We start from the raw sequence: 144,179 nt of genomic DNA, 5'->3' as shown, positions 1-144,179 counted from the left end.
TAAAGTGCATTATGAGAGACGAGCGGATGATGTGACGGGGGAATCTGGACGCTGACTTTGCAAATGGAGATGTTCCGCCTCAAAAACAACCACAGTGTAATAAATGTGGTCTCGAGGAGAAGTGCAGAGTCGGCCAAACATAAGCATCACAAAAACACTACTTACAGAACACACATCGCACTATTCATACTCCCATTTACTCTCAACTGTGACTTTAGAGAGATATATTCAGTTATATTTAGTTTGAATCCTCATGGAATTGACATCCTTACAATTTGAGATGAGTAAAACAGACGTGAGTAATTATATGTTGTTCATTTGTACATCATTGTGCATCCAAAGTAGTTAGAATGGATTTAAATAATATTAATTAAATTGTATATAATGCTGGATTCATGTGGTTCTCGGGTTTTAAAGACCAACACCTCTGAGTCTGGTGTTTGACAGCAAAGAAACACTTTATAATAACCACTTATTCTTGCCTCAGTAAAGCACAAACAAAGACAGAGAGAAAAATTGTTTATTACTAAATTAATTAACTGAGCCTGATTCAAGCTTAGTAAGCTATTTGTTCATTATGGATTATGGAGTCTTTGTTCGTGCTTTTTCAAACAAAAGTGGTTAAAACAAATTACCAAAAAAACAAACAACTTTAATTATCTGTAATAATGATTGTAAAATTGTAAATGTTAATGTTTGGTCACATATTAGAGCTAAATGAGCAGGTTTTCTCCCATCTCCAGTTCAAACAGCACGCGAGCAGTAGATTAACCCGAGTTTCCCGGTTCTTTTCTCAGCTTGAGTGAGTAAGTGTTCATGTTTTTCAGCTCAGATAAACATGTTCCCTGGACCACATGAATCCAAAAAACCTGTGGAAGAATCTGTGGATTGTACGGCTCAGTTGAAAAAAAAGCTGTGCCACATATTTCCACATAAATCACAGTAGAGCAGGGCCAGTCCAGTGTCGGGCGAGAAGTGCTGTTCTACAGAAGACGGTCTATATGACGGTCTATATGACACTATAGTACATTACACTGGAGTACAGTACTTTAACTTTTACCACCGTGTTACTGTCCTAAGAAGACGGTCTATATGACACTATAGTACATTACACTGGAGTACAGTACTTTAACTTTTACCACCGTGTTACTGTCCTAAGAAGACGGTCTATATGACACTATAGTACATTACACTGGAGTACAGTACTTTAACTTTTACCACCGTGTTACTGTCCTAAGAAGACGGTCTATATGACACTATAGTACATTACACTGGAGTACAGTACTTTTACTTTTACCACCGTGTTACTGTCCTAAGAAGACGGTCTATATGACACTATAGTACATTACACTTGAGTACAGTACTTTTACTTTTACTGCCGTGTTACTTCCTGTAACTCACCGATGAGCGCCTCCCACTTGCCGTTGGCCTGGGTGACCTCGTACACGCAGCGCATCTCACTGTAAGTCACTCCTCCGATAATGAACACTATGACCCTGGGGCCCGTTTTTATCTCCGTGGGGCCCCGGTTCTTGTGCCAGTTGCCATAGCGAGCGCTGCTGCAAGATCACATGACACAATTCATTACGACACGACACAACGTGCCACATGTGGGCGTGTATGTGGGCGTGGATGTGGGCGTCGCCGTGGTGTGGATGTGGGGGGTGAATGTGGGCGTGGATGTGTGTGTGGGCGTCGCCGTGGTGTGGATGTGGGGGTGAATGTGGATGTGTGTGTGGACATGGCCATGGATGTGGGCGTGGCCGTGGATATGGGCATGGACGTGAGTGTGGATTTGGGCGTGTGTGTGGACATGGCCGTGGATGTGGGCGTGGATGTGGATGTGGGCGTGGCTGTGGATGTGGGCGTGTACGTGGATGTGGGCGTGGATGTGGGCGTGGATGTGGGCATGGCAGTGGATGTGGGCGTGTACGTGGATGTGGGCGTGTGTGTGAATGTGGGCGTGTACGTGGATGTGGGCGTGGATGTGTGCGTGGATGTGGATGTGGGCGTGGCCGTGGATGTGGGCATGGCCGTGGATGTGGGCGTGTACGTGGATGTGGACGTGTGTGTGAATGTGGGCGTGGATGTGAGCGTGGATGTAGCGTGGATGTGGGTGTGTACGTGGATGTTGGCATGGACATTGATGTGGGCATGGATGTGGGCGTGTACGTGAGCGTGGATGTGGGCGTGTACGTGGGCGTGGATGTGGGCGTGGATGTAGTGTGGATGTGGGTGTGTACGTGGATGTTGGCATGGACATTGATGTGGGCATGGATGTGGGCGTGTACGTGAGCGTGGATGTGGGTGTGGATGTGGGCGTGTACGTGAGTGTGGATGTGGGTGTGGATGTGGGTGTGTACGTGGGCGTGGATGTTGGCATGGGCGTGGTTGTGGGTGTGTACGTGGGTGTGGATGTGAGCATGGATGTGGCGTGGGCGTGTACGTGGGCGTGTACGTGGGCGTGCACGTGGGCGTGGTGTACCTCGACGGGGCGCTGGCTTTGGCCGTTGCTTGTCTCTGGGAAATGTAAGGGTACAGCTTAGGGTCAAGTTTGTCCTCGATGGCGTCCTGCAACAAACATCAAACATTAGCTTCAGTTTTGTTGTTTGTAACGCTGGTGTTTGTGTTGCCGTGGTATCCTCAGGGCGGGGCCACACTGACAGAAAAGAATAATCCCATATTTGTTGATTTATGTCCGATAACAATATTCAGTCAATCCAACAGAAATGTGCTAAAATATGACTTTAAATGTGTCAGAGGTTTAAATACCAGACAAATGAGAAGTATCTGTAAAATGAATCACAAAAGTGCAGAAATATCACCTTAGATCCTTATTTGAAAGTTTACAATATTACTGTTTTATCTGCTTTTTCTATAAACAAAATCAACATTTTACATATCTTCAAATCAACATTAATAATATTATCTTAATGTTGATACATTTTCTGCTTTTCATCTGTATGTACTGCAGCATTTGCCTTAATAATATGAATATATAATAATAATCATCACTATCATCATCATCATCATAAATATCAAAATGTAAATACATAAATATCATTATACTAAAATCATCTTAAACACAAAAGACGCACCGATACTACTGGAAATACAATCTTTTGTCCGATACTGCGCTCCTGGAAATGTAATCAAAAGTTTGTCTTTTTCGTTTTGTTTTGCTGCCAACGAAAATAATTGAATTTTCACCCTGTGGGCAAAAGTAACGTACGGGGTGAAATGAAAGGTTCCCAAGGTTACGAACAGACCCCAAACTGTAAAGTACTGAAGCCCAGATAAAACTTACATGGGGAATGACAGACGCTCATTTGTCACGTATTATATTGTAATGAGCGGTTTATACGGACGAGTTTGGAAGAAAGATCAAGTCGAACACTTTCAAATGGGTTTTTGATTCCAGAGCTTATTCCAAACTCCTCCAGGAACATTTGAGAGAAGATTGGAATATGAGCTGCTAAACTAATACAAGAATCCCATGTATTTCAGAAGAGGTTTGAGGTCTAAAACGGTGATTCTCTCCCAGGGGTCCAAGGGGTCTCCAGATGATGCTGTGGTTTAAATGTAGAGAAGTATTTGTATAAAGTCAAGCATTAGACACAAAACTACTTCCTCCTCTTGTGGTTGTAATTATGGGGCTGCGACTGACAAAAGATGGTCCACTCAAACTACACTCGACAGACTCTGGAGGAAGAAATGTGAATATCATTTGCGTTAAATGGCACAAAGTCTCTATAGTTTGTGAAATTATTACTAAAAGCCATTTTACTTTGTTTTTGGAAAGATCAAATAAAGGCAAATTGAAAATCAAGATCGATCAATATGAGAAAAATAAATAAATAATAAAAATCACTTTCTTAAATAATAATTTAAGAAGTGATTGAATGAAGTAGTATTTATCTTGAGTTGAATTCTTCTTCTGCGTCGCTTCTAAACAACTCCACAAACTCCAGAGGTGGAGGAAGTGCTGATTCTTCTTCTGCGTCGCTTAGAGCCTAGAGCGCCCTCTTGTGGTTGCCAGTGTGAAAATAACGAATAATATAACATATAAATCGCTCTGGATTATAAGTCGCACCCCGGCCAAACTATGAAAAAAGGTGCGACTTGTAATCTTGTAGTTAAATCATGACTTTTTAACATATTGTCTTATTCCAGCGTATTCGTTTACCACATTAAGATCACAAAAGCACAGGTCAGTTAATGTTCGACTGTAATAAAAGTTTAAATTTGGAGCATTCTGACCCCGGCGTTACCTCGATAACATCCTTGACGTTGGGGGTCCATCTGGAGAGCTGGTACGTCTGCTCGCTGACCCTCTCCTTCCGGTCGGGCTTCTTGGCCTTCTTCACTGTGACCTGAGGGGGGGGAAAGCGGCAGAGGTCACGCGAGGTCACATACAGCTGAGGCGAGGGCGGGACCCCCAGAGTGCGCGGCGCCTCACCTCGGACACGATGGGCAGCCCCAAGTGGGCCATGTTGGAGATGATGTCGCTGTCCTCCGGGGGGATGTTGGCGTGCTGTAGGAGCTTGCACAGGTTCTCCTCCGTCACGCCTGATCAAAATGATGCACGTCTGATCAGTTTTACAGCAGTTTTACAGCAGTTTTACAGCAGTTTTACGGCAGTTGTACAGCAGTTTTACAGTGAGAGATGAGAGAAGGCGTTTCACTGTTGCATTTACACAAAGAACAGAAGGAAATTGTCCGTGCATTTTGTCACGGATTGTCGCCTGTTCGTGACGTACAGCGAGTTTACACGTTTACACGCCAGGAAGAGAGTGGAAATTGTCGATTGAGGTGCCGTGGATCGATGCTCCACAAATCCACCAGGCGCATATGGTCCTGACATCTTCTAGTCCATATTGTTTGAGGTTTTGTCTCGATGTTAAAATGCAAGTGAAAACGACCCTGGTCTAAGAGTGTTTATTTGTGCTGCGCAGACTGTGGAGTGTTTTAAGTCTTGTCTTAAGGCCTCTTTTATTCTATGGATTTTAAGACTGCCTGAGTTGTGTCGTCTGTGTTTTTCATTTAAAAAATCTGTTATAGTTTTATTCTATTTGCTGTTTTTAGCCTCTATTTGTTGTTTTAGGGGGTGTCCAAACTTTTTTCACAGAGGGCCGTATTTTGAAACGGAGCAGAGGGCCACAAACAACCCGACAATGATCGAAATTTCGCATTTTACATTAGTTCAATGAGCCTCCACACCTCAATAAGACTTGAAACATTAATGTTAGATTGGTATAACATCAAAATGCTTGAATTTTTCCAATTTTACGGTAAAAAGTCCTACTTTTTGTTGTTTGGACCAACTTAGCAGGAAGCCGGAGGGCCAAAAGAAATTGATCTGAGGGCCACATTTAGCCCCCGGGCTGTAGTTTGGACATGCCTGTTTTAGATGATTTATTTACCAGGGTTTTTATAAATTCAATTTAGTTTAATGAATATGGTTGGGCGTTGGGTAGAACATGTGTGTTTAATGTTTCGTGTGCAGCGCTTTGGAAACGTTTCAGTTCATGAAAATGGATTGTGGATCGGAGAACAAGTGACACGTGAGCTACGCACTTCCCGACACGTCTGAAAGTCAAAAACTACATATCGCTTATCCGTGTTTGACAGAAGTGCGGTTATATCAATTGAGTTCGGTTGTTTAGCGCAGTCCAACTTCTTTGTGCAGGTACCGTGTTTTCTGGACTATAAGTCGCACCTTTTTTCATAGTTTTGGCCGGAGTGCGACTTATACTTTTTATTATTATTTATACTTATATACTTATACTCCGGAGCGACTTATATGTGATATTATTTGCTATTTTCACACTTGCAACCGCATTTCATACTCCAGTGCGACTTATATATGTCTATTATGCATTTTTTTGGCTGGTGCGACTTATAGTCGGGAAAATACGGTGAACGCGGTGACACTTTTCTCAGCACACTCTTCACTTTCTTCACAAACTGCCACTTGACTTGATATAAAACTATAATATATACATTTCTCACAACAACTAAGTCATTAGAAAAACCTGTCAAATACATATATTGCTCTAATGTATTTACACGTCGATTACATTCTAGATTTAAGATGGATTGAATAACTTCTCTGCACTGACCGTTCTTGAGGAAGATGTAGAGGAGGATGATCCTGATCTTGTCCATCACCGTCACATTACTGTCCAGAAGGATGGGCACGATGAGCCTCATGGGGTCTTTGATCTTCTCCCCCTCGGCGTCGGTGCCCATCGCCAGGTCCTAAGAACGCACCGATAATTCAACGTTTTTCTCATGAATGAAAAGTTATTGCACTTCTGACAGAGCCTCACTTGTTCCACTCGACAGAGCTTGTCCACCGTGCCCTGATAGCGGTTCATACAGTCCTCAGCCAGGTGCAGGTGGGTCGAGTACTGAAATTCACAAACAAAACCTTCACGTCACACATTTGTCTGTTCTATTTTCCAGTAAAACGTATTTTGATTGTGAAAAGAAGTACCTTACTGAGCTCCTTCTGGTACTGAGGCATCTTCTTGAGCATCTGTGAGAGCTCCTTCATTGTGGTCTGAAGGACAAAGAACGTTACATTGAAACATATGCAGTATATATATATATATGTTTTTAATGACAATAAGGGTCTTTATTCGAGGTTTGTGATCAGTAAAATGCTCAGTGATCTGATTTTCTTTTTGTTGCTATAGAAACTCTTGGAGGAAAAAAATTATATACTCATTTACAAGAAGTGTATGGAATAAAGATGTCTTCAAATTATCACTCAAAATATTAATGCAAAGTGTCTGAATGTACTTTTTGTCCTGATGTTCATGTTTTTTTTATTATTACTTCATTTGGAGGGATGTACCTTTTGGGAATGTTTATTATGGTTTTAAATTCACAAAAATGTTACAGATTTTTTGTCAACCGGAGCAATTTGAATACATTTTCTTAATTTTCTAGTGAATTTCATGTCGATATTTTTGTTTGCTCAAAGCTGGGACTTGAACTCAAAACCTTTACGCAGAATGTTAACATGAACGTGATGGAAATAAACCCTCAAAACCATACAGAAAGTAGAAAGTACTCTCAACCAGAAAATATCCACTATAAAGTGAATTACGTAAAGGACCGATACATAACATTTTACATAAAAGAGATATGTTTTTCTTATTATTTGATTGTCGCCCCCTGCTGTCCAGCCTTGCAACATTTAGCAATATCGACCCAAACACAACTCTCCTGAGAAACCCTGGCTCTTTTAAAAAAAATATATATATACATACATATCTGGTAATGTGAAATTATTTATTTGTGATTATACTGCCTTATTTCAATTAAAAAAAGAAGAAAAAATATAGCCGCAAGCGGCAATGATCGGCCCTCGCTACGCCGCAGCCACGCCGCAAGAGGAGGGGGCGCTAACGCGCCCCAATTGTCCTTTTATTACGCCTACTGCTGAATCTGTGACGCTGTCACATCTTCTCCCCTTTGTTTTACCATCAAAAAGCAATTTTATTTTGAATTCTTGGCAAAATGTGCGGCTTTGCCGCACAGACACCGTGACTCTTTGAATAAAAATGTGAATAACTTTTGATGGTCCACCCCTGAAGATGAGTCTCACCAAATTTCAGGTTAATAGGGCTAACGCCCTGGGAGGAGTTTGTGAAAGTCTAAAGTGTAAACATGTTCTGGCGATTTCCCCATTGGAATAACATGGGAGGTTTTGGTCATCGCTACGGCAAAGCCATAACAATTATGACATGGGTCTCACTGACTTTTTTGATGGGGATACCAAAATTGAGTTGTGTGTCAAATTTCAGATAATTTCGCAAAACTAAACATTCAACCTCCATATAAAATCTGTAGGGGGCGCTGTGGCGCCAAATAAATTTATTTCACTTCAAGTAGGTTTAGGGCAAAGAGTTTAACAACTGATTCTAATTTGACGCAATTCGGACTTTATCTGCGCAAACGGCAGAAATTTTAAATATGGGAGATTTCTGAAATTCTAGCTACAGTTTGCGGCTTCGCCGCACAGAGACCGTGAGAGGTATCAATGTAATTTGGATAACTTTTGATGTCCCACTCCTCAGTAGCATTTTCACCAAATTTCAGCTTTTTAGGGCCAACGCCCTGGGAGGAGTTTGTAAAAGTACGACGTTTGGAAAAACTCCGAAGTCATGTTTAGCCATTTTTGAAGCAATATGGCCGACATTTGGTTGGGCAGACGGCGTTGCCGTAATAATATTTTTTACTTCTCTTGTAACCATCTACCTCTGCGCCAAATTTCATGATTCTACGATCAGATTTTTTTTGGGTCATTTCCCATCCCTCAATGCATTTTTGGTACATTTGGGGGTGCTGACGCGCCAATTTTTTTATTTTAGAAAAGGGAAATAGCCAGAATGTAGAGAGGCACGATTTTTAGAGGTGTGAACATTTTTGTGACTTTTCGTCAATGTTCACTGGGTGAAAAATAGGGGGGTTGGTCCCGAGAAGAAGAAGAAGAAGAAGAAGAAGAAGAAGAAGAAGAAGAAGAAGAAGAAGAAGAAGAAGAAGAAGAAGAAGAAGAAGAATTAAAGCCGCAAGCGGCATCCAACGGCCCTCGCGGGCCGCCGGCCTTCCGACTCTGTGCTTTCGACTTGATAAAGATGGCGCCCTTATTGTGTGTTGAATAAAAAAAGAACTTGACAGACGGCGACACAATTAACATGGCCAATCCAGTGCAAATCAACACAAGTGTCAGTCAAATTTGCTGCGCCGCCGCACAGAGACCGTAGCACTTAGAATAAAAATATAGATAACTTTTGATGCCGCGCTTGTGTAGATGATTTTTCCCAAAGTAAAGCTTGATCGAGCTATTGCCCACGGAGGAGTTTGTTAAAGTGTGAAGCGTAAATGTGAACATTTCAAGGATTTGGCGTTTTTCCCATTTGTGACAGTATATTTGCAGCTCCACGGCACAGAGACCGTACCACTTAAAATCAAAATATGACTAACTTTTGATGCCCCGTTTGTGTAGATGATATTCTCCAAATATGAACTTGATCGGGCAATCGCCCTAGGAGGAGTTTGTTAAAGTGTGAAGCGTAAAAATGTGGTCATTTTAGAGATTTCGCTGTTTTCCCATTTCTGACATATATTTGCAGGTCCGCCACACAGAGACCGTAGCACTTAGAATCAAAATATGGGTAAGTTTTGATGCCCCGCTTGTGTAGATGATATTCTCCAAATATGAACTTGATCGGGCAATCGCCCTAGGAGGAGTTTGTTAAAGTGTGAAGCGTAAAAATGTGGTGATTTGAGCGATTCTACGATTTTCCCATAAGGATAACATGGGATGTTTCTGTCAACGCTACGGTTACGCCGTACAAAATATGACTTTGGCTCTCATACTTTTATGATCAGGATGGCAAATTAGAATTTTGTTCAAAATATCATGTCATTTGGAAAAACTCTATTGTTTATAGGCCACTCTGAAGGCCAAATAGTCAGAATTCTGGGAAACGTTTGCGGCTCCGTCGCACAGAGACCGTAAAAGTTATCCTTAAAATTTGGATAACTTTAGATGCCCCACATGTCTAGAGGACGTACACCGATTTTGAAGTCGGTGGGCAAAACGCACTAGGAGGACTTCGTTAAAGTGTAAAACATAAAAATGTGGTAATTTGAGAGATTTTGTGGTTTTCCCTTAGGGATAACATGGGAGGTTTCTGTCATCGCTACGACTACGCCGTAAAAAATTAGGCATTTTTGTGATTGGCTTTTGTGATCGGGACGGCAAAATAGAATTTTGGGTAAAGTTTAGACAATTTTGGTAAAACTAATTTTTGACCTTCAATGTTAATTTAAAGGTCACTCTGTAGGGGGCGCTATCGCGGCCATTTCAATTTTGTCAGGCTAAACTGGTCCAAACTAGAAAGTTTAACAACTGATTCAAATTTGGTCCTAATCGGACTGGTTTTGATCAAATGGGAGCAATTTTTAGATCTGCAATATTCCAAAATAAGTTGTCCAACTTTGCGGCTGCGCCGCACACAGACTGTAAAAGGTATCTCAAAAAATTGGATAACTTTAGATGCCCCACTTGTCCAGAGGACGTCCGCCGATTTTGAAGTCGGTGGGCAAAACGCCCTAGGAGGAGTTCGTCAAAGTTTGACGTAAACAAAATGGCTAACTCAGCTTGTTTTCATTTTCAAAGGAAGTTGGCGGCCATAGGGTAAGTCTGGGGGCGTGGCCACAATAATATTTTTTTTTTGTCCTCACGAGAGGAATGCGTGTCCCAAATTTCGTAGCTTTACGCCAAAGTTGACCTCGGGGCGGCTCCCATAGGCGCAATGTATTTTGACTTTTGTCGGTGGCGCTATCGCGCCATTTTTTAACGAAAAAAAGATGGCCCAGAAAAAATCTAATTTTTCGCCGATTCTGAATTTTGGGCAAAGTTTGGTGAGTTTTTGAGCATGTTCAGGGGGTCAAATTAGAGTTCAAAAAGCAGAAGAACAAGAAAAATAATAAAAAATATAGCCGCAAGCGGCAATGATCGGCCCTCGCCACGCCGCCGCCACGCCGCAAGAGGAGGGGGCGCTAACGCGCCCCAATTGTCCTTTTATTGCGCCTACTGCTGAATCTGTGACGCTGTCACATCTTCTCCCCTTTGTTTTACCATCAAAAAGCAATTTTATTTTGAATTCTTGGCACAATGTGCGGCTTTGCCGCACAGACACCGTGACTCTTTGAATAAAAATGTGGATCACTTTTGATCCTGAAGATGAGTCTCACCAAATTTCAGGTTAATAGGGCTAACGCCCTAAGAGGAGTTTGTGAAAGTATAAAGTGTAAACATGTTCTGGCGATTTCCCCATTGGAATAACATGGAAGGTTTCGGTCATCGTTACGGCAACGCCATAACAATTATGACATGGGTCTCATTGACTTTTTTGATGGGGATGCTAAAATTGAGTTGTGTGTCAAATTTCATATAATTTCGCAAAACTAAACATTTAACCTCCATATAAAATCTGTAGGGGGCGCTGTGGCGCCAAATGAATTTATTTCACTTCAAGTGGGTTTAGGACAAAGAGTTTAACAACTGATTCTAATTTGACGCAATTCGGACTTTATCTGCGCAAACGGCAGAAATTTTAAATATGGGAGATTTCTGAAATTCTAGCTACAGTTTGCGGCTTCGCCGCACAGAGACCGTGAGAGGTATCAATGTAATTTGGATAACTTTTGATGTCCCACTCCTCAGTAGCATTTTCACCAAATTTCAGCTTTTTAGGGCCAACGCCCTGGGAGGAGTTCGTAAAAGTACGACGTTTGGAAAAACTCCAAAATCATGTTTAGCCATTTTTGAAGCAATATGGCCGACATTTGGTTGGGCGGACGGTGTTGCCGTAATAATATTTTTTACTTCTCTTGTCACCATCTACCTCTGCGCCAAATTTCATGATTCTACGATCAGATTTTTTTTGGGTCATTTCCCATCTCTCAATGCATTTTTGGTACATTTGGGGGCGCTGACGCGCCATTTTTTTTTATTTTAGAAAAGGGAAATAGCCAGAATGTAGAGAGGCACGATTTTTAGAGGTGTGCAAATTTTTGTGACTTTTCGTCAATGTTCACTGGGTGAAAAATAGGGGGGTTGGTCCCGAGAAGAAGAAGAAGAAGAATATTCCGATGCGAAAACAATGTTTCCCATTTTTCAAATATCATAAACTATACATTTTCGGAAAGCGCTCGTGCTTTCCTACCTCATGGTGTGGGTCCCTGGTCACTGACGGGTACTTTCGTTAATTTTGAGTGGGCTCCGCCCACTTTGTGTTTTTGGCCCTCTATACAGTAATAATGTTCAATTTTTGCATTACATGCTTATATGCACGGAACATGCAAGAGATGGGGAACGTATTCGTGAGCTACTTAGCGCAAATGAGTGCTTCATATTCTTTGTAAAGTGCTCGTTTAGTGCAAACTTTTGCACGGGCTTCGCCCGTTTACAACGGTAATGTTCCATTTTCCTACAACTAATTAGCATGCACGGGGCGTGCATGAGTGGAGGAGTGCGTTAGTGAGTGTTTGGAAGTGGGCGAGCGCTTCGCTCTCGATTTCGTGCGCACTACTTGCGCACTTTCGCAGCCGTGCTTCGCACGGCCTTACGAGACTAATAGGCCTCTCGCCAGCTTGTGGCGCTCGGGCCTAATAAACACTTTTGGGTCTGTTCTCTGACAGTGTATTTTCACAAGGGAGCTGCAGGGGGAGCTCTATCGCTTAACATACTTATAATTTCAATCAACTGCATAAAACAATAGTCCAGTATCTTATTTTGAAAGTTACCACACCTTCTCTCCCGTCTTCATCTTTTTGCTGGCTGAGAAATCTTTGAGCGATCGCGTCACCGCCCTGTCAGCAGAACAACCCACAGTCACAAATATGCTGTTAACTGTGTCTAAATGTGTGTAAATTGTGTAAATGTGTGTAAATGTGCGTAAAAATGTGCGTAAATGTGCGTAAATGTGTGTAAATGTGTGTGTAAATGTGTGTAAATGTGCGTAAATGTGTGTAAATGTGTGTAAATGTGTGTAAATGTGTGTAAATGTGTGTAAAATGAGTGTAAAATGAGTGTAAAATTTGCGTAACTGCGTGTAAATGTGTGTAAATGTGTCTAAATGTGTGTAAAATGTGTGTAAATGTTTGTAAATATGTATAAAAACAGTTGAGTGTACTCACGTGGAGACCTCTGCGATGTGTTTGTGTCTCAGGCTCAGCCACAGGTCGTCGTCCTCGTCCAGAATCACCTCCTTCGTCCTGGTTTCTCCCATTCCACTGGTCTCAAATCTGACGGAAAAACGTTTACAGTTATTGTGCCCGTGTATGAGCGCTGGCGAGTAACGTCTCTGGAGAAACCACAATCTCGCAATCACAGCACAAATATGAACTAAAACAAATCAAAAAATTGTTCACATGGGCCGCGCGGTTTTGCTCAGTCTCGTCGGTTTTGCTCAGTCTCGTCGGTTTTGGTCAGTCTCGTCGTATCTCGTCCCTCGTGATGTTGTCTTGTTATTTCTGGGATTGTGAGATTGATCAGAAATGTGCAGACAAGCGAGTGTCAGTTTGTTTCACGCAGTATGTTTGGAATTTTCACTTGGCCTAATGTAATACAATTTAAGATTTTTTTAAGATTACAAATAATAAACTTAGAAGTATATTTAGAACTTTTAGAAGTATTCAGACTGCAGCACTTTCTCAGTTCCACCAATCTCTTTTGTAGACTTTTTTAATGTTGTTTTTGCTAATGTACCTCTATGAACGTTTTGCACATCAGCCCAGTAATGTAAAGTTTTTGACGTACAATCCCGAGCTCTATAGTTGGTGAAAAAAGTATACAATTTTGTGCTTGTATTCTTGATTAGTTTGATATTTGATAACAACTCTTTTAGAAGTTGCTTGGTTGGTTTCTAAAATAAATAACTTTTTCAATCATGTATCCTTCAGGGATGATATCATATCATGCTAAACGCAACATAACATAAAGGCCTATTGTATGTTTGAAACTTAACCTGACTTCTCCCTTCTCAAATGTCTTGTGGTGCAGTGTATTTGTGAGTTACTTGTAGACGTCGCTCTCGATGCCCAGCAGGTCGTAGGCCATGGCCTGCAGAGTGAGCTCGTGGAGAACAGGAGTCACCGGGTCAAAGCCTCGGTCCAGGATGATCAGCTGAGACCGGGACTTGTCTGGGCCCTGGAAGCACAGGACCAGCTTCAGCACCACGGACAGCTCAGCAAAACGACTGACCAAGTGCTGTGTAATGTAACCTACAACTCAGAGTACCAGCTGTACTTTTACTTACTTACAACATAAGCTGCCATCTCTAGAAACTAGATTAAAACTAGACTGTTTTCTGGTAATTGGCGATATCAGATTTTATATTATGTTTATTGGTAATCACAATATTGTGCTAAAATGAGCTAATTATAGAAATATAGGTCCATTGACTTCCTGTTCAATACCATGGAACTATTGCTGCATTCGAGTTGTCCTCTGAGAGCGGATGTTCCGAGCTCCGACTTGTAAATTCACACGGGAACGGCCTCACATCTCGGAATTCCTTCTTGAAACTTCCTCTCAGAACCCTGAGTTTATCCGACTTAGACAATCTAACACGGTTTGAATGAAGTTTAACATCCGACAGGTAAATATAGATAGTTCAGTTCCTCTTACTGTCTCTTGATGTCTGTAAATCTGTTCCTGCGTTGAGCCTCTGCAGTTTTAAATGCTTTGCGATGCAAATGTTGCTAACGTGAACACAGAGCTAACGTCAACAAAAGCCAAGCGCATTCTCAGACAATGTTTTTATGAACTGATACGGTAATAACACTGTCCGGGTTAATAACTTCACTCAATTAGATCTGCATTTTGGCTGTTTGGAGCACTTTCCTGGTTTGTATTAGTTGTTTTGAGTCGTTAATGTGCATAAACTGTCATAGTTTTCACGACTTGACAACTTCAACACAAAAACTGGGAAGAAAACGTCCCGCCAAGGTCCGAGTCCCGACCTCCGAGGACAAATGGAACGCAGCATAACTCCCCCGCTGCCGGCCTCCCCTTCACAGTGTCATCAGAGCACGGGATGGCTAAAATATCCACAATGTTATTATTTTTTGCCATCGAAATGTTTCTATTCTTTGTATTATTCTAGGCAAAGCAAGTACACCTCCATGAAGACGAGCAGGGCGCATCATGCCTCAGAACCGTCGCACAGAGCACCTTTAATGACAAGGAAGAACCACTACGACAGCTTCACAGATACTTCCAGTGCACGAGTTTACGGCCTCTTGTCCTTCGTACCTCTCCCATCGAGGGGTCGTCCGCTTTGTAGCCGTCCAGTTTCTCCTGCAGCATCTGAGCCAGGACCGCGCAGTCTTTGTACTCCCTGGAAAATAAAAACAAACATCCCGGTTGCATTTTACGATCCAAGAAAGTAATGCTCTGTTTTCCAATAGTCTAGAGCAGGGGTGTCCTAACTTTTTTCACCAAGGGCCGCATTTTGAAACTTAAACGGGGCAGAAGGCCACAAACAACTTGACAATGTCGAATTTGTTGAATGACAAAGTGAATCATTCGAAATTTTGCATTTGACGTAATTGCGATGAGCCTCCACACCTTTAATTAGACCTAGAACATTAATATTAGGTTGGTATAACATCAATATGCCTGAATTTTCCCAATTTCACAGTAAAAAGTACTACTTTTTGTTTTGGCCAACATAGCAGGAAGCTGGAGGGCCAACAAAAATTGGTCTGAGGGCCGCATTTTGCCCCCGGGCTCTAGTTTGGACATGCCTGGTCTAGAGGAAACGAATTGAAAGCCGAGAGCAGCGGCAGCAAGACAACCGTTAAGAGCCATTGTGCGTGCGCTGTGTGTGTGTAGTGCCCCTCACACTCGGTAGCGGACCCCCGGGTACTCCTTGAGCGTGGCGCAGAGGGTCGCGATCTGCTCGGCACAGCGCTCCAGCATGTTGTTCTTCACGTCGGCCTTGAACGGGCTGTAGAAGTCCTGGAAGGCGTCCGGTTTGTCCAGGGAGAAGACCTACACCAGCGACAATGACATTTACACATGACGCGCTTTGTTTCTTAAGTCTGAAAGACACTAATATGTGGGACAAATAGTCAAATAGGCTGTGCAAGAGTTGTTTGCGTGTGTTTACTCTCAAAGTTGTCCAGTTTGCTTCTTTATAGTGACTTCATGATCATAATTTGGATGTTATTGAGCAATGTCTTAACCATTATCTTTATATGAATGGATATGTGCCTATAAACCCTATAAACTCCCTAATACCTGAATAACCACTAATTAACGAACATATTACCACGATTAACACATCGTCTTAACTTATGTGTCACTGAATTACGTTTTTATTCGATTGATACGATTTATTTATTAGAGAAAGAAGTATTTTAGGTGATTTTTAGAATAGATTTTTACTATATAATAATAACAAATGAACTGTTCTTGTCTGACACGGAACAATTTCATTAGAATGACAAAAACTGAGGCTCACAAAAAGCATCCCAGTCATTTTCCAGGGTCTAATTCTCTCACAATCATTCAAAATCCATCTGCTCCTCTTCGTCACATGAGCAAATCCTCATTCACCCCCCTGTCACTCGTCCCGTCTGCGCAACCATCTGATTGGCCCCAGGTCGGTGCACTGTGGCCGGCAGCCAATCAGGTGGATGGATCAGGGGATGCGGGCGGGGCTTTGGGATTAAAACTGTGGGAAAGCAGCAGAGGATAGAAACGAGCTGATCCTTCAGAAACACAAACCGCTCCTCGAGGGACCGAACACTGCAGGGAGGGGCGTGTCTTATGTCATTCAGGAGACAAGAGTATAAAATAAAACGAATGATGAATAATTGCGAGTGTTCCCGTAGTTAAAGGTGTTCTGCCTAAAGTTTAAACATGTGAAAAACAGACCTAGTTCATTTTAAACTGTTTGCGGTCATAACGTATACCTAGCATCCTAATTATTCACCGCAATGAGTTTATAAAAGTGCCTTTCGCGACTTTCAGAGACCAGAGCGGAGCTTTTGCAGTCAGGGTAACGCTAACAACAACTAGCATGCTAACAGCGCACTTTGAACTGAACGTGGGGAAACCCAGAGCAGGCAGCAAAGTGACTTGGTCTACAACTGGTCAACAACAACAACAACAACAACAACAACAACAACAACTACAACTACAACTACTACTACTACTACTACTATTTCTACTATTTCTACTACTACTACTACTATGACCACTTTAATACATCAGCAGCATTTTAGGCCATTTTATACATATAATTGACCAGGTTCTGTTATGATAATGTATCATTTTATCTCTGTTTTTATATTTATGTTTTTAAGGTAAAACAACACAAGACAGGAAATTCTTAAATATGAAAATGCATTTCACTTTCTTACAGTTAAAAAGCTAATTTCCATTTGTAGCTTCTGGTAGTTATACCGTATGTTTCGGACTATAAGTCGCACCTTTTTTCATAGTTTTGGCCAGGGTGCAACTTATACTTATATTTATACTTATATACTTTTACTCTGGAGCGACTTATATGTGATATTATTTGTTATTTTCACACTTGCAACCGTATTTCATACTCCAGTGCAACTTATATACGTTTTTTTCTTCTCTATTATGCATTTTTTGGCTGGTGCGACTTATACTCCGGTGCGACTTATAGTCCGGAAAATACGGTATATGAAAAAATCTAAATATTACTGTTTTGGAAAAATGCAGAAATTGTCTATAATTTAAAAATAGATACCAAAATGTCTAGTTTCATCTCCCAAACAAAGTATATAAAGTGACATTTACACACTTTTCTGGTTCATCCGTCTGTTCAGAACAAGACACTACAAACAGCTGTACAATATATAAACGTTACTCCTTCTCTTCTCACTGATCGGCCGTTTGCTGCTTCTAGGCCACAGCTGCCCCGGGGGCTGACTGACGGAGCATGGCGGGTGAAGTGATTACCTGCGACTCGTACGGCAGAAAGGCCACGTGGATCTCGGTCAAGGCCTTCATGGCTTTGGAGGCGCGGGACTTGGTGAGCAGGCCGAACAGAGAGTCTGGGATGGCTGAACGAGAGACGGCGAGAAGAACGGTCACTTTAGGGCAGGTTCTCCCCGTGTGAAGAGCGAAAAGACCGTGTCGGAACTTACTGTCTGTGAAGAAGACGTGTGCTGCTCTGTATTGCTGGTTCTGCGGGTCTCTGAAGTCATCGATAAGACGTTCTACGGACTACAGAGCGTGAAGAGAACAGTGTGAATATAACAGAATTCATTCAACGGCTCATTTATTTCTTTTTTTTCGTTGCTGCAGATATCTGACCAGACAGGCACTAGAGGCTTAACACTTCCTCGCTCCAAGACAAAATTATCATAAGTCCACAGTGCTTCATTGAGCCATATTTCAATGGACTCACCCACTCAGACAAGCCAAGTAAGAGATAAATATAGTCACTGCAATGGCCGTATAAACATCTTGTTTCGCAATCATTTAAATGTACTATGTATTATTTATGCAGATGTAAAGTATGTTTCTATAATATTCTGAACTCTGAACTGAGCGGTGATCAGAGAAAAGAGGGTTTGTTTTACCTAAAGAAAAATCATTTCCAAGCTTGTAGCAGAGCTTTTAAATGTTACATAGAGCAGCTTAAAAAATATTTCTTTATCCTCTCACAGAGACTAGAGGCTTGGTGGGCATCACTGGCACTGCCCTAAACTGCCTATCTGGAAGACAGGAAGCACTTTGTTGAAATTGGTAATTGTGTCTCAGACCACATGACCCTGACCTGTGGGGTTCCCCAAGGGTCAGTCCTGGGTCCCCTACTGTTCAAACCTCTACATGCTGCTGTTTAAATTTCCTGTCTTTGTTTTTTTTGTTTATTTTCCTGTATTATTGATGCGCATGTAAAGTATGTTTCTATACTATTCTTGGCATTTTAATAGTATTGTTCATCTCTTATTGTTATGCATATAGAGGAACTCTAGTGGCTGTTGAATGGATGGTGAATGGGGATCTGAATAAAAAACTGTATTTTCCGGACTCTAAGTCGCACATTTTTTCATAGTTTTGGCCGGGGTACGACTAATACTCATATTTATACTTATATACTTATACTCCGGAGCGAGTTATATGTGATTTATTTGTTATTTTCACACTTGCAACTGCATTTCATACTCCAGTGCAACTTATATATATTTTTCTTCTCTATTATGCATTTTTTGGCTGGTGATGACTTATACTCCGGTGCGACTTATAGTCCAGAAAAAACGGTAAATACAAAATACACGTGTATCAAAATGTCAGAAAACTTCCCGATCAACAAAAATAATAGGAGATACATGTAAAGTGGGCTGTGCGTTCACCTCGTCTGACGGCGAGATCAGGTAGATGGCCTCCATGCTGGGCAGAGGCTCGCGCTTCTTTGTGATGTCTTCTACAACTGCACAACACAAGTTTTTGTCACTCTCAAGTCACTTCAAGTCCATTTTTGCATTTCTATCCTTGAAACATCTGAAAGGCTCACTGGTGATTCCCTCGGACATGATGTCAGTCATTTTACAGCACGACGACACCATCCTCATGCTCAGTTTGTCCACCACGAGCACCTGCAGAACAACACGTCACTCCCCTGCACATAGTGGACCTTTAAATGTCACTGTCACTTACTTTCCATTTTCCCTTCTCTCTCGCTTTCTTGATGACGTTGTTCATTATTTCTGCAAAAGAAACAAAACAATAACAAATTCTGGGGGTTTTATATTTAGTCGTGTGTCATCTGTTAGTTCAACTTAAAGTACTACAAATGCATTATATTGCTGACCTAAGTATTCTCAAAGTGATGTATAAAGCAAATTAACTGTTATTAATTAACGGACAAACCAAATGGAACAAAGTGTTTCCGCGAAAGGAGGGAATTTATGGAATGATCGTGACAAAGAAATCAAATATGAAGAATAATAACTGCATTTAAGAACGACAATCCCTAACAATGACCTGCGTGTAAATACTGTATATGCATAAGGAGATTACGTTTGTATACTCCCTATGACATCATACACAGCAGACACACTGACCAGAGCGTAACACACACACACGCACACACAATCCTATACTTTACATGTGGTAAACCGTTGTACATAGTAAGTGTTTTTCATTCATAAATCACAGAACATGTCAGGTGTCATAAGGCCCTTTTCACACCGCTCCCGAATCCCGTCCCGTCCGCGCGTTGACGACTATTGTCCCAGTTTTCTAAGCCAGTCAGACTCCAGTGTGCAATCACCGCCCTCTAATCTGCTCCGGGCCAAATCCTCTTACCCGCGGCTCCCGCCACGCCACGCCGCTACTAGACCTTTCTGTGCCCGCAGGAAGTGACCTCACGCAAGAGACGCCGCGCGAACAGACGGGTGAGTTATAAACACTCAACGGAGGCGGGGCATGGGGGTAAATAGGAAGTGTGGGAGAGTTAAGGTTCAGGGTCTTTCATAAAGGTTACACTTAGGCTGAGTACTGTATTTTCCGGATTATAAGTCGCACCTTTTTTCATAGTTTTGGCCAGGATGCGACTTATATGTGATATTATTTGTTATTTTCACACTGACAACCACAAGAGGGCGCTCTAGGCTCTAAGCGACGCAGAAGAAGAATCTGCACTTCCTCTACCTCTGGAGTTTGTGGAGTTGTTTAGAAGTGACACAGAGGAAGAAGAATTCAATGGATTTAGTGATTTGTGGTAAAACTGATGCTTTGGTAAACTTGTTAGCATGTTCTTTATGCTATAGTTATCTGAATAACTGTTCATATGTTACGTTAACATACCAGACACTTACCACAGTTCTGTCTGTGCCTCATGTAGCTGAAGGTGTTAGCGTTAGCATACGTCATGTAGCTGAAGGTGTTAGCGTTAGCATACGTCATGTAGCTGAAGGTGTTAGCGTTAGCATACATCATGTAGCTGAAGGTGTTAGCATTAGCATACGTACACCTATTCACCATGTTCTCTCATCTGTTATTATTTTAAATTGCATTTCAAGATTAAATGACTGTTCTTGGTCTTGGATCTTATCAAATAAAGTTATAAAATAAATCAAATTAAAATGCGACTTATACTCCAGTGCGACTTATATATGTTTTTTTGGCTGGTGTTATACTCCAGAGCGACTTACAGTCCGGAAACTACGGTACACAGTGGTTTCTTTTAATTATAGGCGCTTATTGTGTTTATCTCGAAGGGTCTCGAAGTGCTTTAGTCAGTGGGGAAATGTGGCCACTATCAGTATTGGACAGCAACAAAGTACAAAAGTAAAAGTACTCGTTTTACTGATACTTCACTACATTTGAAAGCAGGTTCTGAGTTCAACAACAAACAACAAAAATACACACATAAAATCACAATTCTTTATCAAAATAATGACATAACAGACTTTAACAGTTCTGTATGTGAAATCTGTGTGAAATACTTTTACTTCTTACTCTTACAGTACATATTTAAACGGGTACTTCAACTTTTACTTAAGATGATCTTGTATGTGCTACTTTCACTTCTACTGGAGTCATTTCCATGTTCCATGTTCCACAAGAGTCACACAGAGAAGTGTCTTGCCCAAGGACACAGAGACAGCACGCGATGCCATTAAGAGCTTTTGTGAGTTTTTCAAGCAATAAATAATGCCTGATTGAGTAAATGTCATGTTTAATGTCATACTGTGGAACATTATAACAGGAATAACAATAATTAACTTCCAAATCTTGAAGTGCTTTAAACATCCTGACAAAACAAAGAGAGAAATGGGTTCAAGCATGTTACAAAATTGTAGAAATAGACTTGTCGGTGGCTCTCTCTGGTCGTGTCTGACTTTTGTGTTTTATAGTTTTGTTTTTAATATGGGAAGAAATAAAGAAATAGACTTGTTTCGTGCTTGCTGGTGGTGCAGAGGTTTGAGATGTTGTGTTCACGCTTCAGGGTGTAAAATGTTTTATATCGTTTCCCAGTAACGACATTTCATACATTCAATGGAAATGTGTTAAAATAGAACACATTAGTAAAGGTTTGATTATAAAACAAATGTGAAATGTCTGTCAAATTTATTCCAAAAGTGCAGACATCACATTATATTTATTGTTATTATTTATTTATTTTTATTCAGCACATTAGTAGTAAAATATAAAAATAGAAATATATATATATATTATTTTTACTATAAACGATATACTCAATATTCACATTTTAAACATTCACGATATTATCTACATCTGGATATTGCCCACCTCTGTTCACGCTACAGCACACCTGTCTAATAAAGACTAAGAAGAATTAGATTAAAAATGTTTAAAAAGATCCATTTTTAATTATTTTTTACTCATTTGTGTGGTCCAGGAGGAACGCAGTATGTGATACGTTCAGGTTTCCCTCATCGAGATCCTGGCAGACGTCTACAAAAGTGACACTAACTGAACTGTGCATCACAGCCATCGAGCTCGGAGGAGACGGACACATTAAAAAGCTTCTCTGTGTTTTTGAAAGTCAAGTATGAACAGAGTTTTGAGCTATTTTGCAAGTGGAAAAAGCAGGTTTTGTTGAGTTGTTTTATGTGTTGTTTGGGGGTCGAATAACCAGATTTTTACCTGTTGAACTGAATGATGACCAGAGAAAAGAGGGTTTGTTTTACATTCCACATGAAGCAAACACATGTTCATGGACACAAGCCGGTAGCAGAGCCATTAAATAGTACATAATGCACCTTTTTAAAAACATCGTGTCACTGTCGATCCTGTCCTTACAGAGACTGGATGGGCATCACTGGCACTGCCCTAAACTGGTTCAAGTCCTATCTGACAGACAGGAAGTAGTAGTAGTTGAAATTGGTAGCTGTGTCTCAGACCACATGACCCTGACCTGTGGGGTGCCCCAAGGGTCAGTCCTGGGACCCCTTCTGTTCAACCTCTACATGCTGCCGTTAGATCAGCGGATACACAGTGAAAATGTGTCCTATCACAATGATGCAGACAAGTCAGATCTATGTTTCACTGTAGCAGGTGAATATGGACCAGTGGATTCACTCTGTCACTGCATCCAACAGATCAGTGTGTGGAGGCAAAACAACTTTCTCGAGCTGAACTCAGACAAAACTCAAATCATCGTCTTTGTTACAGAAACAAAGAGAAAGTGTTAGTGTCACCTCCAGAGTCTCGCTCTAAAACCTACAAATCAAGTTAGAAATCTGGGGGTAATAATAGACTCAGACTTGAACGACAACGATATATTTCCAATTGGATTCTGTCAACTCTGTAACTGCTGAGAAAACTGCACAAACACATGTATAAAATATCTGAATATAGCGGTATCAGAGTAGTTGCAGCCGTAGTACTGATTGTTGTAGTTTTTGTTGCAGTGCAGTGATAGTAACAGTAACAGCGTCAGTACTAGTGGTCGTAGTAGCAGAGGTATTTGTACTACAGCCTGGTTGTTGTTATTGTTGTTGCAGTAGTAAGCCTGGTAATGCAGTTGTAGTATACAGGCTCAACATACTGGGTACTGCATGTTTACAGATGTTAAAATATAGTGACTGAAAGAGTGAGAAAAATGGAAAACGCAACTTATAGTGAGCACATGGCCAATTTGTCCTTCTCTTATTTGTGAAAAGCATTCTCTCATTCTCATATCTTAAATAAATGTGTATCAAACAGCGATGCAAACATAAAAAGCTGTTTTGAGGTCATGTTTTCGCGCCGTAATATAATGCAACTCAGTGTGAAAGTATTTAATCTTTCACTATTTGGCAATAAACGCATTACTCTGGCATTTACTCAGTTAACATCCATTCTTACTGTGTGTGTGCGTGATCGCCTCTCCACAGATCTGGCCTGTAACTTGGCTGCGGCTGTACGCTTAATGCCACACTGTGGAACATCTCCAAGCAGCGGGCCCTCCACCAGAGAAGAGAAGTTTATGCAAATAATGGGCATTTATAACGTTCTGGAGGATACATTTTTGACGCATTACTAAAATAATAAGAAAATATAGCCGCAAGCGGCAATGATCGGCCCTCGCCACGCCGCCGCCACACCGCCGCCACGCCGCAAGAGGAGGGGGCGCTAACGCGCCCCAATTGTCCTTTTATTACGCCTACTGCTGAATCTGTGATGCTGTCACATCTTCTCCCCTTTGTTTTACCATCAAAAAGCAATTTTATTTTGAATTCTTGGCAAAATGTGCGGCTTTGCCGCACAGACACCGTGACTCTTTGAATGAAAATGTGGATAACTTTTGATGGTCCTGAAGATGAGTCTCACCAAATTTCAGGTTAATATGTCTAACGCCCTGGGAGGAGTTTGTGAAAGTCTAAAGTGTAAACATGTTCTGGCGATTTCCCCATTGGAATAACATGAAAGGTTTCGGTCATCGTTACGGCAACGCCATAACAATTATGACATGGGTCTCATTGACTTTTTTGATGGGGATGCCAAAATTGAGTTGTGTGTCAAATTTCATATAATTTCGCAAAACTAAACATTTAACCTCCATATAAAATCTGTAGGGGGCGCTGTGGCGCCAAATGAATTTATTTCACTTCAAGTAGGTTTAGGGCAAAGAGTTTAACAACTGATTCTAATTTGACGCAATTCGGACTTTATCTGCACAAACGGCAGAAATTTTAAATATGGGAGATTTCTGAAATTCTAGCTACAGTTTGCGGCTTCGCCGCACAGAGACCGTGAGAGGTATCAATGTAAATTGGATAACTTTTGATGTCCCACTCCTCAGTAGCATTTTCACCAAATTTCAGCTTTTTAGGGCCAACGCCCTGGGAGGAGTTCGTAAAAGTACGACGTTTGGAAAAACTCCGAAGTCATGTTTAGCCATTTTTGAAGCAATATGGCCGACATTTGGTTGGGCGGACGGCGTTGCCGTAATAATATTTTTTACTTCTCTTGTCACCATCTACCTCTGCGCCAAATTTCATGATTCTACAATCAGATTTTTTTTGGGTCATTTCCCATCTCTCAATGCATTTTTGGTACATTTGGGGGCGCTGACGCGCCAATTTTTTTTATTTTAGAAAAGGGAAATAGCCAGAATGTAGAGAGGCACGATTTTTAGAGGTGTGAACATTTTTGTGACTTTTCGTCAATGTTCACTGGGTGAAAAATAGGGGGGTTGGTCCCGAGAAGAAGAAAGAAGAAAGAAATATAGCCGCAAGCGGCAATGATCGGCCCTCGCCACGCCGCCGCCACACCGCCGCCACGCCGCAAGAGGAGGGGGCGCTAACGCGCCCCAATTGTCCTTTTATTACGCCTACTGCTGAATCTGTGACGCTGTCACATCTTCTCCCCTTTGTTTTACCATCAAAAAGCAATTTTATTTTGAATTCTTGGCAAAATGTGCGGCTTTGCCGCACAGACACCGTGACTCTTTGAATGAAAATGTGGATAACTTTTGATGGTCCTGAAGATGAGTCTCACCAAATTTCAGGTTAATAGGGCTGACGCCCTGGGAGGAGTTTGTGAAAGTCTAAAGTGTAAACATGTTCTGGCGATTTCCCCATTGGAATAACATGAAAGGTTTCGGTCATCGTTACGGCAACGCCATAACAATTATGACATGGGTCTCATTGACTTTTTTGATGGGGATGCTAAAATTGAGTTGTGTGTCAAATGTCATATAATTTCGCAAAACTAAACATTTAACCTCCATATAAAATCTGTAGGGGGCGCTGTGGCGCCAAATGAATTTATTTCACTTCAAGTAGGTTTAGGGCAAAGAGTTTAACAACTGATTCTAATTTGACGCAATTCGGACTTTATCTGCGCAAACGGCAGAAATTTTAAATATGGGAGATTTCTGAAATTCTAGCTACAGTTTGCGGCTTCGCCGCACCGAGACCGTGAGAGGTATCAATGTAATTTGGATAACTTTTGATGTCCCACTCCTCAGTAGCATTTTCACCAAATTTCAGCTTTTTAGGGCCAACGCCCTGGGAGGAGTTCGTAAAAGTACGACGTTTGGAAAAACTCCGAAGTCGTGTTTAGCCATTTTTGAAGCAATATGGCCGACATTTGGTTGGGCGGACGGCGTTGCCGTAATAATATTTTTTACTTCTCTTGTCACCATCTACCTCTGCGCCAAATTTCATGATTCTACGATCAGATTTTTTTTGGGTCATTTCCCATCTCTCAATGCATTTTTGGTACATTTGGGGGCGCTGACGCGCCAATTTTTTTATTTTAGAAAAGGGAAATAGCCAGAATGTAGAGAGGCACGATTTTTAGAGGTGTGAACATTTTTGTGACTTTTCGTCAATGTTCACTGGGTGAAAAATAGGGGGGTTGGTCCCGAGAAGAAGAAGAAAGAATTAAAGCCGCAAGCGACATCCAACGGCCCTCGCGGGCCGCCGGCCTTCCGACTCTGCGCTTTCGACTTGATAAAGATGGCGCCCTTATTGTGTGTTGAATTAAAAAAGAACTTGACAGACGGCGACACATTGGACATGGCCAATCCAGTGCAAATGAACACAAGTGTCAGTCAAATTTGCTGCTCCGCCGCACAGAGACCGTAGCACTTGGAATAAAAATATGGATAACTTTTGATGCCCCGCCTGTGTAGATGATATTTCCCAAAGTAAAGCTTGATCGAGCTATTGCCCACGGAGGAGTTTGTTAAAGTGTGAAGCGTAAATGTGAACATTTCAAGGATTTGGCGTTTTTCCCATTTGTGACAGTATATTTGCAGCTCCACGGCAAAGAGACCGTACCACTTAAAATCAAAATATGACTAACTTTTGATGCCCCGTTTGTGAAGATGATTTTCCCCAAATATGGGCTTGATCGGGCAATCGCCCTAGGAGGAGTTTGTTAAAGTGTGAAGCGTAAAAATGTGGTGATTTGAGCGATTCTACAATTTTCCCATAAGGATAACATGGGATGTTTCTGTCAACGCTTCGGTTACGCCGTACAAAATATGACTTTGGCTCTCATACTTTTATGATCAGGATGGCAAATTAGAATTTTGTTCAAAATATCATGTCATTTGGAAAAAACTCTATTGTTTATAGGCCACTCTGAAGGCCAAATAGTCAGAATTCTGGGAAACGTTGCCGGCTCCGTCGCACAGAGACCGTAAAAGTTATCCTTAAAATTTGGATAAATTTAGATGCCCTAGAGGACGTACACCGATTTTGAGGTTCGTGGGCAAAACGCACTAGGAGGAGTTCGTTAAAGTGTGAAACATAAAAATGTGGATATTTGAGAGATTTTGCGGTTTTCCCATAGGGATAACATGGGAGGTTTCTGTCATCGCTACGACTACGCCGTAAAAAATAAGGCATTTGTCTGATTGGCTTTTTTGATCGGGACGCCAAAATAGAATTTTGGGTAAAGTTTAGAACATTTTGGTAAAACTAATTTTTGACCTTCAATGTTAATTTCAAGGTCACTCTGTAGGGGGCGCTATCGCGCCCATTTCAATTTTGTCATCATAAACTGGTCCAAACCGGAAAGTTTAACAACTGATTCAAATTTGGTCCTAATCGGACTCGTTTTGATCAAATGGGAGCAATTTTTAGATCTGCAATATTCCAAAATAAGTTGTCCAACTTTGCGGCTGCGCCGCACACAGAACGTAAAAGGTATCTCAAAAAATTGGATAACTTTAGATGCCCCACTTGTCCAGAGGACGTACGCCGATTTTGAAGTCGGTGGGCAAAACGCCCTAGGAGGAGTTCGTCAAAGTTTGACGTGAACAAAATGGCTAACACAGCGTGTTTTCATTTTCAAAGGAAGATGGCGGCCATAGGGTAAGTCTGGGGGCGTGGTCACAATGATTTTTTTTTTTTGTCCTCACGAGAGGAATGCGTGTCCCGAATTTCGTAGCTTTACGACAAAGTTGACCTCGGGGCGTCTCCCATAGGCGCAATGTATTTTGACTTTTGTCGGTGGCGCTGTCGCGCCATTTTTTGACGAAAAAAAAAATGGCCCTGAAAAAATCTAATTTTTCGCCGATTCTGAATTTTGGGCAAAGTTTGGTGAGTTTTTGAGCATGTTCAGGGGGTCAAATTAGAGCTCAAAAAGCAGAAGAACAAGAAAAATTAAAGCCGCAAGCGGCATCCAACGGCCCTCGCGGGCCGCCGGCCTTCCGACTCTGCTCTCTGCATTTTACAGAGTTGGCGCTAACGCAATTGTCTAAGAACTAAGACAGTGACACATTGGACATGTACAATGCTGTGCTTAACCAGTGCAAATGAACACAAATGTCGGTCAAATGTGCAGCTCCAGCGCACAGAGACCGTGACACTTGGAATAAAAATATGGATAACTTTTGATGCTCCGCTTGTGTAGATTATTTTCCCCAAATATGAGCTTGATCGAGCTATTGCCCACAGAGGAGTTCATTAAAGTGTGAAGCATAAATGTGAACATTTCAAGGATTTGGCGTTTTTCCCATTTGTGACAGTATATTTGCAGCTCCACGGCACAGAGACCGTAGCACTTAAAATCAAAATATGGATAACTTTTGATGCCCCATTTGTGTAGATGATTTCCCCAAATATGAGCTTGATCGGGCAATCGCCCTGGGAGGAGTTTGTTAAAGTGTGAAGCGTAAAAATGTGGTGATTTGAGCGATGTTGCGATTTTCCCATAAGGATAACATGGGATGTTTCTGTCATCGCTACGGTTACGCCGTACAAAATATGACTTTGGCTCTCATACTTGTATGATCAGGATGGCAAATTAGAATTTAGTGCAAAATGTCATGTCATTTGGAAAAACTCTATTGTTTATAGGCCACTCTGAAGGCCAAATAGTCAGAATTCTGGGAAACGTTTGCGGCTCCGTCGCACAGAGACCGTAAAAGCTATCCTTAAAATTTGGATAACTTTAGATGCCCCACTTGTCTAGAGGACGTACACCGATTTTGAGGTTGGTGGGCAAAACGCACTAGGAGGAGTTCGTTGAAGTGTAAAACATAAAAATGTGGTAATTTGAGAGATTTTGCGGTTTTCCCATAGGGATAACATGGGAGGTTTCTGTCATCGCTACGACTACGCCGTAAATATTTAGGCATTTTTGTGATTGGCTTTTGTGATCGGGACGGCAAAATAGAATTTTGGGTAAAGTTTAGACAATTTTGGTAAAACTAATTTTTGACCTTCAATGTTAATTTAAAGGTCACTCTGTAGGGGGCGCTATCGCGGCCATTTCAATTTTGTCAGCCTAAACTGGTCCAAACTAGAAAGTTTAACAACTGATTCAAATTTGGTCCTAATCGGACTGGTTTTGATCAAATGGGAGCAATTTTTAGATCTGCAATATTCCAAAATAAGTTGTCCAACTTTGCGGCTGCGCCGCACACAGACCGTAAAAGGTATCTCAAAAAATTGAATAACTTTAGATGCCCCACTTGCCCAGAGGACGTACGCCGATTTTGAAGTCGGTGGGCAAAACGCCCTAGGAGGAGTTCGTCAAAGTTTGACGTGAACAAAATGACTAACACAGCGTATTTTCACTTTCAAAGGAAGATGGCGGCCATAGGGTAAGTCTGGGGGCGTGGCCACAATGATTTTTTTTGTTCGTCCTCACGAGAGGAATGCGTGTCCCGAATTTCGTAGCTTTACGCCAAAGTTGACCTCGGGGCGTCTCCCATAGGCGCAATGTATTTTGACTTTTGTCGGTGGCGCTGTCGCGCCATTTTTTAACGCAAAAAAAAATGGCCCAGAAAAAACAAAATTTTTCGCCGATTCTGAATTTTGGGCAAAGTTTGGTGAGTTTTTGAGCATGTTCAGGGGGTCAAATTAGAGATCAAAGCGCTGAAGAAGAACAAGAAAAATAATAATAATAATAATAATAATAATAATATTTTTAGCAAAAACAATATAGCCGTTTTTTCTATAACAACAAATTATACATCGTTTGAAAGCTCTAAGCCTTCCCCATGCCGCCATGGGGTGGAATCATCATTACGAGCGCTTACGCGCTCGTCACTCCCTATTCCGTCGGGATGCCCCGCCCACTCCCCATAGACTTCCATTGATTTGAGCAGATACAAGCATGGCCCATGCCTGCGGCATGGATTCTCGCATACGGGACGATGCCAGGAGGGTTTTTGGAGGAATGCAGCGCTTCGCGCTGCTGTTGTCAACAATTAGTGAATGGGCTACGCCCATTCACTAATTGTTGACTATTTCTGTCATAGCAGGAGTAAGTATGCATGATCCATGCCTTCGGCATGGGCTAGTTCACTGTACTTGCCAGGGGCGACGGGGTACCAAACATGCGGGCTGCGCCCGCATGTTTGGTCAGACAGTTGCAACGCTGCCTTCGGCAGCGTTGCGGGAGCAATAGGCCCTCCCCCTGCTGGGGCTCGGGCCTAATAATAAAAATAAAAATAAATATAGCCGCAAGCGGCAATGATCGGCCCTCGCTACGCCGCCGCCACGCCGCAAGAGGAGGGGGCGCTAACGCGCCCCAATTGTCCTTTTATTACGCCTACTGCTGAATCTGTGACGCTGTCACATCTTCTCCCCTTTGTTTTACCATCAAAAAGCAATTTTATTTTGAATTCTTGGCAAAATGTGCGGCTTTCACGCACAGACCGTGACTCTTAGAATAAAAATTAGGATAACTTTTGATGGTCCACACCTGAAGATGAGTCTCCCCAAATTTCACGTTAATAGGGCTGACGCCCTAGGAGGAGTTGGTGAAAGTATTTATAAGTGTAAGCATGTTCTGGTGATTTCCCCATTGGAATAACATGGGAGGTTTCGATCATCGCTACGGCAAAGCCATAACAATTATGACATGGGTCTCATTGACTTTTTTGATGGGGATGCTAAAATTAAGTTGTGTGTCAAATTTCAGATAATTTCGCAAAACTAAACATTTAACCTCCATATAAAATCTATAGGGGGCGCTGTCGCGCCAAATTAATTAATTTCACTTCAAGTAGGTTTAGGGCAAAGAGTTTAACAACTGATTCTAATTTGATGCAATTCGGACTTTATCTGCGCAAACGGCAGAAATTTTAAATATGGGAGATTTCTGAAATTTTAGTTACAGTTTGCGGCTTCGCCGCACAGAGACCGTGAGAGGTATCAATGTAATTTGGATAACTTTTGATGTCCCACTCCTCAGTAGCATTTTCACCAAATTTCAGCTTTTTAGGGCCAACGCCCTGGGAGGAGTTCGTAAAAGTACGACGTTTGGAAAAACTCCGAAGTCATGTTTAGCCATTTTTGAAGCAATATGGCCGACATTTGGTTCGGGGGACGGCGTTGCCGTAATAATATTTTTTACTTCTCTTGTCACCATCTACCTCTGCGCCAAATTTCATGATTCTACGATCAGATTTTTTTTGGGTCATTTCCCATCTCTCAATGCATTTTTGGTACATTTGGTGGCGCTGACGCGCCAATTTTTTTTATTTTAGAAAAGGGAAATAGCCAGAATGTAGAGAGGCACGATTTTTAGAGGTGTGCAAATTTTTGTGACTTTTCGTCAATGTTCACTGGGTGAAAAATAGGGGGGTTGGTCCCGAGAAGAAGAAGAAAGAAAGAAAGAAAGAAAGAAAGAATAATATTCCGATGCGAAAACAATGTTTCCCATTTTTCAAATATCATAAACTATACATTTTCGGAAAGCGCTCGCGCTTTCCTACCTCATGGTGTGGGTCCCTGGTCACTGACGGGTACTTTCGTTAATTTTGAGTGGGCTCCGCCCACTTTGTGTTTTTGGCCCTCTATACAGTAATAATGTTCAATTTTTGCATTACATGCTTATATGCACGGAACATGCAAGAGATGGGGAACATATTCGTGAGCTACTTAGCGCAAATGAGTGCTTTATATGGGGATGAATGTAAAGTGCTCGTTTAGTGCGCACTTTTGCACGGGCTTCGCCCGTTTACAACGGTAATGTTCCATTTTCCTACTACTAATTAGTATGCACGGGGCGTGCATGAGTGAAGGAGTGCGTTAGTGAGTGTTTGGAAGTGGGCGAGCGCTTTGCGCTCGATTTCGTGCGCACTACGTGCGCACTTTCGCAGCCGTGCTTCGCACGGCCTTACGAGATTAATAGGCCTCTCGCCAGCTTGTGGCGCTCGGGCCTAATAAGAAATATGAAAATAATCACGTGGCAAGAAGCTCTTTTAATAAACACAAACCGGTCGTGTGGATGTTTGTGTTTCCTCTGTGAACCACGTCAAGCAAAGAAGTTAATCCGCACTGACAAAGATTAGCGAGGCAGGATTTAATACGAGCCCCGGGGACGCGCTCCAAATACGCACCTTTGTCCAGAGCCTTTAAAACAACGAAATGACCATAGAAATCACGCTCTTCACTTAATAATCTGTCCATACATTAATTAAAGGGATGAAGAAGATGGTTGGAAACACAAGAGTACGTTTTTTAAACTGGTAAACCCGGTGTGGCCGCGCGCTTTTACGCGCTTTGGCACCGGCAGAACCACAAAGATGATGATTTAGGAGCACGAAAATCAGAATTCATTATTTCATACATTATTAAACTAAAACGGGGATGTAAACTAAAAAAGTGTCAAGAAAAAGTAAGAATTCTTCGTGTAGGTTGTCAACTTTTAGACAATAGAATACGTCAAACCTCAATATCAAAGTGCAAAGACAAAGTGATATTGTGTGATAAAGTTTGAAACTGTGATAAAAACAGTTGTAAATGACTCACTGTCGCACACGATGGCCTTGATTCCCAGCGGTGCCATGGTGATGAGTCTCCTCGGTCCAGATCGCCGCGCGCGCACTGACGCACGGACGCGAGAGCTGTCAATCACAGCCCCGCTCTCAGGAGGACTTCCGCTCACAGTTCGGCTTTCAAAATAAACTCGCATCAGCGTCTATGAAGGTTATTTTGTGTTTTTATACGATTTTTCTTTTTTTTTGACACCGTATCTAGTAAAAATATTCATTGTATATAAATACGGTTGCATTTTTTTTAATTCGATGTCAAAATACAATGTCAAAAAAAATGAAATTCAATGTCAATTTAAAAAAAAAAATCGTAATAAAAACACAAAATAATTAGGGCGTCAATCACAACGAGGGATGTCAAGATTATTTAATGAATCGATAGTCGTGATTATTCAGGTCACAATATAATCTTAAGAACCAAAAAATACAAATAAATAAATTGTGACGATTTTAGAAGCAAAATTAAGTATATTTAGTTCAATCTATTGTACTAAAAAAATACCTAAATGTAAATAACTTTTTTTTTCTGGCTGTTTTTGTTACGTTTAACTTTATCTAGCAACATTTTAGAGCACGGGATTGAAAGAAAACGAAAGATTTCACTATTGTTTGGTCACAGTAATACAATAATCATATCAATAATCAATAATCAACACAATAATCGTCACATTTGATTTAGATTTATTGAATTTTGACATCCCTAACCACAGCTATACATTCTAAAATCATATCACCACCACATGTTCACTGAGTCTGCCACAAAAACACAATTGGTCATGTGTTTATTTTACTTTCTATAATGCGTTACTTCTTTCCCAGGGAGTTTCTTTTGTCACGTGACCCTGCTCTTTCCTCGCTTCAGTCTATTGCACGGTGAACTTGTTTGAAGGAAAGTAATCACGTCTCACACAATCACATAATATATCCTGAGGAGAGCAAGGGACGCTGTCGTGGACCCTTTTGACCACCAGAGGGCAGCAGACAACCAATGCTGAGCTGCAAACCTGACGAGGAGCGAAGGAGCCTGTGCATTTGTAAACATAGACTATGGATCTATTATATTAGACACAGACACGACATTTGGTGTGGTTATATTGAGTATGAAGCAGAAAACAGTGGTCAAATAGTTAAAGTAAATACTAAAAACGGCCTAACATTTGTGCATATGCTAGAAACAGTCCATAAACATCACCTGTGTTTATTAAATATCTGCAAATGTTTTTTTTAAATGATTTATGTGATGCTGAAACATATTGGGTTCTAACTGGTAAAATAAAAATAAATAAATAAATGAGTGGTGGGGGTATCTCAGTAGAATTATACATTTTCCAACCTAAGCTTTTGCACTCAAAATAAGAAAGATAAACAAACAAACAAACAATCAATCAATCAATCAATCAATCACTCTATCTTTATTTTAAGAGCCCTTTACAACACTCAAAGTGACCAACGTGCTTCACAATAAAATCAAGACAATACAAAACATAAAACTAAATAAAAAAAACAAAACTTTACAAAATAAAGTGTCATTCCATTACAAAGTGTTAAAAGCCAGTTTGAATATAGTTTTTAGACTAGATTTAAAAAGGTTAAAATCTTGTTTTATTTATTTAATTAAAATCAATGGAAACGTAAAAAAGTAAAGTACACAGGAGTTTACAGTTGAGGCTGTAAATTCTGTTAAAGCTTTTTTTTAAATTTAAGTGTTTTGATGTATTGTTCTATGAGAAACTCTTGAATTATTATGGGTTGTGTTTTCACTTGCACGTGTGGATTTAATATTTTCTAAGCAAGGTGAGGTCGACAAAACGTTTCAAAATCCTTTTTTTTTTGTCTTTTGTGTGACTATAACGATATTATGTCAATCTAACATAAATGTCTTTAAAAGTATTAGTTTAGGTTTAATTATCAGAAGGAAAAATAGAAATATCGGTCAAATCAATCACAGAAATATCACTTTACTTCAGCTCTTTTTGTAGTTTTTTTATTTTATTTTTTTACTTTTTTAATACTTCAAACCCTACTCTCAATATTCAGACTTTGCACATCTTCAGATATATATTTATATTTGTATATTTTCTCGGTATATTATTAGTGTTCCGGGTGCTGGTCCCTCCCACCGCACGTGACGTCGCTCGCAGAAGGTGGAGTTCAGTGTTTAAAGGAGGGGCGTGTCCCCGGGGCCCCCGTCACTCACACTTCTCGGTCCCCCGCGCGTCAGTCGCGAGCTTCAGTCCGCCGCCGCCGCCGCCGCCGCCGCTTCTGCCGCTTCCGCCGCGTCTGTTTTCGGGTTCGGCTGCCGCTGGTTACGTGCGCCTCGTGCGTCTCGTGCGTCTGAGCCACGTCCGCACCGCGTGGACACGTCTAACGCCAGCGGAAACTAAACTTTTTACTCTTTTTTTTTTTTTTTTTTTCTCTCTTTTGCTGTGATTGTTGGAGGAGAAATGGGGGACGTGGTGTCGAGTCACCTGGATGAGTCCAAGCGGGAGATCATCGCAGGTGAGCGGCGTCTGCGGGCTCTGGAGGGGCTGTTCCAACGGGGCGAGTGCAGGGGGAAAGTGGCACGTTCTGGGGCAAAAGTGGCACGTTCTGGGGCAAAAGTGGCGACAGAAAGCGCTGCAAAAGCCACAAAAAAGTGTGTTAAAAATGAGGTGAAACACTGTGGTCAGTTTAAGGCTGTAAATATGCATCAATGGGCAACACGTTATAGAGACTGTGCTAAAGTCAAATTAAATACAATGCTGCTTTTGTATGTCGTATTTTATTTTATTGTATAATTTATTTTTATTTAAAAATATATATTTATTTTATTTATATTTTAAATATTTTAATTACATTTTTATTCATTTTATATATTTTATTTATTCATTTTATATATTTTATTCATTTTATATATTTTATTTGTATATATTCTATTCATTTAATATATTGTTTTTTCATTTTATTTATTCATTTTATTTTTTATTTTCATTTGATATATTTGTATATATTTTATTTTCATTTTATATATTTTATTTTCATTTTTATATATTTTTCATTTCATTTATTTTCATTTTTTAGCATTTTATATATACTTTATTCATTTTATCTATAAGTATCCCTCTGGCCGCTCTGGTGTTGAATAAACTCAGATAAATCCATTGTTGCTGTGATTCCAGTGCCGTGTCCAGACCTGCTCGCCACAGTTTAAATCCATTGAAATACCACTGCTGTAAAAATGAATTGCGTAATCATTCCTCCCTTTTTTTTAACGTTTATTTAAACTTTTGTCACTTTACATGGAACGTGGTGAATTAATTGGAGGTCCTCGCATTCAAATACTTTTTAAAACCAAATAGTCTTTCTTTTTGATGGCGGGAAAGTCGTTTTTAATCGTTGCCTTTAACACAAAAGTGAAGCAGAGTTTTCATGGCGGTCAGGGGCCACTTCTCTAGTTGTGACTGTTTTTTTTCAAATGGGAACTAGAAACGGGAGAGTGAGAAAACCCCATCTGGGCGGAGCTAACCTACAAAAGCAACAGATTCTTATCAATGAATATGAATTAAGGCAAGGCTACGGCAAGCTGATTGGTTCTAGCTACAGTGAGTTTAGCATTTATAGTAAAAAATGGTACAAAAAGAGCTGATTGAAAAAAATGTTGCTAACGTTCAAATAAAGGTAGAAGGTGATATTTCTGCACTTTTGTGATCGATTTTGACCAATATTTAAATGTTTTGTTTCCCGATAATTAAATCTCAACCATTATTTTTGAAAGATATTTATGTTGGATTTACATAATAACGTTCTTGAGATACTCGATCAGATTTTTGTCAATATCGCCTAGATCAGTTTTTATATTCATGATTATTGACGAGTTTTACGATTATTGTGAAGGGAAAACATTACGATTGAACGATTCTTTACGATTATCGAGACGGTAACTACATTTTCACTTTTCTTCTATTCTTGTGGTCTGACATGTGACTGTTCCTCAGTGTTTGAGGTTTTATGAAATTGAACTTTCTGAATGACAAAATAAAGTTAAAGCTGCGGTAGCAGCTCTCGCTCGTGTTTTGATTGCCATTGCCCCGACACTGCATTCTCTTTATTCTTTAGACTTTATTCTTTTGACTTTATTCTTTGACTTTATTCTTTAAACCCCTCCTCCCTGTATCTCCGTCACCTAGCAACAGAGACCCGCCGCTAACGCTGATGCTGATGCTTATGCTAAGACCGCGGCACGAGAGGAAATGTTCCATCAAAATAAAAGAGGAAGAGGAAGTTAAAGCATTCATTGCGCCTCTGCTGGCCAATTGTGAAAATACACAATATCTGCAATGCACTTTTTTCATGGCGCCTCGAGAAGAATATAACCCATCCGAGTTTCAAACAAATCAGACAATGTTGAGTTTTTCACACGATGGTTAGGGGGCGCTATAGAGTCTTTGTTACATTGTATTAATTTTTTCCAATCAGACCATTAAAAACGCATTAGTGAGTGAAATATAAGCCTCATAGATCATTTCCATTAGGCGTGACTTGTCCTTGAAAAAACAGGAAATCAAGCCTTTTTTGAGGGCTTGTTACGCGTAAAGGATATACATTTTTTTTTTGAATTTTTATTAAATTTCAATGTCTCCTAGATGCAAAAAGTGTTGTTTTGAGCTCGATCGGACGAAAAACCTAGGACAAGTACAATTTTGAAAGAAAAAAAAAAAGTCAAACGTGGCGGCGCCACTTTGATTCAACATGGCTGACTTCCTGTTTATCGTACAGCGATGCTGCCAGGTGTGTTTTACTCGTCAAAGGTAGATGGAAGAGCCAAATATGTCAGGCGCTTGGAATTGCTGGGTCCCTCACGGTTCGATGCGATACACGGCTCGCGATACGATAACATCGCGATTTTGCGATACGTGCGATAATCGATATGTTGATATTCTACGATATATCACTATTTTTAATTTTTTTTAAAGAACCCAATACATTTTAACAAAATTTGTCTTTGTTAAACCACGATTGGCACAAACTCTATATGAAATGCACACATTTGAACCATCAAAACAGTCAAAATGTCAACAAAAGTGTTGCGCGGTCACAAAAAGAATTAGGAAGACTCCTGGCGATGTATCGATACAGCAGCCCACGATATCAATACTGTATCACAAAATTTAGTATCACAATATATTTAAATATTTTTGCACCGATTAAAAACTGTATTAAAGACTTAGACTTAAATGTAAATTTACATTTATCTTTATCCACTATAGATTTAACTTAATTTTGCCTCCTAAAATTGTCATTATTATTTTTTTGCTTCTTTTGTGGCCAGAATAATCAAGATTATTGATAATTATTATTTTGCTTCTGAAATGGTCACAAAAGGAACGATTCTAGCTTTTTATTTTTTTATTGCGTCTGTTTGTTTGTACATTAGTTGTTGACGCACCTTTTTATTCCCCCACAATCGTTCACGGAATCCCACAGAGCAGCACTTCCCATGTTCCCTCGTCGCCGTGGGACGGTCGGCGGCTCCGGGCGAGTGAGAGCGTTGCATGCTGGGACTTGTCGGTGATGAGCGCAGCGAGATTTGACTGTAGCGCATCAGCGAACCAAGAGCGAACACGAAGTCAATAAAAGCTCCAGAACACGGCAGACTTTTCCCACCGGTGCGAAAACAAAGCTCAAGGAGTTTAGGGTTTGAAGTAAAGCAAATGCATCTCCATGGAAACCAGAAAAGATGCATGGTACACCTTTATCTTCAGTTGACTTTTTCGATTATTGTGAGAAAAAACATCACGATTTTACAAGTGTTCGTGGTTAAATGCTCAATTATCTCTCCTTCAAATCGTCTAAAATTACTATTCATCTTTGTATGTGACCAGCTTGCTAAAAGCGGCCAGATCTATAAAAGCTTTTTGCACCTAGGTTTACTTTTTCGGAGAATACCGTATTTTCCGGACTATAAGTCGCACCCATTTTCATAGTTTTGGCCGGGGTGCGACTTAAATGTGATTTATTATTCGTTATTTTCACACTGACAACCACACCGCACTTCCTCTTCCTCTGGAGTTTGTAGAGTTGTTTAGAAGTGACACAGAGGAAGAAGAATTCAATGGATTTAGTGATTTGGGGTAAAACTGATGCTTTGGTAAACTTGTTAGCGTGTTCTTTATGCTATAGTTATCTGAATAACTCTTGGTTTTGGATTTTATCAAATAAATTTCCGCCAAAAATGTGACTTATTCTCCAGTGCGACTTGTATATGTTTTTTTTTCTTCTCCATTATGCATTAATTGGCTGGTGCGACTTATATGCCGGAAAATACGGTAGATTGAACTTTGCTTCTGAAACGGTCACGTTATTGATCCACATCTTGAATTCCCTAATTTGGCTTTTAAATATTGCTCGTCTAATGCAGTGTTAAATGTGGTGTCTACAGAAGATACTGGACAATACTGGAAATATTATTGCTATATTTAAATGTACTTTCAATGAGCTAAAGTAAGTTTATGTTACGACTCAACTTAAATATGTTTAGACCTGGTCTGGATTGGGTCTTGTCTTGATTTATTGAAGCTTTTTGTCTTTGAAAGCTCAAGATTGGAGCTAGAAATATGCTTTTATTACTAATATTATACTAATGACCCTTCTTCACAAACCAACTTCTATTACACTCCAGTTTTCAATTATCATGAACCAATATATTTTTTCCCATAGACGCTTTGAACAAACAACAAATTTAGTTAAATTAAACGGACAAGCCTTAAAGTACAACCGACTGTAGATTTGATATTGTGACATCCTTACTTTACAGTTACCATATTTTCCGAACTATAAGTCACACCAGCCAAAAAATGCATAATAGAGAAGAAAAAAAACATATATAAGTCGCACTGGAGTATGAAATGCAGTTGCAAGTGTGAAAATTACAAATAATATCACATAAGTCGCTCCGAAGTGTAAATATAAGTATAAGTCGCACCCCGGCCAAAACTATGAAAAAAGGTGCGACTTATAGTCCAGAAAATACGGTACAATCATTGAGACTTATTAAACAACAGAGAAATCTTTAATTTTGTTTGATTCTGACAAGCTCCTCCAGTTTGCGACCGACATTTACGAAAATTAACTTTCCGAGAGACAAAATAAAGTAAAACGTCACACAATCTATTTTTTAAACAACAGATTTAACTAAAAAAAGACTTAATTTTGCTTCTAAAATTCTCACAATTCTTATCTTTCCGGTTCTCGGTCGTAACTCGTGTGTAAATCCGTTCACCCTTTGAGCCGAGCGAAGCGTCATTCGTCTTCATCAGAGGTGGAAGTGTTTATGGCCTCAATAAACGCTGTGAAGACACTTGAGTTCATACTTCTCCAGAACATGGGGCGTGGCACATTTTAAGAACGCCACTTAAGAACGAGAATGTTAAGAATTTGAGCTTCGCCGGTCGACAGATTTAACGTGACATAATAATTCATTGTTTATGTAGTGGCTTTCCATTCTTTAGGTGTTGCATTGTTGACGATTTAGTGTAATTAACAGTGCATTTAGTTTATGTTTAATCATATTGTGCCATTACAATTGCTCTTAGTTTGTCGCCAGTTGTTGTGTTTTGTGTGTCCCTTAAAATTTTAAATATTTGGGGTGAAAGAAAATGTAATTACCGTATTTTCCGGAGTATATACAGCCAAAAAAAAATGCATAGTAGAGAAAAAAAACATATATTAGTCTCACTGGAGTATGAAATGCGGTTGCAAGTGTCAAAATAACAAATAATATCATATAGGTCGCTCCGGAGTATAAGTCACACCCCGGCCAAAACTATGAAAAAAGGTGCCACTTATAGTCCAGAAAATACGATATTTGAACATTACTTCAAATGTCACTTTTCTGAGCATCTGCCACCAGCTTGTCTCCATGGCGATGTTTATGCTTTTGTCCTACAGTACGACTTTTATTGAACCTTTTTATTGTAAATTTATTTGCTTTACTGGTGTTTTTTATTGCTCAAAAATGCATAGCCTCTCCACTGAGCTGACTTGTAATTGGACCCTATACAAGCAAAAGTTACATACTGCACCTTAAGTTTAAGTAGAGGCTCAAACGAGGTGTCTGGGTAGAGGGAAATCGGCACAACTCAGTTTATGAGGCGAGATGCTTTTGTTTTGATACAGTTTGACATTTTTCTGTGATAATGCGACATTTTGTATATTTTTTGAACATTTGATACTTTATGATTCTAAACTCTGAGGTACATTTGACATATTCAGTTTTCATGAATTAAATGGGTGGATTTCATTTTAGTAACGTTGGTAAAATGTATTTGGTTTAAATGGGGACGTCAAGGTTGTTCAATTAATTATTTAGGTCGCAATAAGAACTAAAGATGATAATTGTGACCATTTTAGTAATTAAGTGGCTTTAATTCAATCGATAGTTAAAATGAATAAATATAAAGTGCTTTTTTTCTGTCCGTTTTTGTCACATTTACTTTATTTTATCATCTATAAAGCTGATAAATGACAAACTTGAAAACTGGCAACAAGATTTCACACGAGTCTCAGTCATAATCCTGAAGAATTGTTAATACGTCAGATTTTTTGTCACAATCATTACACTTGAATTGGACATTGTGACATCCTTATATCTAAAAAGTAATGCAGCACGTTGGGAGTAACAACAAAATCATGATTAAAATATCGTATCGTGAGCCGTGTAATGTCTCGAATCGTGAGAACCTGCCATTTGTTTTTCAGTCTCTCTGATGTCGTTTTAGCCTTTCTTATTCCCTCGTAAGTGGCCATGTTTGTTTTTTAATTGGACGGAGCATGCGCGTCACCGATTGGCTAAGCCGATCGTCGGACATCTTCCCAAAATCTTGTCAAATACTGCAGCTTGTGGTAGTTTTTCCTCGTTTTCCCCTCTTCCTTCTGCTCCTACAGTTACTTTCTCCCTTCCTTTGTCTTTTATCTGTCATTTCAATGCACTTGGTATTTCGCAATCTTAACAACGGGAGCGGCTAATGCGTGGCGGGCTGCGCATTTATCAGAGCGAGGAATGCGAGGAATGCGTGGAGAAGGTGAGCGAGCGAGTGCCCTCCCTCCCAGAGCCTTCAGAGCCTTCAGACGGGGCCGAGACCGGAGCCGAGACCGGGGCCGAGAACCAGCTCTGGGCCGGGACTGGTTTCAAGGGAAGCGCTGGATTTAGCATTAAGCTCGCGCACGGTCTCGGTGCTCGTGCCAAGAGGAAGCTGCTGAGCTCGTCTGTGAAAACCAGAGCGAGAACAGGCCCGGGGAGGATTGGAGTAGAAACAAATCGCTCCCTAAAATTCTGTACTTAAGTTTGTGGACCTTTTTGGGAACTTTGTCCTCTACATGTCTGTGTAATCCCTCATTCGTCCAGGAGTGTTCCATTGTAGAAAAAGATTGGGCTGGGTTTACCACCAGGCTTTTAGATAAGATTAGAAAACGCTACGGGGGCCGACGTAGGCGAAAAAACGAGCAGCTTCGGCATTCTCCGGACCAATAAAAAGTACTTCAAACATTTTATGGTTATGGAAAGCCAATATGCATATTGTGGCGTATTTTCCGATGCTTTTACAAAATGAAGCGGCGACTGACGTTACGAGTAGCTTTGGCATTCTCCGGACCACGGCTCGGCAGCCAATCGGAGCCAAGCACACACATTTTGTCGACCAATCAGCGCGCAGCATGCAAATTTTCACCGTAAATTGTAATGGTGGACTATTGTCAAACGCTTCCCGGCCCGATTCAATGATGATATTCCCTTTTTTTCCTAAGATTTATTAATAAAATGACCCCATCCATGCACTCGAAAATGCCCGTCCACATTTCAAAATACGGGAAGACGGCCCCCTATTTAAAAGCCTGCTTCCCACAGAATATGATAAATATCTGAGTTCCCGGTCTAAATTCGCAGATTGAGAATGACTCTTGGATGAGAGTTGAAACGAGTCCAGATGATTACAACTGAATCTTTTCCTACAATTTGTCTTCTACAGTGGCCTCGTCCTTAAGCTAGCACCTCTGATCAGCCTGTAAAGAGCACACTCGCTGCACAGTTCATGTTCAGTTCAATTTCTGCGTTTACCTCGATGGGCGACGATTGAAATCAGATTAAAGAACGTTCATAGGAATTTAGCAAAGTCCCAGCATCCCCACGTTCTTTTGACAAATGTCCCAATGTCCCCTGTCCTTTGACCCGCTTCCTCAGAACAGGAAAAACTACCAAACCCCTTCAGAAGTAGAAACCTGGAGGAGATTCCAGAGTTCCTGGTCGATAAGGACACTTGGAGGAAACTGCTGATTATGGCCTTGTTTTAAAAGCTTAGAATCTCTAGAATACAACCATTTCATCACGTTTACAGACCGATTAATGCGCCGATATTCAGCGCGTCGCCAAGAGTTGACAGTGCAGTGGTTTTTGTGTCTGAGATGTCGTAGTGCAGCCTATTGTTTGTATGGCTCTGACCATTCGTGGCTCTGACTGAGGCGGCGCCGGGTTCAAAGACTCTGAACTGGAGAATAAAGCGCGGCGTGTTGTAAATGTGTTTCTTTCGTACACTTTAGTCGAGGCTTATCACATGAAGCGCTCCCACGACATAGTAAACATTGCCTGTTTGTCCTGATGACTCAGGCTCGTCTCTTAAACCAGGATCTTGGTCGGGAGGAGCTTGCTGGAGGATTAAACTTTTGGCCGGCGACGTGCACTCTTTCCCATCCTATTTTTCAATCATAGCAGCTTGTGTTTTTAATAGTATTGCACATTTAGAATATCATCTTTCAGGTTATTGTGTTAGTGTCATGAATGGCTTTTTATCATCTATACAAGCACCATATCGAGCTTCAAAATGACCAAAGACCGCCACATGTCAAGAAATATCAGTTGTTTTTGAGAGAACCTTGGACATAATAGATCTGCCCAAAACGTCTACCGCGGTCGTGATTCGAGGAGATCTGCGCCGTTTGAGCGACTTGCTGTTGTTCTGGGACTTCTTTTTTACATCTTTTGGAGTGATTTTCTTTTTTATGAGCTGCTGATGAATGGGCCACGCCTTGAGTTTGTGCTTTCGCTGGAGTCTCTGGAAAAGGCACCGATCACTGATAAGAAGTGTGAGAACGAGTGGAGAGATGGACCTCACTGCGTCTGCCTGTGCTGGACCTCACTGCGTCTGCCTGTGCTGGACCTCACTGCGTCTGCCTGTGCTGGACCTCACTGCGTCTGCCTGTGCTGGACCTCACTGCGTCTGCCTGTGCTGGACCTCACTGCGTCTGCCTGTGCTGGACCTCACTGCGTCTGCCTGTGCTGGACCTCACTGCGTCTGCCTGTGCTGGAGGGGATTTCCTGCTGTAGTTGGTGTCATTCTAGTATATATATGAAAAAGGAAGTCTTTTATGAAAGTGACAGCACGGGAATTTTTTTTTTTATGTCAGTAGTATAAACAAAACAAAAGTGAATGTAAAACGTCTTTCTATTGTAATTTGAATATATATTTTGTTTATTTTGTCACTTTGTGAGGAAAAAGAGACTAAGATAAAACTGGACTAAACCAAGACTGGACAAAACCAAGACTTAGAGGGGTCAGTTTTGGTTTTGTCCAGTCTTGGTTTAGTCCAATCCTGGTTTAGTCTAGTCTTGGTTTAGTCTAGTTTTATCTTAGTCAGAGTCATGTGCAAATTGCTGCTTTTTCTCACCATCTCTTTTTTCCTCGCACAGTCTAAAAAATGAGACCAAAAGCAGAACTGCCCTGAAATTGTGGAAGTGATTTCTGGGATGGATTTATTTACGTTTTATGAGTCATGCCAAAACATCGAGCCGTTTGAATCGTCTTAAACAAAAGGGGGAATTTTCCGTGAATGTGAACGATGAGTGTTTTTCACCATGGCAATTTGGTGGATGTTCTACATACTACTACATTTGACTCTTTCAGATAAGATGGATATTTTAGTTTGCATTTACCGTCCGGTTCATTACCAGAAATCGGGAGTAAAATATTATTAAAATGCTCTGAACCATCTTCAAACCACATCCAAGACTAAAGCTGAAGACCAACCCAGGCCTTCTCACGAGACCTGAACCAAGACCTGGATTCAAAGTGAAACCAGGTCGAAACCAAATCCCAGACCAGGACCAGAGTGATTGGTCGCTTTACCCCGTCGAGGCTGTGATTGGTCGCATTACCACATATGACCGCAGTGCCCGAGCGTCCCAAGCTTTTAACTGATCCCCTCATTCCCTCGTATACAATCGGGATTATAATTGACATTTGCTCATGTTTGAAGTCCGCAGCGCTTTCCCACTCAATCGCTCTGATTGGTCGGCTGGCGCTGACCCCGCCCCCTGCTCTGTGAACGCACACAGATTCATTAAAGGTCCCATATTTTGCCACATTTCCCGGTTTCATAGCCTAACCGGGGACATGTATGATAGTATTTTGCGGAACATTTTGTGGAACAGCGGTTACATAATATTTATTAAATGCCACACATCGCTCAATTCGAAACGGAGATTAAAACGCTCTCTGCCCATTCTCTTCGCTCAAAATAACTTGTGTTTAAAGCAAAAGGCTAATAAATACATGGATGAAAAGGCTACATCTAACATTAATGGAAGGTTGATGCAGAACGAGTTGTGAGCCCGTCTTATCCAGAGGCGCTCGTGTCCTGGGCCGTCGAGATTATCGGGTCAATCAATCTTGATGATTCAGATTGCAATAATTGGAAAAACCAAAAATATATATAATCGTAAAAGTAAATCTAGCTGTTTTTGTCAAATTTTAGATTTATTTTGTTTTTCAGAAAGTCAAATTTTTTAAAGCCGCTCACAAACTTGAGGAGCAGTAACATGTCAGACCACGGGAACGGAAACAGTTTTTGGTATATATCGATAATCGTGAAGAACCGTTAAATCGCGATGTATTTTTCTCGCACTAATTGAACTAACACTAACATTTTATATTGTGACGTACTTTCACGTGTCTCGGTTAGTCAATCTAGGAAAGAGAAACTTGTCCAGGATGAGTACAGCCAGCTTTTGTTGTGCAGGCCTCAGATGTCCCAGGTCCGTCCCAGGTCCAAGCCAGGTCCAAGCCAGGTCCAAGCCAGGTCCAAGCCAGGTCCAAGCCAGGTCCAAGCCAGGTCCGAGACCCGCTGCATGGACTCTAAACACCGACCCCCTCGTGACTGAAGTGCAGCGTTTCCTCTTTGACAAAGCGCTCTTATGTGTGACGTTCTCCGCTTTAGCGCGAGACTCCCGGAAACAGGAAATCCCGGCCCTGTGTTAATGCCGGGACCCCTTCGTTTGTGGACCGTCCAGGCGCAGGGCGGGGTGCGATGGGTGTGTGGGCCGGGGCAGGGGGACGTGTGGGTCATAGAGCAGGTTCTGTGGCTTCTTCTCCTCTGTCCCGGGACACACAGGCCTGTTCTGAACCGGTTTCAGTGAGACCCTCCAGTACAAAGACGTGGTTTTGGAGGTGAGAGAAAGGATGAGGGAAGTCGACAAGGCGTTCACTGCTTTGGAAGTGTAGCCAGAGGAAAGTGGAATAGTTTGAAGGATTTTTTATGATGTTTTATGCAAATTTGAGAGGAATTTGTGGTTAGATTAGTGTTAATACTTGTTTTATTCAAACTATTCAGACCCAAAGAGGCAAGTGTAATCAGGACGACTACAAGGCTGGGAAATTGTGAATATTTAGATTGAGGAGCCTTAGTTTAAATCTTGCCTGATTTTAGTTGACTATTGAGTGATCTGTTGCAATGTTTTGTCAATAATTCTTAAAGTGTCCCTCAAGCTGCACAAGTGCTATTTGCTGCCTGCACTTGACAGTTTAACTAACTTTTGTTTGAGTTGTAGACAGCCTTAAATCACCTAAAGTTCTGTTCATATGATCACTTTGCATGTTTTTGAGTACATACATTTTACAATTTGCAAGGATCATTTTGTTCATTAGTTTGATTAATGGTATGACTCATTGCTCTCTTAATTGCTATAACTGAGATATTAAATCATGATTATTTGCTTTAAAGTTTGTATATAGCCAGCTGTGCCATTTCAGACACAAATGTATAAGACACGGCTCAAGTTCAAGACCACAATTCTAATTTTAAACACTTAAACGTGCTCTTTTCCCCTTGTCTGTCCATGAAGTTGGATTAAATCAAAAATAGATCTGATACGGTCTGTTTACATTACGCTGAACTCGTCTGAACAGCCTCAACATCCCCGACTCTTATCTGCATCTTATCGGTCTGGTTCTTGTTGAACTTGTTCACAATCAGGTTTTTAAAGACTGTTTTGATTTAAGATGTGTGAAATCTCTTTATCGCCAAAGTCATGACAAGTATTGAGATTACGTTCTTAAAGTAGTTCTGTTGAAAAAAAAATGTTCAAACTGGTTAACTGTGTCTAAACCTGCCCCAAAACCTTTAAATACCTATTCTTAAACTTAGACTATAAGTCAAATTGGAGTATAAGTCGCATTTTTGTGGGAAATTTATTTGAGAAGATCCAAGACCAAGAACAGACATTTCATCTTGAAATGCAGTTTAAAATATTAACAGATGAGAGAACATGGTGAATAGGTGTACGTATGCTAACGCTAACACCTTCAGCTACATGACGTATGCTAACGCTAACACCTTCAGCTACATGAGGCACAGACAGAACTGTGGTAAGTGTCTGGTATGTTAACGTAACATATGAACAGTTATTCAGATAACTATAGCATAAAGAACATGCTAACAAGTTTACCAAAGCATCAGTTTGACCCCAAATCACTAAATCCACTGAATTCTTCTTCCTCTGTGTCACTTCTAAACAACTCCACAAACTCCAGAGGAAGAGGAAGTGCAGATTCTTCTTCTGCGTTGCTTAGAGCCTAGAGCGCCCTCTTGTGGCTGTCAGAGTGAAAATAACGAATAATATCACATATAAGTCGTACCCCGGCCAAAACTATGAAAAAAGGTGCGATTTATAGTCCGGAAAATACGGTATAAGGATGGAGATATTGTAAAAAAAAAAAGACAACCAACAACAACCATAAAAATGTGCATGGAAAGTTTATTTGAAGAGCACAATTTGTACACAAAGTAATTCAAAGAGAAGAAGATATGCATTAAAATCCCCAAACTAATAAACACATCGACAATCATTATAAAATATAATATAATATAAAGAGCCACGTGCACAGCTAAAAACGACGTTCTGATTTGCACGTTGTCAGAGTCTTGTGTCTGGACGAGCCCCGGCTGGTCATTCCCCGATGACGCTAAGCAGGAACGGGCCTGGTTAGTACATGGATTGGGACACCACAGGAGGGGGGGGGGGCGCTAGTGCACGCTGTCGTTGTGTCCTTGGGCAAAACGCTTCATCCACTTTGCCTCCAGTGTTCATGCATGTCGGTTTGTTAGCTCGTGGCTAAAATCCAGCGCATTTACAGCATGTGTATCACCAAATAAAGTTGAAATTTCGATGGTTTTGTTGGTATAACGTATAAAGAAATCGTTGTCGAGTATCGAGCCTTTTCTGTAACTTGACTACAATGTTAGTATTTGCACTCTACCATAGACCCGTACTTGTTAGGTTAGCTTCTATGAGAGGCAATGATGTCATCTCCCAAACATCTCAGCTCTTGTGCATTTACTATGGTTTTCTGTCCCTCACACTCGGTGGTCTTATCCGTGCCCACCGTCGGCGCTGTTGTCACGGTTCCAGTCGACGGTGCAGCGCTGCCGTGCCCCGCTCGCCTCCAGCTCCTCCGCAGTGCAACGGGAACAGCTAAATTTATGAGTCAGCCCCAAGTCCGACTCACTGGAATGTTTTTGTTGAAGTTCTGGGGCGAGAGGAGGAGGAGGAGGAGGAGGGGGGGGCACTGTGGTGGTCTACGGCAGCGAAGTGCAAACTGTACGAGCTCCAAACACACGTCCAGCTCTTGAACATTGTGGATATTTAGTGGCAAAAATACTGCTTGTGAAATGGTTGTGTGGTGAAATGTTTGTGTTGGGAGTCCTGGGGAGACGGAACACTCCTGCTTGTAACTATGGAAACGGCATGTTCCACAGTGTTGGATTGAATGTATAAGATAAGATAAGCCTTTATTTGTCCCACAATGGGGAAATTCCAGTGTTCACAAATCTGTTTCAGTCGTTTTATTGCGCAAAGTCCCAAATTCTGTTCAACTGTGAGCGGGGATGGCCTTTCCACAGATCTAGCCTGTAATTTGGACATGGAGTAGTTTTAAGTATATATGACAGGCTTTTACGGATTTGAAATGTTGACTTTAATTAATGTATTTTAGACCTGTTGTACATATAGATTATAGTTTTACACCAATCGAGCAGGTATTTGTGGAGAAAATGTTAAAATCTGTAGAAAATGACAGGAAGTGACATCACACTAGGGACACTCATTCAGGTCAAAGTTTATGCATAAATTACACAAAAAACTGCATTTGTTTTTACCCTCTAAACATTAATTCAACAAAATAAAGCTGCTCTTGTATATTTGCATTTGTCAAATAAAAAACACTGACATTATGAGTTTATGCCCAGTGTTTGCTGGGTAATTTCCAAACAGGAAGTGAAATGATAAACTTCCTTGATGTTTTTTTTTTTTAGCTAAATTCAAAATTTATTCATCTCAACTGTATTTTAGTGGTTCAACCTGTCAGAGGCACTTTAAGTATTATAAATATTGCCCGTTTGTAAGTTTATGGTAATAGTTGGAGTTACATCATCACATTTGGATATTAAGAGGCAACAGTTGGGCCGGTTCCTCTCGCCACACTCGAAGCAACCCGACACCCAACAGCGGTGCACCCAGTTCCCTGCCATGGCACGGTTTGGCACCCATTCAAACCACATTTTCAAATATTTCATAAAACACAGCCTTTTTTTTTGTTTTTTTTTGCTCGACACTCCACTCCAAATCGACGCGATAGCTTCCAGATGTCTGAACCCCCCCAAAAAAGATAGATCTGAACCCTGCAGTGTAAAAATGGACTGATATGGCTTTTATTAACGCTCCATGTGTTTTGCAGTGCGCAGTAATGCCCGGCGGGTACTGTGTCGTTCTTGTGTAACGCGTGACAATGGAAGCGGCGCTGACCTGACGGTGTTTCATTACGCCGCACAATCGTATCGCAGAGGCTGACGTAAAGGGGGGGGAAAACGGCCAATACGGTTTCCCACAAGGCGGCTAAAAATGTTGTTACTGACTTTGTGCATCACGTGGGAGCAGGAAACTGGTTTAGAACTGGCACGGGCGATCGCGACTGAACGTGGGAGGCAAAGTTCTTAATCCTGTAAGAGCCCAAAACGCAAGTCAACTGTGAAAGGGCTTCGTCTTATAACAAATATACAAGTCGACAACTCTGCTAAATATTTAGTTTGTACCTGACGTATGACACAAGCTGTAGAAAGCCAGATGAACAACAGGAACACTGCAGCGACGCTCACATTTATTATACAGACGTTGGAACCTTTCTCGCCTTTTAATTAATGGGTTTTTGAGTCTGTGCTGAGGAGATTAATTATTCTGAGGCAGTTGAAGTATCCTAAATGTACTAATATACAAGTATGGATGAGGTATTGGTATCGAAGTATCGCTGTATTGATACTGGCTCAGTAAAATGTGGGTATTGAGCTTGTTGTCCTTATTGGTGTTGACTATCGATATTTGTACATTTCAATGGCAGGAATGACTCTCAGACTTGTTGGAGCCGTTTCTTTGTCGTTTAGTGTCAAACGCTTCACCAGCAGCAGATTGGACTGATCCATGTGTGTCAGGGGTTCCGTTTGTCCTTCAGAGCCCGTTTGAAACCGTTTTAAATAGTTACAGTCTGTGGTTTGGACCAGTATCGAGTGTCGGTATAGAATAACTACCACCAAAGCACTTTATACCGTTTGTATCCAAATCAAAAACTGGCATGGCCCATCCCTAAAGCAATGATCTAACCAGGCAGAGCAAAACTAACTACTACAAAAGCAAAGACACGCAGCTTGTCAGTTGTGCTGATCTGGCAACCCAAAGTGACTGGAACATCAGCTTGAGAACAAAAACACAAACTACTTTTAAAATGGTAGAAAAAGCTTCAGTTGTAGTCATCTGGACTCAGTTTGAAAAAGTAGACGTTTCGACTCTCATCCAAGAGTCATTGTCAATAACAGAATTTAGGTCGAGAACTCCGATATTAATACTGTTCTGTGGTAAAACCCGCCCATTGGGAGGAGCCTTCCTGAAGTAGAAAGAGTTGTTTGTTTCAACAGAAACTCCCCCCTTGTATCTACCGAGCTAGCCTATTCAGAATCTTAATGGGCTATTAGAGTCCTCTTTGTCTTAGTGAGACCCTGGCTCAACCACCCTGAGTACCTAATTAGCATCTGAATGTCCTGGTCCTTTACTTTTCCAGGGGTTCAGTAACCCATTATAAATAACAGGAAGATGAAACCTAAGCCCTCCATTTCTGTTTAAAGAAGGTCTTTCTTTTTTAACAAAAATAGCTTCCTTAACTCCTCTTTCAAACCATCTTTTCTCCCTGCTTAAAACCTTCACCTCACTTTTAAAATGACTTAATAAATTAATATTAAATGTTTTTTTTTTGTTTTTGTTTTTTAAAGAAAATTCAACATAAAACACAGAGCCGAATGCAACCACAGAGCAAAATAAACACCTGTAGCACTAAACATTGAAAGAAACAAAATCACGGCACATTCAAATGAAAATAAGCGTCCCGCCTCGTCCAAAGTCTGTCAAAGTTTCCAAATTAATGATTATTTTTTCCATTTGTCTGACATTTGTCCGTCATTGGTGTAGTTTGTCATCCATTTCTTTGTGATTGCCTCAGAGATTTATTTCAGGTTGAGGACACGGATACAATTGTCATAGATACACAACATACAAATACACCACATACATATACACCACATACATATACACAACATAGATATAATCAACATACATATACACAACATACATGTACACAACAATTGTCATATATTTAGATGCGCCGGGTTCCATCCATTCACAGGAAAAATGAAACCTTATATGATAAATCTAATGAGCGTTAGAACGAGTGCCTTCAGTGTTTCAGATTGGCCACTTTCCTTGTTGCGGCGTGACACGATAATAGAACATTTAATCTGTAGATTTTCACTGTTAATATCAGAGTCTGTGAAGTATGTCAGGGCCGTTTGTCTTAATGACGCTGGTGTCTGATAAGACTGCAGCACTCCAGATACTGCACTGTTAGATTAAGACATCGAGCTGGCGGCTATCACAAAACATTTGAACACTTATCATTTTAGTTTGTTTAACTAAAACTATAATAATTAGAAAATACAAAATTCATTCAATAAAACATTTTTTGGCCATAATATAATCGACCTGTATTGATACAGTACATTTTATAAACTGAAATGTTTCCAATGTTTTGCACACAAAACGTCAAACGTTTTTTTCCCTTAGTTTACCATCTCTGCGTCAAATTAATGAGGCGTTAACCAGAGCCAGAGTAACAGATTTATTATGATTTCTCGTTTGGTCTTGCTCATGTATCGATCTATACAAATCATATTCTTTTTTGTTCTCTTTTTAACTGTTCTTAATCCAACTGAACAAAGATGAGCGTCAGTGAATGTTCAGATGTGGTGCAACTCAAACAAAACCATCATAAAATAACTGAATATACCGTATAAATGACAGAATTGCAGTGTTTTTGCATCATGTTTAAATGAAACTTGAGGCCCATTTGTCGAGCTCTAAATGTAAACGGGCGAGAAATGGCTAAAAGTCGGATCACATTCTGTCACGTCGCTGCGAGAAGCTTCGGACTTTACGGGCGACTCATCTTCTGTTTGGGAAGTGGAGTCAACAGAAAAGATGAGTAACGTGCCGTTTATAATGTGTTGTCACGGTGACGTAAATGGCCGTATCGCAGACGTATAAATGAATAAGTTGATGCGTCGTTGGATGCTCATGCTATCGATCATTTAGCAACTCTGCTAATAGAGACTCCGGCGCCAGTGTCTGTTGTCGTTAGCATTTGCCCGCTAAAAGCTCATTGCTTATAGCGTGTAAACCGGTTTTATTTCGGATTCTCATGTAAAACTGGCATCGGAGCTAAATGCTAACTGACCTTTTCTGATGTCGTGTGCTTCCTGTAACCTCCTGACCACGGAAAAAAAAATCTGCGCAATTCTTTATCAAAGTCATCATGTTTAACACTCCTACACAATATTTTTTCATTTTACTCTTAAACTGTAAAACCTTGTAATAGATTTGTATGTGCCAGGCTTTTAGATAGGATTTGAAAACACCCCAAATAATTTTGTCCGGGGGCACAGGGGCCGACTAGGCGAAAAAACGAGTAGCTTCGGCATTCTCCGGACCACGACTCGGCAGCCAATCAGAGCCACACAAATTTCGTCGACCAATCAGCGCGCAGCATGCACATTTTCACTCGTAAACTGTAATGGCGGACTATTGTCAAATGCTTCCCGGCCCGATTTAATGATAATATTCCTTTTTTTTCCCCCTAAGATTTATTAATAAAATGGCCGACCCTGCACTCTAAAATGGCCATCCACATTTTAAAATACCCTGTCCAAAATACGGGAAGACGGGTCTCTATCTAAAAGCCTGGTATGTGCTTCGTTTGCTTTTACTCGAGCCATCTGTTTGCCCCTGTGTCCAGTAACATTTAGTACTTCTTCCACCGCTGCATATCGCGGTCGTTTCCAACATTGTGCAGCCTTATCGATCGAAATGTCTCAAAAATGAGTATCGCCCCACATGAGTTAACTATCCCGATTTTCTTGATTCTATTCTTCATCCAAAAGTGCCCCTCACACCATGCTTTTTGCTTCGTTTGCGCCGATGCGAGGAGCTGCTTGGGTAAACCTCAGCGTGTTCATCCCCATTACAGACTGACCATTGTAACACACTGTGAATCAGACTGGCCCCTCCCGCCCCGCGACCTCTGCACCGCTTCACTGGCCTTTACACAAACGCTGACTCTGCTTTTACTACTCATTTAAAAAAAATCTTCACTCATATTGCCTCACGGCGAGAAGATGCACATACACATACGTACATAAACCGTAATCCACTGCTCAGGATTTTGCCTGGCTCGACACTGGGACGCAAAAAGCCTGAGAAAACGTCTCTCCAAGGTCAGAGTTCGGACTTGGAACGCAGCATTGAATTAGTAACGACTTTATTAATAGCCTAGCTCCAACTCCTAACCCCTTTTAATCATATACCGTATTTTCCGGACTATAAGTTGCGCCTTTTTTCATAGTTTTGGGCCAGGGTGCGACTTATACTTATACTTGTATACTTGGACTCCGGAGCAACTTGTACGGGATATTATTTGTTATTTTCACACTTGCAACCGCATTTCATACTCCAGTGCGACTTATACATGTTTTTTTCTTCTCTCTTATGCATTTTTTGGCTGGTGCGACTTATACTCCGGAAAATACGGTAGTTCATCTTCTTACAATGTCCATCAGCAGTTACGTCTTTGTTCATGCTTTATTCAGGCTATTTAAGGTTGTGCACATGATTTGTTTATTGTATTTTTTATGTAGTTTCATTACTTCCACTTGCAACCAAACGGCATTTCCAAATCTAATCGGTTCTGAATGAAATGAACCCAGAGGAATGTGCACCAACTCTCGCACGTCTGCCAGTTTGTGTCGAGCGTCAGAAGTGGCAGTCTGAGGCAGGACGGGGTAGAATAACTCAGAAGTGGCAGGCGTTTGGTGCCGTTGCGTCAGCCTGACCTCGAGTTCACCTCATTTTTCACATTCCTCCAAGACTTCCTGTTGGTCATCGGAGTTCAAGCGGTGTTTACGTGACCGAGCGTGAGGCAAGTTTGTTTTACTGTCTCCTTCAACGGGAAGTACAGAGATTTAAATAATTTATGTTACGGCGGTCATGTGAAACCAAAACCTCAATTATTTAACCTTTTTAAAGTCCCATTTTGGCCTGGTTTGAACTGCGTCTTACCAGAATAATCCACTGATTTTGAGCAAATGTAAAAACTATTAGGTTAACTGAAAAACGTGATTGTTCAGGTCACAGTGAAATCGTGAAGATCAAAACATTATACATTTTAGAAGTCAAATCTGGTAGATTTTATATTTATTTTTCAATTTTGATAACGAGAACAAAACACGACCAGAGAGAAAACAGGAAATGTGACAAAAAACATCCACAACACGTCACAGATTGCACTGTTAAGGCTCCAGAAGTAACTATTGATTGTGTCCATGGCTGGTGTTTTGAGACCCAAATACACAATTCAGAAATCAGGTGGGAAAGTTCGGTAATTTCATTAAATCTAAACCAAAATGTGCTGTAAAGTGTTTTGTTTTTTTAACTAAAGTATAAGTCCCATTAGTTTATTGTTCAGAAAGTTGGATTTCATAAAGCTGGTCACACATTTTAATAGGAAATATATTAGTAGTAATAGTAATTAGTAATTTTCTTTCAATACCGATGTCTGTTTGGTGTCAATAATTGTTAAATCGTTGTTTCTTCTCACAATAATAACACAAAAATGTGACATCCCTGTTGTAAAATATATATTAGAAATTGTATATTTGGCATAAACTAGAAGCTACTTTTGAAACTACGTCACTTTCCTTCAGTGTCAAAGTACAGTCGCTATGATAAACTTGACAGTTATTTTGTATCGAGTCTGTCAGTTTTCACACTTGACTAATGGACTGTGTCAGAATAACAAGGCGTGGCTCAAGAAGTTACATTAAACTCTACCAGACGTGTATCTGCAGAGTTGAGTTGCAATCCATCCCCCTTTTTTTCCCTTAGTTTACCATCTCTGCGCAGAAGTTGTACAGTCGTGATCACATAATCCTCGAGGACATGAAGGCAGTCGCCGCGCTGTCTTTTCCCATAATGCACCTGTGAGTCATGGCTACAGGATGTGGACAGGTTCACACAACGTCTAGTGGCAACTCCTCTGTTTGCTCTGGATCATTCCCATCATTTGTAACCGAACGTTTGTCACTGATTATACACGAGCGGCACACTTCATTTATCCACCGCGACTCTACAAACACGCACTATTTGAGTTTTTGTATTCAAATTCCACATGTTTGTCATTATTCTTTTTATTTGAAGCCTTTCTTTGCCTCTTATGACAGGTTCTTGGTCCATACAATGCCAGAATTGTAAGTCGATACTTCCCAAAGTCTTTCTTTACAATATTAATGCCGTGTCTGGACCTTCTTCGGTGCAGGGTTGAAGCGGATTCTCTTAGCCATTTACTCAAATTCTCAGTCAATTACTCAAACATCTGCGGCCGCACCACAAATGCCTCGTCACTCCCACGTTTTGAGCGAAAGAGCCGTGGTTTAAACCCGAAATGTGGAGCAGATTGGCTCAGGGTCAAACCTCAGTGACTCACTTCATCTGCTGACTCCGTTGTCTCGATCAGGCAGATCCTGGTCTAATGCAAATGTGGGTTGATTGGGTTGAGATGGAAGAAGATCTCGTGCCGCAGGATGATTCAATATTGTAATGAAGAATACAGTATTGTATCATTAACTAGCCACATAACCAATGCTTTTAGGGACTAGTATTACGGCTGCACGATATTGGAAATGACTGTGATTATGTTCTATTCGATCATCAGAATAATATCTATGCAACACTCATTTCAGTTGTATTAAAACAAATATGTTCACGCCTTAAAGTACCGTATTTTCAGGAGTATAAGTCGCACCAGCCAAAAAATGCATAAGAGAAGAAAAAAATAGAAGTTGAACTGGAGTATGAAATGCGGTTGCAAGTGTGAAAATAACAAATTAAATCACATAAGTCGCTCCTGAGTAGTATATAAGTATAAGTCATACCCCGGCCAACACTACGAAAAAAGGTGCAACTTATAGTCCGGAAAATACGGTATTTGTCAATCTGTGTCAAGAAAAAACTTAAATTTAGACTGTCATAAAAATCTGCTTTCTTCTTTGCGATATATTGCAGGTTATTGCGTGAAGAAAAATATCGTGATGCGAAACGATTTGACAAGCGTTGCGTCCTGTGTTGCCATGGCGACGGGGCAGAATGTGTTGTTAGTAGTTCTGGGTTGAGCGTTTGCCTTGACATGGAGCTGTAATTATGTAACTCTAGCAGAGTTACAGTGTAATTTTCCTTCAAGTGTTTTGTATTCTAATGTTTCACTTTGCCAAGATGACAAACCGGTTTAATATCGCTTGTTGTTGTGATCGAAATGCAAAATGAAACTGAGATTTGTTAAGCTTTTGGTAGAAATTAAACAGAAATGTGCAGTTTTCCCATCTATACTCACTCAATCAAACAAGCATTTATTTAAGTGGGAATTGATGGTACTCAATTTTGTAAGAAAGTATAAATACATGAGCTATAGCGTTTAAAGTAGCATTTACCTGTTAAGACATTTATTTTACAGATTTTAGAACTGTCAATGGTTTAAATGTAGTGATTTTGAGAGAGAATTGTGTCAATCTTTTAGTCAATTTACTTCATTTCCAAGTAAATTTTAATTTTTTTGCTTGAGCCAAAAACGCTAAAAATAACTCTTCAAACCACATAAAAAGTACGTTCTACTTTTCAGTCCAGTTCAGAAAAGTAGTGGAGTAGAAAGTAAAGTTACCCGCTCTTGTAAACGTAATAAGTATCTATTGTAAAAGTGCACATACCTCAAATGTTACAGTTTTAAAGTAGAGTGTATTTACTTCTGTGCCAGTGGTGACATTATGTACACAATCTGACTGAGCGTCTGGAGAGAAGGCTTTATGAGCCGGACTGTTTGGCCGCGCTGATAAGAACCACAGGAACTATGCTCTGAAATGCCACTCTCCTCGCTCCGCACTCTGCTTATGTTTGACTTTAACCAAACAGTTCCCACATGAAAAGTCCCCGCCGCCTGTGAGGTCAAACCCGGGGAGAAGGCGGCGCGCCAACGATCATTCAACACACAGATACACTGACCTACTTTAAGATTAGATTAAGACCCAAGAAGGCAAAAGTATGTTGTGTTTCGTCTTATTTGGTTAAGAAAATACACCATCACACACGCACACATGCAAATAAGTCATTCTATTGTGGCAAAATTGTGTCCGGCTGCATGTTTTGAAGTGTGATTATATTGCAGCAGAACATAAAAACAAAACTTATGCCACTGATACAAAACTCTGAAGCAGCATTGTCCCTAAACTAGTCATAAAAGTTATTTATTCAACCATCTACAACTCAAATCTTAGAGTCGTACAGGGAAATAACTTTATTATTCTCTACTGCAAAGAAAGTACCTACAATAATGAATATTGACCCCAAATGTATTGTTTGAGCAGTCATTTATTGAACGGTGAGTTGATGTTGTTCTAGTGGAGGTTAATTCTTTCAAATGTATTTCATGTTGGCCTATTCATGCGCCCACTTTTGCCCAACGTTTAATTTTTAATTCATCGTGGAAATATGTAGGACTTTTCAGGTCAATGAGGTCAAAAGGAAAGTGACTTTCTCAAAGTCCCAAGCCCTTGAGTGTTGCCATGGAGATAATCTCACTAATAACTGATATAACCTGTGTGTTTCAGGTCGGACTTCAGAGGTGATGGGGGCGGTGCAGAGGCTGTATGAACAACAATACGCCGTCGCACTCTTCAACAAAGTGCGCTTCGACATCGAGGGCGGAGGAGGGCCCCAGCCTCAGCTCCTGCACCGAAAGGTACCGCGGGCCCCAGACCAAACACAGATGTCACTCGAGATCGTCGCCGTGATACCAAATCGGTTACAAATGTATTTTTCGGACATTCCGAGGTTTTGTTTCTTATAACGGGAAAACATTCAAAAGAAGAACATTACAAAGAATAACCAATATATTTCCAGTCAAATAAAATATTCTGGGAAGAATCTGGATCTCCAAACCCATGAATGGAAAAATAATCCAAAAAATTACAATTACAAATCAATTATTCAGATTTTAACATGAATGAATAATAATTCCTCTTATTTTTTATTTTTATCTTATGTTGTTTTTTTGTTCTAATAAAAAAATAAAATGGCAAAAAAAATCCCGTTTTTAATAAGCCTTTTATGGATAATTCCGTTTTTACTACGTTAAGTCCCTAAATCTGATCAGTCTCAACTTCACAAGACTCCAGACTTTAGTTTATACATCAAAGAGTTCATCAAAGGACATTTTATTAAATCTTAATTCACAATATATCTTAATCGATTACTCTTCTTGTCTGAACTCTACAGCCAATTGTCCGTCAGCAAAAGTGTGTGGTTTGGAGCAGAATCTCTATTATATAATTCCATTTATTGCCTTTCATCGATTCATGATTTAATCTACAGTCCATTTACAGAACGGTTTGTTGTAATATTTTTAAAGAAGGCATCATCATAATTTACAATGTAACAAGTGGAGACAAAGCACAAACAGAATAAAATAATAAAATAAACTGTAGTTCTTTTATAGCTGTTTATTACACAAATAGTTGAATTACTAAAGCATCATTTAAGATCTTGCACATTACTAAACGTGTTCTTGCTCTGTACTGTCACTAATACTTCTAATACTCCTGTCTGGATGTTGTTACATGTTTCTAGTACAAACTGTCGATGATAAAAACGCACTTTCCTCCCACAGATTCCTCTAGAGAAGAACTCCATCTTCTCCGGCTCCATCTTCCAGTTTCAAGAGGACAGCAAAAAATGGCGGAACCGCTTTCTGCTCGTCCCAGACTCCTACGAAATCAACGTTTACGACAGCAAATCGGTGAGAGCGCGTTCAGAACGGAACAAACGTGTGATGTTTAAACTGATGCAGAAGACTGAATTCAGAAAGCAGTTCCACTTTTAATATACCGAACTTGTGAAAATCGGATGCTAAAACTCGATGCTCATTTGGTAATTTGGTGCGAAAAAATCCTAATTAACAGGAGAAAATGTGACTTTTTTTTTTTTTTTCAACAGTTTCAGAATGATTTTGAGCTTAATCAAAACTATAATCTGACCGTGATGTTTGATTAATGAAAGTACCGTATTTTCCGGAGTATAAGTCGCACCAGCCAAAAAATGCATAATGGAGAAGAAAAAAACATAATAAGTTGCACTGGAGTATGAAATGCGGCTGCAAGTGTGAAAATAACAAATAATATCACGTACAAGTCGCTCCAGAGTATAAGTCGCACCCTGGCCTAAACTTTGAAAAAATGTGCGACTTATAGTCCGGGAAATACGGTACTATTGTTTTGTGTGAAAATGTCAGTATTGTGTAAAACTCTGACTTAAAGAAGAGGTTTTAGATATTTTTGTGGTGTCAAAATTAATGTGGAAAATAAAGTGTATTCCTTAGTATGGAAATAGTTTGACATTTTAGAATCCGTACTACCGTTGTCAAAATTGAGGCTAAAATTATCACAAACGGAACAAAATGTTGCCTTTTCTGAACCGTTTTGAAATGATGTGCTTTTTGAAAACTAGTCTGAAGATCACAAGGTTTAATGAAAAGAGTGACATTATTTTGTCTTATTTTGTCTTAAAAATGCTTTATGTCAAAGTTTCATTTGAAAAACGACATTTTCAATTATTACTGTGGCATTGAAATTGGTGTCAAATCGAGTATTATGCCCCGGTCGACGCGGCTAAAAATCACTGGTCTGAACTGGAGCGATTTATCCCAAATGTCGGGCGGCTCGATGTGATGTATGTGCGGCTCGATGTGATGTATGTGCGGCTCGATGTGATGTATGTGCGGCTCGATGTGATGTATGTGCGGCTCGATGCGATGTATGTGCGGCTCAATGCGTGATGTATGTGCGGCTCGATGTGATGTATGTGCGGCTCGATGTGATGTATGTGCGGCTCGATGTGATGTATGTGCGGCTCGATGCGATGTATGTGCGGCTCAATGCGTGATGTATGTGCGGCTCGATGCGATGTATGTGCGGCTCGATGCGATGTATGTGCGGCTCGATGCGATGTATGTGCGGCTCGATGTGATGTATGTGCGGCTCGATGCGATGTATGTGCGGCTCGATGCGATGTATGTGCGGCTCGATGTGATGTATGTGCGGCTCGATGCGATGTATGTGCGGCTCGATGCGATGTATGTGCGGCTCGATGCGATGTATGTGCGGCTCGATGCGTGATGTATGTGCGGCTCGATGTGATGTATGTGCGGCTCGATGTGATGTATGTGCGGCTCGATGCGTGATGTATGTGCGGCTCGGTGATGTATGTGCGGCTCGATGTGATGTATGTGCGGCTCGATGCGATGTATGTGCGGCTCAATGCGTGATGTATGTGCGGCTCGATGTGTGATGTATGTGCGGCTCGATGTGATGTATGTGCGGCTCGATGTGATGTATGTGCGGCTCGATGTGATGTATGTGCGGCTCGATGTGATGTATGTGCGGCTCGATGTGATGTATGTGCGGCTCGATGCGATGTATGTGCGGCTCGATGCGATGTATGTGCGGCTCGATGCGTGATGTATGTGCGGCTCGGTGATGTATGTGCGGCTCGATGTGATGTATGTGCGGCTCGATGTGATGTATGTGCGGCTCGATGTGATGTATGTGCGGCTCGATGTGATGTATGTGCGGCTCGATGTGTGGTGTATGTGCGGCTCGGTGATGTATGTGCGGCTCGATGTGATGTATGTGCGGCTCGATGTGATGTATGTGCGGCTCGGTGATGTATGTGCGGCTCGGTGATGTATGTGCGGCTCGGTGATGTATGTGCGGCTCGGTGATGTATGTGCGGCTCGATGCGATGTATGTGCGGCTCGGTGATGTATGTGCGGCTCGATGTGATGTATGTGCGGCTCGGTGATGTATGTGCGGCTCGGTGATGTATGTGCGGCTCGAGGTGATGTATGTGCGGCTCGATGTGATGTATGTGCGGCTCGATGTGATGTATGTGCGGCTCGATGTGGTGTATGTGCGGCTCGATGTGTGGTGTATGTGCGGCTCGATGCGATGTATGTGCGGCTCGATGCGATGTATGTGCGGCTCGATGTGATGTATGTGCGTCTTTTGTTTGCAGTCCCACGACAAACACGCTCAGCCCAAAGGGAGCGTCAACTGTGCGGGATACAAAGTACTGTCCATGGAGCAATATCTGGAGCTGATCAGCAACAGCCTGCCAGGTGAGGGCCTTTAGTGGGACCTTTAGTGGGACCTTTAGTGGGACCTTTAGTGGGACCTTTAGTGGGACCTTTAGTGGGGCCTTTAGTGGGGCCTTTAGTGGGGCCTTTAGTGGGGCCTTTAGTGGGGCCTTTAGTGGGGCCTTTAGTGGGGCCTTTAGTGGGGCCTTTAGTGGGGCCTTTAGTGGGACCTTTAGTGGGACCTTTAGTGGGGCCTTTAGTGGGGCCTTTAGTGGGACCTTTATTGTCGGACTCCTGTAATCGGGACATTAATATAATCGGGACTCCTATAATCGGACTTTAATATAATCAGACTTTAATATAATCGGGACTCCTATAATCGGACTTTAATATAATCGGGACTCCTATATTCTGACTTTAATATAATCAGACTTTAATATAATCGGGACTCCTATATTCTGACTTTAATATAATCAGACTTTAATATAATCGGGACTCCTATATTCTGACTTTAATATAATCAGACTTTAATATAATCGGGACTCCTATAATCCGACTTTAATATAATCGGACAGTTATAATCTGGTTTTTAACATGAATCAGTTTCTGACATCTGCATTTGAGTGGCTTTGACTAGACTTTATTACTTTAAGACCTTTTTAATTATTGATTTTTTTTAAATGTCTTTATTTCATTTGCAGGCCTGGAATAGTAGTGTGATTGTACAGTATTGACTCCCGTGGCTGAAATGAGTGAACTAAACATGATTGAAATGGTAGAAATGTGTGTTTCTGATGATAAACATGGAGCACATTCACAGAAGGGAAATTTCAAGCAAGATTTAAGAATTAAGTCATTTTTATTTTGCAATTCTTGTTTGAAGAATGAAACTGTACAGCACATTTTAAGGCTAACTTCTGTGTCTGACTTATTGTATTGCTAGAGGGGAATGTCACTGAAGACTCGTCCGACCCAGGTCAAGACAGTTTGTTCTCAACTGTGCTTAAGACAAATTAACTCAACATAATCAATTAACATGTGATTCATAGCATTTGTGTCAGAAAATCAATGTTTGCCTCACTCTAAATGTCCCGTCGCTGCACCTGCATCTCCTCCTCACGCTCCATTTAACGCTGGAATTATTGGGTGTAAATGTCCATCACTTTTATGTTAATTCTGCTTTAATTTAATCATGAAAACGTTGTCCAAAAGTTCACTCTGTAACTTCTCTCTGCAACGTTTCTGCATTGATTCAGTCGCATGTGACTCTAGACCGGGCTCGGCCTCTCCACAGAGCTGACCTGTGAATCACCCGCTCGTCTCCATGGAGGAAGGGCTTCAAATGCCATGCTGTGGAACATTCCTCTCTCCATGGAGACCAGAAGGAATGTGACGCAGTGCACCTCTTGAGATATATTTAAGACTTAATTAAGGAGACAAAAAAACACATTATTGATGATTTCATGTTTTTAAGTTGGAAAAGATCTGCACGTCTTAGATTTAGTCTCTTTTGAGGTGCAAAGACGTGTCTGAGAAGACTCCGAGGACAGAAGGGTGGAGTCAATGAAAAATGCAGAGGATAATCCACAAATTACAGCAAATGTGTGTGAACTTGCCACAGCTCCAGACTGTAGCGCTTTAGTTTCTGCTACACGTTGGATCAGGTACAAAGAAAACAAAATGCTACTCAGAACAGAGGCTGAAGTCTGAAACTGTATCAACTTTAGTCTTTTTAAATGATGTCTCTCCTTAATTAAGTCTCAAATCCCAAAACATCTCACGCTTATGACATGATGACCTAATCCTGAAACTGGGAAAAAGCTCTGTAAGTAATTGTGAAATGCTTGTTTTGAGTACTTGTATACTAGTTTGAATTTGTTCGTACGCATTTCCCCAAGACATTTCTGACACAGATAGACAAATACCGTATTTTCCTAACTATAAGTCGCACTTTTTTTTCACAGTTTTGGCCGGGGTGCGATTTATACTAATATACTTATACTCCGGAACGACTTATATGTGATATTATTTGTTATTTTCACACTTGCAACCGCATTTCATACTTCAGTGTGACTTGTGTTTATTGTTTTTTCTTCTCTATTATGCATTTTTTTTGGCTGGTGCGACTTATACTCCGGAAAATACGGTAGTTTGCATTTGATAATACATAAATCCCCAAGACATTTCTCACATTGATTTACAAATACATCTGACGGTAAAGTCAACCGTGCACTTTAAAGTCTGCAAATCTCAAAACAAGATAATCAAATCAAGTCCTTTCCACATTTCTGACCCACATTAACCGTTGCCTCTTGTGTCCGGACCACCTCCCGCAGGCGTGAAGGCCAAAGTGGGCAGCTCTTCGTTCCTGAAGTGTCCCACGCAGTTCCCCCTGCTCCTGTGGCACCCGTACTCCAAACACCACTGCTTCTGCGTCACCACCGAGAAGGAGCACCAGAAGTGGCACGCCGTCCTGCAGGACTGCGTCCGCCACGCCAACGACGGTGAGAGAAACGCCCAAAACACAGCTGAGAATGAGACCGTTTTTTTTTTTTTAGATCTGACGCTTGTTCAGTCGTCTTGTGTTTCTGTCGCTCGTTATTACCAGTCTTTAAACGCGCTTGCTTTACTGCGAGTGGGGCCGCCGCTCCACAGATCTGCACTGTACAAAGTCCCCGTTCACAGTAATGACTCGCTGTGGAACATTTCGGTCAGAACTTAAACCTCTCCGTGCAGACGACGACGATGACGTGGCGAGCGCTTCACCTTTATGTGTTGTTCAGAGCAATGTTTTCTAGATTCTACAAGTTAATTTATCTCAATGTTGGTGTGTGTAAAAGGACGCTTCATGTCATTGTAGCAGTTTTAATCAGTATCTCCATGATCTGACCAAGTCTCTGACCACAAGACCACAAAGTTTCATACAACAATAACCATTTATACAGAAAAGTACTAGTAAAAAGAGCATTCACGTGTTAATAGGACACAATATACTTTACTACCTAATCTTTAAAACCCTGTGTAAAATATCTGTTAAATCCCTGTTAAATCCCTGTTGAATATCTGTGAAATCCCTGTTGCTCAAACACACTTTTCCCCTCAAAAACTATTTCTCAATTTTTGGTTTTTGCCTTGTTAAGTTTACTTTATTTACTTAAAAGGCATTTTTTTTTATTATTATTATTCTGCTATCATTTTTAATAATATTTTAGATCAAAACGAGCTTACTAAACCACGCCCGACTAAAACGATACACAACGAGGAAACGACTGTAACTATCCTGTTTTACAATGTCGGTAGTTGTATTGTATCCACACATTTATGACAAAATGACTGAATATCTATAATGTACAGATCAAACACCAGAGTTCAAACTTTAGTCGCGCGCGGGTTGAAGTTTGTTGTTGAAAAGAAATACTTCTGCTTAATGTCAGTGCAAAATGAGCCCGACTCGTTGGAGCGTTCCCCTGATATTTGTGGTCGTTTTATAGATATCTTTGACTGTCGGGCCTGTGGCTAACCAGCGCTACGGCACAGGGAGGGCGTGGTCACGGGGATTCTTTACACAGTCCTGCTGCTTTTGTTGTGAAACTGTTCGAGCGAAAGTCCAAGAGTTCAGTGAAATCATCAATGCGGATTTTGATTGGCCAAGAAAGAATCTTATCTGCAAAACTATTGGGACATGACAAACCAAATACTGTAACCTTTGTTGTCGCATGACTCGACAAGCAGTGGGTTTAATTTAAGTACCGTATTTTCCGGACTATAAGTCGCACCAGCTAAAAAAAACATTTACATACGCACTGGAGTATGAAATGCGGTTGCAAGTGTGAAAATAACTAATATCTCATAAGTTGCTCCGGAGTATAAGTATAAGTCGCATCCCGGCCAAAACTATAAAAAAAAAACAAAAGGGGCGACTTATAGTCCGGAAAATACGGTACATGTCATTTTTATCAAAGTTTACTCTGTTGTTTACTGTGTTCTTGAACCTCACCTTGAACCTAATTCATGACCTCTCTTTTTGATCTGACGTCGACTCACACGGTCGAGCGGCGTCATTCTCATTTGACCTGACTTGACTTTGATCAGACTTGTGCAAGATCTGTCCCAACGCCTTCTCGAGGCCGCGCTGCTTGTTTACTTTAGTCTGGACTCGTTCAGTGACGGCGAGCACGGTTGTAATTCCAGGCTTTGGCCACTGGGGGCAGGCTCTGTCATCGTATGTGTGTGTGTATGTGTATGTGTGTGTGTGTGTTGGCAGACGGAGCCAGTCGAGCTGCATTTTGACCGCACTTTCGTAGAAACTGGAGAGGATTCCTGCTGAATCTGTGCAGTACTGTCATGTCTTCTACCATTTGTTTACTTCAAGATGATTTAAGGTTGTAGTATTGTCATTTTTAGGAGGTCATAAGCCACCATTGTTTTTAGATTTGTATTTAATCGGAATCAGAAAAAGGCTTTATTGCCAACACAATACAACAATTAATAATGCATACATTTACTAATAAAATAATAAATAAGTGAAATATAAAGGGGTAGAACATGAAGAACACATGCACAAACTTAAGTCTTTTAAATGTGCCAAATGTAATAATTCTAAACAAAGAATTGCTACCCACTATTTATTTCTTTATGTCTTGTTTTCTACGGTCTTAAATGTCAAATCGGTGTGAGTGAATCACAGTTGACACATAGGGTTGTCCACACCTACGTCTCACGTCAGAGTAGTAAATTATGTTGCAGAAAACGGGAACTGCACTCTAAAGTCGCGCTGCTCAGTCTATTGCAATCGAGTAGAAATCGCAGTTTGAATCGTCTCAATTGGCAAAAGTGAATGATTGTACAAACGACCCAGTATTCCTTCTTATTGTGTAATATAACCTGCACTGGATTATGAGCTTTTCTTAACAGTTCATACTTAAAACGGTGGTACGTCATTTTCAAACGATTAAATAAGGATTTTATAATAAGTATTTAAACTTTTCTTAATTGATTGTTTTGGTGACTAGCACAGCTTTAGATCAGCTTTTTCGGACACAAAAGTAAAGCAGATGTCCCTGAACAACCAATCAGCTCTCATCCCGAAAGTGCCATAAAGTTTGATAAGAGAAAATGTTTTATAATTATATTTTTTTGGGTGGGGTTAGTGTTCTGCTTTTACATACATTTGTGTTAGAAACAGAATTTACTAATTATGAAGAAAAAGAAAAAGGCTGGTGCCCCATCTTTGACTCTTGTTAATATTCATTCATCAATTTATTTAAAATGTGCCCTCTGAACAGAATCTTACCAATACAACATGAATTGCAAATGTAACTGTAGTTGTAAATCTTATAATTACTTGTCAGAAAAATGGCAAAAAAAAAAAAAAAAAAAAAAACTTGTCCAGTCCTACTCCAGAGTACAGAGAAGCTAGCACTTATGTACGACTGCAAACAAGTTACACAAAGTGGGTTATCTGTTCAAAAAAATTACACAAATATTCAGCTTTTACTGGATTTTCATTGTATTTGTTTCAACGCAAATCATATTAAAGGAAAATGATACACGTTGATTATTCAGCGTTATCTTGCGTTTTGTCTGTACGTTTTCCCCTTTTAAAACCGATTCCTTTATCACAGTTGTGTCAAACTCTACATTGCCTAACGACATGCAAATTGGACTCTCTTTTCGACACTTTTAAATAGTTGAGATTTTATTCCCGTGACGTCGGTGCGAGTCTTACACCTGAAAACACTGGGCTTTTCACTCCTTCACTGCTGCGCCTCGGCATTCATCTGCGCCTGAGCCCGGAGCAGGAACCTGAACAGGAAACGGCCCGTAACTGTTAACATGCCGGAGCCGTAACCCGCGGCAACAGCGTGACGTCGCGCGCATAGCTGCTCCAGATGTGGTCCAGGGGTGGAGGGGCGCGGTCCAAACGAGGCTTTCGGTGGGCACGGGGGTCAACGAGACGAGGGCACAGAGGGCGCAGTGGTTTTATGAGTTTCTTAAAGGGGTCACTGAGAAAACGGGAAGAATATTAGTTTTAAATGGAAATAAGGGCTGACGCAATAATTAACTCTGAGAATATTACCATTAATATTGAATTTGATCCTTTTACGCCACTTCCAAAACCTTTTAAATGGTAAATAAAACACAAGCTGCAATTAATAAATCACTTTGACCAAGGACTAATTGTACTGTGTAATGTGTGTAAATATGAAGTCATCGGTTATTTATGAATTATTTGACACTCTACAAATTAAATGTACAACAGAAACTATAAGCTGACCGGGGTAGACTCTGGACTGTTGGAGCCATTGATTTTCAAGTTGGTCTCTGCTCACGTACGTATGCTAACGCTAACACCTTCAGCTACATGAGGCAGGTATAAGTGTCTGGTATGTTAACGTAACATATGAACAGTTCTTCAGATAACTATAGCATAAAGAACATGCTAACAAGTTTACCAAAGCATCAGTTTTACCCCAAATCACTAAATCCACTGAATTCTTCTTCCTCTGTGTCACTTCTAAACAACTCTACAAACTCCAGAGGAAGAGGAAGTGCAGATTCTTCTTCTGCGTCGCTTAGAGCCTAGAGCGCCCTCTTGTTGTTGTCAGTGTGAAAATAACAAATAATATCACATAAGTCGCTCTGGAGTCTCACCCAGACTATAACTTTAGTCTGGAAAATACGGTACGTCTGATGTTTTCTTGTTTGGCAACTAGTTAAATATCGCACAAGTGACATCTTTCAACAATTTATATTCTATATTTTGAATCCAGTGGTGTACATTTAAGAGAAAGAAACTGTGTGACAGATGTGAAAAGTAACGTCTAGTCCTTCCCAAGCAGTCCAAATCACCGGTTCTATTATCAATGAAAAGATGCATATGATCAAAATTGTGCCCAAAAGAATCATCCCTCATTTAACACCAAAGCAATATTTATTTTTTAGTATAATCGAGATTTTTTAGTTACGCATGGGAAAAAAGTAGCGGCTTAAATTCAGAAATTTAAGGTAATCAAACGTGTCTTTTTTTTCTTTCTTTTTTTTACATTTCACTTACTAACCCACTTTTAGATACAAAAAGTTGCATATGTTGTATATCCTGCTGTATTTACCCAAGCACAGCATATTAACAATAGTCCATTTGAGTTCAACACTGCATGACTCTGTCGTGAGGTCCTGTGACAGCCGGCAGTCTGACTACAGGAAATGCCTTCTGGGTAAATGATCGTATTGTTTCAAACACTAATTTTGTAAAAAGAGGAAGTGTGTGTCGAACAGCACCGCGACAATTAAAGAAAAAGATGAACTGAGACTTCGTTTTAAGGTGCGTTTATGTCAATTCTCTGGAAGAAGATGTTTTTACTGCCACACTGTCGCATTAAACCAAAAATATGAAGAAAACGTGCATTGTTACTGTGAGCGGGCAACAGAATAACTAATGACTTGTAAATGCACATTTTGGGGGGAGCTTGTGATTGGTTGAAGCGAATTTAGTCATAAAAAGGTCAATCTTATTTACTGGAAAAGACCAACTTAATGTTAAAACCCAGTGAGTAATAAACTTAATAATGAGGTCATTAGTTTAATCCCTGTTTGTCTGCCATGTGTGGACGTATGAGGGCGTTAACACTGCCTAAAGTCGTGACATCATGGGGTTTTTTCAGAAGGACTTCCTGCTTAGTCCCCGCCCCCCTTCACTCCACCCTCCAAACACAGGAACTGGGGGACATTACTAAGAGTTAAATTCACTTACTAGGCCTTATTCGTACTGCTTCACCCTCCAAATTGTTCTAGGGAGTCAAATTGTGTTTTAAGTACTTAAGCAATAAGCTGTAAATCTTATCTTATCTTATCTTATCTTAGAAAATGCAGAATCGATTGGCCCCGCCTCTTCAGTAAGCTATGAATCATCTTGAGTAAACTAATGATGATGAAACACCGTAACAAGGTCATAGAGGTTGATTTTTACATATTTTGTCTCCTTTAAAACGACCCAATGATGCTGAATCATACAGAGCATGAAAACATTAGCAGGTCGGAGGTCTCTGTGAACAGTATTTCATGTCTGTTTTCACCTCGCCGCAGGGCCGGCCCAAGCCTTCAGGGGGCCCTAAGCGAAAACATTTTTGGGGGCCCCTCACCACGTCATCAGAATCGGTTTTATTGCCATTGTCAGTAAACAATTCACATATAGGAACTTTCTTCAACGCAAACAAAGTGCACCAAAACGCGAGGGCATCCGTTTGCTAGTTAGTTTACTCTCAACACCTCACAAGGTCAAATATTGATGACTTAAATCCCACAATGCAACTTGGTATTCCGCTGACATCACCTCTACTCCCTGTACAAATAACACATGTCCCAGATATGTTTTTGGGCATATTTGTGGGCGTTAAGGGTCGACAGCCTCATTAGCACATTAGTTTAAATTAATGAACAGGGGAGGCCTGGGGGCCAGAGATTTTCAGACCTTTTTGCGTCTTCTGTTGCATTTTAATGTGGTCCAGCCGGCTAAAGTAAGAGTAAAATGTTGAGGTTGTAATGCTATAAAATGATGATGTGATGAAACTGTGCCAGGAGAAAGTGACTAAAGCCAGTTATTAATACATTAGTGTACTTAATTACTCAATACAATATTGGCTATGAAAAATAATTATGGTCAGATTGATTCATTTTAACTGAAAATGTAAAAGTAATAGTTATCCTTACTAATTTATCTTTTACTGCTCCCAACTGTTCCTTCTTGCTAAAGTGACAAAACAAGTTATATTAAATTAAGCAAATGGCATAAGCATTGCTTGATTAACAATTAACACTGATAAAACAGTGCAAACATGTTATTCCCAGAGAATGACCAGAACTAGAAGTGAAGGTCCAAACCTAGCTATAGTGAAGAGACTGTGTTTCTGCAACTTTGCCACTTTTGTATAAAAATATATAGTATTATTCTATAACAGACGTAATTATAATATGTCTGGTTATTTTTCACTATCAATTTATTATAATTTATAACAAATAGTCTAATGATGCTTTTTAAATAAATTTAAATGTTTTATTGCTCTATTAAAAGTTATTACAATATAAATGTTTGTTCTGATCAGAACACCACACACTGGACTCCTGCACCTTTACGTTCCTCTCGTTGCACTTTAAGAAGTCAAAGTAAAACAGACATCACGAGTCACGATTGATCTCACACATGGTGATGTGAGAGAGAGGGACTCAAACTCAAACCGCTCATCTCTGACTGAGGCTGCACAGGGCCCCGGGACAGGGGCCCGGGACAGGGGCCCGGGACAGGGCCGCACACTGTTCACTCCAAAGTCTCACGTCAGAGGTTCTGGACGAGACGGCGCTCGTCCGGACCGGATCTCCGCCTCTTAGTGACCGGGCCATAGAGGCCCCTCACCGGCCTCACCTGCAGCTCACACTCCCGGGCTGGTGTAAATGTTAAGCTTATTATCTTTCATTCAGACGGATTATTATGCGCGGGGCAGAGCTCTCGTCGCCTTCAGCCTGAGCGAACTAACGTGACAGAATCGTGTTGTTTCAAACAGCAGCATTAACAGTCTCTTTGTAAGAGAAGTTCAAAACCTGGAGAGTGTTGTTGAGTTTGCAGTTTCTTTACATCGTCAAGAAGTTTCTTCTTTCGTTTTTCGGCATCGGGGGGATATATTCCTCTGGACATGACATGAGGACCACGCAGGGACCAGGTTGTGTTGTGTTTATGTTTTGCTCTCGAGCTCCTCGCGCACAATGAAGTTGACCAATCAGCGCAGGTTTGGTGTCTTGGTTGCCAGATTGTCATTACAAATAAATGCGGTTTGTGCCTTTTATATGTTACCGCTGTGTGCGCTGCCGCGCCAGCAGCGCTACTACACTAGTGGCGCACGCTGCGCTTGCACTTCGCATAACACGGGTTGCCAGATTGGGGGCCCTATTAACGCCTCGGGGCCCTACGCGGCTGCTTAGTTCGCTTATAGGCTGGGCCGGCCCTGCCTCGCCGTCACATATTTGTACGATTTGAGCTGCATTCCTCGAGTTCAGTGGCCTCTAAACCAAATGGGAAGCAGATATGTTTAATTAGGCTTTTAAGTCTCCGCTTTCTCGTGCACTAATGTCGACTGCTGCCGTGTCTTCTCAGAATGGGCACGGAGCTTTGCCCTCGTCACCGTTAATGCTCCCAGTTCCTCACACTTGTGCTGTACAGCTCTGTGCTTCTGTTTATAAAACGCACATGTGAAAATGTTACAGAGCTGTTTGTGTTTGAGATCTAAAAAGACGACTTGAAATTAAATGAAAAGGTTAAACGATCAGGTCCAAAAACGCTGTAGGAAATCGGAGCTCAGACGGATGAGGAGCTGGTTTGAGGACGTTTATGGAAGTTTGAGTTCTGTCAAGTATAATCATAATCATAATCATAAATAAATCAATAAATAAATATGTATAAATCCATAAATAAATAAAAATATGTATAAATCCATAAAAATATATATAAATCCATGAATAAATAAAAATAAATATAAATCCATAAATAGAAATATGTATAATCCATAAATAGAAATATGTATAAATCCATAAATAAATACAAAATATATATAAATCCATAAATAAAAATATGTATAAATCCATAAAAATATATATAAATCCATGAATAAATAAAAATAAATATAAATCCATAAATAGAAATATGTATAATCCATAAATAGAAATATGTATAAATCCATAAATAAATACAAAATATATATAAATCCATAAATAAAAATATGTATAAATCCATAAATTAACTATGTATAAATCCATAAATAATAAAATTGCTGTGCATGTCCTCCCTTCTCCCTCACCCCCCATTTCACGCCATCTTTCCTGCCTGATAAAGCCTACGGGCTAAAATCTTTTCAAAGAAAATGATAATAAAAATGCTGTGCTGGGCGGGACCATAGTGAACTCTGTATAAGTTAAAAAAAAATAAAAAAATAAGATTAGAAGGTAGAATCCAAAAGGGGTTAACGCATACTATGGCAAAACGTAAGAGTCCTATTTTTCCATTGTTTGGTGAATTTGTCTGTATTCAAGTTGAGTCCGGAGGTTATTTTAGTAAGAATTCCAAGTACAATTGTATAAACAGGAGGTTTGAACCGAAGAGCACTCGGACCACTTTAGCCACTGTGGCCCAAACACCGATAATGGAGCGTGTTTGAAAGTATCCCCCCTCTCACAGATTTATTACCTTGTTAAATCACATTAACGTTTCTCTCTTTGTGTGTCCAGGTTTGTCTGAGGAGAACAAAGTGCAGACGCCGGCCTTCACTGACGCGGTGAGGCTGTATCGTCAGGCCAAAGGAAACTACGGCACGTGGGAGATGATGTGCGGCCAACCGGCTCAAGTAAGTGACACAACAGTGAAATCTTTCCTTCTTTCCCGTGGTCTGACATGTTACTATTCCTCAAGTTTGTGATCGACTTTATGAAATATCCATGAAAAATACAGTAAATATGACAAAAAACGCCAGATTTAAAAAAGTTATTCACATTTCAAGTCTCTTTTTTGGAACTAAAAATACTTATTTTTGCTTCAAAAATTGTCATTATTTTTTGGTTCTCACAATTATATTGACCTGAATCATCACGATTATCGATTTAACTGAATAATCGTAACATCCCCAGACAGAACGGCACAATATTTACGTATTTTCCGGACTATAAGTCGCACTGGAGTATAAGTCGCACCAGCAAAAAAAATGCATAAGAGAGAAGAAAAAAACATATATAAGTTGCACTGGAGTATGAAATGCGGTTGCAAGTGGGAAAATAACAAATAATATCACATATGTCGCTCCGGAGTATAAGTATACAAGTATAAATATAAGTATAAGTCACACCCCGGGCAAAACTATGAAAAAAGGTGCGACTTATAGAAAATACGGTAATAGAAATGTAAACGCCTGTGGTTAAACTGTCAAAACAAATTGCACAAATAACAAAAAAAAGACGCAAACTTCGGCTTCTTGACGTTAGATTAGTCGTATGTTTGCGTGTGGAACGTTTGATTTTTGTCCTGCTCTCACCTGCGTCTGCTGTCGCCGCTCCATCTTTCACCTGATCTTTCTTCACGCCGTCTTGGCCCTGGAGGCATCAAAAGTGACTGTCGTCTAATGCCACTGAACCGGTTGGGTGTACGCTCCAGTTACAGAATAGAAGCTCTCCTGACTTCTAGAAGGATCGTCTCGCGTCTCCGTCACACGAACCAGAACGATCTTTGAATTCTTATCTTATTGTCGCACTATAACCATTAGTGCGTTCAAACCAGTGTGAAGTGTTCAACTGTCACGGCTGCTGCAGTGACTTTGACAGCGGCTGGGTTGTTTATCCAAGCCTTATTTTGTCTGTGGAACTCAATTTTACTCGACATTAGTGATGTAACGATGTAGAATTTTAGTTACTGATTTTTGTGGGATAAACATGACAATTTAACGGTTATTCACGATTATCTACATCATGACCAAAGCAACAATAAACTCATTCCTTTTACGAAATAAAAATGTCTGACTTAAACGGCAAGATAAAAAAAAACAGCACTTTACATTAAGGTTTATGTTTTTGAAGAAAGGCTGAGCGTCAAAAAATCGTCACATTTCTCTTAATTGAACCATAAAAAAGGTGTAATTTAGTTTGGAAAGTGTCACTTTTCTATAAATTCAGTACAAAATTTTAGAAAAAGCTAATTTTTTCTTCTAAAATTGTCACGGTTATAATAAAAAAAAATGTATGGTTATATTATTACCTAAATAATCTCAATTACCGTATTTTCCTGACTATAAGTCACACCTTTTTTTCATAGTTTTGGCCGTGATGCGACATATATTTATACTTGTACTCCGGAGCGACTTGTATGTGATTATTATTTATTATTTTCACATTTCATACTCCAGTGCAACTTATGTATGTTTTTTTCTTCTATTATGCATTTTTTGGCTGGTGCGACTTGTACCCCGGAAAATACAGTAATCGATTTACCTAATAATCTTGACACTTCTACTCGACATAAATTCATTTTAGCAGTATAAAACCTCCTATTGCTTGATTTCTAGCTCTTCCGTTATGTGTGATTGAATGAAATGCATGAATGACCTGACTTAAACCGTGTCTTGTTGATCCCGTTTGTAGATCCTGTCTAACCTGGTGATGGAGGTTCTGCACCCGGAGCTCAGGGACCTCATCTCTCCTCGACTCAAAGGCAAACTCCACGACCGGCAGAGGAACTGGACGCTGGTACATGCTCCTACTGCACTTTAAAGAACAGAAACAATAGCCATAATATATTGCATTAATTCTGTTTTGTAAGATACTTGAACCTCAAAGGCTCATTTCACAAACATGTTGGTGACTGCAAGAAGGTTCATCCAAGTCTAGTTATGATTTTTGTCTAGTAAAGAAATATTGTTGCTAAATTTCAGAGGACAGTGTTGTCTGTTACAGTTGAAGGCTCTAAACAAAAGATTGTAGGTGATAAAACTGATTACCGTATTTTCCCGACTAAGTCACACCGAAGTATAATTATGCATTTTTGGCTGGTGCGACTTACAGTCCCGAAAATACGGTAATTGTTTATAGGGGGGAAAAAAGAAAAAAAATGAAATGGTTATGTTATGAACTTTGAATTGAAGGTAAAAGGTGATATGTCTTTACTTTTGTGATTACTGACTGACATTTCACCTTTTTGTTTGATGATTAAACCTCAACTAATACATTTAAACTCATGTTTGAACACATTTCTGTTGGATTCACGTCATATTATCTGACTCTTTATCAGAATCCTCCACAAAAGTCGTGATAGAACAAAAGAAGGTTTGTGTAGGACTGATAGATGACCATTAAAAGTCCTAAAAACACTGGTAGAGCCGTCTTCTATAACTTTGTAGCATTGTTGTCCGCCTTGTGTGTGTTTTTTTTAAATCTTGAAACAAAGAAATGACAGCACTTGTTCTGCTGCCCAGATCAGCGACGCCGTGTACAGCCTGGTGCAGACCCAGTGCCAGGCGCAGTACGACGCCCTGCTGCAGAGGTGCGAGGAGGGCCGCCCGGCGCTCCAGGCCGCAATCCGGACCGACATGGACCAGATCATCACCTCCAAAGAGTACGTCTCCAACAAGATCAGAGGTAAATCGCCCCAAATCACTAAATCCATTGAATTCTTCTTCCTCTGTGTCACTTCTAAACAACTCCACAAACTCCAGAGGTAGAGGAAGTGCAGATTCTTCTTCTGCGTCGCTTAGAGCCTAGAGCGCCCTCTTACGGTTGCCAGTGTGAAAATAACGAGTCAATAATATCACATAAGTCGCTCTGGAGTATAGGTCGCAAAAACTATGAAAAAAGGTGCGACTTATAGTCCGGAAAATACGGTAAATGGGGGTGGAACCTTTTTAAAGTTATGGTTCGGCTTCTCCATTATTAAAAAAAATCCTAATTGAAATAACAATTACTGAAACGACTTTTCGATCAGAGAAGGTTTGGCTAAAATTAAGAGATTCATTATTTATATATAATTTATTAAAAAATAAATTGGGTGACGTGTCGCACCGAATTGGACTGTTGAAATTGTGCTGAAAAAGTAGAAAAGTGCAATTCATGAACAACTTTTACCACTCAAGGAAACACATTGAACAAATATTGACACATTGAGCTAATGTTAATAATCCATTTGCGCAATAATCATACATGAAGTTTGATTAATTGCACAGACCAAGGTTAAGGTTTGGTCATCGTATTCTTCATTTTGGATGTGCTACGCGTTGTCAAACACTGAAGTGACGACCCCGTGGTAATATTTGCTGACACAGTTCCAGTAAATGGGAGTAGCATCCTAAAAGCCCCTGGAATCCTGCCCAAACGTATGAAAGAATCATTTATGTTGTAACTTTGTTTATTTAGCCCACGTTTTAGTTTCACAGTAAAGTTCTGTGTTTACGTTCATTCTTTCAGTTCCACTTTAAACTGAAACCAGGTAGACGTGTGTTCTCTGCTTTATTGGCCCGAACAAAATAATTACATCTGCAGACATTTTTAAAAATGCCATTAATTATTTTGCCACGAGTGCAGCCCAGGAACACGGGGAAATGGTTTAAGTTTTGGTTTTCCGACAGAAACATTGTTACTGGAAAGAATTTCACCAGTCAGATATTTATTTCTAGTCAAATCATATGTTGCCCATTTATTCTGTTTATGAGGGTCTGTTTTGTATGTTGGATGAATTACAGAACAAGATGAATCTCATGTCCTCTTTTTGGTCTTCTGCTAGAAAAACCTGTTATTTAACCGCTGACGTGACTAACTTGACGACAACATGAAAAATAAAATGCATTAAATACAGCACATCAACTTACAATTGGCTTAAGTGCTGCACCACACATTGCAAACAATGTCTTTTATTAGGCCCTAACAGAAGGAAGCAGCTGCAATAAATCTAAACAACTGTGTGTGTGTGGAGTTGTGATTGATACTCAGGTAATAAACTTATGTCTTCTTCATTTCCTCCTCTTTTCCCTCCTCTTTCCCTCCTCTTTCCCTCTTTTCCCTCCTCTTTTCCTCCTCTTTTCCTTCCCTGCAGCTGTGGTGCTCCCCAAAGCGGAGAAGCTGTTGAAGGTGAGCATCGAGCCGTACATCACGTCCATCCTGGACGCCCTGATGGAGCCCACGAGCAGAGGCTTCGCTGAGGTCAGAGACGTGTTCTTCAGAGAGCTCGTGGACATGAGCAAAAACAGCCTCAACCAAGGCACCAAGGAGACGGTGGCCCAGGTGAGGACCCCGTCTACAGGGTGCACTCATACAAGACTTCTATTAGTTATATTAGAGTCAGGGCTATTGTGGGCATGTACATGTACTTGTAGGTACTTGTATGTAAGTGTAGGTACTTGTATGTAAGTGTAGGTACTTGTATGTAAGTGTAGGTACTTGTATGTAAGTGTAGGTACTTGTATGTAAGTGTAGGTACTTGCATGTAAGTGTAGGTACTTGCATGTAAGTGTAGGTACTTGTATGTAAGTGTAGGTACTTGTATGTAAGTGTAGGTACTTGTATGTAAGTGTAGGTACTTGTATGTAAGTGTAGGTACTTGTATGTAAGTGTAGGTACTTGTATGCAAGTGTAGGTACTTGTATGCAAGTGTAGGTACTTGTATGTAAGTGTAGGTACTTGTATGTAAGTGTAGGTACTTGTATGTAAGTGTAGGTACTTGTATGCAAGTGTAGGTACTTGTATGTAAGTGTAGGTACTTGTATGCAAGTGTAGGTACTTGTAGGTACTTGTATGTAAGTGTAGGTATGTGTGTGTGAATTGAGGCGTGGTCAGAAGTCACTGTATCTTAGTCTTATCTTAGTCTCAGCAGTCGCACTTTTCTTAGAGATAAAAGTCTCAAGTCTAAACTAGATTATGTTCTCAGTGCGTTGATGATGTTTAAAGTTCTGCATGTTGTTTAGAAGAACCATGTTGTTTAGAAGAACCATGTTGTTTAGAAGAACCATGTTGTTTAGAAGAACCATGTTTAGAAGAACCATGTTGTAGCAGAGCTGGGTTTTTCCTGTCATTAAAAAAGACATGTACTACAGGTTCACTTCTGACTCTACACCACTACTTTTAAATGAGTTTAAAAGAGCCATTCTCACATTATGACCCTAATTATTGTGCTGATGGATTTGTACATGATGGAACTGTTCTATCAGTATAAAGTGGTCAGGGTCTTGTCCCCTCTGTCCCCTCTGACCTCTCTGTCCCCTCTGACCTCTCTGTGCCCTGGTGTTGCTGCAGCACATGGAGAAGATCTCGATGTTGGCCTTTCACCCGGTCAAGATGCAGAGCTGTTACGAGAAAGTGGAGTCCCTGAGTCTGGAGGGTCTGCAGCAGCGCTTCGACGTGTCCAGTCCCTCAGTGTTTGTGCAGCGAGCGCAGATACTCATGAGAGAGGTACTAATACTACTACTATTGCTACTGCTACTGCTAATGCTAATGCTACTGCTACTGCTTTTACCCCTATTGTTACACTTACTTCAATACCCACCTGTGCTAGAAAGTAACAAAGTAAAAGAACATTTTAGGGTGGATACTTTTCATTTTTACTGCACATTCCTGATGAGCAAACCAAAATGCAGTATGTAGATAAAAATAACTTCTTTATCAAAATCACTACATTTGTCCCTTTTTAATAGTTCTCAAAATCTGTGTTAAATACTTGTTGTTCTAATTATGACTTACGGCATGGATCCTGTGGTAAATGTGTCAGTCACGCTGCAATTTGTCAAGAAAAATACAAATGACAGGAAGTAGAGCCGAGTTTTCAAATGGAACCCTCTGGCTACGTTCACGCTGCAGGTCCAATCAGATTTTAGGCCCAAATGTGACCTGAATGTGACTCTTTTCTTTCCCAAATCACTTTCCTATGTGGTGCTAAATCTGATCGTTTGCAAAGTCACTGCCGTCTGAACTCACAAGTTACATTAATCTGACTTTTACTGTGCTTTAAGCGGAAAAGATGGAAATGTAATTGATTCAAACACACAAAAAAGTGATATTTTAAAATTGAATTGTTTTTTGTAAAGTGTGACAATACAATCAATATACAAATGATAAAGATGATATAGACTTTAGGGCGAGATTTACACACCAATTATTGTTTAAACTGTCAGAAAATTGTGTCTTAACAAAATAGAAGTTATCAGGTGTTATTATCCGTCCAAGAATACATGTTTTGTAATTAGATGAGTTTTGGTGCTTGTTTACAGTCTGGTTGCTAGGTAACGGTTGTGCGATTACCTCTGTCACATCTGCTGCTGTGTCCAACCAGGAAGTGACTGTGTAAACTTTGCTAAACTGGGGAAAATGGGCCGGATTTTTTAGTAAAATCTTAAATAGAATCATGTCGCTATGTTTTAGTGAAATGCAGAGTCTAATCTTGAGTATTTCGAGCACCGTTTTTGGCTTTGTGGCTTTTATATTCTTTGCTGTGGCACAAAAGGCACCAACAGGAACAAAGTCTTCAAAAACAAGTTGGCGCACCGCTGAGCGCGCTCCCCGGCTCTGCACGACTTTAACCCTCCTATTGTGCAAATAAAACAGACTCACAATAGTTCTGTAAATCAACTTCGTGTGGACTATTGAATCAACAAATTACTCTGGAAGAAGCAAAACCGTCCAGTGATTCAGCGGCCGTTGCTTCTGAGCGTCGTTCTCTGGGAAATAAAGGGCGGATTGTGGAATAATTGCATTAACGTGTGATGTGTCTGGACTTGCACGAAAAAAACCTGACTCCGAGGGAAAACATCCAAGCAGCAGCAGAAGAAGCAGCAGCAGGAGGAGGCAACGGGGGAGAGAGGGGTGTAGAGAAGGGAGAGAAATCAAGTCTGACCTGAGCGTTTCACTGTGGAGCGTTATATATGAGCGTGAGGGGCACCAACTGAAGGTCATGCAGAGTTGAAGTTCAGTTTATAAAGCAAAGAGCAGGAAAAGTTGAGACGTTTTGGTTGAATACGCAGTTATTTCAACCAAACATGTGAGAAAGATGAAGAGGAATTGCTTTGTTCCTTTTCTGCACAGTGAGGTAACTCCAAAATACAGGAAATGCCTTCAAATAGTAGTAAAAGTAACTGTTGTTGAGCGCTTGGGCTGAAACTAAAAGGTCGCCATCTGGTGGTAATAATGTGACAGTAGACGGTGATGGTTATTTTTGTACAATTTGAGGGTGTAAAAAACAAAACAAATTATGGAGAGGCCATTGTCACTGATTGGCAGTCACAAAATTGTGTCTGCTCCAGGGCAGCTGTGACTACGTTAGCCCCACGGCGGGAAAAGACATTCAGCATTCTCCCATTAGAACCACACAGGTGAACTCTGTGAACTCAGGAGTTTTTTTAGTGAGTGTCAAGTACTACTGGTATTCTAAAATGTTTTGTACTTGGCTATTCTACTTATTATACTTGTCATGCATCATTTTAACTGATGATAAATGGCATTTTATTGATTTGTGAGCGTAAGATTGCATTGAACCAGCCGTTAAAGTTCATTTATTTAGAGAAATATGACTTTTCCATGTTTTTTAGATTTTGGTATATAGTCATAGATGGTATGTATTATTATTATTACAGTGTATTTATATAGCTAACCAATTTATTTACTACTGTGACTAATGGTAACAATAGTTTTCGGTCTTTACTGAGTTTTCACAGTTCAATCTTAATTCACTGGAGCTAACTTGGCCAAACAAACTTTGAATATCTACAGTGGACCCAAACAGAAAAGTTAAGAGTTCAAAACTATAGAGCCAATACAATGGAATAAATAAAAACGGTAAGAGAAAAGACAAGACACTGGACAATATAAAGACAAAGCACGGAGAGTAAACAAGTCTTTTTAAGTGTCTAAAAAGTGCTTTAATAAACTCATTTATACCGTATTTTCAATATATAAGTTGCACCAGCCAAAAAATGCATAATAGAGAAGAAAAAAACATATAAGTTGCACTGGAGTATGAAATGCGGTTGCAAGTGTGAAAATAACTAGTAATATCACATAAGTCGCTCCGGAGTAGTAGAAGTATAAATATAAGTATAAGTCGCACCCCGGCCAAAACTATGGAAAAAAAAGGTACGACTTATAGTCCGGAAAATACGGTAATCGTCTCTACATCTCTGTCCTTTGTATCTCCAGCAAATGGACGACGCCGTTTACACGTTTGAGCAGCTCCTCCACCAGAGCCTGGAGTCTCAGGGAACAGACGAGCTCTGCAAAACCATCCAGCGCTGCCAGGACCGGGTCATCAAGGTGACTCCGCCCCTCTCCGAGCTTCTTGAGGAGCGGCCGTGACTCTTGTTTTTGATCGTTTTTTCGTCTTTCAGAAATTCGACTACGACAGCAGCACGGTGAGGAAACGGTTCTTCCGCGAGGCTCTGCTCCAGATCTTCATCCCGTACATGCTGAAGCAGCTCACGCCTTCCTGCGCCGCTGTAAGCGTGACTCGCGTCCATAAAGTTCTTTTCAAACGTCGCACATACGGAATCGTACCAAAACGTGCTGACCAGATCGTTTTTCTTTCAGGACTTGCCCCACTTCCAGGAGCTGATTTTTGAGGACTTCTCCCGCTTCATTCTGGTGGAAAACATCTTCGAGGAAGTTGTGCTCCACTCGGTGATGAAGGATATCATGATGGGTACGTCACTTTTGAGATTGAATTGAACAAAGTGATAAAACGTGCTGAGAATGTTTGTACGCTGATGGTTTGTGCTCAGATGGACTGATCCAGCGCTTCAGTTTGCATCTGATTACGATTTTTTTTAGTTTTATGTAGACATCTGTGTCGCCAGATGAAGTAAACGTTGATTTTAGTCATGACAATTGAGGGATCCAGCTTTGTATTTACTGTCTTTTCTGCACTATAAGCCGCATTAAGCTAAATAAAACGTGTACCACACAAGATCACTTCAAGGTCAGTAAGCACAAGCAGAATTAAAGCCGCAAGCGGCATCCAACGGCCCTCGCGGGCCGCCGGCCTTCCGACTCTGCTCTCTGCATTTTACAGAGATGGCGCTAACGCAATTGTCTAAGAACTAAGACAGCGACACATTGGACATGTACAATGCTGTGCTTAACCAGTGCAAATGAACACAAATGTCGGTCAAATGTGCAGCTCCAGCGCACAGAGACCGTGACACTTGGAATAAAAATATGGATAACTTTTGATGCTCCGCTTGTGTAGATTATTTTTCCCAAATATGAGCTTGATCGAGCTATTGCCCACAGAGGACTTCATTAAAGTGTGAAGCGTAAATGTGAACATTTCAAGGATTTGGTGTTTTTCCCATTTGTGACAATATATTTGCAGCTCCACGGCACAGAGACCGTACCACTTAAAATCAAAATATGGATAACTTTTGATGCCCCATTTGTGTAGATGATTTCCCCAAATATGAGCTTGATCGGGCAATCGGCCTAGGAGGAGTTTGTTAAAGTGTGAAGCGTGAAAATGTGGTCATTTTAGAGATTTCGCTGTTTTCCCATTTCTGACATATATTTGCGGGTCCGCCACACAGAGACCGTAGCACTTAGAATCAAAATATGGATACCTTTGGATGGCCCGCTTGTGTAGATGATTTCCCCCAAATATGAGCTTGATCGGACAATCGCCCTAGGAGGAGTTTGTTAAAGTGTGAAGCGTAAAAATGTGGTGATTTGAGCGATTCTACGATTTTCCCATAAGGATAACATGGGATGTTTCTGTCAACGCTACGGTTACGCCGTACAAAATATGACTTTGGCTCTCATACTTTTATGATCAGGATGGCAAATTAGAATTTTGTTCAAAATATCATGTCATTTGGAAAAACTCTATTGTTTATAGGCCACTCTGAAGGCCAAATAGTCAGAATTCTGGGAAACGTTTGCGGCTCCGTCGCACAAAGACCGTAAAAGTTATCCTTAAAATTTGGATAACTTTAGATACACCACTTGTCTAGAGGACGTACACCGATTTTGAGGTTGGTGGGCAAAACGCACTAGGAGGACTTCGTTAAAGTGTAAAACATAAAAATGTGGTAATTTGAGAGATTTTGTGGTTTTCCCATAGGGATAACATGGGAGGTTTCTGTCATCGCTACGACTACGGCGTAAAAAATTAGGCATTTTTGTGATTGGCTTTTGTGATCGGGACGGCAAAATAGAATTTTGGGTAAAGTTTAGACAATTTTGGTAAAACTAATTTTTGACCTTCAATGTTAATTTAAAGGTCACTCTGTAGGGGGCGCTATCACTGCCATTTCAATTTTGTCATCATAAACTGGTCCAAACTAGAAAGTTTAACAACTGATTCAAATTTGGTCCTAATCGGACTGGTTTTGATCAAATGGGAGCAATTTTTAGACCTGCAATATTCCAAAATAAGTTGTCCAACTTTGCGGCTGCGCCGCACACAGACCGTAAAAGGTATCTCAAAAAATTGAATAACTTTAGATGCCCCACTTGTCCAGAGGACGTACGCCGATTTTGAAGTCGGTGGGCAAAACGCCCTAGGAGGAGTTCGTCAAAGTTTGACGTAAACAAAATGGCTAACTCAGCTTGTTTTCATTTTCAAAGGAAGATGGCGGCCATAGGGTAAGTTTGGGGGCGTGGCCACAATGATTTTTTTTGTTTATCCTCACGAGAGGAATGCGTGTCCCGAATTTCGTAGCTTTACGCCAAAGTTGACCTCGGGGCGTCTCCCATAGGCGCAATGTATTTTGACTTTTGTCGGTGGCGCTGTCGCGCCATTTTTTAACGAAAAAAAAAATGGCCCAGAAAAAATAAAATTTTTCGCCGATTCTGAATTTTGGGCAAAGTTTGGTGAGTTTTTGAGCATGTTCAGGGGGTCAAATTAGAGATCAAAGCGCTGAAGAAGAACAAGAAAAATAATAATAATAATAATAATAATAATATTTTTAGCAAAAACAATATAGCCGTTTTTACTATAACAACAAATGATACATCGTTTGAAAGCTCTAAGCCTTCCCGATGCCGCCATGGGGTGGAATCATCATTACGAGCGCTTACGCGCTCGTCACTCCCTATTCCGTCGGGATGCCCCGCCCACTCCCCATAGACTTCCATTGATTTGAGCAGATACAAGCATGGCCCATGCCTGCGGCATGGATTCTCGCATACGGGACGATGCCAGGAGGGTTTTTGGAGGAATGCAGCGCTTCGCGCTGCTGTTGTCAACAATTAGTGAATGGGCTACGCCCATTCACTAATTGTTGACTATTTCTGTCATAGCAGGAGTAAGTATGCATGATCCATGCCTTCGGCATGGGCTAGTTCACTGTACTTGCCAGGGGCCTTCGGCAGCGTTGCGGGAGCAATAGGCCCTCCCCCTGCTGGGGCTCGGGCCTAATTAAGCCATATTTAAGGCGGAAAATACGGTATGTAAAGAGTGTTACATGTCACTGCCATTCATCACATCCAGGAACTACTGCTGGAAATTTGGAAACTGGAAACTGCTATAACCTGGCGCAAGCATCTTTTCTCTTTTTTTGCATTTTTCCTTATAATAAACTTGACAAAACCTGATTTATCGAACAGGAAGCCTGAAAGAGCCGTAGCTTTAAGTGGCCAGATCCTTCAGCTAAAAACAGCTTCTTTGTTTCCTCATTTCAAACGTAGATGTTGAGGTCTTTGAGAGGTGGAAAGTAGATTTAATTGACAGTTTAATCAAAATAATTCTCCTCTAGATGGCGAGTAGATTAACACACTAGCTAATGATTATTCTGAGAAGTGTCCTAATTTGCGATTGAACCCTCACATTACGCATTTACCTGAATTACATCTTCTTTTCTTTCCCATGTTTAGCCGTGAAGGAGGCCGCCGTCCAGAGGAGACACAACCTGTATCGGGACAGCATCGTCCTGAGCAACAGCGACCCGAGTCTGCACCTCCTGGGCGACAACCCCTCCGTGGACTGGGCCGGGGAGTACGGCGGCGAGCCCAAGGACGTCGAGGAAACCAACTCTGACGGAGGAGAGGAGAACGCGGACTCCCAGAGGAAACGCCGGATGAAGCAAGTCGTGTCCATCATCCAGGTCGACGGAAGTCCCATCATTCCGGAGTCGTGCTTGGAAGTGCCAGGAGTGGAGGACATCCCGGAAGAGGAAGAGGGCGAAAATGAGTCCGTAAAGGCTAAAGAGGTGGAACGGGGAGAGAAACTGGAGAATGAAGTCGTTCCCGCAAAGGAGGAGGCTTCTGATGCTCGTTTGGTGGAACATTCTGTTGAAGATTCCAAACCAGATGGCGAGAAAGCTGCGCCGTGTGCGGAAAAGGTAACGGGAGACGCCCCAACGGAGGAAACGTCCAACGGAATTGTCCAAAGCGACGCAAAACCTGCCAAAGAGGTCCCAGTGAGCGCTGAAGTCGCGGAGGAAGTGAAATCTCCTGACGTTCCAGCAGAAGACGCTAAATATCCTCCATCGACCGTGGACGCCAATGCAACCGAGGCTGCCCCGTCCAAAACCGTAGACGCCGTCGAAGCCGTGGTAGCGAACGGCGTGGAAACTTCTCCTTCTAAGAGCGAGAACGAGGATGACCAAGCTGCGTCGGCAAACCTGGAAGAGTCCTCGGACGAGCTCTTGCCTTCCCCGCCGAGCGAGGACAACGCAACGGAAGTTCCGACCCAAAACGGCGACGCGGATTCCACGGACGGCAAGCCGGAGGGTACCGCGGACTTGCTCCCACCGCACGACGACAGCGGGTTTCAGAGCCCCACTAGTGACGCCACGGAGGAGGAGGAAGTTGGAAACGCTCAGCTCAAGACGGTAGAAGAGGCGAGCGACAAAGAAGCTTCTCAAGGCGTCAAAACGGTAGAAGAGGCGAGCGACAAAGAAGCTTCTCAAGGCGTTAAAACGGTAGAAGAGGCGAGCGACAAAGAAGCTTCTCAAGGCGTCAAAACGGTAGAAGAGGCGAGCGACAAAGAAGCTTCTCAAGGCGTTAAAACGGTAGAAGAGGCGAGCGACAAAGAAGCTTCTCAAGGCGTCAAAACGGTGGAAGAGGCGAGCGACAAAGAAGCTTCTCAAGGTGTCAAAACGGTAGAAGAGGCGAGCGACAAAGAAGCTTCTCAAAGCACTGATTCGGAAAGCAAAGAACAATAAAAACTTTACATCGGGACAATGTCTGCTGCCCTTTCAAAATGGTCTTTCAATCTCTTGACCAGAATACACGAGGCAATACAAACGATGCAAAAAGATCGAAAGTTCCTGCTTCAAGACTCTTCCGATACGGACGACGAACAACATCCGTTTGCCGTAAAGCCTTATCGAATGCTAGGAAAAAACACACGTGCAAATGTAGCCTTTGAATTATAAGCCAAAAGTAGTATAACGTCTGCTGCTTTATCGAGTTGTTAAAGATATCTGGACATTTACACCCACTTGCCAAACGTTGAACATCCACGTTTCGGCGATCAACTCCGGCGAACTGTTTTATATCGGGACAAGAAATGATCTATTTTGACACGTTTTCCCAGCTCTTCCAACCAGGTTCCAAGCACTGACCCGGACGAGCGTGAAATTGCCGTTATGTTTATGTCCGTGTCCGTTTTGTCCGTCACTGTTGCACAGATCTGTCCAAATCTGTCCAACTTCACTTCACGTTCGAGCTCCGCGGACGGTCGGACACAAATACGCAATTTTCATGTTGAGATTTCTGTTTTATTAAATGATGTACATAGTTTATTTGTGATAAGGTGATTTTTTTTGAACCAAGTGTAACCAAAACTGTCACGCCCCTTTTTGCCCTCGTAGCTGCCAATGTTATTCTTTTTTCGTTTCGTCCACGTCGTCCGCGTTCACGCTAAAGACGGCGTGTTTTGTATCGGTGGCGTAACACTATATGACATAAGTTTATCACGTGAATGGTAAACCGCAGAAACTATTTTATATAATTTTATATTTGATCGGTGCCTCGGCTGATCTGTCCCATCTTTTTTTATTTATTTTTTTCCTCTTTTAAATTTATTTTACTCTTTATGATAAATTACTATTAAAATAAATGATCTATATGAGCTTCTCTGGTTATTTGTGTGTGTGTGGTGTGGCAGAGTGGTTAGCCTTCCTCAGATTGTTGTACTTAATGGTTTGATGGATGTTGTACTCTCCAAGACACGAATATTTTATGTTCTGACAAGATTTATTCATTTAAGAGAGTTCTATTGAGATTAAAGCCTGGGAAAGTCCAACAGTTACAACATGCATACTGTACAAACACATCTTATTTATTCATCATTTTTATTTGATTTTATCACTTAAAACGACATTGAGATCAAAACCTCTTGTTCAGTAGTGACCTGGGGGAAATGTAGCAGAATACATAGATTAAAACCAAGGGACATAAAAGAAAAATGAAAAATGAATCTACATTTTAAAGCATAGATATAATTTAGTATTTTTGTTTTTATTTGAGCATAAACCCCTCAGCGAGACCCCAGTTCCATAAATTGATGAAGCGCAGGTTATGACAAACAATGACTCATTAGAGATTAGGGACTGCTTCAATAAACAACATGGTTTTAAAGACGAGAACTCCAGTTTTTCTGCAACATCACGCCAAAGTACTCGAGTAGAAAGACTTTCTTCCCCAGCTCTGTGCGGGTGAAGGGAACAGAGAGCAACAGCTGATATTAAAAATAATGTATGAAGACTTAATTATAGACGATCTACATGAAACACTGAAAGACGTTGGTCATCGATCTGTCGGATGAATCCCTCATGGCAGCGCTCTCCACCAGCGACATCTTTCTGCCTTATATTTGGACAAAAAGGACGGGATCCATCTGGTTTCAGCTTTTGATAAGTTTGCTCGTCTCATTTGGAGGACATTTCTGTAACACTGCTGTCCTGAAGCTAGGACTAGGATTATTGGTGAGTATTTAAGATAAAATAAGATATTCCTTTATTGTGCACACATGGGGAAATTTCATTGTTGCAACGCAGGTAGATACAGAGCAAAAGGACAGATAACAGAAGAAGTCATTTTAAAAGTTAATTTAAAAAGCCTACAAACGCACATTGCTGTCCTCTGCTGTTAGTTCTGAGGACTTGTAGTTCTTATAGTTCCTCTGTCTGTCCCTGATAGACTCAACAGAGGCTCTAATGTTGCAAAGAATCTGTTTGGTTTAGTGGGCATATGGTATCTACAAAATACATTATTTTTGGTAACATATTCCATTTAATAAACTCCGTGGAACCAGAAATGTAAATAAACATTCTATTCATGGGTTTCGGCTTCTGTTCCTGCAATTAACAATTTGAGCACTTTTCCCATTCAAAAGATGTATTTAGTTTTAATAAATTTCTTATTTTGAAACCCATGAATAGAAACAATACAATATTTGATCATGTAATTGTATTTTTTCCCTACTTCCATGTCTGAAGTTGGCCAAGAGAAGTCTAATGCATAATATCTATTTACTAAACATAAAATGGGCCACAGTGTCCTTTTTACAGACCTTGAATGAGGCTTATATTATAAAGGTAAAACCAAGAGGGGAGACAAAGACGTTGAAAAAATCAATACACGCAACTAACAATTCTTAAATATTGAATGTTTTAGTGGATTAAATCTTGGATGCTCTGATATTTAATAAATGCATACACAACTTCACCTTTTAAAATGACACTTTCTGCAGTTTCCACAAATGTCACTTTGTCTAGGCTTGGACCAGTCCTTGTGTCTCACAGTGTGTGTTAGTTTAAGTGTGGAAGTGTTGAGCTTGAATTAAGTGCATTCATCAACATCCATGGCAGGCTGCCCCGGTCTCATGGCTTTTATATAGTGCCCATGCTCATACACAGGTTTGAAAAACCACCCCTAATCACTGACCTCCTTACCCCTGAAAAAGTACCCTTTTCACTGACCACGCCTGAAAATATAGCCTTTTTCACTTTAAAAGTTAGAAAAGTGCACTGAAACATATTAGTATTGTTATACAAATTTACAATTCAATGACATGAAAATTCTGAGAAATAACTTTATTTAGGTTTGTTTCCCATGAGCTAAAGCACCAGAAAAGTGGAATGACTTAGTTGACGTACACCATCTTCTCATGTACAATCATGTTTGAAATATGACACATTTTTTTGGTCGATTGGATCTTCTTTGTCCAGAATTGTTCACCACTGGTTGTACCTCCACTACTCTTCGTCCTCCGTCACTGATTGTTTCACATCGAGGTTTACACTTGGCGTCCTTGCAGGTTTACTTCTCTTCTTTTCTAGGTAGTCAAGGATCATCCGCTCATCCTCCCTTGCAATGTGAAACTCCCTAGAAACTGCACTTGATGTGAGGCACACTACAGAGATCAACGATTCTATTGATACACAGCAGAGGACCCTGGTTTATATGTGAAGTTTCCCTCGTTTTGCTGCTACATATTGAGATGGACGTCAGTTTTCTTCTCCTGAAGGCTTATTGGATTTCTGTACTTCTCAGACCGTGTTTCACTCGACGTTGCACTCTGCCAATCCTGTTCTCCTCTCTTCCTGTATGAACTGCCACATCACACCACAGAGTCAAACTTCACTCTCAGCCCTCTCCTCATGGACAGCATCTGATGAGGTTTGTTTTGAGCGAACACGCCTCAGGCGATCGGTTGAAAGTTTCTCATCTTTGTTGCTGTTGAGGAGCGACACTAATGTCGACTTGTGAATGGTGCCTGTACATATACAAGATATAAAGAAGTATTAAGACTAGAACACTAGAACAATTGAAGTGAATGCCATTTGATAAAACAAAGAAGCACCACGAGAAGCACATATATAAAATATACGTTTTTTATTGAACTAGTCTTCAAATAAATGATTAAAGATTTGCATATAAATGTGCGGTTATTAAAATAAATAAAATACTATTGTATTTCTTGATTGAACTATAGCATACCTTGATTAGGGATCTCTATAGTTGGGGAATGTTGAGGCGGGTTACAATCATCATCTGGTTCCTCCATCTGCTGGCGAATGGCACTTGCCATCTCTTGGTCTTCATCAACCAAGGAAACTACCAGACACAAAATATATAAAGACCATGAAGTAAATGCCGGTTCCACCACTGGTTAAAAGAACCTTTCTTTGTCCCACAATGGGGAAATTCTAGTGTTACTTGTACTTGCCACACACAGTTTAAGAACAGCTGTAGATAAATAACTTAAAAATAGACAGTACAATAAAGAGATAAACGGACAATAGCAGGTCTAGGCTAGCAGGAGTTAGCATGACTAAGCTAATTCTAGATTTAAACAAAATAATGAAAGTCTAGCTTAGACAACAACAAATGTTTTAACAAAAGTTATATTATGTGGACTTCATATTTGTCAGTTTTATGTTTGGTGTGACTGTTCCAACCTGAAATAACACAAAATGAGCCGCTGCAGATGAACAGCAGAAGAAGTCAGACTCCAAACAGTCCCAGTGCGGCTGGCTCCACCAAGTGGCCAAAATCTGTATTACAAAAACACACTATTATTACACATGAAAAATCACATAAATAAAACTATGAACACACATTGTGAGCTCACATTGTGGGAGTCACACACTTACACACTTCTGGTGCTTCAGTCCTTTCCTCTTTAACAGCTTTTACCTCCTGTGTCATTATAAAGTTACATATGTTCTTACTATTATTTTTATTAGTTTAAACCTCGGGCCACTACGAGTTCAAGTCTTTTGTTTCAACTTGGCCCCATTTGGTCCCAGGACCCCAAACCCCTTTTTGGGACAAAATCTCAGAGAGAATTTTGCGATTGAAAAAAAAATGAACAAACAAAAACTCAAGTCACATCTAGTGTCACACGGCTGAATTTGGAGCAAAGAAAACTGATATGATGAGGAATATAACATTATATGAGTTCATGCATATCTGTTTTCAAATAATAAATAATACATTGAAAGAAATATCAAAAAATGTAATTCTCATGGACAAATCCTCTTCACAGTTGCATTGTGACCAAAGCATGACATTTCTGTTCCATATCTAAACAGATTATGACTCCAATTTAACTTAAACTGAAGTTTAAACTTAAATTGAAGCCCAAGATGAGCTCTGTGTCTGAAATGGTTTACCTGCTGTAGCAGAAATAATATTCATACTCACAAACATGTATACAACAGGTATAATTGTCATTCATTTGTCCATAGAAAGACTATGAAACCATTTAATGGAAAAGTTACAGATTTCAGGAAAATAATTGAATTCAAACTTCATGGATTTGCTTTAAATTTAGCACAGTTAATGTTGATACACTAAAAAATGATAAGTTTCTTTAATCACAGATTTTGGACAGTTTGTGGAAGAAAATTATATTGTTTTACAACTTTTTATGCAATGTCACTTTGACTTAAATGTGTCAGATATGGTCAGTTTAACATTTACAGCAACATTAGTGTAATTGTGAGACATGTTCAGTCGCATGATTCTATTTCAGTTCCATCACTGGCTGTAATTGAGACATAATCTCGTACTTTGTAAAATGTGCTCTAATTTCTATGAATCTTAATTTAATGTGTTCTTGTCTCAGGAGTGACATTGTTTTCTGAAGTTCAGGAGGTAATAAATGTTGTACAACTCTTCATTTCATACAGATTGTGATGTAAAATCGTTCAGATGATGAGAACATGCAAACACAAACTTTGTGACAGGATTATTTGGTACAAATTATTCTGACATAATGAAGATTGTAAATAAATAGCATTCTTGAGATTTGTGCTTTTATTCTTTCAAACATTATACATTTTATAGGGGAAACATGGTGTAAAATGACTAAATCTTTTCCCTCCACATATTTCCCATGTTTCTTGTCTGTCTCAGATATTATTGTTTTGACTCATGTTTCACACTTTGACATGAAATGTATCTCTCTTATTCTAATATTCTTATATTTTTATTGGTTGAAAAACATGTGTTCTTACTGTGAGCAGGCTCGCCACTCCACAGATCTGACCTGTAACTTTGCCTGGTGACCCCACCTGCTTGTCTCCATGGAGATCACTTTTCCGACAAAACAAAAACATCTCCACTGAGACAAGCAGGTCATAAACATCAGAAAAGTGACATAATGTGCCTTTAACAAATATGATTCAAACTCGAGATAAGACAACATTAGTCAAATGCATTTAACAGCAATTTGAAACCATTAGTTCATCAATAATGTGCAAATGTGTGTCAGATTCTGTGTCATTATAATGTTATTTGTTTGTTGTAACAGTTGGTCAGAACTCCCTTGGAAAAGAGGTTTTTAATGGAACTCTCCTGGTTAAATAAAAGTTAAATAAAAAACATTCTCTGAGAAAATCAACCAATATTACAACTAGGCCTATGTATTTATGTAAAGTTCCTGTTTCACTTGTCAAAACTAAACTCAAAGTCAAAACATGTCTGACAAACCCATGAAGAAACAGGACTAAAGAGTCAATAAACTGAGGATATAAACCAAATGCATTTTGTTTAAAGTAATATTGCATGTTTCAATATTTGTTTTGCTGACTTAGTTGTTTGTACAGAAAATATGAGTCTTGTAAATGTAAGTGTCAGTGATGATTGACAGGGACTTAAAATTGCTGAGGTGAAAAAGTGAATGTTCTGTAATAATAAGAGAAACAGAAGCTGATATTTGACCTCCACTGGTTTTGTTGTGACGCCACAAAGTGAAACAGCTTCAGGACGCCTAATAACACTGGAATAATGCTGACCACACACGCAGTTTACAGATCATTTTAGGCTGAATCTACAACAATAAGTGAAAGAAGAACATCAACATAAATGCAAGAGTTTTACAAATAATTCCTTATTCTTAGTATGTATGAAACACTAGAGCCTTTTTAAACTGCAAAAACTACAACTTTTATCATCTTTTTAATCAGCTGTTAAGTCTATATTTTGTTGCTATTACAATACATTACTGTGGTGTGAGAGGGAAGTTTCTGGTGTTGATTAATCTGAATTATAGGATGCAATTTAATTTATAGCTTTGCACATTGAAGTTAGGTTTTGACTTGAATTTAACCTTGTTTGTATTCATGTCATTCAGATATAGGCCTGTTTTAATTACATTTTAAACCTATTTTGGTCCATGATAAGGCTAAATATAGTGTAAATAGTCCCACTACCTTGAAGCAGACCTCGGTTAATTTTAGGCAATAAGGAAGTGAAGTCGAAAGAAGGAATTAAAACGCAAGAAAAACACTGGTTTAAGCTAATTTTGTGTATTTTCTGTCGTGTTTCTTGTAGATTTGTGTTATATCTCTGGTATTTAAAAACTATATCATTAAAAAACAAACATTATTCTTGTTTTGTGTCGATTTCTTTTACTTTCGTTTTCGCCCTGTTCGCTTCACAACCTGTGTCACTTACGTTCACCTAGTGACACGTGACGCTCAAGCTCAGTCAGAATTCTCATTGGTTCAATAATCGTCACGTGACCGTCCCATCTAAAGGTCCAGCCCACTGTATTTAAACACGCGCGTCTGAAAGGGCCTTCGCCCGCATGAGGATTGGCCATACTGGACTCAATTGGTCACTGAGTAGGATAGGCAAACATCCGACCGGTCTGTGTGGTCACTGTCGGGTGCCAGAGAGCATGTGCTGATTTGCTGTGAGGCTTATGATAGAGAAAGGGCCGGGTTGGCCTTGTGGTTCCGGAATAATGGGCGGGAGTTCAATATGCGGAACGTTCTGGCGATCCAGTCACAGGGTTTGTGTCAGGCTGTGGTTGCTTACTTATGTAGCACAGGGCTGGGCAAACATTTATAGAGGTGGGGGGTGTTGGAGACTGAGCCGAGGATGAGGAGCAAGAGGATGTTCTAACGCGCTTTGACTTCATGGGCCTAGAAACACCAAAGTGATGGAAGAAGGACTTCTAAAGGATAAAACGACAAAGACGTCCCATGACCTCATGGGCTTTGTAAAACAACAAAGACGTCCCATGACCTCATGGGCTTTGTACTTCCAAAGCACCGAACGTCAAAGAGGGCGAGGAAGGTGAAGAAGAGTCTCCCTGGAATAAAGCCGGTTGGTCTCTGACACAACAACTATTCTAGTCACAAAAACACATCATGACCTCATGGGCTTTGTAACGCCAAAGCGATGGGAGGAGTACTTTTACGGACTACGACAGAGTCTGAGGACTGCGAAACGTCTGAGGAATAAAGTCTGGCGGTAATGCAACACTCGGATGCCAACCGCCATAAAACAACAACAACAACAACAACAACAACAACGCCCCTCGACATTACACTTCCGCCTTTCAGGAGATAAACACCTCTGAAAACTTCTTCTACAATGTTCGTCATGAATATTGTAGTTTTGGTCTCTCTTCTTGGAGCAGTCTTGATTATAAACGAGGCAGAATCAAGTGAGTAAACTCATTTATCTACTGTTTTAGTTTTGTTTATAATGTGACAGATCCTACACAAACCGAGTTAAATCATTCTGGACAACTTTCTCTTTCTATAATAAATGCTGTAATAATTGGACATATATTTTTAAACTGTTTGTATTTATTCTTATTCACTGCTCAACATGTTCAAACTCATTTCAATGTTCGGTTTAATTGTTTATTTTGCCACTGGTTCTTTTTCTTATGATCGAATTCAACTGAAACAAGAGAATTTCACATATTTTGTCCGTGAAATACACAAATATATATTGAAAGTAAAGGTTTGTGGAGAAGCAAACACGCACATCGTTTTGTGACTTTCGTTTTCGCACTTGTTTTTAGTTTGTTTTTACCTAGCGACAGATGACGTCACGGTGTCTGATTGGTTTAAAGATTATATTAGACAACTTTGAGTAGAAAAAGCTTAAATATATTAAAATAACTAAGAATAACCGGTATTTATTTGAGAACCACGTTTGAAGTAAGTTTAGGGACTGTTGCTGTTTCTCCTCGTGTTCTTCGTTTCTTTCTTTCTAATTGGGACAAACAAATGTAATAACCTCTCTCAGATGTCTTCAGTCATTCTTTGTTTTTCACACTAAAGTCTGAGTCACTTTCCCTCTCCAGTGTCACCGTGACCTGGGCCGACTCCAGAGCAGGACCAGACTCAGTTAGAAAAGATTTGAATTCAACTAAATGGACTTTTGACTTGGATTTGACTCAGACTTTATTTGAACTCAGACTTGCAGTGCTGAGGACACAACTCGGACTAGACTCACGTGACCTGGACTTGAACATTCAGTTTGATCACAATTCACTTATATCTTTATTTTAAGGCTAAATCCATTTGCTCAACAATGTTTTAGTTTGACACAAATTAAGCTCAAATCCATTGCAATCGCTCAGTGTTGCATTTGAAGCCGTTGTAGAGGATTTGAGGCTGATCACATTTAGTTTTGGGTCAAATTAAATAAAATAATAACATGTTTGTCAATCAGATTCTATAATGAACATATTCTCCAGGAAAATGATCTGTTTCACTTTTATTTTCTCTGTGTATTTGTGTCTTTACCTGACGACTCCTGACGCAGAGGCTCAGTCTGATTCTGACTGGTTTAAATGTCATTTTATAAACATGAATCAAACATTTAAAAATAACAAAACTATCATTTCAGATCCACATTTGAAATAAAACATGGGACTTAACGCTCTTAATGTTTAGCCTTGTTTATGATTTTATTAGTTTAGAAAATCAGTTGGATTGATAATTTTTACATGAAGTATAATTATTTCAATGTTTTAAAGTTGTTTTGAAATTATTTAAACTATTTTGTTGATTATTATTATAAATCTAATTGATTTAAACATGAAAATTTAGGATCAAAAGCAGCGTTCGATTAATTTAAAGCAGAAAATTACAAAAACTTTATTTATTATTATTCAATGTTGAAAGATCTATTGTGTTCATTTGTGATGTGTAAAATTAGTTTTTTTCATAATTTTCAACTAAATGACAATGTTTTTCTTCCACAGTGACTCACTCTCTGATGTATTTTCAAACTTCTTCAACTGATGTGAAAAACTTCCCAGAGTTCATTGAAGTTGGTTATGTGAACGGGCTTGAGATCGATCATTATGACAGTGACACAAAGAAATATGAGCCCAAACAGAAGTGGATGGAGAAGATCACAGAGGACGACCCTCAGTACTGGGACAGAAACACTCAGAGATGTTTGAATTCTGAGCAGGTGAACAAAGTCAACATTGACACAGTGAGACGACGCCTCAACCAGACTGAAGGTTTGTCTGATTCACTTTTTACTCCTCGTCTTGTCTCAGTTTTATTCATCTTTCAACTACATTTTGTACATGAGAAAACACATTTGTTCAGCTCGTGCTCTTTGACTAAATATTCATCATTTTAAAATAACTCTGAAGACATTAATAAACAAGACTTTATTATAGTTTAATGTCCAACAACAGAAAATGTAAAAATAAGATGTGAATATAAACCTCATGTTTCTGTTTCAGGCTCTCACATGGTGCAGAAGATGTACGGCTGTGAATGGAACGATGAGACAAATGAAATAAATGGATATAATCAGTACGGTTTTGATGGAGAAGATTTTATCGCCTTTGACCTGAAGACTGAGACTTTTGTGGCTCCGAGACCAGAAGCCGTCATCACCAAACACAAGTGGGAGAGGGATGGAGTCAGTGGACCATATTATAAAAACTACATCACCCACGAGTGTGTTGAGTATCTGAAGAAACACGTGCGAAATGGACAGAGCGTCCTCCAGAGGAAAGGTGACATGTTTAAATATCAACTTCAGACTAAAACAACTGTGGAGCAGGAATCTGTTCAAGAGAAGAATCTGTTTTATTCACTATTAAAACTATAATTTACAGTAATTACAAATATACAGTTAATTCTGGTCATTATGACACAGTCTGTACTTTAATCATATTTATAAAACGTGACATTCAACACCAATGTTTTCTAAACTCTAGATTTGATCGTTTCATGATTGAGCTGCAGTTTAGAAGTGGCTGAAATAAAAATGAAATGTTGAAATCGTTTTGCAAAATTAAGTGTGTTTCATGTAATAAGAATAAAACTGAAACTAGATCTAATCATATTTTTTTTAAATGTTGCTAATCTCATCCCTGAAATTTTGTAGTTAATTTTAAATATACTTTTACAGTTTATCATTTATTTTTTGTGCAATACTTTTGAACACTTCCTTTTATTGTTAAAAAAAAGGATGTTATCAGTTTATTATTGATGTCAAAATTATCTCTGAAATAAATTTACCTGATTGAAAATAGAAATAGAAACATGGAAAAGAGCACAATATAAACCCTTTAAAAGTTTGTGAACAAAAACAGACTAAATTCATGAATTGAGGCTAAAGTGAAGTGGAACATAATGTGATTTTAATGGAGAAACTGGGATTAACCTCAGAATATCACAAAATATGAAAAATAGTGGTTTTGGCAAATGAAAACAACTCAGATTTACAAGTGTATTTTACATGATTTGTTACTTTAAATTGGGAGAATGAGACTCTTTCGTGGATAAAGTACGATAAGGTTTGAATCTTGACCCCACATTAGTTTTTTATGTTATCCTCATATATATTACTCAGTTTACCACAGATTATACTTTTTCAGCAGCTTAAATAAAGGTTTGAGGCTAAAAAATGTTATCCTAAAAATAAAAATAAAGCATAAAGAATGAATGAGTGTTTGAATGTGACGTCAGTTGATGTGTTTTGGTGGACTTCCTCTGAAGACTCTGATGACAGTGTTTTAAACATTAAAATGCAGGTGAACTCTGTGATTGAGCCTGTGTCTCGTGCCTCCTCCAGAGCTCCCCCTGGTGTCCTTCCTGCAGAAGTCTCCCTCGGCCCCCGTCACCTGCCACGCCACAGGCTTCTACCCCGACAGAGCCATGCTGTTCTGGACCAAAGACGGAGACGAGCTGCACGAGGGCGTGGACCCCGGGGAGATGCTGCCCAACCACGACGGGACTTTCCAGATGAGTGTGGACCTGGACGTGTCCTCTGTCCCACCTGAGGACTGGGGCCGCTACGAGTGCATGTTTCAGCTGTCCGGAGTGCCAGACATCCCCAACACGCTGCACCCGGACAAGATCAGGACCAACGGTGAGCACTGTAATGTCACACACAGGCTCCAATCATGCAGTCACAACAGAAGCTTAACGCAATATTCACACTGCAGTCACGGCACAAACATTTCAAAGTCGTGTCGAAAGAAAAAGCCATCACAAATTATAATAAAATCACTCCTTTTTTAGGCAAAAGAATTAGAGATTGACACTTTTCAGCCTTAATTCTCCAGCCCACGACATGAGATATTATGTTTGGACCTTTTGCCTAAAGAAAACACATAAAGCTTTATTTAAACACTTAAGGTTAAGAAGAGGAAACAGCAGTAAATGTGACTCCACTGCTCTCTTAAAGGTTTGTGGTAAAACAAATCTGTGGGTGACTTTGGAGTGAATTTACATGACATATTTTCTGGGAAATTATCTGATTTGGCCCCAAATATTGGTCCAAAATGATCTGATTTTTTAACAATCGACAATGAAAAACAAAAACAATTGGTCCATCTCTAAATAGAAGGTACTTTTTGACACAGAATAATAGTAGTTTCATGAATGTTACTTTGTGGTCTTATTCTAGTTGTGATAAAGAACATTCTAAAACTATTCAGGAAAGGTCTATCATGTGTTTTATTCTCATGTTATCTTTTTATCAGTATCGATACTTGTTCGATTGAGTATCTAGTTTCGAGCTGTAATTTTTGATACTTTTGACAACTTTAACACAGTGACAAATCTATTCCCATTAAATCATGAACAAATAAATGTGTCGTGACTAGATATTTAAGTCTGAATGACAGTTTAGTTTGATAGTTTGTGTTCTTTATTTGAACAGCTAAGAAGCACACGGGCCTCATCGCAGGTGCAGCCACAGTTATTGCTGTTGCTCTTTTGGGCGCTGTGGCATTTGCCCTGTACAAATGGCGCAAACGTAAGATGAAATGTCATTATTTATATGAAAATAGTTTTAAATTAGGCCACAATTTAAACTACTTAACATTTCACTGTTTTCTTTTCCAGCCAAGACCGTCACGCCTCGTAAGTAACACATTCTAACGTCTTTTACATGGATGCGGCGTAATATTTCCACTGCCTGTTTTATCGTACACAAAGTCCCACACGCGACACATTTAGCTTTAAAACCAGGCGACAGGAGCCGACCATCACAACTCTTTTTAATTCCCTCGCTCTGTTCATCTGTGTCGTCTTTGGAGCACTTTTTGCAGTGTTGGAGACGCTCTGGACCAGAAGCTCTCACGAGTCCAAACTCTTCAAATACTCGTCAATATCAAGTTCAGGACAAAATGTTCACTTCATGACAATAACAGAGGCTTGGATGAAGAGCTCGTTTGTGCTTCACAACAGTGGTTATATTAACACGCCTCATCTGTATTTATTAGTGACACAGAAATGTTGCTAGGATCAATGTAACGGTGTGAAATGTCCATCTTCATTTCAGCTCCCAGTGAAGCAGGGGCTGAACGACAAACGGTTCAAGGTGAGAAAATATAAGCTGATGTTTCTCTGCTTTGAGTGACAGAGGAGCTGATGCTGTGATTAGATCAGGCTTTTGGACTTTAATCCAAACCTTTGAAATCCAAGGTGACAAAGGGAAATGCAAAAGGAGAAACCTCTATAAATGTACACACAGAGGGCATCGCACTCAGAATGAACTCAACATGAACTTTGGAGACAAACACAAGTTGATTTGGTGTCACACTTTTTTACTGAAGCCAAATCGAGCCTTTAAAACATGAACATGACAAAACAGGTGCTTCATGTGAGCGTGTTCATGGGTTTGTGTGTTTCACTCCCGACATTGACGTGGGAAACACATATTTACTTTGCAATAGCATCATTATTGTAAGATAAGATAAGATATTCCTTAATTGTCCACACATGGGGAAATTTCATTGTTGCAACGCAGGTAGATACAGAGGAAAAGGACTGATAGCTTATAGGAAGTTTAAAAAACACTCTTAATAGAAGAACTCTTATAAACAAACTCTTGTAAAAAACACTCTTAATAGAAACTGTGTATGATGAATAAACGCATGATCATGAGTGTATTCAGCCCACATTGGGGAAATTCTAAAAACAAAGTGAGCTACGAGCAGCCAGCAACAGAATGCAATAATAATAATAAGATAAGATAAGATAAGATATAAGATAAGATAAGATAAGATAAGATATTCCTTTATTGTCCCACATGGGGAAATTTCATTGGTGCAACGCAGGTAGATCCAGAAGAACAGATCACTTATAGGAAGTCTGAAAAACACTTTCAGTAGAAGATCTCCTATAAATAAAAACTCCCATAGACACATAAATAAATAAATAAATACCATTGCGTGTGATCCCGACAGTAATTGCACATGAATATGTGTCACGACAGCACATAGATTGCACATGAATTTCACAGTAATTGCCCATGAATTTCACAGTAATTGCACATATGACGGAATTGCACATCAGTATTAGGTTAAGTCAGTATTGCGACGGGATAACGTGACGATCTCCGGGTAAGACGACTGTTCTCTGCAGTTTCATGAGTTCTTCCTTTGTGGAAACGCGGTACGGCGCCGGCCGGGGGGCGGGGCCGGGGGCGGGGCCGGAGCCGGGGGGCGGGGCCGGGGGCGGGGCCGGAGCCGGGGGGCGGGGCCGGAGCCGGGGGACTCAGAGCCAAGACACATCGCAACGACACGACGAAAACACTCAATCCAGCCGAATAAAGTCAAAACAAGTTAATTTAAAGCGATTCCAGTGCGTGTCCGGATCGTTCGTGAAGTTCCTCTTTCATATAAACGTGTATATAAACGTGTACCGACGACACGCCGTACTTTAGCGCGGCCGGAGGGCGCGGGGGGGGGGGGGGGGGGGCTGGTGGGCTCGCTCGGAGCTAGCTCACGTCACAACAACACAACGAACGCAACGAAAAATGCTCAAATCCAGCCGAAAAAAGTCAAAAACAGTTGAATTAAAAAACTATTCCAGCGCGTGTCCCTATCGTACAGTAAAATAGAAAAAATATACTAACTATATTTACAAAATATAAGAGATAAAGCACAATAAGTGTGAGAAAGAAGAGAGAGCGTTTACACCGGGCTGCCAGCTGTATATTATAACAATAATATATAGCCAGGTAAAATGTTTATTTTTTTCTAAAATCATCCTCAGAAAAACAAGAGCAAGACAACTGTGCATCTCTAGTTCCCTCTAGTGGCTCAAGTGCATATGTACACGTACATGTTCGACCAATACAAATTGGTGGAACCATAAAAATGTAGTTCCAATTTGAGCATTTTGAACTCTTCTTGTGCTACTTTTATTCTATTTTTAACATCATAACTAAGCTTTTAGACTTATATCTTCATAATCCGATCAAATGGCCAAAATGTTACACGTGAAATTATTATTTATGATGTGTATCAAAGTTTAACGCGTAAGAATATCTGAGTGAGGAGGCCCGTGACGTCAGGCGCGTGTCCCCACCTGCAGCACCTGCTCCAAGTGGATCCCACAGAACGTGTTCTGAGGAGACCTTGTACCGTGTACTGTATGTATACACCGTGTACTGTAAGTATACACTGTATGTATACACCGTGTACTGTAAGTATACGCTGCAGCACGTTTTCAGAATATATATATACATTTTATATAAATTATATTATAAAATATTATTTTAGAGGAGACTTTGAAGAACATTTTACTCATGATTTTTTCAGAATTCAGTTGTAATCTTCTTGTTATGGCAAATATTAAACTTAAAAATGAACTGTTAGATTGAAAGATTTAACGTGCGCATTGCGTGATTAGCCCTAGCTCATAAGCCACGTGTGAATTAGCTTAGCCGCTAGCTAGTCATCACGTGCTTCAGCAAGTTACTCTACTATAAAATATCTATTGTTAATGTTATAAAACTGTCTATGTGTGTCATTACTTGTAAAGAAAATGTACGTTTTAAAATAATAAAGTCGTGTTTTTTCAATATTCTGTTTAGCAGTAGCAGAAAACCATGACCGGCCGAGCGAGGGCCAGAGGACGGGCCCGCGGGCAGGAGACAGGGGCCCCTGGTGCTGTAAGTGTCTCCACTAACCCATAGTGTTACTTCTGATGAGTGCAAATGAGGCTAATATCACTCTCATCCACGCTGTGTTTGAAGGACCAGTCCAGAGAGGCTGCTGCAGTGGAGGAGGCCAAAGTGGGCAGAGGAAGGCAGAAGACCACTCCAGGGCCCTTCACTGAAGAAGGTGAGTCTGTTCCACTGTTGTAAAACTGTCTAAAAGTTTGACTAAAATGATCAGCGTTCATTGGTTGTTTGATGTTACCGAGAGTCCATATTATATACCAAGGCCAAAATGCATGAAATATACAGTCATCAGTCAAACTTTGACAATATATACGACCTGAAAACATCTTTTGTTTAGTTGAATGATTGTGTAAATTGTCACTTCATGGCTCATCTCATTAATGACATCATAGGGATTTACTTCCTCTAACGTTAAACATTTGTGTCTCATCACTATTCACAAACTGCTACTTAACGGATGTAAACTATGATAAATATTTACCACAGGTTCTATACCACCAAACTAAGTCATAATTAGAAAAACATGAGCCTGTCATGGCGACTTCAAGTGTAAAAGTAGTGCATGTGCCTTTGTAGTATCAGGGCTCAGATTAAGGATTTTCTCTTGTAAAGCGACGCTGCTTAAAATTCATTATTTTTTTCAAATTTTCTATAGCAATTTGATAATTTCAAAACACAAAATTGACTAACAATCAATATTTTCCATTGATGTAGCAATATTATTTCTTTCAAATGTATTTGTAAACATTCTATTTAAAAAATAAAAAAAACTAACAAATTAACTTTTAAACACTTAAAACATTTTTTCAAAATAAAACTGAAAACTTTCAAATAAAATAAGCAACTTTCTTCCATATCATCAATCAGATGACTATTTGCAGGAATCTCATTTACATATTAATTATCTTTACACTCACAAAAAACATGTATTAAGCTTCTGATGGGGAAAAATAAAGGTTGCTGTGGCGTCCATCATGGTGTATTTATTGTATTATTCAAATTGTACCGCTCTATTTGATGTTCCATTCCAGCTAAAACGTTCCCATTTTTGGTTTTGCTATTTGCTGACTAAGTACAGACTTTGCATTGGTGATGCTGGTGTGGTTTCCTGTCCGTTAGTTTGATTAATTATATCAATATCATCATTGGTGTCCATCCGGTCTTGAACTTGCTTCAATTTGTTTTGTGTTTCAAACAGTGAATATTTGAATAATGTGATGACTTGCTCTATATTTCTAGCTCTCCTGCAGATTTCAGCCGGATTCCAACAAGTGAAGCTCGGGGAGCGTGGAGGCCATCGCCGAGATTTCAACGATGTCGGGATCAACACCAGACAGGCCATGGAGCACGTCAAAGACTCCAAGACCGGTCTGTTGTATCCTTTTTATATAAACGCAGTGCTTTTTCAGGGAAGTGATATTTCAACGATCACTTTCTCCAACAGGCGTGTCCGGACGGCCCATCCCGCTCTCCACAAACTACTTTCGTATCCTGTCCCGGCCTCAGTGGGTCTTGTATCAGTACCACGTGGACTTTAATCCCCCCATGGAGTCTCGACGCCTCCGATCTGCTCTTCTCTATCAGCACGAGGAAATCCTGGGCTCGGCTAGAAGTTTTGATGGAGCGCTGCTTTTCCTGCCTCTCAGGCTGCACAGCAAGGTACAACATACTCGCCGCCCGGGCCTTTCTCTGCGGATTTTGCATCTTTCTTCTCGTGTCTGGGCGGGTTTCCTCCGGGCCCCGCACACCATCTGCAGATCGGTCCCAGGCTGAGAAAAAGTTAGGGGCCAGGGGGGCCCCCTACCTAAAAAAAAGTTAGGGGCCCCCCAGCAATTTCAGGGGCCCACAAGCGCGCGCGGCATCGCGGCGCCATAAGAACAAGATCGATTTGTTGTTTTAAACCTCGTTATTAGCATGTAAAACAATTTAAAGTATTTTAAAGTACTTTTATTTGATATGAAGGAAGAGCACAAATGCTGAATTCCTATAAACCAGAGATCATGATCTTTCAATACTGTTTAATATATTATAATAATGTTTCTTAGATACAAAATAAATGCTGTTTTCAGCATTTGACACAAGGAGATCTTATATGTTCTGCAGCAGGAATAAATAAAATCACAGTCTACAAAATAACCTGAGTACAGACACAGCAAGGAGATCTTATGTTTTTATAATAAATATTCTGAATCATAATCTTCTTGTCAGGGAACAAATCAAGTATCAATATTGTTCAAATAGTAGCTTGTAAGAGTTCTGTTAAATACCAAAGCTTGTCAAACAAATACTTGTGGCTTGTTTGAATCCCTTTTTGAGGAAAAGCCAAACGCACAGTGCAGTACAACAATCCTGCTCCTGTCAGACTGATTCAGGGGACAGGTGTGTCCCACCACTCCATATATTGTCTGTCCCTTTCAGTCTTCTCATAATCTTTTTTTTTTCTTCAGTAACTTTTTGTCAATTGGGTGGGGGGTGGTACTTCAACATCGACATACAGTTTTTGTTGTAAACAACTTTACTCAGTCCGCTATTCAGTCTTCACTTTTGCCGGAAAATTACACCGGGCATTTCCGAGGACACATGAACAAGACACGAACGCAGCGGCCAATCAGAAGCCCGCTTTCACGGACCCCGCTCGGCCAATGAGAAGCGAGAAGACCGCGAAGTGGGCATGTCTGTCAAAACGAAACTTAAGTGATGAAAATGCGCCGAATATGGCCAAATTACTAGTTAAATCTGGATTTTAGAAACAGGGGCACGACGGGCCCCCTCCTAATTCAAACCGCGGGCCCGCCGGAGATTTGACTGCTTGCGTGCCCCGGGCCCCCGTCTATTTCGCAGCCTGGGTCCTCGGGCTGCTCCTGACGCCTTGACTCGGCGCAATTGAAGAATGGGTCAAACGCAGAGGGCCAAATCCCACACAATGAAGTGTACCGTAACAGTGTTTGCACTCTGCTGTGATGTGTTCAGGAGACTGTGCTCCACAGCGAGACGAGGAACGGGGAAAAGGTTCAAATAACTGTGACACTGACCAATGAGCTGCCACCGGTGTCTCCTGTGTGTATCCAGTTCTACAACATCATTTTCAGAAAGTTTGTGTGCTTTTTCGATTATAGTAGTCCTGCACCCACTAAATGTTAAGCCATTATTCATATGCACTGTATTTTTTTTGTTTATTTTTTATTAGGATTTTGAAGTTGCTGAAGATGCAACAGCTTGGAAGAAACTACTACAACCCAAACGATCCTCTTGAAATCCCAAAGCACAAGTACACACAATCTACTCTTCTGATCATATGTTCCTTCATTCATTGCCGAATTTCTTCACCAAAATGTTTTGTATAAAATATTCACCTTTTCCAGGCTGACCATTTGGCCCGGTTACACCACCACCATCTTGCCGTACGAGTCGTCCATCATGCTGTGCACCGACGTGAGCCACAGGGTCCTCCGCAGTGAGACCGTCCTCGACTTCTTGGCCAACCTCAAGCAGCAGTGTCCGGCTCACCGCTTTCAAGACGTCTGTACCAAAGAGCTCGTCGGTTTGATCGTCCTCACAAAGTACGGCGTGCGACAGGCGACGGTGCCGGGTTCTCTCTGTGTCATGGATGCAATCGTCTTTCACTGGGGTTTTTGTGTAGGTACAACAACAAAACGTACAGGGTTGATGACATCGCATGGGACCGCACACCCAACAACACCTTCACCAAGGGAGACACTGAGATTTCTTTCAGGAACTATTTCAATAACGTAAGTGACTCAACAATGACACAAATCCAGCTCTGGCACCGTCACGGCTTCATCTGCTCAAATGTTTTCTTGCAGCAATATGGTATAAGCATCGTGGACTGCAACCAGGTGATGCTGGTCAGTCACGTGAAGAAGATTGTTGGTCCCAGTGGAGGCCCTCCTCCTGGCCCCGCCTTGTTGGTCCCAGAGCTGTGCTACCTCACAGGTCACCATTTCACACTGCAGAGCTCCGAAGAACAGGGGTGTGGTCATTCTCACTGAAATGCATTGATTTGCAGGAATGACTGACAAGATGCGCTCAGATTTCAACATCATGAGAGATTTGAGCGTTCATACTCGATTGAGCCCTGCAGACCGAGAGACGCGCCTCAGCAGATTCATCACCAACATACAGAAGTAAGTGCTCGAATCTTTTGTCATTTAAATTGAAATAGAGCTCGACTGAATATTATTGTCTAATGAGCCGCTTTCCTGTGTTTTAGAAATGACGAAGCGCAGTCCGAGCTGGACAAGTGGGGTCTCAGCTTTGACAAACAGCTCGTCCAAATGACCGGCAGGGTGCTTCCTGCCGAGAGGATCTTTCAGGGACAAAAATCTGTAAATATTCTGCATATAATTGTCAAGATAATGGTACATTATTGATAAATGCTTGGACTATGTGGTGAAACCTTGTGTCCCCACAGTACGAGTATAATCCCAGTCGTGCTGAATGGTCTAGAGAGATGCGTGGGATTCCTCTGACGAGCCCCTCGCATTTCTCCAACTGGCTGCTGTTTTTCACGCGACGCAACACCACTGAGGCTCAGGCGTTCATGCAAAGCCTCCCAAGAGTCTGTGATGGACTTGGGATCTGCCTTCAGCGAGCGGTGATGTGAGCCACTTATTCTATTTATGTATTTGATGTGATTTAAAATGTATTTTTAATGCTTAAGTGTCAAAGTCTTACGCGTTGCTTTTACCTGTCAGGGTTGAATATGAGGATCGTCAAGAGTCTCTGCTCAGAGCCCTGCAGCAGAACGTGTCGCCACAAACACAGATTGTAAACTAAAAAAAATCACAACAAATGACCTTGGTGCAAGTGTTAATCCTGTAACGTGCACATTTCTGTAGGTGGTCGTGGTCCTCTCCAGCATCAATCAGCTCAAGTACGATTCAGTCAAAAAGTACCTGTGTGTGGACTGTCCCACGCCCAGCCAGTGCGTCGTGAGTCGCACGCTCAGCAAACCTCAGGGCCTGATGTCTGTCTGCACCAAGATCGCTCTTCAAATGGCCTGCAAGATGGGAGGAGAACTGTGGAGCGTGGAGATCCCTGTAAGACTCGTGTCAGGCTCAGCCTCTGCCAGACACTCTTCAGTAGCACAGCGGCATCATGGGAAACCTGTCTAAGCCCAAACCATGTCCCAGTATTTACCCTTTCACTCCTGTTTAAGGTGCATCATGTTGACATGTTTCTTGTTTCTAGCTCAAGCAGCTGATGATTGTGGGCATCGACTGTTACCATGACACCGCTGCGGGGAAACGGTCCATTGGTGCGTTAGTGGCCAGCCTGAACCAGGGCATGAGCAGGTGCGTTTACATTTTGAGTTTCAGATTGTCCAGTTGAGGTTAGTTTTGGTTTGTTTTTGATGTCCGATCTCGTTCTTCAGGTGGTACTCGAGCTGTGTGTTGCAGCACAGAGGTCAGGAGATCATGGATGGTCTGAAGAAGTGCCTCGCCGGAGCTCTGAAAGAGTACCTGAAGTTCAATCAGTGTCTGCCCTCGCGCATCATCGTGTACCGAGACGGAGTGGGAGACGGCCAGCTCCACAGCGTCGTCAACTATGAGGTCGCACAGATCATGGAGGCCATCAAGTCTATGGGCCAAGACTACGTGTACGCTGCGTTAAATGATGAAATGCCTTGAACAACTGAATGTTTTTCTATAGTGGAACACTCCTGGACGAACGAGGGATTACACAGACTATGAAATGTCTTGTTTTATATATTTCAGGCCGAAGCTCAGTGTGGTGGTGGTGAAGAAGCGCATCAACAGCAGGTTCTTTGCACTCATCAATGGCAAAGTGTTGAACCCTCCCCCGGGGACCATCGTGGACTCTGAAGTCACCCGTCCAGAGTGGTGAGTGGATAAAGTCGAGCTGGATGTCAAATGAAGCCTCCTCTCATAGTCTTAAAGTGTATGAACTGTTTACAGCAGTTTCTTTTGTACTTATTAAAGACACTGCCTGATTCTCACTGTGAAAAACAGAACTAGTGCATTTTAAACTCTTTGCAGCAGTTCCACAAGTATTAATCATTTACCAAAGGCATTCTGAGCATCCAAAACTCACCGCAATCACTTTCTAAGTACTTCTCACAGCTCTGAAGCCAGAGCGAGTTTTGCTCTCACGTTGAAGCTAAAAAACAATGTTTGATAATTGGATGCAGAGAAAGTGGTGTTTTTACAATTAATCTTTACTGAAGCAGATTTGACTTCAGGACGTGAACAAAGGCACAGCCCCTCTAAGTGTTCTCTCCTCCAATTCTGAGAACTACTCCTGACATCTTTTTTGATTGACAGGTATGACTTCTACATTGTGAGCCAAGCTGTCAATCAAGGAAGTGTTGCCCCAACTCATTACAATGTTGTGTACGACACCAGCGGACTGAAGCCTGACCACATGCAGCGCCTCACCTACAAGATGTGCCACATGTACTTCAACTGGCAGGTGTGTGTGTGTGTGTGTGTGTGTGTGTGTGTGTGTGTGTGTGTGTGTGTGTGTGTGTGTGTGTGTGTGTGTGTGTGTGTGTGTGTGTGTGTGTGTGTGTGTGTGTGTGTGTGTGTGTGTGTGTGTGTGTGTGTGTGTGTGTGTGTGTGTGTGTGTGTGTGTGTGTGTGTGTGTGTGTGTGTGTGTGTGTGTGTGTGTGTGTGTGTGTGTGTGTGTGTGTGTGTGTGTGTGTGTGTGTGTGTGTGTGTGTGTGTGTGTGTGTAGGACAGTGTGTATGTGTAGGACTGTGTGTGTATGTCTGTGTGTGTAGGACAGTGTGTATGTGTAGGACTGTGTGTGTATGTCTGTGTGTGGGACTGTGTGTGGGACTGTGTGTGGGACTGACACTTTATATTTCTCTCTGTTGCAGGGCATCATCCGTGTGCCCGCTCCGTGCCAGTACGCACACAAACTGGCCTTCCTCGTGGGAAACCACATCCACAGAGAGCCCAATGTCAAACTGGACAACCTGTTGTTTTACCTCTAGAGGTCTAGACTGCTTTCTTAAGTTTGTTTGAATGTTCCTCGCAGTCTTAGAAGCCAAAAACATGACTGAATTGGTCATTTTTGTTCTTGTGAATTTAATTTTAATGTTCCAGAAGTTGTTTTAAATAATTATTTAAATGTTACAATTTTATTGTAGAAAAAGCTTCAGTTGTAGTCATCTGGACTCAGTTAGAAAAAATTAGACGTTTCGACTCTCATCCAAGAGTCATTGTCAATAAAATAGATAGTACTATTCTGTGGTAAGTCCAGCCCCATTGGGCGGAACCTTCCTGAAGTGGAAAGAGTTGCTTGTTTCAACAGAAACTCCCCCCCTTGTATCTACCGAGCCTATTCAGACTTTTAATGGGCTATTAGTATCCTCTTTGTCTTTGTGAGACCCTGGCTCACACACCCAGAGTACCTGATTAGCATCTAAATGTCCTGATCCTGGTCCTCTACCAGGGGTTCAGGATCCCATTATAGATACCAGGAAGATTGAATCTTAGCCCTCCATTCCTGTTAAAAGGTCTTTCTTTTTTAACAAAAATAGCTTCCTTAACTCCTCTTTCAACCATCTTTTCTCCCTGCTTAAAATCTTCACCTCACCCCTAAGCAGGGAGAAAAGATGGTTTGAAAGAGGAGTTAAGGAAGCTATTTTTGTCAAAAAAGAAAGACCTTCTTTAAACGGGAATGGAGGGCTAAGATTCAACCTCCTGGTATCTATAATGGTATACTGAACCCCTGGAAAGGTAGAGGACCAGGACCAGCCCAATGGGCTGGATTTACCACAGAATAGTACAAATATCGGAGTTCTCGACCTAAATTCTGTTATTGACAATGACTCTTGGATGAGAGTGGAAACGTCTAATTTTTTCTAACTGAGTCCAGATGACTACAACTGAAGCTTTTTCTACAATGGAACACGCCTGGACGAATGAGGGATTACACCGACACGTTACAATTTTACTTCATCCAGTCGTGGATTTCATTTTGATTTTTTTAAACGTTAACTGCTCGTTCATAAACCAGGGGTTTCCCAAATGTGGCCCTCAGACCTTCCTGCGAAGTTGGCCCAAACAAAAAAAGTAAGTTTTACTGGAATATTGGAAAAATTCAAACACGTTTATGTTATTTAAACCTAATATGATTGTTCAAAGTCTTATTAAAGGTGAAACTATGTCAAATGTAAAATGTTGAATGGTTCACTTCATTGTAGGGTTGTTTGTGGCCCTCAGCTCTGTAGAAGTTTCAAAATGCGGCCCTCAGTGAAAAAAAGTTTAGACACCCCTGTCCTAAACTGTTGAATATTCAAATTAAAATATTATGCACAAACCAGTTGATTCATTATATTTTTCTTTAGAAAAGATTGCACATGCACACACTAAGTAGTAATATAGGCTCTGATCATTGGATGTCATAAAGCTCGCACACAATAGCAGACTCTTAAACAATATGGTCTTAAAGACCCCATGGGAGAAGCTTGCACTGTTTGATTATAAAGTTAATGTAGAAAAAAGGCAGTTTGAATATCAAGTATAAACATTAAACAATTGTACAAATGGACAAAGTACAAAAAGAGCAACAGTCACTTGAACTTAAACTATGAGGATGTGGTTGGTCTTCAGGAAAATCTTATTAAATAAGATGAGGCAGCTGAGAAATGTACAGGACATAGTGTTTGCATACATTCCATTTGGCAGTTTCAGTTGAACTCTTGTCAAAAAATAAACTTGAGATGCTTAATAGGAAATGAGATTAGGCTTGAAATGTATCAATCACAAGACACATCTGGACAATCCTTTTGGTAACTTTCTAATACATTGGGCGTGTGGTTTTTTTTATGGGTTTGCTTGGTATTTGGTGATTGAATTGGGTAAATATGTTTTTATAGCTGCCTGATAAACACTTTACACATATTTACAATTGCTATACATACTTACTTTACACTGACATTTAATTTAATTTACTTAAAGGCGGTATGGACGATTTTTTGGCGATTTGGGAACGCAGGCGGAAGTGCGCATGCGCACTCCCCTATGCGGACTGATACAACACACACGTGCGTTTGTTTATTAGCGCAACGGAGCGCATCGCATCATCTCTTGTCTCCCGTAGATTTCTGTCCACTTCTGAGTCAGCTCGAACTGTCTTTCTCCATCTTCATTTTGCCCCGTACACTGAGGGAACTATATTATGATAGATCCATGCGCTTAGGCACGCGGAAACGTGGACATGAACCGCATGCGGCTGCAGGTGAGCGGTAGGTGCGTTTTATGATTGATACGTGGCAGGACAAATGATTTATCCACGCCACGAGGAAATATGATAAAAAATTTGCTAAAAAAAAATCGTCCATACCACCTTTAAATGTTAGTGGTTGGAAACGATTACATTTGTTTTTGTTTTTATAGTGACCCTAAAATAAAATGGCACATGACCTCTTGGTAGACCTAACATACAGATACAATGTATTGATTCGTTTTGTTAATTCAAAATGTCCCATCTAGTCATTACTTATCAAGGCAGAGGTGTACAGGAAGTTGTAGTCCCTTTTTTATTTTGTCATTTGCATTTGTAAACACATCTTACTCTGAAAACCGGAAGTAGCTCCGAGTGAGCGATTCGACGCGCGGCTGCTTTACGTGCACTGTTTTGACTCCGTTTAGCGGCACATCGAGCACACACAGCAGCGCCCACTGCCACAGAACCGACGCCCGTCCCGGACTCACAGACCCGTCACCGTCGCTGAGCCCCGGTTTGCGGACATGACAGAGATAAGGCACCGCGGAGCCAAAGACGGCGACCCTTCCCTGGAGCTGGAGGCGTCCGACGACAAGGTACGGGGGCTAATGCTAACAGGCTAACTACAGACAGGCTGAATAAACACTCATCCAAATTGCGTTTATCTTGAACACGTGCCACGCGGTGTTGTTGTTTAGTCCATTTGTTGTTGTTTTTACGATTGACACGTTAAAAAGTGTCAAATTGCGCGATCTTAAGGCTCGTTACAAATGATCCGCCAGACTCCAAGCGTTTAGGCGTTGATTGGTTGATGCGGTTTAAGGGCTTCCTGCGTGTACTTCCGATTGAAGACGAGACACGACGCGCTCAAATTTATTCCGATTTATCAAAAACTAAAAGCAATTGTTCTGTGTTAGCAAAGCCGATATCGCGTAAATTCCTTGCAATACTTACAAATGCTGTTACTTTCCATAAACGTGCCGCGCAAATGTTTTTAAAGCCCATTGACTGTAAACTGTTGCATTGCGCAGGGGAGTTTGACATGTTACGCCTGGCAATTTCAAAATGGGGCTTACATCGTCTCACAAATGACAAATAAATATTGATATGATCATTTAGTTACGCTACAATGGTGTCAGTCCCGTTTTGTTCAACTTTGCCAGCTCGACCAAGACTCGATGTTTGGCTAATTGTCATTTAGCCCTCTTGCCAACCACAGTTATCCACAAATATCACGATATCCGATCATATTGAAACTGTTTTATGGCACTACTACCACTGACACAAGCCTAAAAGCAGGATAAATTAAACCAAATAATCAGCAGTGAAGTGTTTTTCTGCCTCTTGCCACATGTAAACAAATGTAAACTCCTAAGCAACCTCCATTATCTGCCCAAATTATCAGTATTTCCCTTCTCTTCATTAATGAAAAGAAAACATTCGCATTCAACACATATTAATGCATATTAAAGTAGTCTTCCAGCTTTCATTTATCGACCGATGAGTTGTAGTAAATATTGTGCCGGACCTAATGACATTTAGTCCACATTAGGCTGCAGCTTGAGGTGGAGGCGGATGCTGTTGATGTCTGTGGGGATTTGTCTAGGACGAAAGGACGAGCCGGAACATAATTGGGAAAAGCACTTAGAGCAAATGTGAAAGCAGACGCAGTATTCTCCCGTAGTAAAGACGACATAACCGACCAGCACAGAACAGCAATTTAGTCATGTCTAATGATGTTGACTGATTATCATTTTGAAGCTGTATGTGGAGGTTTTTAAATGCAAATGAAGCTAATCATACGTCGACACTAAACAAATGTGTAACTGAATGTAATCTGCACACTAAATTACAAACATCAAAATGAAGGTAGAATCTCCGTCATCTTTGCTCATGGTTGGAGTTGTAATTGCAATTTGAATGGCCGATCACAAGACTGCAAATGCTTGAGTCACAAAATGAAATCTGCTATCGAACAACATGTCTTTTACATAAGACCTGCCAAGCGTGTAGTTAGACCTCGACAAACCGAAACAACAAAAAAGGTTTAAATAACATCGGGGCCGTATCGTTATCGTGGCCGTATCGTTATCGTGGCCGTATCGTTATCGTGGCCGTATCGTGGCCGTATCGTGGCCGTGTTGTGCAACAGTCATTAGCTTGTCTGTCTCATTAGGAGGCAGAGATCTGTGCCAAGTGTCTACTTTTGGCCGCTGGGTCGTTTTATTTACAATATTGTGTTGCCGTTGGCTGTGAGGAAAGTGAGGGGTGTTTTTATGGAAGGGGCCTATTTTTAACCTCATCCTGAATGACGGCTGCGTCTCCATGGAAACCAGCAGTGCAGCGAGAGAGAGAGGGAGGTAGAGCTGGCTCTGGCAGCTGTTTGGAGCTGGGCACACTGCTCTGTTTGGACACAAATAAAGACTGTTCTCAAGACACATTTTATATTCTGTTTGTTTGAAGTCTTTCCCTGTGTCTGTTTTAACCCCAGAGCACATAGAATCAATAGAACTCAATACTAATTTATCCTTGACAGCTGTACTTTGGTCTAAAGGTCAGAGGTTAGAGCAGAGTGGACAGAAAGGCTGGTAAATCAGTGTTTCAAACTGTTCCAGGCGAATGTTGTGGGATTTATTGTCACTGCTGTTAAAACAACTTCAAGATTAAATATGCATGTTTGTGGCAACATGTCACAATATAAAACTGTGTAAAGTCAAATACCATCAGGGGGCCTGTGGGGGTGTCACATGACTTACTCGAGCGCAGTCGTCTGCTGGAGACACGTATAATGTGTCCTAATTTGGTCATTGGGTTTGAGAGGCCAGTGAGGTGAGGAGAGCGCTTTGACTAACGAGCTGTTGGTGTTTGATTCTCAAAACATGGATATCACTACAGTTGCCATGGCGAGGGAGACTGTGATTTTTTTGGGTCAAGAGAAAACAGATGGTCGGGACAAGGCAACAATATGGACTGACACGATTTGGCCAAATTTAGACCCAACGAACTTACTACTACTACTGATGAATATAATGGAGCTATCACCATTCTATGAAAATATTATATTATATCTTTCAAAAATAAGTGTTTAAAATAAGTGTTTTTGTGCCTGGTCCAAGCCTGAATATTGCTGGCTGCAATAATGACTCGACTAATCCTCCTGACTGGTCGACTATGAAAAATAATCTTGGTCCTTTTTTGATATTATCAGGACTATGATGATTAAAATGTAACCGAAAAGACCTTTTTATAACAAAAACATGGGCATTATTCGGTCAAAATGTCCATAACTAATGAACAATTTCAGATTTTGGTCAATATTACACTTTATTTGTGACTAATGAATAAGTTTGACCAGTTGACTCATTGAAAAAATAAGTTTATTTCCCATCTTAGTTCCGGACGGTTTAGACCCAGTTTACTTCTGGCTCACTTCTGTTCATATTGTATCCGTTTGTTTAGAACAGCAGCACACACTACATTTCTGTCAGCATTGTTTCTTCTGATTCGTTGTTCCTCAGGGGTCGGACAGCGAGCTGAAGGCGGAGAAGGATGGAATGTCTGACAGCGAGTCCAAGCCAGAATCGGGGGTCCCGGAGGTGCCCGTGCCCTCCGATGACACCCCGGAAGTCCTCAACAAGGCCCTGTCCGGTCTGTCATCGAGGTAGAGGCTTTGTCTTTGTGCTTTTCACTCGAGCATCTCGCGGGATTCGTCTGTCGCGCCTGAACAGCTTCAAGAAGAGATGTAGCAGTAACAGGTTTAGCATTTAGCACCCAGTTGTTTTTTCACGTTGAGAATTGACAAACGAATATCATTAACACCCGAATGCATGAGAACTGTTGTACTTTTCTCATTCTCGTGCAGTTTTATGGATAAACAAAATTGTCTGACACCTTTTTTTCTTGAGGCGAAAACGGCAGCTTTGTTGTCTGAAAGAAATGATCACTTCTATTATTAATCGCAACTAATTGATCTGGTTTAACTGGTCTGTACGTAGGTTCAAAAACACAGGATGAACTGAGGGAAAATGGAGCTGCAATTGCCCTAAAATGACGCAGAAAATGTGTATTTTGAGCTCAATCTGGGTCAAATTCCGTACAAATCTTTTCATCACGCGACCTTTGCGTTCTAGACAACTAATCGATTTAAAGGAAAGAATAATCGCTAGACTAATCGATTAGCAAAAGGGTCGTTAGCTGCAGCCTCACTTCTAACGCACTCGTCCGACATGAAGACGATCTACCGCGTGGTGCTGCTTGCTGATTGGTTCACGTGACGAGATACAAGTGTAAATTTTTAGTGAAAACGTGCAAAAATATATGTTATTTATCTGTTGTGATCTGTGTACTTCCTGGATGACGCATAAAAGCAGATACAGTAGATGCTAAAAGTGGGCAAAATATTGAAAAGTAGATAATATCGCCAGTTTTTGAACATTTAGTTTATCAAAAATGCAACAAAAAGATCTGAAATTTAAATGAAAAAAGTTGTGTTCAAATTAAGGTATAAGGTGATATTTCTGCACTTTTGTGATTTAATTTGACAGACATTTCACATTTGTCTGATGATTAAACCTACGCTGATACGTTTAAAGACACGTTTTAACACATTTCTTTTGGATTTACATCAATAATAAAGATCGAGATATTAATTATGGTAAGTCGAGACCTTCAAACATGCACGTTATGTATTTGGCTGTATTGGCAAGTTTTATTTTTGTATTGAATAGTTGCAGTTTTATGTTGTTGTTTTTTTTTGACACGGCACAAACTCGAATCAATCAAAAGCATCAGGATGTATAATTATGATTTATGATTATGATGTAAATAAACTCTGACGTGACCCAGATGCAAACTTTTCAATCGAGACGAGAAAAGTTCATTCTTTTTCCTCGTTTATCCTTTTCAGGTGGAAGAACTGGTGGGTGAGGGGCATCCTGACTCTGGCTATGATTTCCTTCTTCTTCTTCATCATTTACCTGGGGCCCATGGTGCTTATGATGATCGTGAGTATCCACACTGCTGCTCACACACTGCTGCTCACACACTGCTGCTCTCACACTGCTGCTCACACACTGCTGCTCACACACTGCTGCTCTCACACTGCTGCTCACACACTGCTGCTCACACACTGCTGCTCACACACTGCTGCTCTCACACTGCTGCTCTCACACTGCTGCTCTCACACTGCTGCTCTCACACTGCTGCTCTCACACTGCTGCTCTCACACTGCTGCTCTCACACTGCTGCTCACACACTGCTGCTCACACACTGCTGCTCTCACACTGCTGCTCTCACACTGCTGCTCTCACACTGCTGCTCGCACCGCTGCTCGCACCGCTGCTCGCACCGCTGCTCACACCGCTGCTCACACTGCTGCTCACACTGCTGCTCGTGGGTAATACTTCACCGGAACACGAGACCAGAACACCGAGACCAGAACACGAGACCAGAACACGAGACCAGAACACACCGAGACCAGAACACACCGAGACCAGAACACACCAGACCCGGACACACCAGACCCGGACACACCAGACCCGGACACACCAGACCCGGACACACCAGACCCGGACACACCAGACCCGGACACACCAGACCCGGACACACCAGACCCGGACACACCAGACCCGGACACACCAGACCCGGACACACCAGACCCGGACACACCAGACCCGGACACACCAGACCCGGACACACCAGACCTGTGACTGTGGGGGGATTACGCTCCGGGAAAACGTGTCTTGTGTCGTCTTTGTAATACAAATATATACCACGCATCTTTAAACATTAGTCACGAGGGAGACGAGTCTGATCACGTAAATGGTGTTCACTGTCAGCACGTCTTAATGAAAAACCACATCATCTGAAATATAGCTGCCTTCTTTGTTAACGAATAAGTGAGAAGTGAATTATCTTGGTTCTTTTCAGTGTTTTATATATTTTCACATGGTTTCTTAAGTTTGCATCTATTTCATGAGGCTGGGATGACTCTGTTGTCATGTTACATAGGACCGTATATTGTGATCCGATATTAATAAGTAATGCAATACTTGATAAAACATAAGTTGATTTGTTTTGCAATATACCGCATTCAATATTATTGTGCACGGTGGCAAAGGCGGTTAGCACTCTTGCCTCACAAGAAGGAGATCATGGGTTTGATTCCCGGACTAGAACAACATCACATGATCTCTGGGTGGCGTCTAAGTTAATGTGAGAGTGAATGTTTGTCTGTAATGTCTATGTCTCTGTGTTAACCCTGTGACGAGTTGGCCCCTGTCCAGGGTGTGCCCCGCCTAAGGCCCGAAGTCACTGGGATAGGCTCCAGTCACCCGCGACCCCGAAAGGGAACAAGCGGTAGAGAATGAATGAATGAATATTATTAGGAACTGCACGACTTTGCCCTCAATGATTTAAAATAAAATTCACATTCCTTTCAATGGAACGACACGTTTATGAATGGGGCTGTGCTTTCTTTCCTTTTTAAATCAACAGAAACAGAAACATAAAACTAAGTGACACTTTTACAGTATTTGATCTGTCCTGTGAGATTCAGGGCAAGCTAGCTGCCAGTAGTGCTAACACCAAATCCTGATGAGGGAATGCCTGACTCTTTGATGTGATTGCAGTATTTTAAGTGACAGTCACTTTCACAGTTATTATGTAGAAGATCTCATTAAAGTGTTTCTGATACGATAAAACAAGACTGTCACAATATATTACAAAACAATATATTGTCCCAATCCAGCTATTTTATTAGGAAATACTACCATTTATTAATAGAATGTATTTTATTTTGGCTAAAAACAACAACAACAACAACCTTTTTTCTAGTTTGACACTTTTCACTAGCATCTATTTTTCTTACAATCTTTCTACTTCTACTACTGCTGCTGCTACTACTGCTGTTGCTACTGCTACTACTGCAGTTTAAAGGTGCGTTATGTAACTTACCGCTTTGCCGGGAATGTTCTAAAATGGGGCATTGACGTCACCTTCAAGATAAGTTTAATGCAATATCATGGAACATTCCAGGGAAAAAGCACATATTAGGGCGACACAAAGCATCGCAATCGAATCAAAAGAGCAATTTGAGTCGACACAACGTTATCAAAAAGCAAAGGCTGCAGTTACTTGGATAATAGACTGTCTTTGGATCGGAAAATCTAGTTGTGCCTAAAGTTGATCAAAAACCTAAAGTTTCCCTCTAAAATTGAACAAATCTTAACAAAAAACTGTTAAATTCCAATTAAATGCTAAGAAACTCCTCAGATGGAGCCGGTCTGAAGTCCAGGAATAGGCGATGTCAGGATGTCGCAACAATAGAATTCTAAATGTTCTCTCCTTCTTAACATATTGTTTATGAAATCAAACTTTCTGAGTGGTTAATTTGACAACAATGGGCAGATAAAAAGCACTTCACATTTAGCTTTATTTTTTGTGAGCAAAGGCTGAGCAGAAATTACATAATTTTGCTTCTGAAATTGTTACATTTCTTTTGATTGAACTAAAAAAAGTTTGAAAATTGTCACACTTCTATTTATTGATTTAAAAAAAAATGTTTTTATTTAATTTCTTCTAAAAATTTCACGATTCTAATTTTTTAGTCTTCATGATTATACAGATTTTTAATCGGTATAATCATTTTTAATAAAGATTGAAATGTGAAGGTTTCTCGGTGGAGAATAATTAAATCTGAAATTAATTTGTTTAACATTTTTTATTTGATTACAACACTGTCTTTGTTATAGAAAAAGGTCTTTTTAGAGGAGTTTGTTGAATTAAACTTGATGAATTGTCGCAGCAAAACTTCAAAGCACACAATATGATTTCCCCCCCAAATGGTGCGGCTTTTTTACATAATGACTGTGTAAAAGAACCGTCTGTGACTCTGGTCTTTTGTCGTCCAGGTCCTGATTGTCCAGATCAAGTGCTTCCAGGAGATCATCACAATCGGATACAGTGTGTACCACTCGTACCACCTGCCCTGGTTCAGGACGCTCAGCTGGTACGACCGCTCGCCTCTGCCCAGACCCCAAAACTACACTCAAACACTTTTACATTTGTTGTAAAAGTGACTTGTCTTACAGTGTTTCTACTGCTCTACTTTGTTGCAGACTTCCAGAGGTTTGTTCGTTGGTGTTAACACTAGATTTTAGATTCTAGTCTTGACCCAATCTTCAGAGCTTGAGAAAGTGATTTTAGCCTTAGCTTGGATTAGCGTAGCATGTCTTGAATCTGAAAAACCTGGAGTATTTGCATCTAGTTAATTCAATAATAATCATAAACAATGTATAGTTGGACCACAAACATTTTATTATGTTAAACGTCTTTTTAAATTCCAAAATGTAAAGAAAAATGTGTGTAAAATGAATGGACATTTAATTTAAAGTGAGACACTGCAGGTGAATAAAACGGATCGTAGAGGACACTTATTATGCAAAATGGACTTTTCTGAGCTTTTAACCCTGTTCTAACATTGTTCCTTATCAAAAACACACTGGAGTAGCATTTAGCTTCATTCACACTAGTTTAATGAATCATGGTTAGAAAATCCTCTCCCTCCGAGCGTTAAAAACACTCCCGTCTAATCATGATCAGCACAACTGTGTACTGGGATCCGGAAGTGAGAGGCCGATTCAAAATTATGACCTTGTTTATCTTAAACTGTGTGTAATTCCAAATTAGTCCCATGGGAAACTGCAGAGATCCAAATAAACAGTACATATTTTAGTTCTAAAACATGAGAGGTACAAGAGCACGTTTAAAGGCCAATAACGATATGAATAATGAATAATATTTGACCTTTAAATTAAGATCAAGTTTACTTCATCCTCTAATTTCACCAGCCAGGACCACACCACAACAACACCACTACAACAGGAACAATACAAGAGACTATTTATTAATGATAAATTATAGCTGATTAGAGGCTCAGGATGTTGCTCCGTCTCTGGTGGTCAGCGCAGACGATTCAGGACCATGAAAACTGAAAGACATGAGACGATGGAGGGTGGGGCTGAGAGAGCTGAGACACCAGTGATGCTGGGAGAGGCCGCCATAAATGGGGGCTTCTGGGTATTTATAGTTGTGCTTGGGGAGTGGTCTTGCTCTTGAACCTCGGTCAGTCTTTAACACTCACTATCTCCACGTTTTCATGTACAAATTAGGCATTTTATCTGTAAAAATGGAAGAAATTGCACTAGTAATATGAATCTAAAAAAAATTATAGTCAGGGTCAGATTTCTTCCTTCATCTTGATATATTAGGTAAAAAATATGAGAGAAAAATGCACTTTGAGTAGTTACAATATGCAAGTTGATTAAATGAAGTAATACAGTATATTGGACAGTGCTGATTGGACAGTTTTATTGCTGCAGTGTCTGGCCTTAACGGCTCATTGTGACGTGATAAATCCCAGGTTTTCCAGCCGACATAGTGACCCTGAACATGGTGACCCTGAACATGGTGACCCTGAACATGGTGACCCTGAACATGGTGACCCTGAACATGGTGACCCTGAACATGGTGACCCTGAACATGGTGACCCTGAACATGGTGACCCTGAACACAGTGACCCTGAACACAGTGACCATGATGTTGCAGCGTGCTGGTGAAACGTCCCTGTTCTCGATGCTCTGTTTGCCCTCAGGTATTTCTTGTTGTGCGTGAACTACTTCTTCTACGGCGAGACGGTGACGGACTACTTCTTCTCGCTGGTCCAACGGGAGGAGCCGCTGCGCATACTCAGCAAATACCACCGCTTCATATCCTTCGCCCTCTACCTCACGGGTACAAACCAGGCCGAGCGTCTCAAACGGCTTTACGGACGTTCATTGTTTCTTCACAACTTCAGCCCGTGAAATTGAAATTGTCCCACGGCGTCTGCGTTGAGGAGTTTTAGTCAGAGAAGCTTTTAAATGCATTCAGAAATTACCAGAAATAAAACCACACCGCTCGTTTTGTATAGCTCTGCAACAAATAATCATTTTGCTTAATTAGTCTAATGATTATTCTTTCAATTAGTTGTTTGGAACGCTTTATCCGGGGCCGCGACCCGGCCCTGGATAAAGCGGCAGAAGATGGATGGATGGATGGATGGGTTTGGAACGTAATTATCACGTGGTTTTTACTCGATGTGACTTAGATGAAGCTGAAGTGAAGCCGTTTGAAGTTTTGCTCATGGCATGTTTTGGAACTTATGCTATGCTTGGGCCATTATATAAATCAAATGAGCAATTTATTTAAAAATATATCAAAAACATACTGTAAAAAGGCTTATGGGGATATAATGGAGCGTCTGTGTGTGATTTTCCCAGTCTGCTCGGACTAAACCGAGACTAAATCAAGACTAAACCACATCCAGAACCAGGAGATGCTGAGCACAGAATGCGCCACAGTCTATATACTCACACAGCTCTGCTTAGAAACTTGACTTGTGGTCCATAAACGAGGTAGCATCAGAGCCACGGGAGCTGTAAACCCAATGAAATCCTATTTAGAACACGGAACACAAGCGATCAAGAGTAAAAAATATGGTGTCATCCCATCTGGCATATAATGATGGTGTGCCCCAGGGCTCAGTCCTGGGGCCTCTGTTATTCAGCCTGCATATCAATGACTGTCTGTGTGTTCTGGATGTGATATGCAAATGTACGCAGATGACACTGTTGTCTACATACATGGGAGAAACAAGGAAGAAGCAGCAAAAATCTCTGAAATGATGGTACATATTTCTAAATGTTTTTTTAATTCCTCTCTGCATTTAAATGTTAAAAAAACAATGTATGTTCTTCATAAAACAAAGCTCAAATGAACCAAATCTTTATGTATACGTTGTAGGTGAGAAGATTAGTTTAGTGACTCAACATAATTATTCTAGAATTATTCTAGATTCTAATCTTACATTTAAGGAACATGTAAAGAAAGTTCCCAAACAGTGACGCTAAATTTAGCACATTTTAGGTTTTAGGTATATTAGGCACAGTCTAAACCAAGACGCTGCCAAACTATGTTTCAATGCAATGATAATGTCACATTTAACCTACTGCAGCACCAGCTGGTCACAGGGCTGCAAGACATCACTGAAGCCAATCCATTCTGTTTACACGCAAGCTTTAAAGGTCCTCGACTTGAGACATAAATGTATTTTTGAGTCCAAAATGTAGCTAATTGTAAAAACATGAATCGTGTATGTGTTTTACTCATAAGTAATAGCACTGCAGTGTTCTCTGTGGACCTTTCTGCACCAGTGAGAATGCCTTCTTTAGTGCGTTCATGTTATACTGGACCTTATACTTACAGTATATTGGGTTTGCGGGACATGAATGACGCATTTCAACTGAAGAAGACAAAGAATCCAATGTGTCTCTGATTTCAAGCTTCATTTGTGAACCGCACATGACAAAATGATTTACAGAGTGGATCTGAGAACACGGAATTAACACAACCAGTGCATTTGTGGAGGATTTACTTTACTCACCTCAGTAGAAAGGGGCTGTTTAAAGTCTATATTACAGGTTCTCCTACTGCAGACCGCCATATATCACACGTCCTCGCTCCACGTGTCTTTGTATTCTGCAGCGTCTAGATTCACATCCTCATTAGACTCATTTCTCTGTGAATATTAGTCGAATTGTAATAAAACGCACAGCGTTTTGAAGCTTTAAAATACAGAGAACACGACGTGTCCCTGACGTCTTCCTCTACAGTGTGTCAAATGCTTGCACTTCCTGCTACAGTGCCCCCCGGTGGCCTTTAACCAATAAAAATCTATAAATTAGCCGCAGCGTTGTGACCGCGGGGTTCAAAGCGTGGGGAAAAAGAAGTGGCTTAAAGTCCAAAAAGTATGGTACTCAAAAAAACACAAATATATATACAACTATTCTCAAAAATATAGTCAAACGCAAATATACTCCAATATATTCTAATATACTTAAATAAACACAAATGTACACAAATATTAGTACATTCCAGACAAGTTGCACCGTCAATGTAGATGAAATCATGTCTGCTGTATCCCTCATTCATCCAGGAGTGTTCCATTGTAGAAAATAAATAAATTAAATAATCAGGTTTTTTTTTTTTGTCTCCAGAAAGATTTGACACACATTTAAAAAAAAGAAGAAAAAAAAAGAATGAAATGTTTCTAATTTGAGGCTGTGTTTCCTGTTTGGCGTCTCATGTTTGGTGCTGGTGACAAACAGGATGTGGTAGAAACTTCAGCCGTCTTCATCTTCACTCCTTTAAACTGATGCATCCTCTGCTCAGTTTATAGTGTTATTTGCAGGAATAATACTACAAAACTTGTTTATTACTTACATTGTATTACTTCAGTTTGTTTTCGTCATTGATATGACGACGTTTGGTTGACTTGAACAAGTCTCTGTTTTTGGTGTAATTTCTTGACTTTTCACCACGTTTGGAATGTATTTTTTTCTATGTCTTTACACTTCCTTTTCCACGTTTTCCTGTTGGCACTGGCTGCTTCTTATAATCACAATTAGAGCTGCGTGACTTAAGTCGTTTAGTTGATTAATCGGTCGATGGAGTCAAAATGTGTATTTGTTTAGATTATAAGGATTTAAAGGAGACAAAAGTGCAGGTTGGATTAAGTTAGCTGAATTTTGCATTTATAAGCAGATTAAACTCATTCACAAAATTACTCTGCCTTTATACCTAAATACATAGTTTCCTAGTACTTTTCTCTGCATTAATAATAGTTTTTTGCATGAATACCAATGCAGTTGTAGTTTTTTGATCGAGTTTGGGTCAAATACATAAAGATACTTGAAACTGTAGAGAAAGTTGACTCCTAATATGTTTCACTTGTAATGTTTCATCATTCTAAATCTGATCACTGCATTTCACTGTTGCTGGTTCAACAATGACCACGTTCGTCTTGCGTTTGTTGCAGGTTTCTGTATGTTCGTGCTCAGTCTGGTGAAGAAGCACTACCGCCTGCAGTTTTACATGGTACGTTTGCTCCGGCTCTGACGTCGTAAAGGACAGAAGATCGTGACGTGCTCTTCTGTTCTTACGTAAACCGCACGATCTGATGCCAATACGGTAACCTCAAATCTATCTGATCGTTCTCACCCCCGTGTGCGAGTCGGTAACGAGGAACGTACAGTCGCGAAAGGGGAGAATCTAATGCCACAAAGACGAAACGGAAAGATCGAAGATTTGGTTCAGATTTCCGTTTCAATACACGGCGATAATCCGATCTGGCGTCGCTCTCTCTGGACTTTTAACCGTTCAGAGTGCCACAGCATGTCTGCCTTCCGCCCACATTACTTACTCCAGTGCATACGGCGCTCTTTTTGCATGTTCATAAGTATCAGAGCTAACCGTTATTGACAGCGAGTCCTTTTACCAGAACAATCAGATAACCGGAGTGATCAGACAAACCCGAGCGTTGGAACGTCTTTTAAAACCGTCTCCCTCGTGTCCACAGTTCGGCTGGACCCACGTGACGCTGCTGATCGTGGTCACCCAGTCTCACCTCATCATTCACAACTTGTTCGAGGGAATGATCTGGTACGTAAACGCAAAGATGAGAAAACGAGAGCTAAATATGAGGTCCTATAAATCTGCGAAAGGCTGAAATGTAGTGACTAAAAGAATCTTAACTCTCTGACCTGATGTTGTCAAAGGTTCATTGTGCCCATCTCCTCGGTGATCTGCAACGACATCATGGCGTACATGTTCGGGTTCTTCTTCGGGCGCACTCCCCTCATCAAGGTTTGGACACGGTTTCAGGAACAATGGTCGTTTTAGTTTTTCCCGACGTGAACAAAACGGACAAATCTGCTCTTGTTTTCTGCAGCTTTCGCCTAAAAAGACGTGGGAAGGCTTCATCGGAGGATTGTTCTCCACCATCGTGTTCTGCGCTCTGGTGAGACTTTGTTTAAAGCGTTTTACACTACGGAGCGTCCGCCACCTGCTCGTCGCCACGGAGATGTCACTGCTTTGCCTGGAATGTTCCACAGTGTAGCGTTGAACCCGTCTGTCCTGTGTGTGTTCAGTTACAGCTGAGTTTGATGCTATTCTGCAGAACGTTCCCGCAGCGTTGAGCTCGACGACTAAAAGTAGATGTTTTCGTTGACCAAAAATTGCAGTTATTTTTGTTGATTATTAAAATTTAATGAAAGGAACGAAGCGAAAACGAGATCCAAGTCCCACGTTTCAAATCCCAGACCAGGAAGTGACTCGAAGTCCAAGGTCTTTATACGTCACATGGAATACAATATGTTATACTTACAATTTAGGGGCTGCATTAATCACAATTTGAAGAGACACAATTTTCATGGCTGCAATTTTTCAAGCGTCACATTTTCAAGCGTCACATTATCCTCCACAAACGCCAAAATATTCTGTCTTTTTCTGCGTAAATACTGCAAACCCTATAGTTTAGATCTGTGCTGGCATTTTTGGAAATATATGTTACTCTTTTATTAGTTTGGCAGTTCATAGGCACGTTTCAGTCCTCCTCGACCACGCGCTATTTCATTTTTTAATTAATTTTTTTTTAGCAATGTCAGTTCAAAGAAGTGCAAACAATATATTAAAAAAAGAATGAAAAATGTTGAACTGTTTTTTGATTTTGAACAGAATCCTTTTGTTAAAACACAACAGATCTAGACCTAATCACAAACTAAATATTTTCCCAGATCGTGCTGCCCCAGTTAAAAATCAATAATATATATATTCTGTTGATATTGGATTTAGTTGTCTTGATTAGCATGACATTTCCGTCGACTGAAACTAGACTAAAACTAATAAGTACTTGACTAAATCTGAACTAAAATCTAAAAAGTCTGAGAAATGAACACTTCATTCCAGCAGGGGGCGCATCCTCCACTAGGAAACTTATGTAGTGCCTTTTTTGAAGTGTCATTTGTCAATACAATGCGTCGATTTTTATAATACAAGCAGAACATTTCACCACAAACCTTACGTAACATGAAAATATACAAAAACAAGACTCAAAAGCCCGAATCTCACCGTTCTATTTTGTTTTTCCGTCTTGTCCGCAGCTGTCGTACGTGATGGCGGGTTACAGATACTTTGTGTGTCCCGTGGAGTTCAACAACGACCTGAACAGTTTCCAGGTGGACTGTGAGCCTCCCGAGCTGTTCCAGTTACAGGACTACACCCTGCCCTCTGTCCTGGAGTCCTTCACTGGATGGGTAATCGCTCTTCAACTATTGGAATCACTCGTTTTATGTCCAGAAAACAGCTCGAGTTTAGCTTTAGTATCGTCCGCGCAGCGATCGTCCAGAGCCGTCTTTAGTGCAGGGAAAACCAGCTGGATTATACTGCGTTATGTCATATTTATTCTCACAAACCGGTTCATGTTGGGGTCAAATATATCGGAATTAAAATACACAATCTTGGCTCTGAACTATTGAAATCGGCCCCCATATTCTTGGCTGATTTCGATTATTTTGCTCAAATTATCTTCGTTCTAACTTTCTTTAATTGTTTTTGGTTCTTTCTTGTTCTTTCTTTCCTTGTTTATTTCTCTCGCTTTCTTTTAATTGTTTTTTTTTTTTATCTCTTTTTCTTGTGTTTTGTTCTCTTTCTTTCATACTTACCATCTTTCGTAACTATTTTCTTGCTGAGTTGTAAAAGTGCTCCATTAAAGCTGGATGTATGTTTTTTAAGCTTTTGTTCTGACAAAACTAAATATCTGCCTGAGCTGCACCGGCCGTTTTAAACCATATTATTACAGGGTTTTACAAGTCACAAAAAAACGTATGACAATTTGTGTGAATTTTAGAAACAAAAGTAAGTCATTTAAATTAAATCTATAGCAGTGTTCTTGCTGGGCTGAGGTTTGAGGATGGCGGTGGGACACCGTAGCAAAAAGTAAAAGTACTGCTCGCGCCCTCGATATGGAAAGCCAATATGATTATGAGTATCGCGCTTAGTGCCCGCTTGACCCCTCTGCGCTCGCTCGGCTGCTCGGCCGCTCGGAGCCCATCTAAACAATCCGATGACTGTTGAAAATGACGGGCATGTTGACGTCGTATGCATCAAACAGACTTGTAACCATGCTCTTGTGTTCGTGTTCGTGTCCGCACAGAGAACCGTGAAGCTCTACCCGTTCCAGATCCACAGCATCGCTCTGTCCTCCTTCGCTTCCATCGTGGGGCCCTTCGGAGGCTTCTTTGCCAGCGGCTTCAAGAGGGCCTTCAAAATCAAGGTAAAGCCATGTTTCTGCATTGTTATTGTACTTTGAACAAATGCAGAGCGACACAAACCGCCTCGTACATAAAGAAGACATGTAATGCTTTTGTCAGCTGTGCGCTCGGAGAAAAGGGAAGACGGCACAAGTGACTTTTAGTAAATAAGGATGGAAAAGAGTAAAGCTTACGTAGAGTAGTAACTTAACAAGGAGGACTGGAATAACAGGAATATATTTACAAACTCAAAGACCGAAGGATACTCTTGTGTATAAGTTTATCATGTCACTTCCTGGTTGGACATGAGCAGCAGGTGTGTGTCATGTGATAACCGTCTGTAAAACGTGAGTCTTGTTTTAGAACTTGGCTCTTCAACTTTGATTTAAATCATGTTCTCGACAAACTGCAAACTTGATTGGTGTAAATCTATGATAATAAAGACGACTCAAACCTGCATTAATCATTCTAAACGCAACGCTGAATGTGTAAATGAGCCGGAAAACAATGACGGCACAGATCAGCTTTGGGCGTGCAGTATTTTTACTGAAACGAGCCGCTGTGGTGAACCCGAGGAGGAGTATTAAAGGGTTTAAAGTCGCTGTTCGTTTTGTGGTTTTCAGGACTTTGCCAACACCATCCCCGGTCACGGAGGCATCATGGATCGATTCGACTGCCAGTATCTGATGGCCACTTTTGTCAACGTTTACATCGCCAGCTTCATCAGGTAACTGCCCAACTGATTTAAAAAAAACAAAAACATAAAATAAGACAAAATAATGCTGGATTACGGTGTATTAAATTGAACGAATCTAAAATGTAAATGCAGGAAATTTCATCTTATCTAACTTTCTTGGGAGAGGACCCCCTAACCCCCCTTTTTACCTTGTTTATCTCGCCTGTTTGACATGAGCTTAACTATTTTACTGTAACGTGTCAGTTATAAAGTTAGTTTTATAGAGAAAAATAAACTTTTGTCCTTAACTTTGGTCCTTATCTTGGATTGTTTTAAGACCCACAGTACCATTCAAATGAGAAAAATGAGTGGTTAACGCTACATTTTTGAGTTTTACATCAAGAAAACATAAAATATATTTGGTAATATAAATATACAATGCAGAGAGAATATGTGAATCAATGCGTTTACCTTTTTTGTGTAATTCATTTGCATTCGTTGGGCATTATAGATTTAGACTACATCTTAATTAGAAAAACTGTATTTAAAGAAAAGGGTACTGTCATTGTAGACGCCAAGATTACACAACTGAAAATGTCCCGGAAAATATGAGACTTTTATTTTGGACTTTGGACTATTTTGAGCCTTCATTTACTTTTCTTTGGATTTTATTATTTATTTTTACTGATTGTGTTCTTCCTGGTCTTGTCTTGTTTGCTTTTGATGTTTTATGTCTTACATTTTGAAAATAGTCCTGGAAACCCTGATTCAGCATTTTTACTCAGTCCTAAACCAGGATTAAACTAGGATTAAACTAGGACTAAACTAGGACTAAACTAGGACTAAACTAGGACTAAACCAGGATTAAACTAGGACTAAACTAGGACTAAACTAGGATTAAACCAGGATTAAACTAGGACTAAACTAGGACTAAACCAGGATTAAACTAGGATTAAACTAGGATTAAACTAGGACTAAACCAGGACTAAACCAGGACTAAACCAGGACTAAACTAGGACTAAACTAGGACTAAACTAGGACTAAACCAGGATTAAACTAGGATTAAACTAGGACTAAACCAGGACTAAACTAGGACTAAACTAGGACTAAACCAGCAGTAAACCAGGGCGAAAACAGGACCTTTTTTTGACCTTTTTTAACTGATTTTCCACATTCAACCACCAGTTTTCAACCCAGTCCTTTTAGTCCGAGTGTATTCAAAATGTTAAAGTATGTGTTTTTTTGTTTGTCTGTCCAGGGGCCCCAACCCGAGCAAAGTCATCCAGCAGCTCATGGCCCTGCGCGTGGACCAGCAGCTGCACATCTTCAACGCTCTCAAGGCCCACCTGATGGAGCGGGGCCTGCTGCCGGCTCTGGAGGAGATCATCGCTTGAACAGAACAAACCTCCCACACCAACCCGCTCTTACCTTACCCACCACGAGAGGGCGCCACCACGAACACCAGGCGACCGCAGGAGCACGCTCAAAGCGCTTTAGGGTCGTGCCGTTTCATGTGTGTCCCCCTCAGTGTTGTTAGTGACATTTTTACTGTACTTTGACACATTTCCATTCAAAATTATATTGTATTTGTTTTTGGCGCAAACACTGAACATATTGCCGACTTTCTCACCGGGTATCTACTGTACCTAATGTTATTTTTATTGTACGTTTATTTTTAAAAAGCACTGCTCTGCCAACCTGCTGTTACCCAGCCGCGTCGCCAAACGTTTCCTTTTTAAGTTACTAAGATGTTGAGTGTTTATATTTATACAAACGTGCTTTTATATGGACTATTATTACGTATATATCTTAAATGTCTGTCTTACGTGTGTTTCCGTCACATTTCATTTTGTGTGTGTGCCATTTTGTGGGCGTGGTCGAAGCTTTTTTCTTTGCTAAACGTTTCAACTCGTTCAAACCCATTAGAACGTCGTTATTGATATTTAACGCTCGTCAACTTTATTCATTTCCGCAAAAAGGTGCACTATGTATAACTTTTCTGGTGGTGGTTATTGGTGGTGGTGGTTATTGGTGGTGGTGGGGGGGGGGGGTGGTCCGATACCTGCTTGTCTCCATGGAGATGTTATTGTTTTGCCCGGAATGTTTGACAGCGCGGCATTAAAATACACAAATGTACTGTTTTTGGAGCTTTTAGCCGCTGTACAGTTTTATTTAGCTTCGTTCACGTTGTTTGAGGCGTCCTGTTTAGAAGGTCCGCCCCCCGCCCCGCCCCCATCCGAGCCTCAAAAAACGCTCAGTTTCAAATGTCCCGCCTTTTCCCTCCGTGATCGTCGGCGCGGTTTTTAACTCCGTAAATCGTCGCCGGACTCGTTCTGAGCATTCCTGCCGCCAAACTGGGATCAATGCGACTGCGCGCACACGTTAGCATGACGCGGAGCAAGCTAGCTTTGTTTATCGCCGCTGTGTAATTCACTCAGCTGCCAGTAGATGGAGTGCTCTCTGTCGACGGTTAAGGAAGTCAATTTACTCAAGCGCTTGTTTAAAGACGGGTGAATGAATAAAATGTGTTCTTTTAAAATGGAATACACCAAAAAACGTGGATTCTTAGTGTGAGTGGTGTCGCCTCTCCGCAGATCTCACCCGTGACTTCGCCTGGCTTTAGCTGCTTGTTGTCACGGCGACGTAGAGCAGTCATTAATGCCGTGACAAACGTCTCAGAGCCGGTTCCACGCCGGAAAAGTTACGCACTGCACCTTTTTTTTTAATGTAACCGCGACAACGCATCACTGCCAACCGGGTCACGACAATCACAGGCAGGAACTGTAACACACGACATGCGTTCAGTTGTGTTTGTGTGTTCATGGTCGACGTTTAATCTTTTATCAGGCGAAACGTGTCGAGAAAAGGGGAGAAAACATCAGCATTTAAATCCGTTTTTTTGTTTAAACCGTGATGCCATTTTCAGAATGACCTCATCTGCTTTTCTTTGGCAATGCTGTTGTATTAATGATGATAATATTAACCGCTTTGACCAAACACTTTCTTGTTACAGTAATTTATTTCAAATTCTAAATGATTTCAACACGATTTTTACGAGAAACAAACGGCTCGGTCCGTTTTTGAAATGTCTCACTTATTACAGAACTACAAAGACCTGTTACTTCTACTCCAATACTTCTACTCCATTACTTCTACTTAGTTTTACTCCCTTACTTCTACTCCCTTACTTCTACTCCGTTACCTTTGCTTCATTACTTTTACTCCGTTACATTCTCTCAGTTACTTCTACTCCCTTACTTCTACTCCGTTACCTTTACTTCATTACTTTTACTCCGTTACATTCTCTCAGTTACTTCTACTCCCGTTACTTTTACTCTTTTACGTTTACTCTGTTACTTCTACTCCGTTACTTCTACTTCGTTACGTTTACTCCGTTACTTTTACTCCATTACTTTTACGCCGTTACATTCTCTCCGTTACATTTGTGCCACTATTTAAACAAATTGTACTTCTCACAATAGTAGTAAAAGTACAGTTTTTTTGGTCGGAGCACAAAAAGTATGCAGATTACCATTTAAAACAACTGAATTTTGCTTTAAAACTGTATATATAGTCAAGTTTTGTACAAATTATCTAAAATCACAATGAAACCATATTAAAAGTAACTGCCCGTAGTAATACTCTGATGTACTTTTTACTCAGCAGGTTTGGTCCCAGTACATTTTTAGTCATATAACTGTACTTTTACTTGAGTACAAATATTCAGTACTCTTTCCACAGCTGATAATACCCATAAGTGTGATTTTGTCCTGTGCCGAAGGATGTACAGTTCAGACTAAAAGTGTGAATTTTACACTATTTCTAATGGGAAACTCTGCTCTCAATTGCATAAGAGCCGTGTAATTTAAAGACCACATATTAATCACTAATCAACCGTGAAAGACGTGATAAGTGCTTCATTACATACGTCGTGTCAGTATTTATGAAGTACTTACCAATGCTTTGTGTCTAAGGCCATATTTTACTTATATTCAGCCATGGATTTTCTTCCTTTAACGTGATCGTTATTGGCAGTAGATGCTTTTGTACAAACACAATCATCTTAAAACGCATTAAAGAATGTTTTATAAAAGCTAACGAATACTGGAAAAACTACTACTTACTTTACGTTAGCGACCAATGTGTGGCTCCTGAACTGAAATGTTTGCCCAAGACATTACCGTAATTGCAATGTGTGAAATGAAACTTATTTTAATTTATTTCTAAATTCAAATCATAAAAATATTTTTATATATTTACAATTTACGGATTATTTTTATTATTTTGGAAGTCTTAACACAATTTAAAGGTGCACAGTGTAACTTTTCTGTTGGAGGAAATGTCATGGAGACGTTATCGCTTTAGCATGTTCCACAGCATGGCATTAAACGTGGCATTAAACGTGGCATTTGTTCAATTACATTGTTTATTTGTTGGAAAAATACCAAAAAAACGATAGATGGAAATAAATACATTTAATTAGCGTTCTAGGCAAATCAAGCGGCAGAAAAGTTACGTAGTGCACCTTTAATATGATTTTATTCTATAGTTCTGGATGTTTTTTGCCGTTCGGCGACGCAGACAGAAGCCGGTTCAGAAAACTGGTAATTACCGTAATTATAATAATTATCAAGCTGTTATCGCGCGTCAAAAGTAGCATTTCTACCCGTTTCGAAGTATTATTATTTTATCGTCAAACACAAACAACAATCTGCTCATCCACTCAAAGTATATACATATAGATAGTGTACATTTCTACAGATGCTGAGTGTATTTTAGTCAGTATATATACTACATACTCTGCTGTCATATAGGACACGGTATTGCAGTATTTCCTGTTCCGCGCGGGTGTAATAATACAGGAAGTCTTGCACAGTAATATGTTGTCTCTTGCAGATTTTGACCTATACAGTATTTTGTGGTACAAGTTATGACGCCGCTTTAAACACAACTCTCCTCGTAAATGGTTTATAACAGGAGCTTATTATATAGTTATTATGGGGTAATAACTACACTAAAATCTACTCTATACTTACTTTTCCATTTTACATTTTTTCGAGTCCAAAATGTGACTGTAAAGACGTACTTTTCTCTCCATTTTTATAACAAAAATGGTGAGAAAAGTACAAAAATTGCATTATTTCACATTTAAAGCCCCGAAAACGTTGTGTTACGCCAAATAAAGCGACTTAAGCACCTGGAAATCACCTTTTATAACCATTTATAAGACGTTCTACTACTTCTGACCACTAGACGGAGCTGTGGTTCCTGTGGTGTGAGAACTGTGACTGCAGTGCATTCCTTTTTATTATTAATATTATTAGTAGTATTATTAGTATTTATGGCATTGTCTGTCGTGCCACTTTAGACCTTGTGAGGAATGTAGCTATGCTGGGGCTCGTGACCGCCCCAGATGGTGTCAATAAAGTGGTTAGATTTGCAGTATTTTATCTTTAAACAGTTCATGGTCCGATTGTTTGTGTTGGATTTTGTCAAGAGAATAAACGTACTATTGATGCTTCTTCTGCTTCTTCTTTGGTTTGAAATAAATGATTCAGAACGATCATGGGCCTGTCTGTCTGCTGTTTTTCCTCTTTTCGCTGGAACTTCTCTATTTCTTTCAGAGAATAGGTGTTGCAAACGCGGCGCGATTGTATTTTAAGCCGAGTCAAAGTCACAAAACGGTCTGGGTTTGGTTCTCGGGACACTTTAACGCACGGCTTTTTTTTTAAATTTCCTGCGCCCGCGTGTGAACCAGCTGCAGGAGCGATTTCCTCTGCAGAAGGGTTTTGTTGCGGTTTTTTCGAAGTCGCCTTGAACTTGTTTGTCACTTGAAGCCCTCTTGGCGCGTTTGGACTTTTCTTTGAGACGTTTGGACTTGATTGGAGACGTTCGGAGACATTTAGAGACTTTTGGAGACGTTTGAAGAGACATTTGGAGAGACGTTTGGAGAGACGTTTGGAGAGCGTCTGCGCGCGTAAAAGGCCGACGCTTATACATAGTCATAAAAAGGAGAAATATTGTCGCACGCAGGAAGGAGGAAGTGTGATCCGAGCTCTTTGCAGTTGACAGTGTGAATGTCCGCGTGTGTTTGTGTGTGTTTGTGTGCGTGTTTGTGCGTGAACCAGGCGTGCGTTTTGACCATTTGACCCATGCTGTGAGTGTAAAAGAAGATGTCCCTAAAACTACCTCGAAACTGGGACTTCAGCACGTTCAAGGAGACGTCGCGAATAGGTAACTACACCACGCGCTTCGATGTGCATTGATTTAGCTCTATTTTCCTCTGTTTTTAAACCGCAACACTGACTGTGATGTTCCTATTTTGAAGCTCGACTCGCGCAGGTTTCAGTGGTTGGCTGCTGGAGGCTGACCAAATGTCAAAACTCGAGGCCCACAGTAACACTTTATAACAACTACGCCTAAATTAGCCCGATTAAAGCATGAAAAAAGATGTATTTAGCATGATTCAGGCTTCGACACTGTTTAATTAAGTGGTTGAATTAAGTATTTACTGAATATCTGCACTAAAATGTGTTCTGTAATGTGTTCTGTTCCTCGGTCTAATCAGAGTACTGTAGTCCGGAATACTTACAATACTTTACAATACTTATACCTTGAGTTGCATCATATTATAGTGCAAAAACAGAGGATTAAAACAGCTTTTTGTTTCATCGTTTGTTTGTATTTGTTTATGAGATGAGGGAAATTAGAGAAGAGAAAATGGCACATAAAGTCACTGGAGCTGCGTTTTCTAGGTTTCTCACTTTTACAGGAAAGAGTGACTGCACCAGAAAACACTTACTGCACATGTGTTACTTCCCAGCACCGGCTATTGTACTCATTTCGTCGTTACTAAGCCTGAATCATTCTTAATAAACCATTTGATCATAATACTACACCTTATATAGCCTTAATAAAGCATGAACAAAGACTTAATCATGATTAAAGCTTAGTAACAACTTAATTCATACTCTAACTCCTAATTAAGTACAAAACCGGTAACTACACCTTAAATAGGCTTAATAAAGCATGAACAAAGACTTAATCATGATGAACACGTAGTTTATTAAGCATGATTAAGGCTTAGTAAATACTTAAGTAGTACTCTTACGCCTAATTAAGTACTAAACTGGCAACTACACCTTAAATAGCCTTAATAAAGCATGAGCAAAGACTTAATCATGATGAACACGTAGTTTATTAAGCATGATTAAAGCTTTGTAACTACTTCATTCATACTCTAACTCCTAATTAAGTACAAAACCTGTAACTACACCGTAAATAGCCTTAATAAAGCATGAACAAAGACTTAATCATGATGAACATAGTTTATTAAGCATGATTAAGGGTTTTAATGAAGTATTTATAAGCCTGAATCTTTTTTTTTTAAAGAACATAAAACAACCAAAATAATAATAGTTAAAATAATAATGATAATAATAATAATAATAATAATAATAATAATAATAATAATAATAATAATAATAATAATAAGTCTTTTTTATTGTAGTCTGGCAGAAACAGGTTCATTGATTCATCCAAACTCTGTCACTTGATCTGGGTTAAAACAAAACAGATGTTAAACTGGAATTTCCTCATTGTGGGACAAATAAAGTTTATCTTATATTTACATTTCTAAAATCTACTCAACGATTGATCGAAAGAATAATCGCTGGACAAACCAATGAGTAAAATCATCTTAAGCTCAGATTGTGGAAACACTGACAACAGTTCACCCTGTATGAATCTCTTCACTTTGGTTTCAGTGGTTTGGTATTTTAAAGTTCTCAGAAAAACACTGTTGTATTTGTACGTTGTATTTACACTTTGCACTGTAGTACAGCAAGTAGAACGCTCATTTGAATATTTATTCCTCAGGTGGATCTGTAATAAAATGTAATATGTAAGAATGTATATCTATATCTTTATACAACGCAAAGACAATAACATCAGACACTATGGTGATAATAATATTCATAAACATGTTCACACATTTGAAGTTGAATTACTTCGTCAACAGGATAAATACTGCATTAAATTCCACAGATTAAACGACACATTTCACTAAAACGTAGTGAACACAATGATTATATTCCAGATTTGACTTAAAGCTGTGCTCCTTGTTTGCTGACGTTTGTGATGTCACTTCCTGGTAAGCCACTTCCTGTTTCACCAGAATGTCCCCGCCCCCTTTTTGGGTGAAAACAAACAGTGTTAACAGTAGGCGGGGGATACAAGTCGTTGAATTATAGTTTTGCTCCAAAACACATACAAATAATACCGTATTTTCCAGACTATAAATCGCACCTTTTTTCATAGTTTTGGCCGGGGTGCGACTTATACTTATATTTATACTTATATACTTATATACTTATACTTATACTCCGGAGCGGCTTATGTGTGATATTATCTGTTATTTTCACACTTGCAACCGCATTTCATACTCCAGTGCGACTTATGTGTTTTTTTCTTCTCTATTATGTATTTTTTGGCTGGTGCAACTTATACTCCGGAATATTATCGATACAACTGTCAGCCCTGAAAAATAGCCAGGCATTTTGTCCCGTTTTCCCGATAAAAGAGTTAGTTTAGTAATAGTTTAGTAATAGTTTAGTAATAGTTTAGTAATAGTTTAGTAATAGTTAGTTTAGTAATAGTTTAGTAATAGTTAGTTTAGTAATAGTTTAGTAATAGTTAGTTTAGTAATAGTTTAGTAATAGTTAGTTTAGTAATAGTTTAGTAATAGCTAGTTTAGTAATAGTTAGTTTAGTAATAGTTTAGTAATAGTTTAGTAATAGTTTAGTAATAGTTTAGTAATAGTTTAGTAATAGTTAGTTTAGTAATAGCTAGTTTAGTAATAGTTTAGTAATAGTTAGTTTAGTAATAGTTAGTTTAGTAAGAGTTTGTTTAGTAATAGTTTAGTAAGAGTTTAGTAATAGCTAGTTTAGTAATAGTTAGTTTAGTAATAGTTAGTTTAGTAATAGTTTAGTAATAGTTTAGTAATAGTTAGTTTAGTGATAGTTAGTTTAGTAATAGTTTGTTTAGTAATAGTTTAGTAATAGTTAGTTTAGTAATAGTTTAGTAATAGTTAGTTTAGTAATAGTTTAGTAATAGTTAGTTTAGTAATAGTTAGTTTAGTAATAGTTAGTTTAGTAATAGTTTAGTAATAGTTTGTTTAGTAAGAGTTTGTTTAGTAATAGTTTAGTAATAGTTTAGTAAAAGTTTAGTAATAGTTAGTTTAGTAATAGTTTAGTAATAGTTAGTTTAGTAATAGTTAGTTTAGTAATAGTTAGTTTAGTAATAGTTAGTTTAGTAATAGTTTAGTAATAGTTTAGTAATAGTTAATTTAGTAATATTTAGTTTAGTAATAGTTAGTTTAGTAATAGTTAGTTTAGTAATAGTTTAGTAATAGTTTGTTTAGTAATAGTTTATTAGTTTATTAATAGTTAGTTTAGTAATAGTTAGTTTTTTGTTTAGTGTTGTCAAAAATATCGAAAATCAGATCCTAATCGATACTAAAACTAGAATCAGAACTCGATACTCATTTGAAAAAGTATCAATGCAAAAAACAAAAGAGAACAACATGTGTTTTATAATAATGTTGCGCGTTTATCAGAACCAGTACAAAACCACCATGTTCGATAGAGATAACTGTTGTTTTGTGTTGAAATTGTTATCGTGGTGGTATCGACACTGGTATCGACACTGGTATCGACACTGGTATCGACACTGGTATCGACACTGGTATCGCACTGGTATCGACACTGGTATCGACACTGGTATCGCACTGGTATCGACACTGGTATCGCACTGGTATCGACACTGGTATCGACACTGGTATCGCACTGGTATCGACACTGGTATCGACACTGGTATCGACACTGGTATCGCACTGGTATCGACACTGGTATCGACACTGGTATCGGGAATCGAGTTGGAACATTTCGTGACATAACGCTCTTGTCTTGTTTATGAAATGGATATTGAAGTCATAATCATTCGTTTTATAAAGAAAATAACTGTCGAAGATAGAGGCGAGCGATATATCGAAACGCACACGATATCGCCAACGTTATTTTTAAGATGTGAACATTTGAACATCGAGTTTATCGTTTAGAGGGAAAAAATGCTGCAAAAAGAGCTGATCTAAAACACGTCATGTAAAAAAGAGATGTTGTTGGTGCATAAGGTGATAACTCTGCACTTTTATGAGACATTTCAAATTTTTTCTTAAAGATTTAAGCTCAACAAATACGCTTAAAGACACGTTTTGACACATTTCTTAATCTCGTCTGAACATCGTTATCGTGGGAAACTTCAAACATTGAGATATCCACTGCTTGGCTTTGAGTTTCCACTGCGTCTCTGGCTCATCGATCCAGCGTTTGGTCTTATCTCTTCTCACACGTCTTCTCCGCCGCCGTCCTGGCCGACGCGTGCGGTCTCCCCCGTAAAGAACCGCTGGACGTTGGAACGCGTAGGTGGAGATGGCTGAAGATGTGTGCGCTTCCTGTTTACGTGGCTTCAGACGTCACGGTGAATCGAAGCAGAGGAGAGCGCGTCGATGGTATCTGCGCGGAGGTCGTGCGGGTGGGCTGCGTGTGGCTCAGGACGTCCCGGGGAAAGTGTCCTTCACCGGGCCACGTAGGCCTCTCTCCCACGGGGCCTTCTCTGGGTTCACAGACCTGGAGCTCGTCGTTCTGCGTCAGGAGAAGGGCTTAATGCACTTTGAGAGATAACGTTATCACATGATCAGATATTTACATTATACATGCGCTAGAAAGTCTCACGTACACGACTCTGTGGCAAATAACACGCCTTAAAGTGCCTCTGACAGGTCCGACGACTTGATGATCTAAAATGCCGTAAGATAAACATATTTAGAATTTTGCTAAAAAATTATAAAAATTCTAACTCAAAATAGCACATTTTTTAGGTTTATAATTTCACTTACAGTTTGTAATTGATGACATTACACAAGGAAATTACTAATTTAATGTCACAATTTGTTTTATTTAACAAATAGAAACGTGAGAGTGACTTTATTTTGTTGACTTAATGTTTAGAGGGTCAAAAAACTTGTTTCTTTTGTGTAAATTCTGCATAAACTTTGTCTGGAATGAGTGAGATCCTAGTGTGATGTCACTTCCTGTCATTTTCTACAGATTTTTCAAAGTTTTCTCCACAAATACTTACTCGATTGGTGTAAAACTATAATTCACTTGCACAACAGGTATAAACACACCAAATAAAGTCAAAATTAGAAAGCGTAAAAACCTGTCACAGGCACTTTAACGTTCTAAATGCAACACTTTAAATCACATCCACGAAAGAACCGAAAAACAATTGTCATTTTCACTGGTGGTAAAAAATAAATAAATAGAAAGTGAGAAATGGTTATTATAGTGAGAAGAACGTCCAGTACTTGATGCTCTGTAAGTGAGAGTTTGGTGGAAGTTGAGTGTTTCCCGTGGCACAGCCCTGAGGTCGCCCTGTCACAGCCTCACGTTCACTCGTCTATTAATGACCCAAACAGGAAGCCGTCTGCTGCACACTCTCGTCAGCTCGTTTTCTGGTGCGCCTCTCTCACTCGCACCGTGTTGTGTTTGGTCCTCAGCCCGCTCCAGGAGTGTGCTCCCCGGGGACGGCGGCGGACCGGGCGGGGGGTCTCCCGGCTCCCCCACATCCATGGAGCGACCGGTCAAGTCCGGCTGGCTCAAGAAGCAGCAGCGGTCTTTGGTGAAGAACTGGCAGCAGCGCTACTTCGTGCTGAGGGGAAGCACCTTGACCTACCACAAGGACGACAAGGAGACCACGGTGCAGGTACGGGCCCTGGGGCCAGGGGCCAACTGGGCATTTCTCTTTTAGGAGTGCAGGAGAAAAAACACACATTTACAAGTTGATCAAGTTGAATGCACTTAAGATAAGATAAGATAAGATATTCCTTTATTGTCCCACATGGGGAAATTTCATTGGTGCAACGCAGGTAGATACAGAGGTAGATACAGAAGATACTTAGTAGTTATTGTCACATGAGTGAGTTTAATTCATGTTTTATTGTGTTTATTTCAGTATAGTTGTGTTGCTCGGGTCTTTTAATGTGAAACTTCTTGAGCTCGTTTGATGTTTTATCTGCTCAGTTTATCAATCAAAACCACTGTGACTTACACTTCCTGTGCCAGTCCCTTTGCACAGTGCGGCCTGTTTGTGCTGCTTTTCTGTCGATGCTTGGCACAGTTCTCACAGACACGTTTTCAACACAAAATGATGCTTTCTTTACGTCTCTGTGTGGTTCTGTACTAACGTCTGATAAAGGAACATCTCAGGAACATTCTAAAACTGTTGAGAGAAGCTTGGTTTTCCTCAGACTTGCTGCTCTTGCTGTTCCAGGGCGTGATCCAGCTGCGCTTCAGTAAAGTCCACAAACTGCCTCCGAACGCAGACGACGCCGGGAAGTTTCTGTTCGAGATCGTTCCACGTACGGTTTGATTTATTTATCGGTGGATATTCACCGTGAGGTGGAAACACAACTTTGCGCCGAGTTTCCAGACACTGTCACTATGTCATTGATTTGAAAATAATACTTTTCTTTCCAGGGGCCAAAGGGGACAGAGAGAGATGTGCTCATGTGCTGATGGCCGGCTCCCAGGGCGACGTGGAGGAGTGGGTCCGCACGCTGCGCAGAGTCATCGGCGCGCCCTCTAGTGGAGGTAACAGTTCATCCCCAGCTTTGACTACGGCTGTTTGTGCTTAAGTACGAGTGAAGTTACTTTCAGGTATTATCACTCAAGTAGGTAAAAAGTAGTGACCAAAAGAATCTTTCAAGTAAGATATTATTTTAAGAAACAACTACCGTATTTTCCGGAGTATAAGTTGCTCCAGCCAAAAAATGCATATTAGAGAAGGGAAACACATATATAAGTCTCACTGGAGTATAAGTCACATTTTTGGGGAAATGTATTTGATAAAATCCAAGACCAAGAACAGACATTTGATCTTGAAATGCAGTTTAAAATAATAACAGATGCTACGTATGCTAACGCTAACACCTTCAGCTACATGACGTATGCTAACGCTAACACCTTCAGCTACATGAGGCACAGACAGAACTGTGGTAAGTGTCTGGTATGTTAACGTAACATATGAACAGTTATTCAGATAACTATAGCATAAAGAACATGCTAACAAGTTTACCAAAGCATCAGTTTTACCCCAAATCACTAAATCCATTGAATTCTTCTTCCTCTGTGTCACTTCTAAACAACTCCACAAACTCCGGAGGTAGAGGAAGTGCAGATTCTTCTTCTGCGTTGCTTAGAGCCTAGAGCGCCCTCTTGTGGTTGTCATTGTGAAAATAACAAATAATAAGATAAGATAAGATAAGATATTCCTTTATTGTCCCACATGGGGAAATTTCATTGGTGCAACGCAGGTAGATACAGAGGTAGATACAGAAGAACAGATCACTTATAGGAAGTCTGAAAAACACTTTCAGTAGAAGATCTCCTATAAACAAATAAAAACTCCCATAGACAAATAAATAAATAAATACATAAATACCATTGCATGTGATCACGACAGTAATTGCACATGAATATGTGTCACGACAGCACATAGATTGCACATGAATTTCATAGTAATTGCACATGAATTCCAACAGCAATTGCACATATGACAGAATATGAGTCCCTCTGGAGTATAAGTCTGGCCAAAACTATGAAAAAGTATGCAACTTATAGTCTGGAAAATACGGTACTACTACTGGAATTGACCGAGTGCGGAGTAGATGGAGACAACAATGTTCACGGCGTGAAACCAAACAAATGCATCCATCTGTTATACGTGACTAACACGCCTGTGGTTTTGTGGTGCAGTGTTTGGGAAGAGCCTGCAGGACACAGTGGCCTATGACCAGAGGTTCGGGCCTCAGATGGTGCCTGTCCTGGTGCAGAAGTGTGTGGAGTTCATCCAGGAGCACGGTCTGGACGAGGAGGGCATCTTCAGGCTCCCGGGGCAGGACAACGCTGTCCGGCAGTTCAGAGACGCCTTCGACGCAGGAGAAAGGCCCTCGTTCCCCAGGTACAGAACTGCAGACATTACACCTCAAACTCAGATCTGACACACACTGGTGATGTTCACTTCATTATTTAAGAGGTGTAATAAAGCATTATTAAATACGGCTTCACACTTTGGGGCATTATTCATTCATGTAGTGCATTTGACCCATCCTCCATGACTCTGGTGGAGACACATCTGCAGAGCTTGGACTTGATCAGGACCAATGGAAAAAGAACTCTAAGTAAAGATGTCGGTGTAATCCCTCATTGTTGAAACAAACAACTCTTTCCACTTCAGGAAGGCTCCGCCCAATGGTCTGGACTTACCACAGAATAGTACAAATATCGGAGTTCTCTTATTAAACAAAGACGTTAGTTTCAGGTGAAACTCCCTCCTGAGGACAGGGCAGTTTATTAGTCAAAATGTCTATTCAAACATTTCTCTGGTGACTGCCTTTGTACAGGTTTATAGGATGTTCTGATTATTGTTCAACCAAATCAAATAGAATTGTTTAAAAGATCCGCACAGATCCTCACAGATCCACACAGATCCTCACAGATCCTCACAGATCCACACAGATCCTCACAGATCCACACAGATCCTCACAGATCCTCACAGATCCGCACAGATCCTCACAGATCCACACAGATCCTCACAGATCCTCACAGATCCTCACAGATCCTCACAGATCCACACAGATCCACACAGATCCACACAGATCCTCACAGATCCACAGTCACACAGATCCACACAGATCCTCACAGATCCACACAGATCCACACAGATCCTCACAGATCCTCACAGATCCGCACAGATCCTCACAGATCCACACAGATCCTCACAGATCCTCACAGATCCTCACAGATCCTCACAGATCCACACAGATCCACACAGATCCACACAGATCCTCACAGATCCACAGTCACACAGATCCGCACAGATCCGCACAGATCCACACAGATCCACACAGATCCACACAGATCCTCACAGATCCTCACAGATCCTCACAGATCCACACAGATCCGCACAGATCCTCACAGATCCACACAGATCCTCACAGATCCACACAGATCCTCACAGATCCACAGTCACACAGATCCGCACAGATCCACACAGATCCTCACAGATCCTCACAGATCCACACAGATCCACAGGCTTCACGGTCGTCACATGAATGTCTGTTGAGCTTGTGACTTGACTTGATTTGCTCAGATAAGATAGAAAGCTGCTCACCACATCCTGCTCTAATTACACAGAGACAGAGAGACGCAGAGACAGAGACACAGATACACCGAGACAGAGACACAAAGATAGAGACACAGAGACACAGAGACACAGAGACAGAGAGACAGAAACACAGAGACACAGAGACATGACACGCTGCAGCAGGAGTGGATCTGAGCTCTGCTTTTGTTCTGACCAGTAATAACAAGACAAACATTGTTCTTAAATTACTTGTGTTAATAAATGTTAGAAATACAGATTATTATCTACTATAAATAACTCAAAATGTGATACAAGGCCTATTGTTTAGTATCTTATTTATTCAGATTATTTGAACTTTACAACATGCATTTTAACAAGCCTTAAAGATTATAAATACAATCTATAATATAAGTAATTTTGTTCATTGTAAAACACAATATTGATCTAAAACAACTTGGTAATAGATGCAGCTCCACTTTGACCTCCAGGATGAACTCAAACAGAATGTGACGTAGAGCGTTTGTTACTGTCGAGAACATAATGTGTTTTTATTGATCTGAACACACGCTGTGTGCAGTGACACGGACGTCCACACGGTGGCGTCGCTGCTCAAACTCTACCTCCGCGAGCTGCCGGAGCCTGTGGTCCCCTGGGGCCAGTACCAGGACTTTCTGGACTGCACCAACATCATGGACTCTCCCGGTCAAACGGTTTGTGGTCATCTGTATTTACTGTGGTCAACTGTATTTACTGTGGTCAACTGTATTTACTGTGGTCATCTGTA

The 144,179-nt window shown here is 40.5% G+C and overlaps 6 protein-coding genes across 10 annotated transcripts in view; 5 read left to right on the top strand and 1 right to left on the bottom strand.

Moving 5' to 3' along the window:
* Positions 1–32,362, bottom strand: part of stxbp1b (syntaxin binding protein 1b) — a 36,054-nt gene extending 3,692 nt beyond the window's left edge. For 2 of the 4 annotated variants that reach the window (XM_072433364.1, XM_072433366.1), the window contains exons 1-18: positions 32,257–32,362; positions 19,235–19,284; positions 19,092–19,173; positions 18,931–19,007; positions 17,719–17,797; positions 17,531–17,634; positions 15,435–15,583; positions 14,843–14,927; positions 13,605–13,735; positions 12,724–12,831; positions 12,336–12,396; positions 6,500–6,565; positions 6,333–6,413; positions 6,123–6,261; positions 4,460–4,569; positions 4,272–4,373; positions 2,486–2,571; positions 1,402–1,559 (exon numbers count right to left, since the gene is read on the bottom strand). In XM_072433364.1, the coding sequence (XP_072289465.1) occupies positions 1,402–1,559; positions 2,486–2,571; positions 4,272–4,373; positions 4,460–4,569; positions 6,123–6,261; positions 6,333–6,413; positions 6,500–6,565; positions 12,336–12,396; positions 12,724–12,831; positions 13,605–13,735; positions 14,843–14,927; positions 15,435–15,583; positions 17,531–17,634; positions 17,719–17,797; positions 18,931–19,007; positions 19,092–19,173; positions 19,235–19,284; positions 32,257–32,293 (1,705 nt within the window). In that variant the 5' untranslated portion in view covers positions 32,294–32,362. The remainder of the gene's footprint in view (positions 1–1,401; positions 1,560–2,485; positions 2,572–4,271; positions 4,374–4,459; positions 4,570–6,122; positions 6,262–6,332; positions 6,414–6,499; positions 6,566–12,335; positions 12,397–12,723; positions 12,832–13,604; positions 13,736–14,842; positions 14,928–15,434; positions 15,584–17,530; positions 17,635–17,718; positions 17,798–18,930; positions 19,008–19,091; positions 19,174–19,234; positions 19,285–32,256) is intronic. The other 2 variants (XM_072433365.1, XM_072433367.1) reach the window with 1 other exon arrangement.
* A 2,345-nt stretch (positions 32,363–34,707) lies between these two features.
* Positions 34,708–86,949, top strand: niban2b (niban apoptosis regulator 2b). Of its 2 annotated transcripts, XM_072432409.1 has the most exons (15): positions 34,708–34,778; positions 57,882–58,012; positions 58,940–59,068; positions 61,342–61,444; positions 62,346–62,378; positions 63,739–63,906; positions 72,674–72,789; positions 74,570–74,674; positions 75,400–75,562; positions 77,010–77,197; positions 78,206–78,361; positions 81,098–81,211; positions 81,286–81,393; positions 81,485–81,596; positions 84,764–86,949. In XM_072432409.1, exons 1-15 carry the CDS (start codon positions 34,724–34,726, stop codon positions 86,053–86,055), a joined length of 2,973 nt encoding a protein of 990 aa, XP_072288510.1. In that variant the 5' UTR covers positions 34,708–34,723; the 3' UTR covers positions 86,056–86,949. The 2 variants fall into 2 exon arrangements, with proteins under 2 accessions (XP_072288510.1, XP_072288511.1); XM_072432410.1 differs by lacking the exon at positions 62,346–62,378.
* A 7,223-nt stretch (positions 86,950–94,172) lies between these two features.
* LOC140346389 (class I histocompatibility antigen, F10 alpha chain-like) lies at positions 94,173–99,486 on the top strand. Its single transcript, XM_072432415.1, has 7 exons — positions 94,173–94,304; positions 95,862–96,128; positions 96,360–96,638; positions 97,703–97,999; positions 98,795–98,890; positions 98,980–98,997; positions 99,419–99,486. Exons 1-7 carry the CDS (start codon positions 94,232–94,234, stop codon positions 99,469–99,471), a joined length of 1,083 nt encoding a protein of 360 aa, XP_072288516.1. The 5' UTR covers positions 94,173–94,231; the 3' UTR covers positions 99,472–99,486.
* A 2,266-nt stretch (positions 99,487–101,752) lies between these two features.
* Positions 101,753–110,350, top strand: LOC140346386 (piwi-like protein 1). Its single transcript, XM_072432411.1, has 19 exons — positions 101,753–102,037; positions 102,122–102,209; positions 103,289–103,417; positions 103,494–103,708; positions 105,020–105,141; positions 105,237–105,317; positions 105,412–105,609; positions 105,690–105,798; positions 105,874–106,003; positions 106,077–106,194; positions 106,281–106,395; positions 106,482–106,669; positions 106,765–106,837; positions 106,909–107,109; positions 107,261–107,364; positions 107,445–107,669; positions 107,788–107,913; positions 108,355–108,502; positions 108,912–110,350. Exons 1-19 carry the CDS (start codon positions 101,975–101,977, stop codon positions 109,026–109,028), a joined length of 2,550 nt encoding a protein of 849 aa, XP_072288512.1. The 5' UTR covers positions 101,753–101,974; the 3' UTR covers positions 109,029–110,350.
* A 1,393-nt stretch (positions 110,351–111,743) lies between these two features.
* cds2 (CDP-diacylglycerol synthase (phosphatidate cytidylyltransferase) 2) lies at positions 111,744–129,535 on the top strand. The gene is made up of 13 exons (XM_072432414.1): positions 111,744–111,864; positions 114,787–114,929; positions 116,175–116,271; positions 119,179–119,276; positions 120,921–121,060; positions 124,185–124,243; positions 124,725–124,807; positions 124,924–125,011; positions 125,097–125,165; positions 126,307–126,459; positions 127,359–127,478; positions 128,079–128,182; positions 129,390–129,535. Exons 1-13 carry the CDS (start codon positions 111,793–111,795, stop codon positions 129,523–129,525), a joined length of 1,362 nt encoding a protein of 453 aa, XP_072288515.1. The 5' UTR covers positions 111,744–111,792; the 3' UTR covers positions 129,526–129,535.
* A 4,714-nt stretch (positions 129,536–134,249) lies between these two features.
* arhgap25 (Rho GTPase activating protein 25) overlaps positions 134,250–144,179 on the top strand; it is a 22,023-nt gene continuing 12,093 nt past the window's right edge. The window contains exons 1-6 of the mRNA XM_072433700.1: positions 134,250–134,365; positions 139,749–139,954; positions 140,522–140,609; positions 140,728–140,841; positions 142,006–142,210; positions 143,973–144,105. Of these exons, the coding sequence (XP_072289801.1) occupies positions 134,305–134,365; positions 139,749–139,954; positions 140,522–140,609; positions 140,728–140,841; positions 142,006–142,210; positions 143,973–144,105 (807 nt within the window). The 5' untranslated portion in view covers positions 134,250–134,304. The remainder of the gene's footprint in view (positions 134,366–139,748; positions 139,955–140,521; positions 140,610–140,727; positions 140,842–142,005; positions 142,211–143,972; positions 144,106–144,179) is intronic.

The sequence above is a fragment of the Eucyclogobius newberryi genome, unplaced genomic scaffold, assembly GCF_026437365.1.
Source record: "Eucyclogobius newberryi isolate DKJ021-1_F unplaced genomic scaffold, fEucNew1.0.hap1 SCAF_6, whole genome shotgun sequence".
Classification (NCBI taxonomy): Eukaryota; Metazoa; Chordata; class Actinopteri; order Gobiiformes; family Gobiidae; genus Eucyclogobius; species Eucyclogobius newberryi.
The sequence above is the reverse complement of the archived record's forward strand: the minus strand, read 5'-3'. Positions and strand labels throughout refer to the sequence as shown.

Bases quoted from the DNA above. Each gene is read 5' to 3' on its own strand.
- LOC140346389 (XM_072432415.1), top strand. From the start codon at position 94,232: ATGTTCGTCATGAATATTGTAGTTTTGGTCTCTCTTCTTGGAGCAGTC. The intron at 94,305-95,861 runs GTGAGTAAACTC...TTTCTTCCACAG, and splicing joins TATAAACGAGGCAGAATCAA to TGACTCACTCTCTGATGTAT. The intron at 96,639-97,702 runs GTGACATGTTTA...TGCCTCCTCCAG, and splicing joins GAGCGTCCTCCAGAGGAAAG to AGCTCCCCCTGGTGTCCTTC.
- niban2b (XM_072432409.1), top strand. From the start codon at position 34,724: ATGGGGGACGTGGTGTCGAGTCACCTGGATGAGTCCAAGCGGGAGATC. The intron at 58,013-58,939 runs GTACCGCGGGCC...TTCCTCCCACAG, and splicing joins CTCAGCTCCTGCACCGAAAG to ATTCCTCTAGAGAAGAACTC. The intron at 72,790-74,569 runs GTAAGTGACACA...TCCCGTTTGTAG, and splicing joins TGTGCGGCCAACCGGCTCAA to ATCCTGTCTAACCTGGTGAT.
- cds2 (XM_072432414.1), top strand. From the start codon at position 111,793: ATGACAGAGATAAGGCACCGCGGAGCCAAAGACGGCGACCCTTCCCTG. The intron at 111,865-114,786 runs GTACGGGGGCTA...GTTGTTCCTCAG, and splicing joins TGGAGGCGTCCGACGACAAG to GGGTCGGACAGCGAGCTGAA. The intron at 127,479-128,078 runs GTAAAGCCATGT...TGTGGTTTTCAG, and splicing joins AGAGGGCCTTCAAAATCAAG to GACTTTGCCAACACCATCCC.
- LOC140346386 (XM_072432411.1), top strand. From the start codon at position 101,975: ATGACCGGCCGAGCGAGGGCCAGAGGACGGGCCCGCGGGCAGGAGACA. The intron at 105,799-105,873 runs GTAAGTGACTCA...GTTTTCTTGCAG, and splicing joins TCAGGAACTATTTCAATAAC to CAATATGGTATAAGCATCGT. The intron at 108,503-108,911 runs GTGTGTGTGTGT...TCTCTGTTGCAG, and splicing joins ACATGTACTTCAACTGGCAG to GGCATCATCCGTGTGCCCGC.